This window comes from Mobula birostris, chromosome 11 (genome assembly GCF_030028105.1).
Source record: "Mobula birostris isolate sMobBir1 chromosome 11, sMobBir1.hap1, whole genome shotgun sequence".
NCBI classification, from domain to species: Eukaryota; Metazoa; Chordata; class Chondrichthyes; order Myliobatiformes; family Myliobatidae; genus Mobula; species Mobula birostris.
In genome coordinates this window covers 96,252,280-96,396,458 of record NC_092380.1, presented here as the reverse complement: position 1 = coordinate 96,396,458, position 144,179 = coordinate 96,252,280, and the positions used below count along the sequence as shown (strand labels likewise).

The 144,179-nt window shown below is 40.0% G+C and overlaps 2 protein-coding genes across 2 annotated transcripts; both read left to right on the top strand.

Annotated features, from left to right (window-relative positions):
• Nucleotides 1–23,935: 23,935 nt before the first annotated feature.
• LOC140205266 (transmembrane 7 superfamily member 3-like) lies at nucleotides 23,936–85,524 on the top strand. Its single transcript, XM_072272731.1, has 12 exons — nucleotides 23,936–24,067; nucleotides 35,921–36,075; nucleotides 38,847–38,994; nucleotides 52,407–52,527; nucleotides 61,354–61,525; nucleotides 73,336–73,513; nucleotides 74,533–74,625; nucleotides 75,332–75,412; nucleotides 76,631–76,783; nucleotides 80,065–80,162; nucleotides 81,558–81,720; nucleotides 82,115–85,524. The coding sequence occupies exons 1-12, from the start codon at nucleotides 23,950–23,952 to the stop codon at nucleotides 82,282–82,284; spliced, it is 1,650 nt and encodes a 549-aa protein (XP_072128832.1). The 5' UTR covers nucleotides 23,936–23,949; the 3' UTR covers nucleotides 82,285–85,524.
• A 7,108-nt stretch (nucleotides 85,525–92,632) lies between these two features.
• Nucleotides 92,633–143,742, top strand: slc17a6a (solute carrier family 17 member 6a). Its single transcript, XM_072273179.1, has 12 exons — nucleotides 92,633–92,718; nucleotides 94,392–94,644; nucleotides 95,048–95,166; nucleotides 116,823–116,937; nucleotides 117,570–117,657; nucleotides 117,754–117,840; nucleotides 121,156–121,298; nucleotides 123,349–123,498; nucleotides 130,204–130,336; nucleotides 137,234–137,344; nucleotides 139,437–139,564; nucleotides 143,413–143,742. The coding sequence occupies exons 1-12, from the start codon at nucleotides 92,633–92,635 to the stop codon at nucleotides 143,740–143,742; spliced, it is 1,743 nt and encodes a 580-aa protein (XP_072129280.1).
• The last annotated feature ends 437 nt before the right edge of the window (nucleotides 143,743–144,179 follow it).

Genomic DNA, 144,179 nt, shown 5'->3' with positions numbered 1-144,179 from the left:
TTAGGGGTGATAGTCTCCAATTTACGTAGGAAATCCTAAAAACAAATTCCACTTGAGAAATTCAACCTTCAATTCTGCTGCACTCGGTGGCCACTTTATTAGGAACACCAGTACACTGGCATGTTAACGCAAATATCTAATTAGCCAAGGATGCAGCACCAACTCAATGCATAAAAGCATCCAGATATGGTAAAGAGGCATGGTTCTTGTTCAGAACAAACATCAGAATGGGGAAGAAATGTGATCTACTTCTTGGTGCTAGATGGTTTGAATGTCTCAGAAACTGCTGATCTCCTGGGAATTTTGTGCACAACAGTCTCTAGAATTTGCAGAGAATGGTACAGAAAACAAAAACAAAAACAAAACATCCAGTGAGCAGCAGTTCTATGGGCAAAAATACCTTGTTAATGAGAGAGGTCAGAGCAGAATGGACAGACTGGTTCAAGCTGACAGGAAGGCAACAGTAACTCAAATAACCACATGTTACAACAGGGGTGTGCAGAAGAGCATCTCTAAATGCACAACACATAGAACCTTGAAGAGGAGGGGCTACAGCAGCAGAAGACCAAGAACATATGCTCAGTGGCCACTTTATACAAGAGGCACCTAATAAAGTGACCACTATGTGTATACTCAAGCAATACATGCAATCTTTTCTCATAACTTCAAAATGTTACAGTTCTCATGTTATTTAGGCAAGCTTAATAACTGCAGATGGTTTCTAACCAGAGCTTCGTACAATAGCTCCAAGACCTCTACCACTTGGTGAACCCATTCCTTTTGATAAAGGATAATATTTTATTCACTTTTTTAAAAATCTTTTTTTGTATCTGCTCTAGTCTTTAATGATTTCCACAGCACATCTTAAATTCTACAAGTTTAACCTGTGAATTCTTGCCCATTCTAGCATTTACAGTGGTATTGGACTATGAGAAGTAGAGAACTTATAGGATCATTGTAGTACCTAAATTATCATCAAACCTGGATATAAGGTTCTTCCCTTCTTAATCAAAGTACTGATAAACACAGTAAAAGATCTGAAGCAGATAATCTTCTAACGTTCAAAGTTCAAATTAAATTTAAATATCAAAGTACATACTGTAGATACCACCATATACTACTCTGAGATTCATTTTCTTGCAGGCATTCACAGTAGAACAAGGAAATACAATAGAATCATAGAAAAACTAAACACTAAAGACTGACAAGCAACCAATGTGCAAAAGGAGACCAACTGTGCAAATACAAATATTATAGGCATCCGTTAGTCTCGTGAGACCATGGATTTGTGCCTTGGAAAGTTTCCAGGGTGCAGGCCTGGGCAAGGTTGTATGGGAGACCAGCAGTTGCCCATGCTGCAAGTCTCTCCTCTCCATGCCACCAATGTTGTCTGATGTTGTTCTGTATGGCATTAAGACCATACAGCTTGACACCGGTGTCGTCGCAGAGCAATGTGTGGTTAAGTGCCTTGCTCAAGGACACACATGTTGCCTCAGCCAAGGCTCAAACTAGCGACCTTCAGATCACTAGACGAATGCCTTAACCACTTGGCCACGTGCCAACACTATACAAATACAAATAATAATAATATTAATAAATACGTAAATAAATGATACTGAGAACATGAGCTGTAGAGTTCTTGAAAGTAACATGGGATGTATGTAGTGATTGGTTCAGTGTTGTAGTAAGTAAAGTTTTCCATGTTGGTTCAGGAGCCTGATAATTGAAGAATAACTATTCCTGACCCAAGTGATGTGGGATCTAAGGCTCCTGTATCTCTGATGGAAGCAATGAGAAGAGAACGTGGCCTGGATAGTAGGGGTCCTTAATGATGGATGCTGTTTTCTTGCTGCTGTGCTCAATGGTGGGAAGGACTTTTCCTGTGATGGACTGGGCTGCATCCACCATTTTTGAAGCATGGAGAATGTCATATTATATTTATTACTATTAAATCCAGTCACCATGATTACATCATAGTAAATCAATAAATGAAGTAAAACAGAAGATGATTTGTCTGTGGTGCTTCATGAAACATTGAAATTATCACTTAATTTACTCTTAATAATTGGAAAATTACCTAAAAGAAGTAAATCCATAATGTAGTTTGATATTTTACAGATAATCCTAAAAATGGATGTGAGAACAGTCTTGTTCACATACTATACAATATGAAAAGTACAATGCAGTACGAAAAGACAGAAGTAATAGAAAAGATTTGAGGAAAGACAATGGAAATAGAAGTGGAATTTAAACAGATGGAACATGAAGAGAGCTCAAGGAAACAAAGTCAGTTTCTGTGCTGACAGGGGCAGCATATAAAAGATATTCAGTATAAATCAAATGTTTGAAATGAAGTGGTTGAAGAGGGGCTCCACAAAGAAACAAAATTGAATATAGTGAATATGTTTTTATTAGAAACTATAGAGTGAGGCACTAAACGTAAGGGCAACAAGGTGAAGGGTAAAGGTCATGGGAGGCAAAGGAGCAGATTCAGGACTACTTTAAGTCAATGGACTGGGCAATGTTCAAGGACTCACCAGAGGATCTGAATGAATACACTATGCTTGTAATGGACTTCTAAAGACACTCAGAAACAAGAGTGTCCTTGTAATATCATTCAGAGTCTTGCCCAACCAGGTGACCTGGATGAATCAAGAGATTCAAAATCTGCTGAGGACTAGATCGGTGGCATTCAGGAAAGCAAAAGAGGTCTAGGTATGACCTCTGGAAGGCAATCTCACATGCAAGTGATCAATTCTGGACTAAATGAGTCACAGGAGGATGCTCGACCCATGTGGCAGGGGTTGAATGCCATGTCCTTCTACAAAGCGAAACCAAGCAACGTAAAAAACAAAGTTTCACTCCCAGATCAGATCAATGCCTTTCATGTTCCCTTTGACTGACAGAACATGGAAACACCTTCACGAACCCCCACAGTTCCCAATGATACTGTGGTCTCTCTCTGAGGCTGAAGTGAGAGCAGACTACTGCACAGGAGGGCGGCCCCTGGAAATCATCTGACCCAGAGTATGGAAAACCTAGCTGCAGTGTTTACAGACATCTTCAGCCTCTTGCTTTGATAGTCTGAGAGATCCATCTGCATCAAACAGGCTTCAGTCATTCCTGTGCCTAGGAATAATATGGCAACATGCCTCAATGACTACCATCCAGTAGCACTTACATACACCATGACTAAGTGCTTTAAGTTGGTCATGAAGCATATCAACTCCTGACTGAAGAGTGACCTGGATCTGCTCCAATTTGCGTCCTCTCACAATAAGTCAAGAGCAGATACCATTTCATTCACTCTTCACTCAGCTCTGGAACACCTGGACAACGAAGGTGCATAGGTCAGGATGCCCCTCATCAACTCAGCACATCATTCAACACTATCATCCCTTCAAGTTTCATCACTTAGCTCCAAGAACTAGGCCTCAATATCTCTGTGCAACTGGATCCTCATTTTCCACATCGGCAGTCCCCAGTTAGTATGGATTGGTAACAGCATCTCCTCCTCACTCATCACGAGCACATGTGCACCACAAGGATGTGTGCTTAGACTCCTGCTTTACTCACTTTATATCTATGATTGTGCTGCTAAATACAGTTCCAATGCTGTATTTAACTTCATGGCAATATAACATGGCACTGTCTCCCCCACCATCTGTCAGTGGATCACAAGCTTCCTGACTGACAGTGTGCAGCAAGTGAGGCTGGGGAGTACCATTTCTAGCACCCGGACAATCAGTACCGGTGCCCCCCAGGGATGTGTGCTCTCCCCACTGCTCTTCTCCCTTTACACTAATGACTGCACCTCACAGGATCCATCTGTTAAACTCCTGCAGTTTGCAGATGACACAACTGTCATTGGCCTTATCCGAGGCAGTGGTGAGTCTGCATACAGACGGGTGGTGGAACGGCTGGCCCCCTGGTGTGGTCAGAACAATCTGGACCTAAATACGCTCAAGACTGTGGAGATGACAGTGGACTTCTGGAGGAGCCCCCCAATACTCCCCCCACTCACTATACTCAACAGTATTTTGTCTGCTGTGGAGACCTTCAGGTTTCTGGGTGTCACAATCTCCCAGGACCTGAAGCGGACACTCTTATCAAAAAGGCTCAGCAGAGGTTGTATTTCCTACGTCAACTCAGGAAGTACAACCTGCCTCAGGAGATGCTGCTTCAATTCTATTCAGGAATAATCCAGTCGGTTCTCTGTTTGTCCATCACTGTCTGGTTTGGATCAACTACCAAACAAGACAAGGATAGACTCCAAAGAACCGTCAGGGCTGTGGAAAGGATTATTGGTGTGAAGCTGCCCTCGATCCAGGACTTATATGAATCTCGAGTCAGGAAGCGAGCAAGCAGCATCATTGTAGACCCATCGCACCCTGGACATCACCTGTTCCAACCCCTTCCTTCTCGTAAGCGCTTTAGATCACTGTATGCCAGGACAAATAGCTACAAGAACAGTTTCTTTCCATGTGCCATCAGTCTTATGAACATTTGAACTTTAGTCTGTTATAAACCAAGTCCACCTGTACATACACAGGCATACCTCATTGTATATAGTTCATGATTATCTGCACTATTGTTTTGTTTGCTTTTTGATTCTGTACCGGCATCAGATTTCCTGTATGTGTCCACATACTTGGCGATAATAAAGGATTCTGATTCTGATTCTGATTGAATCAAAGGCGGTTATGAATTGGCATATCGAAGAGTAATCGAAAATCATGTTGGCTGGTGCCACAACAACAATCCTTCTTTCAATGTCAACAAAACCAAAGTCCCGATTATTAACTTCAGGAGGAAGAAATCACAGGTCAGTGAGTCAGTCCTCATTTGGGGATCAAAGGTGGAGAGAGCCAATAGCTTTAAATTCCTTAGGGATAACATATCAGAGGATCTGTCCTGGGACCGACGTGTAAATGCCATCACAAAGAAATCATTAGATTATTAGTTCCAAGGTGTAAAGATTGAGTATGCTGTAAAGCAGGGTGGCAATTTACAATCAGTATGTTTTGTGCTGTGGATGAGAACCAGATTCAACCCCCACTCCAACCTCACTGCACCCAGGGATGTGTTTGGTATTTAATAGATTGGATTTGTTTATAACACCTTTTTAATAACACTCTTTCTGTGGAAAATTGTGGTAAACTGTCACCGCAAACAACGAAGAGGCAAGCGAAGGCGAAGCTGACTTCAAGTCAAGTCAAGTCACTTTTTATTGTCATTTCGACCATAATTGCTGGTACAGTACACAGTAAAAATGAGAGAAAGTTTTTCAGGACCATAGTGCTACATGAACAATACAAAAACTACACTGAACTATGTAAAAAACAACACAAAACTACACTAGACTACAGACCTACCCTGAACTGCATAAAGTGCTCAAAACAGTGCAGGCATTACAGTAAATAACAAACAAGACAATAGGCACAGTAGAGGGCAGTAGGTTGGTGTCAGTCCAGGCTCTGGGTATTGAGGAGACTAATAACTTGGAGGAAGAAACAGTTACATAGTCTGGTCGTGAGAGCCCGAATACTTCGGTGCCTTTTGTCAGATGGCAGGAGGGAGAAGAGTTTGTATGAGGGGTGCGTGAAGTCCTTCATAATGCTGTTTGCTTTATGGATGCAGCGTGTGGTGTAAATGTCTCTAATGGCCGGAAGAGAGACCCCGATGATCTTCTCAGCTGACCTCACTATCCGCTGCAGGGTCTTGCGATCCGAGATGGTGCAATTTCCGAACCAGGCAGTGATGCAGCTGCTCAGGATGCTCTCAATACAACCTCTGCAGAATGTGGTGAGGATGGGGGGTGGGAGATGGACTTTTCTCAGCCTTCGCAGAAAGTAGAGACGCTGCTGGGCTTTCTTTGCTATGGAGCCGATGTTGAGGGACCAGATGAGATTCTCCACCAGGTGAACACCAAGAAATTTGGTGCTCTTAACGGACTGTACGGAGGAGTTGTCAATGTTCAGTGGGGAGTGGTCGCTCCGTTCTCTCCTGTAGTCAACAGCCATCTCTTTTGTTTTGTTCACATTCAGAGACAGGTTGTTGGCTCTGCACCAGTCCATTAGCCGCTGCACCTCCTCTCTGTATACTGGTTCATTGTTCTTGCTGATGAGACCCACCACGGTCATCGGCAAACTTGATGATGTGGTTCAAGTTGTGTGTTGCAGCACAGTCGTGGGTCAGCAGAGTGAACAGCAGATGGCCAAGTTGCATGCCATCTTGGTCAATGTCTCCCATCCACTACATAATGGACTGGTTGGGCACAGGAGTACATTCAGCCAGAGACTCATTCCACCATGATGCAAAACTGGGCGTCATAGGAAGTCATTCCTGCCTGTGGCCATCAAACTTTACAACTCCTCGCTTGGAGGGTCAGACACCTGAGCCAATAGGCTGGTCCTGGACTTATTTCCTGGCACAATTTACATATGACTATTGAACTATTTATGGTTTTATTACTGTTTATTATTTATGGTGCAACTGTAACAAAAACCAATCTCCCCCAGGATCAATAAAGTATGACTATGACTTCATTGCAGGAGAAAATAAAATCTCCAATAACTGCTAAAAATATGAAAAAAAATTCCCCAGAAAACTGTAGAACTGCTATTGTTGTAACAAGAATCAGAATCAGGTTTAATATCATTGACGTGTCCTTGGATACTTCCAATTAATTCTCCTCGAGACTTTACAGGTGTCCAATTAAGTATCCTTAGACTTTTGTCTCTTATCAGAATGGTTATTTGGAAGCTTGTTAAGGAGGTTTTAATTAGCTGAGTACAGATTCCTTTGTGTCCTCGAGTGTATTTATAGGGGCAGTACTAACCCCCTCAGAACTAGGTGGTCCTGATCCTTGCCTAATGATATTCTAGCTGAGTTATCCAAGAGCTTGTGAGTTCTACTATTTTGTTCTCTTTTTGCTAGCAAAATTCCTAGCTTTGTGTTACCCTTCCAAGTCTCTGTGTAATCCTGAGCCTGGGTTTGAAGGTGCAGTGTGACATTCTTGTCCTAATGCTACTGTACATCTGACCAGATGATAGAAGGTGAAAGAGATTTTTTGGATGGATGGGAGGAGGAATCATTGACAATGCTAAGGGCCCTGCATAGACAGTGTTTCTGATAAATATCCCTAATGTGTGTAAGAGAGACCCAAGTGATCCTCTCTGCAGTTCTCACAATCCTTTGTGGGGATTTGTGGTCAGGTGCCTTGCAATTCCTGTAGTGATGCTGCTGGTCAGGACACTTTCGATAGTGCTCATGTGAACATTGGTTAGAATAGGGAATGGGGGTTTCCTCACTCTCCTTAATCTCCTCAGAAGATAGAGGCACTTTTGTGCTTTCCTGACTAAAGAGGTGGTGTGGAGTGACCAGTTGAGATTGTACATTAGGTGCACTCCCAGAAACTTGGTGCTTTTAACACTCTCCAAGGACGAGCCCTGTATGTGCATGTCAGACTGCACTTTCTTAAAGTCTACCATCAGCCCTTTGGTCTTGACAATGTTGAGACTCAAAATGTTGTGCTTGCATCATTCTACCAGCCTCCTGCCTCCTCTCTGTATGTTGTCTCGTCATTGTTGATGAGCTGTAGTGTTATCAGCAAACTTGATGATTCGGTTTGAACTGGATCTAGCAATGGAGTGGGAACAGTGGGCTGAGCATGCAGCCTCGGGGAGTGCCGGTGCTCAGTGTGACGGAGCTAGGGATGTTTCCGCCAACATGGACTGACGGTGGCCCTTCTGTCAAGAAGTCCAGGATCCAGTTACAGGGAAAGGTGTTGTGACCCAATGAGAAATTTTACCCATCATTGTCTGCAGGATGTTTGTGATTCAGACAAGTGGGATTAATTTAGATAGGCATCACAGTGGGCATTGATGAAGAACAAAAGGGACAAATTCTGCGCTGCACAATTCCCTGATTCTATGAATATCTAATGAAGAATATTTTATTATTTACAAATGCTTTTTGTGTCTCAAACATTGGAGTTTGGTGCATCAATCACCAATGCCTTTGAATGGAATATCCTACAAAAAGTAATGGATATGGTCTAGTCCATCACGGGTAAAGCCCCCCCATCACTGAGTACAAATACACAAAGCATTTTCGCAGGACAGCAGCATCCATCAAAAAACCCCACCACCCACCTCATGCTCTCTTCTCACTGAAGAAGGTACAGGAGCCTCAGCACTCATACCACCAGGTAGAGGAACAGTTATTATTCATCAACCTTAAGGCTCTTGAACCAAAGGGGTGACTTCACACAACTTCACTTGCTCAATCATTGAAATGTTTCCACAACCACTTTCAAGGACTTTTCATCTTGTGCTCTTGATATTTATTGTTTATTTATTTATTATTATTCTTTCTTTCTTTTTTGTATTTGTGGAGTTTGTTGTCTTTTGTACACTGGTTGACCACCCAAGTTGGTGTAACCTTTCATTGATTCTATTATGGATTTATTGTGTATGCCCACAAGGAAATGAAGCTTTTGGCTGTATATGGTGACACATATGTACTTTGATAAAAAATCTATTTCAAACTTTTATGACCAACTCACACTTAAAGATCATCACCCAGTTTAACACCAGATGGCACTGTGTTACTGACCAATATTGCCTATTATTCTATTCTAGCCACATCACTAAAGTAGACCATTTGGTTTTTATCACATTGTTGGCTGTGAGAGATACTGTGTGCAACTGTCTGAAATATTTTTCAAATTACAACAGACGGTATGCTTCAAAATTCCTTCACTAAATACTTGCAACATTGGTAATAGTTACCAAGCTATGACAGTTTTCTGAAGAATGTCTGAAGAAGTCCAGACAAAATCAGACAGATTCATTCTAGCCTGTGATTAAATTTGAATTAGTTACTGCTTCTTTGTTGCCTTTTTGCTGATGGCATTCCCTCCAATTTGAAATAAAATAAGAAGATTTCAACTTATATTTTGATGAAATTCTGTGTGGACAACAATTCATGAATCGAGTGAAAATTGTTATTTTCTAATAAGAATAATCATCTGAGATTTAAAAAAAAACTTTCTTCGGAGCCTGTGGAGATTTGGTATGACATCTAAAACTTTGACAAACTTATATAGATACGTATTGGAGAGTATATTGGCTGGTTGCATCATGCCCTGGTATGAAAACACCTTTGCCACTGAACACAATACCCTACAAAAGGTAATGGATTTGGCCCAGTATATCACAGGTAAAGCCCTCCTAACCCCTGAGCACATCCACATGAGATACTATCGTGGGGTAGCAGCATCCATCATCAGAGATCCCCACCACCCAGACTATGCTCTTTTCATGCTGTGCCATCAGGTAGAAGGTACAAGAATCTCAGGACTCACACCACCAGGTTCAAGAACAGTTACTACCCCTCAACCAACAGGCTCTTGAACAAAAGGGGGTACTAAGCTCACTTGCCCATCCACTGAGATGTTACCACAACCAATAATCTCACTTAAAGGACTCTTTATCTCATTATCTCTTTATTTATTGCTATTTATTTATATTTGCATTTACACAGTTTGTCATCTTCTGCTCTCTGGTTGATCTAGCATTGATCCTGTTATAGCAACACACATAAAAGTTGCTGGTGAAAGCAGCAGGCCAGGCAGCATCTATTGGAAGAGATACAGTCGACATTTTGGGCCGAGACCCTTCGTCAGGACTAATTGAAAGAAGAGCTAGTAAGAGATTTTGTTACTAGCTCTTCTTTCAGTTAGTCCTGACGAAGGGTCTCGGCCCGAAATGTCGACTGTACCTCTTCCAATAGATGCTGCCAGGCCTGCTGCGTTCACCAACAACTTTTATGTGTGTTGCTTGAAATTCCAGCATCTGCAGATTTCCTCATGTTTGCGTTGATCCTGTTATAGTTGCTATTCTATAGATTTGCTGAGTATGGCTGTAGGAGAATGAATCTCAGGGTTGTATTTGGTGACATATATGTACTCTGATAATTAAACTTGCTTTGGCTTTAATTTGATACCATTTTGAATGTACAGAATGGAACATTGTTCAATGTAATATGGTACAAAGAGGAAGAAATGTGCAACTGCAAATAAAAAGCTGAAATTTTTTTGGAAATGTTGCTAGGCTGTTAAGGAGAAAACATTCTTATTGTTCAGGGGTTTGTAATGCAAATTCTACTTAAGTTAAACACAGCAATCATAGTGACTCCCTATTGGTCAACAAGGCGCACAAACATGCAGCAATAATTTTCAGATATAAGTGAGGAGAGGTATAAAATTATTCATGAACTAATTTCACAATTTAAAAGATCCTTAAATGATCAACAAACCCATGATTACTATTTAATTTACAGGAAATAAAAGAACATTCAGTTTACCAGCCTGTGAGAATTCTCCAGTGTAAACCTGCTTCATGAAATCATTGTTACCGGGCACCAATCACCTCACAGCTGCATCAGCTCCGGTTCAATCGTGACCATGGGCGCTGTCTATGTGGAGTTTGCATATTCTACCTGTAACTGTGTGGGCTTCCACATCACACCCCCCCACCCCTCCACCCCCACACCTGCAACATGCCTCAGTTGTTTTGAGTTCCACCCTACAACTCAAACATAGCCTTCGGTTTAATGCCGGGGAAAATTCTTTCTGGCATATGTAGGTGGCAAAATGAATCAAAGCAGAATGGCTGAAAATAAGAGAGCAGGTTAGAGGGAAGTAAAGAGAGGGAATGGGATTAAGTAGAGACTTGCTCTGCTGTGGGCTGGCACAGATCCATTGGGCTGAATGGCCTTTATCAATCCTGTAGTGAGAATGTAATCACTGTTACCTCACTGCTGTCACAAAATGAAAAGTTTACCCCAAAGTATTCACTAGGATTTTGTGGGTTGCTTTCTTTTAGCTTAGGGAATCAGAACCAGGTTTATTATCACCAGTATGTGACATGAAATTTGTTAACTTAGCAGCAGCAGTTCAATGCAGTACATAATCTAGCAGAGAAAAAATAAATAAAATAAAAATAATAATAAATAAACAAGTAAATCAATTACTTTGAATAGATTTAAAAAACGTACACAAATAGTTATTTTTTAAATTGAGGTAGTGTCCAAGGGTTCGATGTCCATTTAGAAGTCGGATGGCAGAGGGGAAGAAGCTGTTCCTGAATCGCTGAGTGTGTGCCTTTAGGCTTCTGTATCTCCTACCTGATGGTAACAGTGAGAAAAGGGCATGCCTGGGTGCTGGAGGTCCTTAATAATGCATGCTGCCTTTCTGAGACACGGCTCTCTAAAGGTGAATGTGGGTAACCTTTAGTAACACATTACTAATGCAAAACTCCAACTAATGATGAGTCAATTTAACTGTGAAGGAGACATATCAATGGACAAGAAAAAAGAGCCTGCCCGTAAATGATCAATGGTGTTTGCATTTTGTTTTCTCAGAGTGGGAATTTTTCACAAGCTGAATTCTAATATACACTATCAAAACAGGAAAAAAAAATTCATGAAAACTATACTCAGAATGTTGCTGTCATTAATTGCATTTAAGTAATTGATAGCTCTTTAGTAATTATCAGAGGTCTACAAGTAGTTGTTCGTTCATCATAGTTGACAAGGATTAATTGAAAAGCAAATACATTTAACAGATGTATTTTTTTGATGAAACATACACTTTATGTCTCTGAAAACACTGACCTCAGACATCTGCTGCCTTGCAGCTATACCCACTCATGGGAAAGGCTTTGGGAGTAAACCCTGAGGGGGAAAATCCAGAGCGGGGGTCCCTCAGGGAGTCCTAAATTGAGTTCAATGCTGACTGGCAACTCCCATGATGTTGCGGGTGCCAAACTGCATTGGACTCTGCCGCTCCTTTGGGTTCATCAGTGGCACAGAGATGAGGATCCTGCCGCAGGGGCAACATCTTGCTCTCCATATCATACTCCTTAAGCTTGTCTTCTGGCTTGCATATCATGTAGACCACTGGAACACACTATCCATGGTCAACCCCGACCAATGTATAGTTTGCATAGGTGGTTTGCTCACCCACATTATTAGCCAGCGTTAACAGTTTGCTGATTATAAAGACACAGATAAAGACAGTCTGTTAAAAAGATTAACTGTGTTATCATAGTTTCTAAGCTTTGCATCACCTTATCTTTGTTACAGGTATGGATAAACTGGACATAACAAAATAACAAACATCTTCTTCAATAACACAGAGATTCTGCAGATGTTAGAAATCCAGAGTAACACATAAAATGCTGAAGAAACTCAGCAGGCCAGGCGGCATCTATGGAAATAAATAAACACTGGATGTTTCAGGCTGAGACCATTTTTCAGGACTGGAAAGGAAGGGGAAAGACAACAGAACACAAAGATGGGAGCAGGGGAAGGAGGACACCCTATATGACTCCTTTGTCCGTTCATCCTTCCCCACTGATCTCCCGCCTGGCAATTATCCAAGCAGAACAAGTTACACACCTGCCCTGACACTTCCTCCCACACTACCATTCAGGAACCCAAACAGTCCTTCCAGGTGAGGCGACAATTCACCTTTTGGGGTCATTGACTGTATCCAGTGCTCCCGGTGTGGCCTCCTTTATATTGGTGTGATCTGACATAGATTGGAGACCTCTTCACTGAGCACCTATGCTCCGTCCACCAGAAAAAGCAAGATCTCTCAGTGGACACTCGTTTTAATTTCCAATTCTGACATGTCAGTCCATGGCCTGCTCTACTGCTGCAATGAGGCCACACTCAGGTTGAAGGAGCAACATCTTATTTTCTGTCTGGGAAGCCTCCAACCTGATGGCTTGAACATTGATTTCTCGAACTTCCGGTAATGGTTCCTACCCACCACCATTCACCATTCCCATTACCCCCTTTCACCTTATCTCCTTACATGGCCATCACCTGCCTCTGGTGCTCTCTCCCCTTCCTTTTCGTCCATGGCCTTCTGTCGTCTCCTATCAGATTCCCCCTTCTCTAGCCCTTTATCTCTTTCACTAGTTGACTTCCCAGCTCTTTACTTCCCCCCTCCCACTCCCATTTTCACCTATGACCGACTTCTTCGTATTTCTTCCTCCCCTCCCCCCAACTTCTTACTCTGACTTCTCAAGTTTTTTCTCCAGTCTGGATAAAGGTTCTTGGCCTGAAAAACCGACTATTTCCTCTTTTCCATAGATACTGCCTGGCCTGCTGAGTTTCTCCTGCATTTTGTGTGTGTGTTGCTTGGATTTCCAGCATCTGCAGATTCTTCTCTTGTTTGCAAGTTGAGTTTGGATCTTTTTGCACCTCACACATCCATGTTAATAATCCAATGTCTGTCAAATCAATTCAACATTAGTACTCATGAAAGTCCTATCTCTTGCTTATTCCCTAGGAAATCAATCTTGTTTGATGGGTTGGGGTGGGAGTGGGGTGGAGAATAAGGGAGGTTCTTAAAAACATCCCTGCAGCAGTGTGATTGAGAGTTTGGTTCCTGTTTCCTATTCCTGGATAAGGTTTGTTATGTCTCAATGAGCCATTATCAGTTAATTAGACATACATTCCTGAGCTTGCATTCAACATGACCACCAGCTCTAATCATATTAAACTTAATTAACTATTAGTAATTAAGTTTCGATGGAAATTTGATTAAAGTTAGGTTTGAATAGTTGGCCTGTAACCTTATTCTAGTCTGCCAGTGGACTTCAGCTCAGAGGACAGGCTCCATTCATTTGGAGCCTGTCACTTCTAATAACACCAGACTCTATCAGAGCTCTTGGCAGGGTTTCAGCTGATTAATAGGATCCCATGTGAGCCATTTATTTCTCTCTGTCATAGGTGATTTAATATTTAATAAACTACTAGTGACAATATACAGCTAACTCATTATAATACTTTCCAGGTTAGTGGAAACTTCTTGTATTCTATGTTTTGCAAGGTTTTCTAAAATAAATTAGCATCTTGTTTTATGAATAATCTGCTTGGCATGCTTATTAATCCGAATGGACCTTTTGACATGTACTCTTGACTTTTTGCTTTAGCTCCCTTGCACGGTTCTAGGTATCAGAGCTCCTCTGACAAGAGCCTTTATTTTGGTTTCTATTAACAAATGTAAGGGTATATTCATCCTGTAATCAAGCCCTTGAATGAATCTCTTTGGCTTCAGTGGTAGTAGACTCGAAAGCCTTAAAATACAAAGGTAACAAATCATACCAGTCCTTTCTACAAAAATGTATACAATCAGTGGCCACTTTATTAGGTACATCTGTACACCTGCTTGTTAATGCAAATATATAATTAGCCAATCAAATGGCAGCAACTCAATACATAAAAGCTTGCAGACATGGTCAAGAGGTTTACCGTTGTACAGATCAAACATCAGAATAGAGAAGAAATGTGATCTACACAAACAACAGGAATTCTGCAGATGCTGGAAATTCAAGCAACACACATCAAAGTTACTGGTGAACGCAGCAGGCCAGGCAGCATCTCTAGGAAGAGGTACAGTTGACGTTTCAGGCCGAGACCCTTCGTCAGGACTAACTGAAGGAAGAGTTAGTAAGAGATTTGAAAGTGGGAGGGGGAGGGGGAGATCCAAAATGATAGGAGAAGACAGGAGGGGGAGGGATGGAGCCAAGAGCTGGACAGGTGATTGACAAAAGGGATATGAGAGGATCATGGGACAGGAGGTCCGGGAAGAAAGACAAGGGGGGGGGGAACCCAGAGGATGGGCAAGGGGTATAGTGAGAGGGACAGAGGGAGAAAAAGGAGAGTAAGAGAAAGAATGTGTGTATAAAAATAAATAACAGATGGGGTACAAGGGGGAGGTGGGGCATTAGCGGAAGTTAGAGAAGTCGATGTTCATGCCATCAGGTTGGAGGCTACCCAGACGGAATATAAGGTGTTGTTCCTCCAACCTGAGTGTAGCTTCATCTTTACAGTAGAGGAGGCCGTGGATAGACATGTCAGAGTGGGAATGGGATGTGGAATTAAAATGTGTGGCCACTGGGAGATCCTGCTTTCTCTGGCGGACAGAGCGTAGGTGTTCAGCAAAGCGGTCTCCCAGTCTGCGTCGGGTCTCGCCAATATATAGAAGGCCACATCGGGAGCACCGGACGCAGTATGTCACCCCAGCCGACTCACAGGTGAAGTGTCGCCTCACCTGGAAGGACTGTCTGGGGCCCTGAATGGTGGTAAGGGAGGAAGTGTAAGGGCATGTGTGGCACTTGTTCCGCTTACAAGGATAAGTGCCAGGAGGGAGATCAGTGGGGAGGGATGGGGGGGACAAATGGACAAGGGAGTCGCGTAGGGGGCGATCCCTGCGGAAAGCGGGGGGGGGGGGAGGGAAAGATGTGCTTAGTGGTGGGATCCCGTTGGAGGTGGCGGAAGTTACGGAGAATAATATGTTGGACCCGGAGGCTGGTGGGGTGGTAGGTGAGGACCAGGGGAACCCTATTCCTAGTGGGGTGGTGGGAGGATGGAGTGAGAGCAGATGTACGTGAAATGGGGGAGATGCGTTTGAGAGCAGAGTTGATAGTGGAGGAAGGGAAGCTCCTTTCTTTAAAAAAGGAGGACATCTCCCTCGTCCTAGAATGAAAAGCCTCATCCTGAGAGCAGATACGGCGGAGACGGAGGAATTGCGAGAAGGGGATGGCGTTTTTGCAAGAGACAGGGTGAGAAGAGGAATAGTCCAGATAGCTGTGAGAGTCAGTAGGCTTATAGTAGACATCAGTGGATAAGCTGTGTCCAGAGACAGAGACAGAAAGATCTAGAAAGGGGAGGGAGGTGTCGGAAATGGACCAGGTAAACTTGAGGGCAGGGTGAAAGTTGGAGGCAAAGTTAATAAAGTCAACGAGCTCAGTATGCGTGCAGGAAGCAGCGCCAATGCAGTCATCGATGTAGCGAAGGAAAAGTGGGGGACAGATACCAGAGTAGGCACGGAACATAGATTGTTCCACAAAGCCAACAAAAAGGCAGGCATAGCTAGGACCCATACGGGTGCCCATAGCTACACCTTTAGTTTGGAGGAAGTGGGAGGAGCCAAAGGAGAAATTATTAAGAGTAAGGACTAATTCCGCTAGACAGAGCAGAGTGGTGGTAGAGGGGAACTGATTAGGTCTAGAATCCAAAAAGAAGCGGAGAGCTTTGAGACCTTCCTGATGGGGGATGGAAATATATAGGGACTGGACATCCATGGTGAAAATAAAGCGGTGGGGGCTAGGGAACTTAAAATCATCGAAAAGTTTAAGAGCGTGAGAAGTGTCACGAACATAGGTAGGAAGGGATTGAACAAGGGGGGATAAACCCATGTCAAGGTATGCAGAAACGAGTTCAGTGGGGCAGGAGCAAGCTGAGACAATAGGTGATCTCGTGACTTTGACTGAAGAATGATTGTTGTTGCCTGATGGGGTGGTTTGAGTATCTCAGAAATTGCTGATCAACTAGGATTTTCACACACAACAGCCTCCAGAGTTTACAGAGAAAGGTGCGAGAAACAAAATAACGTCCAGAGAGTGGACAAAAATGAGAGAGGTCAGAGGAGAATGGCCAGACTGGTTCAGGCTGACAATAATCCAATAACCATGTGTTACAACATTGATGTGCCGAAGAGCATCTCTGAATGCATAGCAAGTTGAACATTGAAGTGGATGGGCTCCAGCAGCAGGAGAACACACCAGATTCCCACTTTGTACCTAATAAAATGTCGAATGAGTGTATATCGAGCAACAAATAAAAAAGGCAGTAAATCCAATATCAGTGGATAGGGAATCTATATTAACATTCCAAATTGATTACCTTTATTTAAGTACTTAAAAAGATGTTGATCATTATGTAATTGGCAGGTACCGTCTGTCTTAAGAGCTATTTTTGGAATGCAATCAAATTTACTCATATAGTATTTAAGGCTCCACTACTCCAGACAGAAACTTCGAGTGAAATCTTTGCTTAATGAATACAACAGAGCATTAGGAGGAAAGGCAGCTGCCACAAAAAAAGTTGCATGAGTACACTAGTTGTCTCTTCTATATCTATTTGGAGATTCTACACAGTCTACTTGCATTCCTGACAACAAACCATCGGTTGCTTTTATACGGTACTGTGAAGCATCCAAAAGATAGTTGTCAGACAAAAGTTAACTCAAATTCACACAGATAAATTTTAAGACTAGTCATAGAATCACAGATAACACAGCATAGAAGCAAGCTCTTCAGCCTGACTGGTCCGTGCTGATCAAGGTGCCAATCTAAACTAGTCCCATGTCACTGTGTTTGGCCCCTATCTCTATAAACCTTTCCTATCCATATACTTATTCAAATGTCTTTAAAATTTGTTATTGTACTTGCCTCAAATACTTCCTCTGGCAGTTCATTCTAACAAACACCATCCTTGACATGAGCAAGTTGCCCTTTTGGTTCCCTTAAATCTTTCTCCTCTCACTTTCAACTTCTACCCTATATATACCGTGACACTGTAATTTCTTTTGGGATCAATAGAGTATCTGTCTAGCTATACACATTATATTCTGCCTGGGTTGCCTCCAACTTGATGGCATGATTATCGATTTCTTCTTCTGGTTAAAAAACATGTTTCCCTCCCTTCTTCTATTCCCAACTCTGGTCTCTTACCTCTTCTCACCTGCCTATCATTTGCCCCTTGGTCCCCTCCTCCTTCCCTTTCTCCTATGGTCCACTCTCCTCTCCAATCGGATTCTTTCCTCTCCAGCCCTTTACCTTTCCGATCCACCTGACTTCACCTATCACCTTCTCGCTATCCTCTTTCCCCTCCCTCTCATCTTTTTATCCTTGCGCTTTCCCCCTTCCTTTCCAGTCCTGAAGAAGGGTCTCAGCATCCAACGTTCGCTGTTTATTCATTTCCATGGATACTGCCTGACCTGCTGAGTTCCTCCAGCATTTTTGTGTGTTGCTTTGGATTTCCAGCATCTGAAGAATTTCTCATCTTTATGTTATGTCTTTTATGTTTTGGTTCTCTTGTTCTGAGAGAAAAAAACTGTTTGCATTCATGCTATCTTTGCTAGTCATGATTTTATACACTTCTATAAGGTCACTCCTCAACTTCCTGTGTTCCAGGTAATAAAGTCCTAGCCTGCTCAACCACTCCCTACAACTCAGGTCGTTGAGTCTTGGCAATATTCTCGTAAACCTATTGGCTCAAAGCTTGATCAAAAAGGAAGGTATTCAAGAAATCCTAAAGTTGGGAGAAAGAGAAGTGAAGTCAAGGTTCCTGCATCCATTCTGTGCCTGCGTGCTTAACACCTTTTGAACTTGGGTCTCCGCTTCGTGAAGTGCCCTGTATTAAAGTGTCAAGCTGAGCCCTTGAATTGTTTGGGTACAGAAATATTTGGAAGATAGGATTCATACAGATGGGCACAATGGCCAGTGTGGCCACAATTGGCTAAATGGCCTGCTTCCATGCTGTATAACCCCACGACTCTAAACACAGTCTGTCCTTTCAACCATTTCTTTCCCACCATCAAGGCACCCACATAATCCTTTCAGCTGAACCAGTAAGGCAGCTGTTCTTCCTCAGATTTCATGTACTACATGCAGTGTTCAAGATGCGATCTCCTGTACACTAGAGAAACAAAAACAGATTGGCTAATTGCTTTGCAGAGTATTTCCATTCATTCTCAAAGATGATTACAAGCTTTCAATTGCCCCTCACCGCACTGACCACTTCCTAATTCCTTTTTTTTTTTTGCAACAAAGCTGGATGTCAGCTTGAAGAAAAGCACCTCAACTCCTTACCAGGTAGGTTGAGTCCCTTTGCTGAACAGATTGAATTTAACAATTTCATGTAATCAATCATCTCTTGATTTTTCTCTCCACAGGTTATATCTGTGTCTTTTATTTTTTGTCCCCTAACTTCATTTTTCTAAGCAGTGTTAACTTGGCAACATTAGTATGCACCCTATCACAGGAATTCCTCCTGGTCTCTCCATCATCCCCCTCACCCCCGAAACCTTACAGACACCTTTACTCATTTTTCTCAGACTGGATATCTTCCAACATTGTCTCTTTTTGCTGTTAATTATTAGTTCATTTTAGAACATAGAACATAGAACATCGAACATAGAATAGTACAGCACAGTACAGGCCCTTCGGCCCACAATGTTGTGCCGACCCTCAAACCCTGCCTCCCATATAACCCCCCACCTTAAATTCCTCCATATACTTGTCTAGTAGTCTCTTAAACTTCACTAGTGTATCTGCCTCCAGCACTGACTCAGGCAGTGCATTCCACGCACCAACCACTCTCTGAGTAAAATACCTTCCTCTAATATCCCCCTTGAACTTCCCACCCCTTACCTTAAAGCCATGTCCTCTTGTATTGAGCAATGGTGCCCTGGGGAAGAGGCGCTGGCTATCCACTCTATCTATTCCTCTTATTATCTTGTACACCTTATCATGTCTCCTCTCATACTCCTTCTCTCCAAAGAGTAAAGCCCTAGCTCCCTTAATCTCTGATTATAATGAATACTTTCTAAACCAGGTAGCATCTTGGTAAATCTCCTCTGTACCCTTTCCAATGCTTCCACATCCTTCCTATAGTGAGGTGACCAGAACTGGACACAGTACTCCAAGTGTGGCCTAACCAGAGTTTTATAGTGCTGCGTCATTACATCGCGACTGTTAAACTCTATCCTTCGACTTATGAAAGCTAACACCCCATAAGCTTTCTTAACTACCCTATCCACCTGTGAGGCAACTTTCAGGGATCTGTGGACATGTACCCCCAGATCCCTCTGCTCCTCCACATTACCAAGTATCCCGCCATTTACTTTGTACTCTGCCTTGGAGTTTGTCCTTCCAAAGTGTACCACTTTTATTATTTGATAATAGGCTCCAACACTTAGGATTGTTCCTCACCATTTACCTATGTGAGTCCAGCAAATTTCTCTTTTAGTATGTGGGAATAATGCATTTACAGACGTCTCCTAACAGCAAAATACTACATATATTTCATTAACCTGAAACACAATCAATATATTTACTTGCACTTTCCTGTTTGTTCCAATATCCTCTGAAACCATGGCATTTGTCTCAGGATCTTAATAACGGAATCACCTTTTGCCTTCAGCCTTATCAATCTTAGAGCATCACTAAATTTCCAACATATTTTAAATATTACATTGCTCTTTCTGTTTTCAAATCTATGATGTTCTTCATTTCTCCAATTACATTGAATTGCTATGATCTGTGGGTTCCTCCTTGTTACAAAAACAATAGCTCTTTGCACCAGGCCTATTTCTGCTTTTTTCTTAAAGATGTGCTAGGTGCGCCCGGCTACCGCTGTACCGCTGCATTCTTTGCGGCTCGGAGGTTTGGGACCACTGTTATAATTGACTTGTCACTACATTCATGCGAGGAAAATATGCGCTGTGTGTTTAATATTAGATTCGTTAGATAAACACCTTTAGAAATGAAATTGAGTGTATTAGCCACTTATAAGTGACTTATAGTTGACTTATCACCTATATTCCGGTCGCATTTAACACCCCACCCCCTCCCCGGGGTCCGCCGGTCCGCGAGAATATTGTCAATATTAAACCGGTCCGCGGTGCAAAAAAGGTTGGGGACCCCTGATTTAAACTAGCTGGCTGGCTGCCAAGGAACTACGCTATTGATGTCCTACATGATGAGGCCAAACTCCCTGTAGACTTGCTTAAAGTTGTAATAGAATAAACATGATAATATAAGTACATATTTTAATGTAACATTTGCTGCATATACCCAACTTGGTTTACAGATTAGACAAAATCACTAAACAAAGTATTACATACACCCTTGGAGGTCGACGGGGGTGAGGTGGGGGTACTACCTCCCTGAAATGAGGTTTTGCAGGGTGGGATGTCCGGTATAGCTCTTTCACCTAGCTTTAAGTAAAGTTTATCTTTTTCTTTGCTCTAGTACTTCATCTGGGTGCATCTCTAAAACCTGTATCATAATATTTTTTCTCTAGTTGTGGTTAGTGTTTGACTTGACTCCCACTTTGAGTCGGAAGAACATGGACAACTTCTGAGTTAAGCCAGGATCAGGTTCACCAGGAAAACATTGGGGGAGATTAGAATAGTGTGGACATTTTCTCTCCAACCCCAACGAGTGTTGACCAGTGTTGTGTAATTAATATCTGAGTAATCATGTATTTTATATACATGAAGTGACCAACAACTCTGATAGAGGCAGATGTCAAGTTTTTAAGCTCACCAGTGGGAGGTGGTGCTTTAGCACTGCTGGCCCACCACCTCGAGGGAGTCTTGATCATAAACGGGCCGAAAACTGATGATCCCACTACTGATAGCATAGGACAGTTAACATCTTAGTCCACGTGTATTTTTAACTCTTTCATATATATATATATATATATATATATATATAGTTTGATTAAGCATTCTTGTTCGTTTAAATAACTCATTATGCGTTATAAACAAAAACATTATTTCCATCGAGCGAGTCCAAAGACAGGCAGCCCGATTTGTCATAAATACCTAAGCGAGAAGTGAGTGTTACTCAACTTTTAAATTCATTAAAGTGGAACTCTCTCCAAAACAGATGTGAAGCACACCGCCTGACCTGTTTTTACAAAATGTTAAATGGTCAGCTCGACATAGACTACCAATCCCACATCAAACCCAAACCTATTAGGAGCAGACGAGGGCACTCAATTCAATTTGAAATACATTGTCATAGTCATACTTTATTGATCCTGGGGGAAATTGGTTTTCATTACAGTTGCACCATAAATAATAAATAGTAATAAAACCATAAATAGTTAAATAGTAATATGTAATTTATGCCAGGAAATAAGCCCAGGACCAGCCTATTGGCTCAGGGTGTCTGACCCTCCAAGGGAGGAGTTGTAAAGTTTGATGGCCACAGGCAGGAATGACTTCCTATGACTCTCTGTGCTGCAGCTCGGTGGAATGAGTCTCTGGCTGAATGTACTCCTGTGCCCAACCAGTACATTATGTAGTGGATGGGAGGCATTAGCCAAGATGGCATGCAACTTGGACAGCATCCTGTTTTCAGATACCACTGTGAGAGAGTCCAGTTCCATCCCCACAACATCACTGGCCTTATGAGTGAGTTCGTTGATTCTGTTGGTGTCTGCTACCCTCAGCCTACTGCCCCAGCATACAACAGCAAACATGATGGCACTGGCCACCACAGACTCGTAGAACATCCTCAGCATCGTCCGGCAGATGTTAAGGGACCTCAGTCTCCTCAGGAAATAGAGACGGCTCTGACCCTTCTTGTAGACAGCCTGCGTTCTTTGACCAGTCCAGTTTATTGTCAATTCGTATCCCCAGGTATTTGTAATCCTCCACCATGTCCACACTGACCCCCTGGATGGAAACAGGGGTCACCGGTACTTTAGCTCTCCCCAGGTCTACCACCAGCTCCTTAGTCTTTTTCCCATTAAGCTGCAGATAATTCTGCTCACACCATGTGACAAAGTTTCCTACCGTAGCCCTGTACTCAGCCTCATCTCCCTTGTTGATGCATCCCACTATGGCAGAGTCATAAGAAAACTTCTGAAGATGACAAGACTCCGTGCAGTAGTTGAAGTCCGGTGTGTAAATGGTGAAGAGAAAGGGAGACAAGACAGTCCCCTGTGGAGCACCAGTGCTGCTGATTACTCTGTCGGACACACAGTGTTGCAAGCACACGTACTGTGGTCTGCCAGTCAGGTAATCAAGAATCCATGATACCAGGGAAGCATCCACCTGCATCGCTGTCAGCTTCTCCCCCAGCAGAACAGGGCGGATGGTGTTGAACGCACTGGAGAAGTCAAAAAACATGACCCTCACAGTGCTCACTGGCTTGTCCAGGTGGGCGCAGACACGGTTCAGCAGGTAGACGATGGCATCCTCAACTCCTAGTCGGGGCTGGTAGGCGAACTGGAGGGGATCTAAGTGTGGCCTGATACTAATACTAACTACCAAATCAGATGTGTACAGCAATTCATTTTTCCCCCACACAATTAAAGCATGGAATAATCTTCATCCTGCCATAGTCACACAACCAAACCCAATTAAATTTAAGGCAGCTTTTCTTCTTTAAAAATCTCCTTCTTGAATCCACCCTTCACCACCTCCAGTTTAAATTCCATGCGGAATATTTTGGAGGATCAAGTACCAAAACTGTGAATTTGCCTACGTCATCACGCTACCACGTGATACGCGCGTCTCGCTTAAAGTAAACTTCAAGTTGGACTCTCGTGTTTTCTGTTGAATTAGTTTGGTGTTTTAAAGTTACAAAACAGAACGTCCAGCTCGAAACTCCAGATTTCTTTTCACAGAAACAAAACGGACTGCACTTCAAACTTGCTCCACTGGATTTAAGAAAAACAAGTTTGTGGAAGGTGTTAAATAAACGCGTCCTTTAGTGGCATTTTCGCCGAGTAGTTGGAAGTGTTACATTCAATCTTCAATATTAATGTTAGATTTCGTGACTTGCGCTAAAACCGCGATCCGATTCCCCCGTATTCTCACTTGCTTGTCTTGTTGGCAGGTTGTAAAGCAAGAACTTGCAGATGGTAACTGGAAACACACTTGGAAAGGTCATTGATCCGAAACATTAATTGCGTTTATTGTCTGACGAGCACTCTGTGTCCTGGGGACAGCTCATCTGTAACCCAATAAGCAACAGAAACGAATTTCCCTGTTCCAAAGGAGCAAATAGGTGGCGAGGTCAAATAAACCATAATGAATGCAACGAGGAGCATTAAGATTGACATCATTTGTTAACTGTCATTGCAGCAAGCTGGAAATAATTTCTGTAGGCATTAATAATAAAGTCACCAATAGCAATGATGCAAAAATATTAATGAGCAAATTGCTAAAGTGAGCTGTGAAAATGGAACAGGATGTGACGTTGGTAGGGCTGGAAGTGCTGGCCAATGGAAGGTGCCGCTGGACGTTTGATTGACAGCGAGGCAGCTGGGCAGTGGACGATGTGGGGGGCTGGTGTTGTTGTGTGGGTCGTACTGACCGTGTCCCTCTGTCCCCGGAGTCGCTGCTCTGGGCTTCTGGCAGCGGGTGCCCGGAATCTGGATCGGACTGCAGTTACAGGTGAGCTTATTGTTGACTACACCTGGCAGGATTGGAGTCATTTCTAGGACGCTCTTCCGCTTTGGCTGATAATGACTCTTTCCCCTAACAGCTGCGGGAATTTGTGATGCAGTTTAAATTCAACGCCAAAGTTAATGAACGCCACGATGTAAACTTTAACACTAGTAAATTAATATAGACAGGTTGCAAACTTTTTTTTATCTTAATGAGTTTTGAACTTCTGACGTATCTTCTCCTTGACTTTTATTTAATAGGAAGGTGTCATTAATTTGGGGTGAAACATTGAACTGCATGTGAGGCGACCAGTTTTGAAGTGATGGAATAGGAAATTTTCATAGTACCAGATTGTTTCTGTTGTGTTTATGTTCGTATTGTCAGTGGTGGTGAAATTGGTCGAGCTGTATAAAGACACAGAAGCCGAATTGGGCCATTTGGCTCATTTAACCGTCCACTATTCAACGGCTAATTTATTATCCCTCTCAATTCTGTCGCCTTCTCCCCGTAACCTTTGGCACCCTTAGTAATCAAGAACCTATCAATCTCAGCTTTAAATAAATACTGTTGCCTCAAATAACTAATACCAGTACCTTAATTACTAGTTAACTAGTTCAGCACAACATGGTGGGTGAGAGGGCTTGTTCCTGTGCTATTCTAATCTATGTTTTAACATAAATACAGCACGTGATCACCTATCATAACGAGTGCCGAGGATTATAAAGGTAAATTTCAGATTTTACAACCTTAAGGCTCATTCGTGAAGTATTCCGAATGAAACGTACCTGTAACCTGTATTGTCTCCATGTCCCAGAAGTCTGTTCACTCATTTCCAGTTAATTTCTGATCCGTTTTGCACAGGTGCATGGGGATAACAAGCTAGTTTTTAAAATATTAGTCACTTAGTTGACTGAGAAAATATTTAGTTGATTGAAAGTCATAACTGAAGTGTTTTTGAATCTTAATTAGAAGATAATGGGCTGAAGATCTACTCACAACTTGAATTCTGATTACTAGACTGATGGTGCCAGTGTCCCAGTTTCCCCCTCACCTGGTTTCACCTACCACCTCCCAGCTTCTACGCTTTCTGCCTCCTCTCACCTTCTTATTCTGACATTTTTCCCCTTCCTTTCCAGATCTACTGTTGGGTCTTGGCCCAAAACATCGACTGCTTATTCCTCTCCATAGATACTGCCTGATCTGCTGAGTTCCTTCAGCATTTGAGACTTGTTCTGGATTTCCAGCGTTCTTTCAGTTAGTTCTGACGAAGGGTCTAGGCCCAAAATGTCAACTGTACCTCTTCCTGTAGATGCTGCCTAGCTTGCAGCATTTTTTGTGTGGGTTGCTTGAATTTCCAGCATCTGTAGATTTCCTCGTGTTTGCATCTGTAGAATCCCTTGTGTTTAAAAATAAAATAAAAACTAAGTAAATCCAACTTGATCCTTTGCATTGTGAACATGAAAGAGGCGAAACAGTTTAAAGTTTGCTATAAGAGCCCCACAGAGCTGTATTCAATGAGTTGGGCTAGACTGCTTAAATTTTGGGAGTGTTGCTTGAGTGTATGACCTCTTGATTCTTGTAGAAGTGCCATTAATAAGCCCATTGTTCCTGTAACAACAACTGCAGATAGTCAATACCACTGTGGCATTCAGTTTTGTGAATGTAATACCCTTCAACCAATGCATTCAGCAATAACAACTTCCATCTAGGCAGCTTCTTGGAATGTGGCAGTGTTGATGTTTCACACAACCATAAGTTGCCACGTGCAGTAAAGGAAACAGTGCACATGCCCAGAAGTAAGGAGGGAAGTTTTTAAGCAGGTTTTCAAAGGAGGACAAGGGTGAAAAGTTTAATGGATATAATTTTATAGCTTAGTCTCTTGGGTGCTGAAGAAACATCTGCCAGTGATGAAGCAGTTGAAATTTGAGGATGAGCATAGTAGATGGCTTGTAGAGTTACCAGGCTGGAGGAGCAAAGCCAGTTACGGATTTTACATTAATTATAGGAATTTTGAAATTCAGGAGTGCCTTATTCAGGAGGAGCCCATGTGGAATATCCAGCATGAGACAGGATGAAAGTGAAAGTTGAAGGGAGTTATGTATCAGTCCTTGGGACAGACCAAGGACAAAGTGAAAGCTCAAAGCTGAGTATGGGTGACCCTCTGGCTCAGGGGGTCCCACCTGGGGTCTGTTGTTTAATGATATTGGTTCATGGCATAAAAAAGGGTGAGAACCCCTGGCTTCCGGCTCAATGTCTTGAATCCACGTTAATTTGCCTCAAGTATTAAAATCATACCCAAGTTTGGTTTTTAGTGTTCACACTTCAGTAGAAATGTTTAAACAAGTGCATTTTCAAGGGATTTCCTTGCAGTGTACTTCTGTCCATTTTGTTCTTATTAAGACTGAGGAGTTGAGTTATTGCTGTATTTTTCAAATACTGTACAAAATACCTGAATTTCTTATGTAGCAGTCAGGGTTCAATGATACTCTTTCGCTACCTTTTCTAACTTAGTCGATTGATGGTGTAGTGGCATCAGCACTGGACTTTGAGGTACATGGTGCCAGGTTCGAATCCGGCCAGTTCCATGTACTCTTTCCATTTGAGCTGTTTTGTGAAAAAAAAACAGAAACAAAAATGGGAAAGTTGTTGTCCGTTGCACCACAAGGCACGGAAAGGAACAACAACCTTTCTAACTGATGTTTGTAATGTGCAACATTTATTTAATTCTCAATGCTATCTCTTCCCCAAACATTAACAATCAGCTCATAACTTAGTGATGACAAATTTGGTTTCTTGAAAGAATTGCATAGCATTTCCTGCTGTTGGGAATGTGCAACATTTAGTTTTAAGCTGTTTATTTTAGTATACAATTAAACAACATAAGTGTTTACAATTTTTGTTAATGATTTGTATTGTAGGGTAATGTAATGGGTGACAGGTGACACATATCGTTCAATAGAAACTGTTCCACATAATTCATAAACACCATCATTGAGTTGTTGTTCACTTTGAGACAGTGTTTGACATATTGACATCAGTGTAAGGCAACTGCCTTTGGTTTGTTTGTAATTAAAATAAAGGGCTGTGGCTTTTGTTCGTGCACAAAAAGACGACGCATGTCTTATTCACAAAATCCTATATTGGTGACCCCGACGTGATCAGACGATTCTGGAATTACTCAGAAACATGTCAACTGATGAAGCCATTTTGAAGCTGCCAGGGTTTTGGGAGCAGCACACTACTGCGTGGTTTGCACAGACGGAAGCCCAGTTTTTGCTTTGAGAAATCTCTGTCAGCAATACCAAATTTTACCAAGCTGTAGCATTGCTAAGTCGTTCCATGCAGCCAGAGTGGTGAGTCTTCCACGTTGCAGACTTTTGGACTGTCTGAGCCTGAGCATGACAGACCGTTGCTCTCCTTGTCCGGCCGGGTGATAGTGGGCCTTTAGAACTATTGGCCCACATGCTATCTCTCCCGGGCAATCACCATCCTTGTTTCATTTTTGAAGAACTCTTTATACAACAAATGCCTGATCAAGTTCACGCAGCCCTTACTAATATACCATGAAGGACTGTAGGGAGCTTGCTAAAATGGCTGATATAGTCCACACTCAACCAGGCAGAAATGCATCATTCTTCCTCCTTTCCCTCTCAATAAGTCCCGTCAGCAGAGCCTCCAGCAGACTTTTGCCTGCAGCTTCAAACAAGGCAACACTGCGCACATGTTTTTACCATGCATGCTTTGGCATAAATGCCAAGCAGTGCCAACTGCCATGTGGCTTTGATAGTGCCAGTGCTTTGGGACTTTGGAGGTCTGTGAACACTGAGGGTTCCAGCTGCCAGGTTATCTATTGTCATTACGGACACCCTTCCTGTGTGATATTGGCACTCAAATGAGTTTGCTGCTGCTGGCATCATCCATTGATTATATGGTAGAGAGTGGTGGATCTTCACTGAAGGCTGCCAGTGGTAGCAGGATCTGGGCTTGTGAGACTTGCCAGGTGATGCTCTGCTTTGGTGGATGACGCTAGACATGGGACTTTGGCTTGGCTAAAGTTGCTAGTCCTCTGTTCAGCGCAACTTCTTGTGTGCCAAAGGACTGTGAGTAGATCTCAAGAACTGCTGGCTTGTGGATGCAAAGGACTTTAGGTTGTTACATTGTACCCCTAGTAAGTTTCTCTGTGATGACACTCTCTAGTGCATGTACTCCCACATGTGAATTCACTTGCTGGGCAAATTCCCAAACCTCACCAAGCCCACATTTTCCACTACGGTCATAAAGAACGGGGTTGAACACCACATTTCCACAACTGGCTTACCAGTCCATGCCCATGCGTGCAGACTGGACTCAGAAAAGCTGGACGTCACGAAGGCTGAGTTTGCTAACATGGAAATGGCTGGCATTGCACACAGGTAGAATAGCCCTTCCTCATCCCTCCACATGGTCCCTAAGCCGCTGGTGGTTGCTGCCCATATGGTGATTACTGCCACCTTAACGAGGCTACCACCCCTGATTGCTATCTGGTCCCACATATTCAAGACGTTTCAACATGTTTAGCTGGAAAGATTTTTTTCTAAAGTGGACTTAGGAGCTACCATCAGGTGCCTGTCTACACTAAGGACATTCCCAACACTACTGTTTTAAGCCTGTTTATCCTATTTGAGTTTCTATGTGTGCTATTTGGGCTGAAAAATGCAGCACAGACTTTCTAGTGACTAATGGACTCTGCTTTTAAAAAAAACTTATTTTTTTTGTTTACCTGGAGAACAAACTTGTCACCAACGCATCCAAAACCCAACACTTATCACATCTCCGCACACTTTTCAAGTGCTTAAGTCAACATGGGCTGTTTATTAACCTTGCTAAATGCCCATTTATGTTGCCTGCTATTGACTTTCTTGGTCACCGCATCTCCGCAGAAGGTGTGCCAACCCTGCTGTCAAAAGTCGCCACTATTATGTACTTTCCAATGCCCCGCATTACCAAGGCCTTGCAAGACTTCCAAGGTATGGGGAACTTCTATCACCATTTCATTCTTGAGAGCTGCTGAACTTAGTCCCCTTAAAGGCAGTGCCCCTAATTGCACGCTCGAGTGGTCAGCAGTCATGACCAGAACACTTGATGACACCAGTTGAGCCCTACTGGGCACCTATAGCCATCACTACTGACACCTCAGACTATGCTGTGGGTGCTGTGTACCAGTGGTCCCCAACCTCCGGGCCACAGACCGATACATTGCCGCGAAGAATGCAGCAGTGCAGCTGTAGTCGGAACGCACTCAGATGATCTGGGCCGACATCTATGTGCCAGGTGGCACCTAATTAATTAGCTTGTTTATTTCAGCTTTTTTCTTAAGGATGTGCTGGGTACGTTCCGACTACTGCTGCATTCTTCGCGACAATGTATCGGTTCACGGCCCGGAGGTTGGGGACCACTGCTCTGTACAAACAATCGTAGGCATGTGGCAGTCATTTGCTGCCTTCAGCTGGTAGCTCCCCTGTCCCGTGCCAACTTAAGAGGAAGTACAGCACATTTGACCATGAGTAAGCATCTTGGACTCTATCTGGCCACTTTCCATTTTTTATTTTCTACTGGAGAGTCAGCATTTCACTGCATTCATTGACCACAAGAACGCTCCTGTGCAATAGCCAAAGGGTCAGACCCTTGGTCTGCACAGCAGCAATGCCACTGGCCCTACATTTTGGAATTCGTGACCGACATACAGCATATCAGAGGGAAAAATAATGCCATGGCTGCCATACGCATTGGGGTTGACTATGGTGGCCGACCAAGCTGGTTCTGCCAAAAGGTTTCAACCCAAAACGTCAACTGTACTCCTTTCCATAGATGCTGCCTGGCCTGCTGCCTTCCTCCAGAATTTTGTGTGTGTTATTGACTCAGATGTCAATAATTAAAGGGCCAGCAGTCATGGGCCTGCAGTTGGCTGAGTCAAGTTCAGGGATGCAGGAATTTCTCTCCTGTGTGATGTCTCAGCTGACGGCCTTGTCCCATGGTGCCTCCAAACTGGAGGTGCACTATTTTTAACTCCATTCTTGCATCCGGGTGGAAAGGCTTCACAGAAACTGGTGCTTTAAAGTTTGTGTGGCATGGCCTTAGGAAATTAACTGTCACATTCAAGCACCATTTGAGGTCCCTGAGCAACAGTTTGACCATGTCAAAGAGCGCCTGGTTAATCCTCTTCTCCACGCCCCCCACGGTTTCACACATCTCCTTACCGTGGTTGACCGCACTACCAGCTGGCCAGAGGTTGTCCTCCTAGCGCCGGTAACAGCTGTTCATCAACACCTGGGTCGCTTGGTTTGGCACCCTGTCTGATATTTCTGATGATGACCATGGTCCCCATTCACATCAGACCTCTGGACCACAATGGTCCAGAACTTTGGCGTTAAGTTCCATCACACCCACGGGATATCGCCCTCAGTTCAATGGCCTATGCGAGTGGTTTCACCAATCCTTAAAGGCTGTCCTGAGAACCTCCCTGACAGACGACTGTTAGCACAATCATTTCCCATGGGTCCTGCTGGGGCTCAGAACAGCTTCAAAAAAGGGCCTGCAGTCCTCCACAGCTGAGTTGGTGTACGGACAGCCACCCCTTATGTTCTACCTCGTTTGTTTTTGTCTACCATGATGCACCATGAACACCACCTTAAGCCTCCTTACAATGGCCCATTCCAAGTTTTGAAATGGGGTGAAAAAACTTGTACTGAAGATAGAAAATGTAGATTGCCTGAAACCATCCTAACAAAGCCCAGATGATTTTACTACCATACCTCCTGCATCAGGACATGACCACGTGCAAGTCAGCACAGCCCTGGACAAAGCAGAGGAACTTGCTGTTACTCCAACCAAAGCACATAGGGCCCGAGTCGAGCAGCTCGCACGACCGCCGGTCAGACTCACGATGCCAGTTTTGTTGAATTCTAGGGTGGAGGGGGAGCAGTGTAGGGAGATGCAGGGTGTGGCAGATGATGCATATTGTTCATAATAGAAACTGTTCTGCATAATTCAGAAACAGTCATTGAGTTGTGTTCACTTTCTGACGCGATGTCTGATGTAATGATGTCAATGGAAGGTGACTGCTGTTGGTTTGCTCGTAATGGAAGTAAAGGGCTGCAGTTTTTGTTAAGCACATACAATTATTTGCATGTTTTATTTGTAAAATCTCACAGCAACACTAATTACTTTTATCAGTTAATGCTTTTTCTCCCTATTCTTTTATGATGCTGCCATCTGTTTTCAGGGACTAAAGTTAAAATTTAACTACCTTGTATTTAGAACATAGAAATTTACAGTACATTACAAGCCCTTCGGCCCACAATGTTGTACCAGTAACCTATTCTAGAGACTACCTAGAATTTCCCTAGTACATAGCCTTCTATTTTTGTAATCTACTCTAGAGACTGCCTAGAATTTCCCTAGTGCATAGTCCTCTATTTTTCTAAGCTCCATGTATTTATTGTATTTAATAATGTTAATCACTTGTCACATGGTGTACAATTTTATTAATAGCAAACACCACCTCCTTACTTAGGGGGGGGGGAGGGGGGGAAATATCCAGATACCTGAAAGATGAAATAAAGTCAGAAAATGATTGGAAAAACTCAGCAGGTCAGGCAGCAATGAAAGTGAAGCAGATGATGCTTAACAGAATTCTGATTCGTCGTGGAGATGTGGATCTACTTAGCTTCCATAAACTATAGTAATCTTTATTTGACACTACTAGAATTAAAATCTAGTTAGATAAGTATTGCCTTGTAAAACTGTTGTTCTGTAAGATATAAGATAGTTTATTGTCATTTGTCTGCCTGTCTAGGTACCATATCAGATGCGGACGTTGGTGACCATGGTTTTCCGTATAGATCTATCCTTTGTTCTTTGGATGACTTCTATTTCCTCGGTGTAACCACCTGGCTACGCTTTTGATGAACATAAGCCGAGGTCTTCCTCTAGGCTTGCTCCCCTCGATCTTTCCAGAGAGCATGAGTTTTCCTAGCTCATCTTTCTGCGTGATGTGTCCTAGGAATCTGAGTTGTCTTTCTCTTATTGTTGGTATGAGTGATCGAACTGCTTGGGCTGTTCTGAGAACTTCTTCATTTGCTGTGTGTGTGGTCCATGATATTTTTAACATTCTCCTGTAGAACCATAATTCAGCTGCTTCTAGTCTCTTTTCCATTGCAGGAGAAATGGTCCAGCATTCACTTCCGTAAGTCAGGATAGAATAAATGTAGCACTGCAGTATTCTGTTTTTAGTGTACGTGCTCATCTTTCTGCCTGTTAATATGGTCTTCATTTTTTGGAAAGCTTCTTTCGCCATTGCTATTCTGTATTCGATATCTGTGTCGCACCTGCCATTACTTGTTATTAGGCTGCCAAGATATCTGAATTTGTTGACTTGTTTATTGTTTGTATTTCTGATCTTGATCACATATTGTGGGATGTTTGTCTTTCTGGAGATGACCATGCTTTCTGTCTTCTTCGTGTTGGTTGAGAGGCCTCTGCGATTTGTCAGTACACAAGTGTAAAGGAGAATGAAATGAGTGTTACTTCAGATCAGATGTAGCATCAAGAACGCAATAAACACATTAAATATAAGATTAGCTTATATACATAGACTATATAGCTTATATGCAATCCTGAAAAAGGGTCTCGGCCCATAACGTCAATTATCTATACAGTTCCATAGGTGCTGCCTGACCTGCTGAGTTCCTCCCCCATTTTGTTGTGTGTTGCTCTATACATAGACTGATTGCATGTACATAAAGTAATGCAGACATTCCACCCTGCAAAAACTCATTTCAGGGAGGTAGCAGCCCCCCCCCCGCCCCCGTCGACCTCTAAAGGTGTATATAATACTTTGTTTAGTGATTTTGTCTAATCTGTAAACCAAGTTCTGTATTTGCAGAAAATGTGACATTAAAATATGTACATATTATATTATCATGTTTATTCTATTACAACCTTAAGCAAGTCTACAGGGAGTTTGGCGTCATCACGTAGGATATCAATAGAGTAGCTCCTTAGCAGCTAGTCAGCTAGTTTAAATAACCTTAGCTACGCTAATGAACGAATGACACCTATTAAACTCACCTCAACATGTCTTTTACATTTTAACCCACTGTGGGCAATAGAAAAGTCACTGTTGCAAACAGTGCAGCGAACAACACTGTCATTATTTTTGAGGTCGACTGTAAAGCCTGCCCACAAAGAAAAATGATAGGTCTACTTAGCACGAAGAGACACCAATCAGGATGCTCGCTCTTGCTCTCCCTCTCAAAAAAAATCGATTTGCGGGATATTGTATATAATTTCCAGGCATCAGGGAGCCACTATCAATATGCGGGAGACTCCCGGAACTTCCGGGAGAGGTGGGATGTCTGGTAATGCTACTTATAAGTGTATGTGTCCATAAGATAACTGACAGGAATTGATAAAGAAGTAGTCGTGGTCAGCCTGTCAGCTTGAGGTAAGTAAATTTGGTCTCATTAATTCAAATCTTCCTTTCCTTCCCCACTAACTGTATTTATTTTGAGATCTAGATTTATTTACTGTATGAGATATTGCGGTTCTGCAATTTGATGTCAAGCTTTAACAAGAAGTGAAATAACAGCCTGTGCTTGTTGAGGCATTTTTTTGCTTATAAGGAAGTTTTATTTTAAATGTGCAGCTTAAGTAATATCTCCCCATATCTTGAGCAACTTGTGCTAAGTGTCTAAAGAAAGAACACATGGTTATATTTACAGATTAAAGGTTGCCATTTGCTGCTTTCTGTTCTTGTAGAAATTGGCCATTTGTAAACAATACAAGCGTAACTGAGTTATGAATCTGGTTAACATTAACAATTGTTTCTATCCCTGTCTCAAGTACAGGTGTCCCCCATTTTTCGAACGTTCACTTTAAGAAAGACCTACATTAGTTCCCTGTTTTCGCTAACAGAGGGTGTTTTCACTGTTACGATAAAAGGCAGCGCGTGAAATAGGCAGCCGCTCCTCCCCCAGATTCGGAACTGCATTCTAGCCGGCATTGCTTAAACACGTGCCAGTGAGCAGCCGTTAGCAAGATGAGTTCTAAGGTATCGGAAAAGCCTAAAAGAGCTCGTAAGGGTGTTACACAGCGTAAAACTAGACATAATTAAGCGTTTCGATTGTGGTGAATGAAGCAAGGACAAAGTGAGTTTGGCTTGTGGAAGCTGATGAACATGATGTTGAAGAGGTTCTGGCATCCCATGACCAAGAACTGATAGATGAAGAGCTGATGCAATTGGAAGAGGAAAGGATAACCATCGAAACCGAATGCAGTAGCGAACGGACTGAAAGTGAAGTCATCCAGAAACTGAACGTGAAGCAACTGCTTGAGATTTTCGCTGCAATGATAAAGTACGACTTTAATTTTGAAAGGGTACATCGGTTTAGGGCATATTTGCAAGATGGTTTGAGTGCTTACAAGGAACTGTATGATAGAAAAATGCACGAGGCTAAGCAGTCAAGCAAGCCTTCCAATCAGCCACAGCAGACGACGAACTTCGACATCAAGGCAGGCAGACATAGAAGAAGATGACCTGCCTGCCCTAATGGAAGACGATGATGAAATGACACCCCAGTGTCCCACCACCCCAACCCCCGGGCCGCGGACCGATACATTGCAGCGGTAGCCAGGACGCACCCAGCACACCTTTAAGAAAAAAGCCGAAATAAACAAGCTAATTAGGTACTGCCCAGCACGAAAATGTTGGCCCAGATCAAAGGTGATTTGCGTCGCCTCTGATCTGGGCCGACAATTACATGCTGGGCAGCACCTAATTAATTAGGTTGTTTATTTCGGCTTTTTTCTTAACGATGTGTTGGGTGTGTCCTGGCTACCGCTGCATCCTTCGCGGATCGGTATCGGTCGGCTGCCTGGAGGGTGGGGGCCACTGCACCACCCCAACCCCCGACGACTCAGCCTAACACACCGTCATCGGTGTGCTTGGTGCTGTCTTCCAGATTCCCGTAAGTGATACGACACTGTACATACATTATTTCTACTTTATATAGGCTGTGTTTTTTTTGCGTTATTTGGTATGATTTGGCAGCTTCACAGCTTGAAGTTTACTGGAGAGAGTGTTTCTGCCGAGAGTGCTTGCGTGGGATTTTCGCTACCGAGAACAGTGCGGCAATGATCGTAGAGAAGTATTTCTACTTTATATAGGCTGTGTATTTATCATATCATTACTGTTTTTACTATATGTTACTGTTATTTTAGGTTTTATTTGTTATTTGGCATGATTTGGTAGGTCTTTTGGGTCTGCGAACGCTCACAAGTTTTTCCCATATAAATAAATGGTAATTGCTTCTTTGCTTTATGACATTCTGGCTTATGAACTGTTTCATAGGAATGCTCTACCTTCGGATGGCGGGGAAACCTGTAGTAAGGTATTTTAATTGCTACTTTCTGATTGGACCTGCATAAATCCTTGGAGCAAATTGAATTTCTGGCTGTGGGGAAAGGATCAGAGAATGGTCCTGACAAAGGGTCTCGGCCCGAAACATCGACTGTACCTCTTCCTAGAGATGCTGCCTGGCCTGCTGTGTTCACCAGCAACTTTTATGTGTGTTGCTTGAATTTCCAGCATCTGCAGATTTCCTTGTGTTTGCGTGTTTACCAGTCCTACTGTCTTGACTAAGATGTTTCTGTATTTCCTACCAGATGACAGGAGATTGAACAGTTAGTATCTAGGATAGGATAGGTCTTTAATGATATTATGATCTTTAGACTTGCACCTGTGCCTGATGTATGTAGGTCTTGAGAAACTGTTGCATGTAAATGATTTGATTATGTTTTTGCTTCTCATTCTCATGGTAGGTCACATCAGAATCTCTCTTTTGATGCCTGTTTCTGTCCGTTTGAGGCCTAATGAGAGTAAACGAGTTGTCATTACAAACATTGGTCACCAAGCTGCCTCTGTGGTTGCCCAAGTGTACTCGCACATGCAGAATGTCACAGTCTCACTCTCTAGGGTAAGTTGAAAGGCTGAGTTAAGCATTTATAAATCTGCTTCTTCATCTGTTTTTTTTTTCAAACCTATGTGAATAATCAGGAATGGCACAAAGCACCAAATTATGTGCTCCCTTTTGATTTGTGTTATCTTTTAGTTGCTCTAAATGTAATCAAAACTTGTGTTCTGCTGTGTAACATTTAAAAGGTGTCCGCAAGGCACTGAACACCTCAAAAAAAACGTGATGATGTTTGTGAAATAGCTGTTAATAGCCTTGATCTTTATAATTACTTGAGTATTCAAGAAAACTAATGAGTGCCTATTTTTGTAATGAGTAGTTTAGAAAAATGTTAATTTTGCTTATTGTGACTTTATACACAATAGCCACCTGATAATGCAAAGCACTATTAAAATGAGTGAACTTTTCTAAAACAGTTTGAAAATGTTTTGCTCAGGATGAATCAATGTAATAAATAAAAAATTTTGTAATCTTTGAATTTGTAAATTGCAAATAAGGAGACTTTACTGGCTTTATAGTTTATTAAAAAAAAGAGTATGTAGTTTATACTATTTTGATAGGGCCAAAACCATGTACAAAAAAATGTTACTTGTTATTCTCTCTTGTACTTAATTGCATTGCTATTGTAACTAGGGTTTTTGAGTTTGTTGTCCAACTTCATTTGCTAGAGACAGTTTTTTTTTGGTTTATAACTGATAGAGGGTGTTGGCACATGACCAAGTGGTTAAGGCGTTCGTCTAGTGACCTGAAGGTCGCTAGTGTGAGCCATGGCTGAGGCAGCGTGTTGTGTTCTTGATCAAGGCACTGAACCACACATTGCTCTGCGACGACACTGGTGCCAAGTTGTATGGGTCCTAATGCCCTTCCCTTGGACAAAATCGGTGGTGTGGAGAGGGGAGATTTGCAGCATGGGCAACTGCCGGTCTTCCATACAACCTTGCCCAGGCCTGCACCCTGGAAACCTTTCAAGGACAAATCCATGGTCTCACGAGACCGACGGATGCCTTAAAAAAAAAACTGATAGATAAAATTGTGGTTGCTGGAAGTGCTCAGCAGGGTGAACAGAAATATGGGGAGAGCAAGTTAACATTTCACATTAACAACCTTTCATTTGGTGTAGAGTTGATGGGCTGAATGGTCTATATCAGCGGTTTCTAACCTGGGGTCCATGAACCCCTCAGATAATAAGGATCCATGGCATAAAAAAAGATTGGGAACTCCTGTCCTAAATCATAAAGAAATTTTCAGTAGGTGCCACACATGAGGCCGCTAAATAATAAAAGCCCATGGTGTTAGAGGCAAGGCAGTTGTATACATTAAAGATTGACTGGTAGAAAGCAGAGAGTGGGGATAAAGGGATCCTTTTCAGGATGGATGCCGGTAACTAATGGAATTCCACAGGTGTCAATGTTGGGACTGCAGTTTTTCGGTATGTAGATACATGATTTGGGTAAAGCAACTAATTGCATTGTGTCCAAGTTTGCAGAAGATAAAGGTAGGTGGAGTGACAGGTACTGTTGGAGAGTCATGGCATTTATTGAAGGACTTGGATGGGTTTGGAGAGTGTGCAAAACAGTGACAGATGGAAGTGTGGAATTATGAACTTTGATAGAAAGTATAAAAATGTAAACTGTTTTCTAAATGGGGATATACTACAGAAATTGGAGGTGTAAAGGGAACGGGCACTTCAGACCACTCTATTTTGCAAAACTGATTAAATTAGTAATCAAATGCCCAACTAAACAAATCCCTATTAGATTCCTTCATCTCCATCGAGTTGATGGGCATCATGGGAGAAAGGGGATTAAGGAGGTGTTTTGGGAGAGGTGATAGCCGGTGAGGAGAAGAGGTCAGAGTGGGGAAGAGAAGAAGAGGGGAGGGGAAGGAAAATATTTTTACAGGAAGGAGAAATTGATGTTTGTGCCATCAGGTTGGAGGCTATCTAGACAGAATATGAGGTGTTGCTCCTCCACCCTGAGAGTGGCTTCACCGTTTTGTTTTCAGACTTACTAACCCACCCATCCAAGTACGGATCCCTACAGAACACCACTTGTCATGGATCTTCAGCCAGAAGAAGTCCCATGAGCACTACCTTGGCGTCTATGAGCAAGCCAATTCTGAATCCAAACACCTAATTTTTGGACCCTGTATTGAAGGAAAGATGTGCAGGCCTTGGAGAGGGTCCAGAAGGTATTCATAAAAATTACCCTGGGAATAATAGGTTTAAAATATGAGGATTATTTGATGGCCTGGAGTCATGTTAGAATTCAGAAGAATGAGGGGTTTGAAACCAACCAAACACTGAAGTCCCTGAGTTAAGTGGATGTGGAAAAGATGTTTCCATTAGGAGAGTCTAGGATCTAAGGGCACAGTCTCCCAATAAAGGGATGTCTTTTTAAAGCCAAGATGAGAAATCTTTTCAGTTGGAGGGTGATGACTGTTAAATTTGTTGCCACAGATGCTTGTGGAGGCCAGGTCTTTGGGTGCACTTAAGGCAGAGATTGATAAGTTCTCTGTTGCTTAAGGGTTGCAGGGAGAATGCGGTTGAAAAAAATCAGGCAAGATTAAAAGGTGGAGCAGACTTGATGGGTTGATTGGCTTAATCTGTCCTGTATCTGAGGACTTAACTGGAAATTTGAATGTGATTTGGTGGTAGTTATCCTTAAGTAGTTCCAATCCCATTCCAAATTTATGTCACTTTTGAGCAGACTTGCAATTTTAGCGTTTCTGTGATATGTTTAGAGGAAGTGGACTTATTTTCTGGTGTGCCTCAGTTCTTTTCTGTAGATGCATCTTATACAAGCTCAAGTGCTGGTGTGGTCCTCATGTTGCAACCCGCTGCTGAACAGGCAACATTCTACATCAAAGCTGGGGAGGAGGAGGTGTCGGCAACTCTATTTGCTCTGCCCTACTCAGCCCAAGGTAAATAAGCTCTTCATAGTTCTTCTTTGAACAGTGGTAACTAACACGGTGAATTCTCATGTTATACAGAAAATAATCTAAACTATTTGGCTATACAATGTGGAACGGGCCTTCAGGCCCAAAGAGCTGCACCACCCAGCAATCCACCTCTTTAACCCTTGCCCAATCAGAGGGCAATTTACAATGACCAATTAAGCTACTAACCAGTATGTTTTTGGTCTGTGGGAGAGCAACTGGAGGAAACCCACGAAGTACGTGCTCCTTCAGACAGCAGTGGTAGAAGAACAAAGAGATCTTAGATTTAAATGTGCAAATCACAGAATGTAAAATGCTGTTTAATAAGTCCTCTTACGTTTGTTGGGAAATGTAAAGCAAGTCGTGCATTGGGGTTTATTTTGGAAATAGGTGGAGAAATTATTCCATGTCATGTCTGAACTGAACCTTTGTTAGAGCATATTTGGGAGTTCTAAGTGTAACTCGGTTTGCAGTTTTATAAAAAGTACATTTAGACAGTGGTGCAGTGTAAAATTGCTTAACAAGGATGAAACCAAAATATGCGTCCATCTGCAAGGAGAGAATGAGCAGACACTCGTAATGCTGGAGGAACTAGGTAGATCATGCAGCATCTACGGAGAGGAAAAAGCAGTCAGTGTTTCAGGCCGAGGTCATACATCAGGATGAGCGGATTTGCTAAACTTTTCCATGAACAGCGAACGTGCTGGGTGACTGAATAGTTGTCCTATAATTGTGACATATTTTGACAGAATGTACACCAGGAAAGATTCACTTGTGGGGATAGAGATCAAAACATTAGGTCATCAATATTGAGTAGTCTCTGAGAGATCAAATGAGGAAAGCCAAAGGAGTTTCATTACCCAGAGTCGGCATACTGAACTCCATGGTGCTGATGTGTTTGAGAACATTATGGATGCAGAAGCTAGATGAAGCTTGATAATCAGAGACAGGATAAGACACTAGAGGTGCACAATAGCTGATAAAGTAGTTCAAGACCCTCTCGGCTTTCATAAAGTTTTGGAATCCTTTTATGTTTAATCCATATTTACATTCTTACAAGTAGGTCTTGTTGGCTAGTTTAGAATAGCGATGCTTCATTGGAATTTTGCTACAATAGCCTTTTACAAATTTGCTGTTGTGCAAATTTGGAACTAGTTTTTAAAAAAAAACAACAACAAATATGTAGAAAGTCAACCATTATTTCAACATAACAAAGTGACCTATGATTGAAATTTGGAAGATCATCTATGGCCTTCCAAGAGTAATCTGGACTTCTCACCTACCAGTCTTGAGGATTTTGAGTAGAAACAGGATGTATGACTGATATACACACACACTCACTCACTCACTCTTCCCTTTTGCCTTTCCTACTGTGAGCTTAAGCTCATTCAGGATGCTCTTGCTTGTAATTCATTTTGCCCTGTGTAATTTTTTTTTGTTTTTTTTTTTAACCACTCTGCTCACCACAAGTGGGTGTTGGCTTGAGGTCTAACAGAGTTTTGCTTTAAGCTATCATTAGTGTTCAAATCTGTCCACAATTGGTCTTCCAAACCACTCACTCCTCAAAAAAAAAAAAAATCAAATTTCATAGTCCTAGCATCATAGAATACTACGGCACAGAAACAGGTCCTTTGGCCCATATAGTTTATGCTGAGTCATTAATCTATCCAGTCCCATCTGCCTGCATCTGGACCGTAGCCCTCCATATCCCTCTCGTCCATGTACCTATCCAAATTTGTCTTAAATGTTGAGAGATATTACCATGGATAGAGGATTGGTTAACTAATAGAAAGCAGAGAGTTGGGATTCATGGCAATCAGTGGTGAGCGGTGTGCTGCAGGGGTTGGTGCTGGGTCTACAATTGTTCACAATGTACATTAACGATCTGGACAAGGGAACCAAGTGTAGTGTATCTAAGTTTGCTGATGATACTAAATTGAGTGGAAAAGCAAGTTGTGCAGCAGATACAGAGAGTCTGCAGAGAGATATAGATAGGCGAAGTGAATGGGCAAGGGTCTGGCAGATGGAGTACAATGTTGGTAAATGTGAGGTCATCCACTTTGAAAGGAAAAATGAAAGGGCAGATTATTATTTACATGGTAAAAAATTTCAGCATGCTGTTGTGCAGAGGGACTTGGGAGTGCTTGTGCATGAATCACAAAAGGTTGGTTTGCAAGAAGGCAAATGGGATGTTGGTCTCCATTGCTAGAGGGTTTAAATTTAAGAGCAGGGAGGTTATGCTGCAGCTGAACAGGGTACTGGCGAGGCCGCACCTGGAGTACTGTGTGCATTTCTTGTCTCCTTACCTGAGGAAGGATATACTGGCTTTGGAGGCAGTGCAGAGGAGGTTCACCAGGTTGATTCCAGAGATGAGGGGGTTAGACTGAGGAGAGATTGAGTTGCCTGGAACAGTACTTGCTGGAATTCAGAAGAATGAGAGAGGATCTTACAGAAACATAAATTATGAAAGGGATAGATAAGATAGAGCAGGGGTGGCCAACCTTTTACATTCCATGCGTCAATTTTTTCACTCGCGAGTTCAGATGCGCCATACAACTCTTGTACCCCCATTCAGTTCTTGTAAAAAAATATGTTAATATAGAACTCATGCGTGAAAAAATCGCATGTGAACTCGTGCGTGAAAAAAATTGACGCATAGAATGTAAAAGGTTGGCCACCCCTGAGACAGAAGCAGGAAAGTTGTTTCCACTGGTAGGTGAGACTAGAACTCGGGGACATAGCCTCAAGATTCGGGGGAGTAAATTTACGATGGAGATGAGGAGAAACTGCTTTTCCCAGAGGGTGGTGAATCTGTGGAATTCTCTGCCCAATGAAGCAGAGGAGGCAACCTCCATAAATATATTTAAGACGAGGTTTGGATAGATTTTTGCAACGTAGGGGAATTAAGGGTTATGGGGAAAAGGCAGCCATGATCTTATTGAATGATGGAGCAGGCTCGACGGGCCAGGTGGCCTACTCCTGCTCCTGTTTCTTATGTAAATGCTCCAGCATCCACCACTTGCGATAGTACTTCATTCCACATTCTCCCCACCTTCTGAGTGAAGATGTTCCCCCCATGTTCCCCTTAAACACTTCACCCTTCATCCATGATCTCTGTTGTCTCACCCAATCTCAGTGGAAGAAGCCTGCCTGCACTTGCCCTATTTATACCCTTCATAATTGTGTTTACCTCTTATCAAATCTCCCCTATTTCTCTATGTTCTAGGGAATAAAATCCTAACCTATTCAACCTTTCCCTATAGCTCAGGTCCTCAAGTCTTGGCATCATCCTTGTAAATTTTCTCCACACTCTTTCAGTCTTATTTACCCAAACTGAACACAACACTCCAGACTAGATCTCAGCAATGTCCTATACAATTTGAACATCCCAACTCTTGTACTCAGTGCATTGATTTATGAAGGCCAAATTGCCAACAGTTTTCTTTATGGCCCTATTTACCCATGACATCACCTTTAAGAAATTATGAACCTGTATTCCAAGATGCCTCCGTTCTACTGCACTACTCGATGACCTACTGTTCACTGTGTAAGACCTACCCTGATTGGTCCTTCCAAAGTATAACACTTCACACTTGTTTGCATTAGAATCCATCTACCTTTTTTTTTTTTTTTTTGCAGCCTATTATTCCAGCTGGTCCAAAATACCACTGCAAGCTTTGATTTGATAGTCCTCCTCACTGTCCACTACAGCCCTAATCTTGTGGTCATCTGCAAATTTGCCTATCCAGTTTGTTGATAGAAAAGACAACAACGGACCTAGCACTGATCCCTGTGGCACACCATACTCTGGCTTCTTCTGTGAAGCCAATGTCCAATCAAATTTCTTGCCTCATCTTCAATGCCAAGTGGCTGAACCTTCTTGGCTAACCTCCCATGCGGGACCTGTCAAAGGCCTCGCTGAAATCCATGTACACAATGTCTGCTCTCTTACCTTCATCAACTTTACTGGTAACTTCCTTGTAAAACTATAGGATTAGTTAGACACGACTTAGCACACGCAAACTATGTTGATTATCCCTAATCATTCCGTCTATCCAAATACTTGTATACCTGGTTCATAAGACTATAAGATATAGGAGCAGAATTAGGCCATTTGACCCATTGAGTCTGCTCTACCATTTCATCATGGCCGATCTAATTTTCCTCTGCTCCAATCTCCTGTCTTCTTCCTGTATCCCTTCATGCCTTGACCAATCAAGAATCTATCAACTTCTGCCTTAAATATACAGTACATAAAAGTGGCTGCCTGTGACAAAGAATTACACAGTTTCACCACTCTCTGGCTTAAGAAATTCCGCCTCAACTTTGTTCTAAAAGTACAACCCTCTATTCTGAGGCTGTGCTCTTTGGTCTTAGACTCTTCCACCATAGGAAGCATCCTCTATGTATCCACTATATGGCCTTTCACCATTCAATAGATTTCAAAGAGGTCAGCCCTCATTCTTTTGAATTCTAGTCAATACAGGCCCAGAGCCATCAAACACTTCTCATATGACAAGCCATTCCATCCTGAAATCATTTTCATGAACCTCCTTTGAACCTTCTCCAGTTTCAGCACATCTTTTCTAAGATAATGGGCCCAAAACTGCTCTCAACACTTCAAATGAGGTCTTACCAGTGCTTTATAAAGACTGCTTTTATATTCTAGTCCTCTTGAAATAAGTGCTAACATTGCATTTGCCTTCCTCGCCACAGAATCAAGCTGCAAATTAGCCTTTAGGTAATCCTGCAATAAGACTCCCAAGTATTTTCTCTGCATTTAGAAAATAATCAATCCTTTCATTTCTTCTACTAAAGTGGATGACCATGCGCTTCCCAACACTGTATTTCATCTTCCATTTCTTTGCCCGTTCTCCTAATCTGTCTGACTATAATAGCCTCTCTACTTCCTCAAAACTACCTGCCCCTTCACTTATCTTCATACCATCTGCAAACTTTGCAACAAGGCAATCAATTCCATCATCCAAACCATTGACATGTAATGTGAAAAGAATCAGTCCCAGCACATCCCTGTGGAACAATACTAGTCACCAGTAGCCAGCCAGCAAAATAAAATCTCCTTTTCCCCATTCTTTGCCTCCTGTGAATCTGCCTCTGCTTTATCCATGCTACAGTTAGCCAGCCTAGTATTGGCATCTTGTCAAGGGCCTTCTGAAAATCCAAGTACACAACATCAACTGATTCTGTTTTGTTTATCCTGCTTGTTATTTCTACAAAGAACTCCCAACAGATTTGTCAGGCAAGGTTCTCCCTTGAGGAAAATGCTGACCACAGCTTATTTTATCATGTGGCTCCAAGTACCCTGAGATCTCGTCTGTAGTAATCAACTCTAACATCTTCCCAACCACTGAGGTCAGACTAACTGGCCTATAGTTTCCTTTCTTCTGCTTCTTTCCCTTCTTGAGGAGTGTCATTTGCAATTTTCCAGTCTTCCAGGAACCATTTCAAAATCTAGTGATTCTTCAAAGGTCATTACTAATGTGTCCAAAATCTCTTTAAGCTTTTTCAGAACCCTGGGGTGTACACCATCTGGTCCGGGTGACTTATCTACCTTCAGACCTTTCAGTTTCCCAATTTCTCTAGTTTTTGTAACTCCATATACTACACCACCCCTGACACCAGGATCTTCCACAGTGAAGACTGATGCAAAATACTTATTCAGTTTGTCCGCCTTTTCGTTTTCTCCCCCATTACCACCTCTCCAGCATAGCTTTTGTTTTCCAGCAGTCAGATATCTACTCTTGCCTCTCTTTTACACTTTACATATCTGAAGAAACTTTTGGTATCCTCTTCAATATTATCGCTAGCTTACTTTTGTGTTCCATCTTTACCTTAATGGTGTTTTTAGTTGCCTTTTGTTGGTTTTTAAAAGCTTCCCAGTCCTCTAATTCCCCACTAATTTTTGCTGATTTATATGCCCCCTCTTTGGCTTTTATGTTGGATTTGACCTCTTGTTAGCCATGGTTTATGTCATCTTTCCTTTAGCATACTTCTTTCTCTTTGGGATGTATATATCCTGTGCCTTCCCAATTGCTTCCAGAAATTCCAGCCATTGCTGCTCTGCCATCATCCCTGCCAGTGTTCTTTTCCAATCAATTCTAGCCAACTCCTCTCTCATGCCTCTGTAATTCCCTTTACTCTACTGTAATACTGATACATCTGACTTTAGCTTCTCCTTCTCAAATTTCCGGGTGAATTTGATCATATTATAATTATTTTCCCCTAAGGGTTCTTTTACCTTAAGGTTTCTTTTACCTTAAGGTTTCTAATCAATTTTGGTTCAGTGCACAACGTCCAATCCAGAATAGCTGATCACCTAGTTGTCAGAAAAGGCTTGTCAGAAGGGCAGTGTTATGATAATTGTGGGGGATTTTAACATGCGAGTGGATTGGGAAAATCAGGTCGGCACTGGATCTCAAGAGAGAGAATTTGTAGAATGTCTGCGAGATGGCTTTTTAGAACAGCTTGTTGTTGAGCCCACTAGAGGATCAGCTGTACTGGATTGGGTATTGTGTAATGAACTGGAGGTGATTAGAGAGATTGAGGTGAAGGAACCCTTAGGAGGCAGTGATCATAACATGATTGAGTTCACTGTGAAATTTGAAAAAGAGAAGCCGAAATCTGATGTGTTGGTATTTCAGTGGAGTAAAGGAAATTACAGTGGCACGAGAGAGGAACTGGCCAAAGTTGACTGGAAAGGGACACTGGCGGGAAAGACGGCAGAGCAGCAGTGGCTGGAGTTTATGCCAGAAGTGAGGAAGGTGCAAGACAGGTATATTCCAAAAAAGAAGAAATTTTCGAATGGAAAAAGGATGCAACCATGGCTGACAAGAGAAGTCAAAGCCGAAGTTAAAAAAAGGAGAGGGCATACAAGGAAGCAAAAATTAGTGGGAAGACAGAGGATTGGGAAGTTTTTAAAAGCTTACAAAAGGAAACTGAGAAGGTCATTAAGAGGGAAAAGATCAACTATGAAAGGAAGCTAGCAAATAATATCAAAGAGGATACTAAAAGCTTTTTCAAGTATATAAAGTGTAAAAGACAGGTGAGGGTAGATATAGGACCGATAGAAAATGATGCTGGAGAAATTGTAATGGGAGATAAGGAGATGGCAGAGGAACTGAATGAGTATTTTGCATCAGTCTTCACTGAGGAAGACATCAACAGTATACCGGACACTCAAGGGTGGCAGGGAAGAGAAGTGTGCGCAGTCACAATTACGACAGAGAAAGTACTCAGGAAGCTGGATAGTCTAAGGGTAGATAAATCTCCTGGACCAGATGGAATGCACCCTCAGGTTCTGAAGGAAGTAGCTGTGGAGATTGCAGAGGCATTAGTGATGATCTTTCAAAAGTCGATAGATTCTGGCATGGTTCCGGAAGACTGGAAGATTGCAAATGTCACTCCGCTATTTAAGAAGGGGGCAAGGAAGCAAAAAGGAAATTACAGACCTGTTAGCTTGACATCGGTGGTTGGGAAGTTGTTGGAGTCGATTGTCAAGGATGAGGTTACAGAGTACCTGGAGGCATATGACAAGGTAGGCAGAACTCAGCCTGGATTCCTTAAAGGAAAATCCTGCCTGACAAACCGATTACAATTTTTTGAGGAAATTACCAGTAGGCTAGACAAGGGAGATGCAGTGGATGTTGTATATTTGGATTTTCAGAAGGCCTTTGACAAGGTGTCACACATGAGGCTACTTAACAAGATAAGAGCCCATGGAATTACCGGAAAGTTACATACGTGGATAGAGCATTGGCTGATTGGCAGGAAACAGAGAGTGGGAATAAAGGGATCCTATTTTGGTTGGCTGCCGGTTACTAGTGGTGCTCCACAGGGGTCCGTGTTGGGGCCGTTTCTTTTTACATTGTACATCAACAATTTGGATTATGGAATAGATGGCTTTGTGGCTGAGTTTGCTGACGATACGAAGATAGGTGGAGGGGCCGGTAGTGCTGAGGAAACAGAGAGTCTGCAGAGAGACTTGTATAGATTGGACGAATGGGCAAAGAAGTGGCAAATGAAATACAATGTTGGAAAGTGTATGGTTATGCACTTTGGCAGAAGAAATAAATGGGCAGACTATTATTTAAATGGGGAAAGAATTCAGAGTTCTGAGATGCAACGGGACTTGGGAGTCCTCGTTCAGGATACCCTTAAGGTTAACCTCCAGGTTGAGTCGGTAGTGAAGAAGGCGAATGCAATGTTGGCATTCATTTCTAGAGGAATAGAGTATAGGAGCAGGGATGTGATGTTGAGGCTCTATAAGGCACTGGTGAGACCTCACTTGGAGTACTGTTGTCAGTTTTCGTCTCCTTGCTTCAGAAAGGATGTGCTGACGTTGGAGAGGGTACAGAGAAGATTCACTAGAATGATTCCGGGAGTGAGAGGGTTAACATATGGGGAACATTTGTCCGCTCTTGGACTGTATTCTTTGGAGTTTAGAAGAATGAGGGGAGACCTCCTAGAAACATTTGAATGTTGAAAGGCATGGACAGAGTGGATGTGGCAAAGTTGTTTCCCATGATGGGGCATGACTTAAGGATCGAAGGGCGCCCATTCAGAACAGAAATGCAAAGAAATTTTTTTAGTCAGAGGGTGGTGAATCTATGGAATTTGTTGCCACGAGCAGCAGTGGAGGCCAAGTCACTGGGTGTATTTAAGGCAGAGATTGATAGGTATCTGAGTAGCCAGGGCATCAAGGGTTATGGTGAGAAGGTGGGGGAGTGGGACTAAATAGGAGAATGGATCAGCTCATGATAAAATGGCGGAGCAGACTCGATGGGCCGAATGGCCGACTTCTGCTCCTTTGTCTTATGGTCTTGTTTCAACCACAAGCTGCTCTTGAAAGCCATCTTGTTGGCACTCTGGAAACTCCCCCTCTTGGAATCCAACAGCAATCTGATTTTCCAAATCTATCTGCGTTTTGAAGTGCCCCATGACTATTGTAACATTGTCCTTTTGGCATGCATTTTCTTTCTCCTGTTGTAATTTGTAGGCCATATCCTTACTACTTTTTGGGGTCTGTATACAACTCCCATCAAGGCCTTTTAAAATTTGCAGTTCCTTAGCTCTATCCACAATGATTCAACGCCTTCTGACCTTATGTCACATTTTTCTAATGATTTGATTTCATTTTGTTTTTGACCAACAGAGCAACACTGCTCCCTCTGCCTTCTGGCCTTTTGTTTCAATACAATGTATATCCTTTGACATTAAGCTCCCATCTATAATCATCTTTCAGCCATGATTCAGTGATGCCCTATCAACAGCTTCTCCTCACTACACATTACCTCTCTTTCTAAACCATCTCCCTCATCCTCAGCACTATTATCTGCCTTTCCTCCAGTGCTTCTTGCATTGAAATATAGGCAGCTCAGGACACTGGTCACACCATGTTCAACCTTTTGATTCCTAACTTTGTCTGAGGTCTTGCTAACATCTGCTTCCACAATTTCTCCACTAACTGTTCTGGCATTCTGGTTCCCATCCCTCTGCAACTCTAGTTTAAAGCCCATCCTTCCTGCTAGGATATTAGTTCCCCTCCAGTTCAGGTGCCACCTTCCCTGGAAGAGAGTCCAGTGATCCAAAAATCTTATGCCCTCCTTCCTGCACCAACTCCTTCACCGTATATTAAACTAGTTCTGGCCTCACTAGCACATGGCATGGGTAACAGTCCTAAGATCACAAGCCTGGAGGTCCTGCTCTTTAACTACACACCTAACTCCCTGAACTACCTATGCAGAACCTTGTCACTGTCCTACCCACGTCATTGGTACCCTCATGGACCACGACTTCTGGTTGTTCACCTTCCCACTTAAGGTTGCTAAGGACTTGGTCCGAGATATCCCAGACCCCGGCACTCAGGAGGCAACATACCATCTGGGAATCTCGTTCTGCCCCACAGAATCTCCTGTCTGTTCCCCTAACTAATGAATCCCCTATTACCACAATGTGCTTTTTCTCTCCCCTTCCCTTCTGGGTCACAGAGGCAGACTCATTGCCAGAGACCAAACCATAGTGACTTTACTCTGTTAGGTCATCTTTCCCCAACAGTATCCAAAGTGATATACCTGTTGTTGAGGTCGAAGACCACGGGTACTCTGCACTGGCTCCTTAATCCTTTTTCCCTTCCTAACTCTTTCCCAGTCTCCTGTGTCCTGCACCTTGGGTGTAACTCCCTCTCTCTATGTCCTAACTATTACCCCTTTTCACCCTCCCGAATGATCCAGAGTTCTTCTAGTTCCAGCTCCAATTCCTTAATGTGGATTATTGGAAGCTGCAGCTGGATGTACTTCTCTCCTTTGTAATCGTCGGGGACACTGGAGGTCTCCTTGCTTTCCCACATCCCGCAAGAGGAGCATTCAGCTATCCTGCCTGGCATCTCTACAATCCTGTCTGAGCAGATATAAAGAAGGAAAAGGGGGAAAAAAAACTTAACCTAGAGCTGCTCATTGCTGCCTTTGACTGAAGCCTCGAAGAGCTAAAGCCTCAAGATCACCACTCTGACTCTGTCCACTCAGATGATGGCTGCTGCACTTGCCCCTGCCTTCCTTTAATTGGGTCTTGCTAGTCATTTGCAAAGCCGACTGGTCGCTGGTTAAAGCTCTGTTTTGCTGTACCAACCCGCTGCTGCCTTTTGTACTTGGGCAGTAAACCTGATTGAAGGCCCCTCTTCTCAAAACTTCCAATATCCAGTCAAAACTTCCACCGATCCCTTGGAGTACTTACCAGTAATTTCCCCACTACTGAAGTCAGGCTCACAGGGCTGTAATTTCCTGACTTGTTCTTAGAGCCTTTCTTAAACAACGGAACAGCATTAGCTATCCTCCAATCTTCCAGCACCTCACCTGTGGCTAAGAATGTTTTAAATATCTCTGTGGCCCCTGCAGGTTCTGCACCAGCCTCCCACAGGGTCTGTGCGAACACTTTGTCAGGCACCGGTAATTTATCCACCATAATTTGCCATAAGACTGCAAACACTACCTCCTCTATAATCTGTAGAGGGTTCATGACCTCACTGCTACATTGCCTCATTCCTAGTCTCTGTCTGTCTCCTGAGTAAATACAGACATAAAGTATCAATTTAAGATAATCTCTTTTAGCTCCACTCATAGATTACCACTCTGATCTTCCAGAGGACTAATTTTGTCCCTTGCTAGCTTTTTGCTCTTAATATATCTGTAAAAGAAAAAAACCCTTGGGATTCTCCTTCACCTTGTCTTCCAGAACAACTTCATGTCTTCTTTTTGCCCTCCTGATTTCCTTAAGTGCCCTCTTGTATTTCTTACACTCCTTGTGTACCTCATTTGTTCCTGCCAGCTTGTACCTGCTGTGCACCTCCTGTTTGTTAACCAATATTGTTTTAAAACTGTGGTTCCATGAACTGTTATTCACGCCTTTTATTCTGACAGGAACATACAAACTCTGTACTCACGAAGTTTTACTTTTGAAAGCCCCCCGTGTACCAAGTACACCTTTGCCAGAACACAGCCGATCCCAATCCACACTTTCTGATACCATCAAAACTGGCCTTTCTCCAAAGTGGAATCTCAACCAGAGGACCAGGCCCATCCTTTTCCATAATTACCTCCAAACTAATGGCATTATGATCACTAGATGCAAAGTTTTCCCCTACACAAATTTCTCCTGCCTGCCCTGTCTCATTTCCTAATAGAAGACCTAGTATCGCATTCTCTGTAGTTGGGACTTCAATGTACTGATTAAGGAAACTTACCTAAACACCTGTGACAAACTCATTAAAGTCTAATCTCCTCCCTTAAAATATAATTGTTTTGCAACCCCTGGTTTTTATTTTCCCATGTTTGGTAGTTTGCATTTAGCTCTTGCATGTAAAACCTCACTGAAATGTTCTACAACACTTCCCTGTGACACTTTTTTGAAGATGCACTTTATCCAATTGCCTATTTGAATAGTCTTTTAACCCTCTGCGTCCTGGTGATGATTTTGTCTTCTGTTTTGGATAGGTATACTAAATCAAGGCAATGCCTTGGTTGCTGGTGTAGAGACAGCTTCTTTTCATATTGGTCCATAGCAATGAAGCCAATAAGTCAGGCATAATGAGCAGCAAATGCTTATTCAGTGTAGACCAAATCAAAGCATCAAACGTGCTTATAATTAGTTTTGCAGCCTGTGCAAGTTTTGGTAATCCTTGGTTTTTCTTTTTCAATCCTTTCATCTTGTTCTTCCACACTCTCCATTCTTTTCCAATATTACACCTCATTTACCCGTAGTTAGTTGTGGAATGCTCAGTTTTCTCACTCACACTCTTAACCTTCTTTCCTCGTGTCTTCTCATTCCACATCTTAAAATCTTAAAACTTCTCCTAGCTATGCGTTCATTGACCTGTGATTTCCTTAATGCCTTGGAAATGTACTTCATTTCAAGTTGGGAGAAATAAATAAAAAATCATTTTGGCATAAACTCAGTGAACCTAATTGGTCAAACCAACTATCATTGAAATCTGGTGATTTGACATTTGTAGTCTCAAATGGCGATGCCAAGTGAGGCTTTTGCCAATATTGTACTGTGCTAGGAAATGGGACACAGGTTTGCTCAAAGGTACTGGTTTTTGAAAGTGGTGGAACCAAAATTACAGTGAGACAAAATTAAACTTAAAGGCATCAGACTGGCTGCTGTGAATGCAGCCCAGTCTGTTACAAAAACAGTTCTCCCTTCCACTGACTCTATGCTCCTGCTGCCTCGGGAAAGCAGCCAATATAATCTAGCTCCCTTCCCAATCAGTCAGTCTCTCTCTTCCCCTCTCCCTTGAGGCAGAAATTATAAAAGCCAGGCTCAAGGAAGTTTAGATCCATGTAGGACTCTTGAATGGACCTACTGTACAATAAAGAATTCAATCTACCACATTATGGCATTTGCACTTAGCCTGCACTATCCCTACAGATTCTGGATTCCTTGTTTTTCCTTTTGTATCAGCTCACTGTATAGAGTAATTTGACTGGATGGCATAGAGATAAAAATCTTTTCACTCTATCTTGGTATATGTGACAGTAATAAACCCATTACCAATTAACACCTCAGCTTTCTCTTGACTGAAGCTGATCAAAAGGAGAATTGTTTGGGATATGCCACAGGTACATGCATGCGTACTACTCACCTGATTGTCTCAGCCTGAGATGTCGACTGTTACTGTTTTTCACAGATGCTGCCTGGCCTGCTGAGTTCCTCCATCATTCTGTGTGTGGTCCATCTCTGTCTATTTTTTTCCACTTTTGTTGCAATTCACTTTCACTGTGAGCTTTTAGGAATTGGTGTCGTACTGTAATCATATGTTTTATAAAGAGATCATTAGTTGAACATTTGAACCAATATACCACCTTTCTATCCAATACTCTCAGATCCCATACCTGGTGCCTGCAATCTCGAGTTTGCCTTGGAAAATGACCCGAACTTGCACTTGATGTTCAATGTGTATGAAACCACTGTATCATTTGCGCCAGCTAACCTGGGTGTAAACAGGTAAGTCAGAGTTAACATGGGTATTCTTTTGATTGTTATCTTAGTTTCATGACTTTCAGTAAGTATGTTCTCTTCAAAGGATTTCAAATTGAAAGTTTGCTCCTGTTCAAAATTGTGGTATTGTGCTTTAAAGCAATGTTATTGTGCTACATAAAATATGTTTATTGACTTGCAAAGTCTTAATTTTCAGTGCTATGGGCTTTCAGCTCCAAGCACTGTATTGTACTCCCTCCAAGCTGTATTGGTTTGTTGCATTGGTAACTTTGCCTTTTAGTTGATAAATTCCAGTGGTTATGGGTGCCTCTGATAAGAGCAGCTTCATTGCCCATCTTGGCTGCTTTAGAGAAGATCAAGAGCTGTCTTGGGCTGCTGCCAATTCACTCATTATACCCCTTGCAATGTTATCAGTAGAAGCTTCCAGGATTTGATTGAGCATCAGTGGTAGAAAATTACTGACATCTAGGTCAGAATTCTGTGTGGGACTTGAGAGGAACCTTTGAGAGTTAAGAAACATGAGAAGACATGGAAGCAAAATTAGGCTATTCGTCCCATTGAGTCTGCTCTGCTATCAATCATGGCTGATTTTATTTTTATTTTTCCCTTCAACTCTGTGCGTTCCTCCTCTTCCCCCACTCCCCCATCCCCGAAGAGGGAAGTAGTATTGGAACTCTGGAAATCATTGGTATAGATAGGTTAGAGGAACAACACCTTGTATTTCATCTGGGTAGCCTTCAACCTGCTGGTATGAACATCAATTTCTCGAACTTCCAGTAATGCCCCCCCCCCCCACCATTCCCCATCACCTTTTCCCTCTCTCACCTTGTCTCTTTGCCTGCCCATCGTCTCCCTCTGATGCTCCTCCTCACTTTCCTTCTTTTCTTTGATTCCCCCTTCTCTAGCCCTGTATCTCTTTCACCAATCAACTTCTCAGCTCTTTACTTCACCCCTCCTCTCAGAGTTTCACCTATCACCTTCGTTTCTCCCTCCCCCCCCCCACCTTTTAATTTTACTCCTCATCTTTTTTTCATCAGTCTTGCTGAAGGGTTGACTAACCCTTTTCCATAGATGCTGCCTGGCTGCTGAGTTCCTCCAGCATTTTGTGTGTGCTGTGTGGATTCAGAGTTGGTTTACATAGAAAGCAGGAGGAGTGGTAGATGGAACATATTATGTGTGGAGGTTTGGGTCTGAAGCTGTCCGCAAGGTTCTTCTCTGGGAACCTTACTCCTTCTGAATTTTATAAATGACTTGGGTGAGGAAGTGGAGTGGTGGGTTAGTATGCCTGCAGAGGATATGAAGATTGGTGGTTTTGTGGATAGTGTAGAAGACTGCTATAGGTTACGACTGCACATAAACTGGATGCAGAATCCGATGGTGAAGTGACAGATGAAATTCAATATGGGAAAAGTATGAAGTAATACACTTTGGAAGATTGAACTTGAAGACAGAGTACAAGGTTAATAGCAGGAATTTAATTGGTATGTAGGAGCAGAGGGATCTGGGCCCATGAGTCCCTTGAGGTTAACATGCAATCGATTTGGTGGTTATGTTACATACCCCGTAACGGGTTAAAGAACCAGCAGAAATGGAAAACACCTCGGTCTGGTATTGCTGTTAACTAACGCTATTTTATTAGTAGCTATGCAATACAGCAATATAACATCAGATAAATCAAACAGGTTAGTAAAGTTCATGCATATATAATAGTGTGGAAGTATAAAAACCAAGCTTCTTCAAGCCTAGGGGGTAAATGGATACAGTCTTACGATGATGGGTAAATGAAATCAGTTCAGTTTGTGGTATTGAGTTGAGTAGTGATGGGGGGGGGAGAGAGAGAGAGAGAGATGTTGTGGTTGTCTGAGTAAGCCAACGCCGTTGATTCTTCCCGTTGTCCTCCGAAACTTCCAAGTTAGCCAAACTTGACCAACTTAAGAGCACCATCTTCAAATGATAGTCTACCAACCCAGGAAAAGGTTAGACACACTGGTAGACTCCACAGGGTCACTCTTTCATGCATTAATAATCACAGATCCATCCCTCACAGTCAGTCCTCAGTCCCACACTTGTGGGCACCTGAACAGGATAGTGGTAACTTCACCACACCTTGGTGCATCTGCGTGCCCTGTGAAACAAACAATTACGCTAGTTTAAATACTGTTGTGCTGAACACCAGCTGTCCCTCAAGTAGCTCCCTGCTTCTCTCTGTATAGGAACTCAGAAGCTGGCAGTGTCCTTGCAGAAATCCCAAACACACTATGAGCAGTCTTCGCCCCTCTCTCTTTCTGTAACAAGCTGTTTGTGCTGTACAGCTGCACACTCTCTCTTTTTAAAGGCACAGTCCATAGGGGATAATTCAGGATATCGTCATACCTCCCCTCCTTTTGGGAAAATTTTTGATCAACGAGCTAAATTTTTGTTTAACTGTAGATCACAGTTTGAAACAATACATGTACAATTATCAGGTAACAAAGCAAAACGTGTACAACCTCTAACTTAGCATCTGGATAAACAATCAGCTATAATGTTGTCAGTACATTTTACATGTTTTATTTTCAGGTCATATTCTTGCAAGATCAGACTCCAGTTTAATAACCTATTCTTATCCTCAATCTTAGTTAGAAACACTAAGGGATTGTGATCCGTGTAAATCACCAGTGGTTTCTGGGCAGGAGAAACATAGACTTCAAAATGTTGTAAAGCCAGAATAAGTGATAGCAACTCCTTTTCAACAGTGAAATAATTTTTCTGGTGCACATTAAATTTCCTCGAGAAATACGTTACTGGATGTTCAATGTCATCCTCACCCTTCTGTAACAGTATTGCCCCAGCAGCTTCGTCACTAGCGTCTGTCGCTATAGAGAATGGTTTTGAAAAATCAGGTGCTTTGAGCACAGGTTGGTAACACAGAATAGTTTTTAGTCATTCGAAGGCTTCTTGGCAAAGCTCACTCCATACAAATCTTTCACCCTTCTCTAGTAGTTTCATTAGGGGGAGAGCGATACCTGCAAAGCTCTTACAAAACTTAGGGAAGTACCCCACCATTCCTAAAAACCTTCTTAAATCTTTCTTGCCCGTCGGAACGGGACCCTCGGCAATAGCTTGAACCTTGGCCTGTACAAGAGCCAGTTGGCCCTGGCCTACTACGTAGCCAAGATAAGTAACGGTAGCATGACCAAACTCATTTTTAGCGAGGTTCACAGTAAGATTGGCCTTGGAAAGCCTGTCAAACAGCTTTCCTACTACCGAGATATGTTCTTCCCACGTGCCATTTCATACAACCAAATCATCGATATAAGCCCCTGTATTTTCTAAACCTCAAATCACAGAATTGATCATCCTTTGGAATGTCCCTAGAGCATTTTTCATTTCAAAGGGTAAGGCATTATACTCATATAGTCCAGATGGTGTTACAAATGCTGAGATTTCTCTAGCCCTCTTTGTCAAGGGAACACACTAGTATCCTTTTAGCAAGTCAATTTTTGTGAGGTATTTAGCCTTTCCCACTTTATCAATACAGTCATCCACTCTTGGAATAGGATAAGCATCTGTTTTGGTTAGTGCATTAACTTTCCTGTATTCAGTACAGAATCTCATGCTGCCGTCCGTTTTAGGCACAACAACGCAGGGCGACGTCCAGTCTGAGGTAGATTGCCTAATGATACCAGTTGCTAACATGTACCCAATTTCTTGTTCCACCATTTTGCTTTTTTCTAAGTTCAGTCTGTAGGGATGCTGTTTGATCGGCTCGGCTTGGCCTGCAATTATGTCATGCATCACAGCTGTGCACCATCTCGAGACATCAGGAAACAAATCCTCATAATTGCCAATTAATTCCTTCAATTGTTTTTGCTGTGCAGGCTCCAAATGATGGACTTTGTTATTAATGTTTTTCAAAACAATAGAATTCTCGAGCCTGGTTGAGTCTAGACTTAGCTTGTTAAAATGATCTTGTACCTCGTTACAAGCCTCCATGACTCCACTTGTTTTCGTAACAGTACTCACAGGTGCTATCTCTTGAGTCATAATAATAAGGCTTTATCATATTTGCGTGTTCCACTTGAGTAGCCTTCCTCTGGTCATGAGTCTCAACGACATAATTCAGAGTCAATGTCCTTAATTAACTGGTACAGTCCATGAAATTGTGCTTGGAGGGGGTTGGTCAGAAGGGGGAACAAGACCAGAACTTTATCTCCAACATGAAACACCTGTTCCCTTGCTTTCTGATCATACCAGTGTTTCATTTTAATCTGAGAGTCCTGCAATTACTGCTCTGCAAGGTCACAAGCCTTGTTAAGCCTATCTCGAAACTCCAAAACATAATCCAGCACACTGACATGTACTTTCGGATCAGATCACTGTTCTCTGAGCAAGGTCAGAGGTCCTCTGGGCCTGTGACCAAAAACAAGCTCAAACAGACTAAACCCTAATGATTCTTGAATTGAGTCTCTAACAGCAAAGAGAAGTAGGTATATACCTTCATCCCAGTCCCTGTTATTCTCATAACAGTAGGTTTTAATCATTGTCTGTAAAGTGGAATGGAACTGTTCCAAGGCTCCTTGGGACTCTGGGTGGTATGCAGATGACACAATTTGTTTAGCCCCCAGCTCAGAAACTATTTGCTGGAATATTCCTGATGTAAAGTTATTGCCCTGGTCAGACTGAATTTCTTTGGGCAGACCAACCATAGTGAAAACCTTAATGAGAGCCTTCACCACTGTTTTAGCCCTAATATTTCGAAGAGGAACTGCCTCGGGGAACCTAGAAGCGGCACACATTATAGTTAACACATACTGATGGCCAGCTGCAGTCTTTGGCAGTTGACTAACACAGTCCACTATGACTCGGGGAAATGGTTCACCAAAAGCCGAAGTGGAACTTTAGGGTTGGCCTGATTAGGTTTTCCCACCACCTGGCGCGTATGGCAAATTTTGCAATAATTCACAGTATCCTTCCTCACATTGAGCCAATAAAATTCCCTCATAATCCTGTGCACTGTCTTCTTTACCCCAAAATGTCCACCTAAAGCGTTACTATGGGCCAGGTTTAAAATTTCAGCCCTGTAAACTTTTGGAACCACTACTTGGTGCACAATAGCCCAATCCTCACTTGCAGGCACAGTGGCTGGTCTCCACTTCCTCATTAACACCCCATCTTTAAGGTAGTATCCCACTGACTCTTTCTGAATTTCATCCTCGGAGAGAGCTGTCTCCCTTAAAGCCACAACTTCAAGATCTCGATTCTGTTCCTCTATAAATTCCTTTCTCGATAAGGACAACCCTTTCTTATCAACCTTGCTCTCATCAGCCTTATTACCCTATGAGTCCTGTTGGAATAGGGAAGGTAGAAATGTCTCTGATAAATCATCGTGGGCATCAGCAGACTTTTTAGACATGCTTCGAGTTACTGCGCATGCGGGGTAAATATCAGAATCCATGTGTGGGTCCTCGGCAGCAGGCTTGCTCGTTAGCTGCACTGCTGAATAAACATCGCCCTGGTTAGGAGTCAACCTACCTTCAGTGTTTATTAAACTCAGCACTATCACCAGACTTGCGAAAGCCATGTGTATATGGTGAAAAATTCCAAACAATCCATTTATTCCATTCCTACTACCTTTAGCTGGATCTGTCTCCGTAGTAACCTTTGCAAATAGCTCTCAAAACCAAAACAATCCTTTTTCTCCACATCACAATCGTGAAAAGCAACTCCATAACCTTGAAGGTGTTTACATCCAAATGTTAAAACAAAATTCAGCAGAGTGGCACATACTTCTTTAGCAGACCATTGTCCTGAAAGCAGGGTCAAAGGTCGTGAAACCAATCCAAACTTCAAGTACTTCATTCAAAAGTCCAGAAACAGCACCCTTCTCAATTCAGTAACATTTACTTCATCAATTTTCATCTCATCACCAACTTTTAGAACACTGTCTAATACAAGTGGCTGAGAATCCTCAATTTCCACTGGTACCAAGGTTATCCCCTTATTCACTGAACCAAGCCCATCTGACACAAAAGGACTGCATTCCTTTTCGACCAAGTGAGACACCTCAGACTTTAACTGAGTTTCAACACAAGGTTCAGTACCCTGTGAATCCAGAGGTACTTCAACAACCTGAACACAGGCAATAGGGGCAGCTGCCTCTTCTAGGCTGTCATCACTTGTCCCAATTTCAAATTCAAGGTTACCCTGATATTCCCAGCTATTCTCTGGGAAACTCTCCGGAGTAAACTCAACCTCGTGGGTTAAAACAATCTCGTCTGCTGCCTTAGCAGACTCCCGCAAGGTAGCGGCATCCTTTTCATCTAGGCATGCCCGTACATCATCGGGGACACAGTTCTTAAATTCTTCAATCAAAACCAGCTCTTTCAAGCTGTAAAAATCAGCAGGGTCTAACAGTAGACCTCTTTGCTGCAATTTCTTTATCTTTTCCAGCTCAAACCACCTCTGTCTTTCTGCTTCATCCCTCTGCTTGTCTGCCTCCTCAGCCTCAAGCTGTTTTACTCGTAACACAAACTCGAGCTGTTGCTGTCCTCGCTTCTCCTCAGCCTCGATCCTTAATCTTTCCATCTGATACTGGGTCTCAAACCTGCCAGGTTTATTTTCAGGAAACAACTCCAACTCCTGCACTTTAAACACATCCTCAGATGCATAATACTATTCTCTGCATCTGTTACACGTTAGTAAGTTTCAACTTTTTTGCAACACTCAAAAACTCAAACCTTCTGGTATCCTCTAGTGTCTCAGAGGTTGGCGCTTCCAGAAATTTATCAACATCCATTTCTGCTGTTTTTCCACACAAACAAATCAAAAGGGATTTTCCCCAATGAATTCAAATGAGCCCCCAAACAATTTGTTCAAATCCCAGACAGAGGCCCCAATTTTGTTACGTACCCCGTAACAGGTTAAAGAACCAGCAGAAATGGAAAACACCTTGGAGTCTGGTATTGCTGTTAACTAACGCTATTTTATTAGTAACTACGGAATACAGTAATATAACATCAGGTAAATCAAACAGGTTATTAAAGTTCATGCATATATAAGTGTGGAAATACAAAAACCAAGCTTCTTCAAGCCTAGGGGGTAAATGGATACAGTCTTACGATGATGGGTAAATGAAATCAGTTCAGTTTGTGGTATTGAGTTGAGTAGTGATGGAGAGAGAGAGATGTTGTGGTTGTCCCAGTAAGCTGATGCCGTTGATTCTTCCGGTTGTCCTCCGAAACTTCCAAGTTAGCCAGACTTGACCAACTTAAGAGCACCGTCTTCAAGTGATAGTCTACCAACCCAGGAACAGGTTAGACACACTCGTAGACTCCACAGGGTCGCTCTTTCACACTCTAATGATCACAGATCGATCCCTCACAATTGATCCTCAGTCTCACACTTGTGGGCACCTGAACAGGATAGTGGTAACTTCACCACACCTTAGTGCGTCTGCGTGCCCTGTGAAACAAGCAATTACGCTAGTTTAAATACTGTTGTACTGAACACCAGCTGTCTATCAGGTAGCTCCTCTCTCTCTCTCTCTCTCTCTCTCTCTCTCTCTCTCTCTCTCTCTCTCTCTCTCTCTCTCTCTGTAGGAACTCAGCTGGCAGTGTCCTTGCAGAAATCCCAAACAAACTGTGAGCAGTCTTTGCCCGTCTCTCTTTCTGTAACAAGCTGTTTGTGCTGTACAGCTGCATACTCTCTCTTTTTAAAGGCGCAGTCCATAAGGGATAATTCAGGATATCGTTACAGTTAGAAGACATAATGATTGTTTTCGTTAGTTGGGGTGATTGAGTTCGCCTAAATAAAACTCTGGTTAGACTACACTTGGAGTATTGTGTCTGGTTCTGGTTGCCTCATTATAGGAAGGATGTGGAAGCTTTAGCAAGGATGCAGAGGTGATTTACTAGGATGCTGCCTGGATCACGAGGATAAGTTGAGTGAGCTAGGGCTTTTTGGAGTGATTGAGAATGAGAAGAGACTTGTTGGAGGCATAGAGAGGAATTGAGTGGAGAGTCAGCATCTCTTTTCTAATGTGGCAATGGCCAATACACAAAACATCGCTTTAAGGTGAATGGAGTAAAGATTAGGGGAGATGTCAGAAGTAGGTTTTTACAAAGAGTGCTGTGTGCCTGGAATGCACTGCTGGGGGTAGTGGTATTCCTGATACAATAGGGACTTTAAAGACTTTGATTGGCACAGGGCTGTAAAAAAAAAAAAAAAAAGTATGGTTATAGGCTGGTAAAGAGGGAAGAGTTGATTGTGGAGCAAGTTTATATGGGTTTGGAACAATATTGTGAGCTGAATGGCCTGTAGTATGCTGTACTGTTCTGTGATGAGTCTTATTTTTTGTTGTTGTTTATTGTTTTCTGTGTTGTTCTCCCAAGCATTGTGGGCATGCTGTGTTGGCAGCGAAACGTGTGGTGAACCTTGCAGGCTGCCCCCAGCACATCCTCGGGTGTGTTGGTAGTTTATGCAAACAATGAGTGTCGCTGTATGTTTTGATGTACATGTGATAAGTAACCTTCAACCCTGAATCTTTTTGACTCTCTGGTCTAGTCCTCTAGGATGCTGGAGTTTGTGTTTTAACGTAAATACTGTTTGTTGTCCTGTAGAGGTAATGCATGTTAAAGATGATGATAATAACTGAGATAAAGGCCCAGTGTTTTACTTTACAACTTCCAAGGAGACAGTGAAATATGTTGGTTCTGTATGTTGACTTTTTTTAAAGTTTAGAACTCACAGCATTCAAAACTGTTTTTTCATTGTGCATGAAAGCATAGTTTTGAGAGAGAATCAGCTAATATGTTCAATTAAATTTACGTTGCTGCTTTGTTTTTTTTTAAGAGGGTTGCTGCCCCCTGCTTGTGATGTTAAGACAGATTCTCACTCTAGGTGGAGGTTGACCTACGAACTTTACCAATATTTTCTACCTGAGAATGACCTGAGTGTGACAAGTCTATTAACCGGAATGAGGAAGATGTCATCTGTACAAAGCATAGAAGCGAATGGATTGAAGGTAACAAAGGATATTGTTAATGTAATGATATTAAGCCTTGAGGAAACCTTGCAATTTAAAAATGGTGGGAGAATTTTTCTCCTTCAAAATGTAATAATTTCAATGACCTATTCAACTTGTTTCACTTGGATTCTTGACTAATATTGAACTGCAAGATATGGACTTAAATTCTTTAATGAAGTCAGAGAGCTTAGAGTATAACAGAAGTACATTGTCTACTTAACAAAAGCCAGAGTTATAGATGATTCCTGCTTTCAAGTTTTCTGTGATATGGTCTTTACTTGGTGCATTCTCTGGACTATGGTTTATTTTCCACCTCTGCCTTTTTAACCCCACCCCTCCTTTTAATCCCTCTGCAGTTATTAAATTGCATGCTTGTCTTGACTGAAATTGATAAGCTTCTTACTGTCTTTTTGCTTGAACATGACCTCTGAGAGCTCAAGAAGTCACATCTTCCTGCTGATTTCTGTGTTTAAAACTTTGGAGAGGCTCAAAGTTTTCATTTTCTTATTAGTATTCAATTTTTGTAACTGCAGTTTTCTGACTATTTGCTCTTTCTTCCTGCCTTTATAAACCAATACGCAGATAGATTATCCATCCTTCAAAGTGTTTTCAGAAAAGCTTTCATGTCATACCTTGTGGTTGCAGTTTCTATACTGATAGCAAGTTATGGCACAAGGTTATTAATATCAGATTAATAGTAAACAACATAATTGTATTAACAGATCTTACGGCTTGTCCAGTTGACTGAAATTCGCTGATAGTGTAACGTATCTTGTAATTTCATTTATTTTCATTTTATTAAGTCCACTTTTATGGTTTGATTTTAAAAAGCATGAGTGAATCATTGATATGGTCAAATAGTGTTTTTTTTTGCCACCTTGAGACCTTGCATCTCATTTACTGTATTTGCTGACACAAGGAAAAAAAGACTCAACGTCATTAATTGTCCAGAAAGTAGTTGTGCCAGCAGATTATGAGGATGTATTAGGTGCTGCTTGCTTTTAATTAAAGTTTGCCTTTAGGCATGCAGCAAGGTAAACAGTTTGTCATGCATTTAATCATGATTAAATTTCATGGTAGTTACCCACTAGATTTTAAATATACTGTTAAATTTCACGGCAGTTATCCGTTACATTTTAAATATGATTGTGCTGCTTTCCTGTAATCTGGACTGGAGTTTAATGCAGTATTCAGTAACTTTTATTTTATGGTGAGAAACCAGAGTGACTGTACCTAATTGATTAGTCATTGTTTTCAATGTAGCCTCTTTTAAATCTGATCACTAATGATTGATGAGTGCATTCCTGTCCTTTGTAATCCATTTTTTTGGCTCCTACAATCAATGCAAAGGGCTATGGAAAGGCTTTTTCAGAATCTGGTTGTAATGTATAATGCCAGCAGCCAACAACAAGTGTTTGATTAATTCAGATATTTTCTAATCAATCATTATGCTAAGCTTTATAAAGGAATTGATTTTAATGGTTACATATTGATACAATAAAACATGGCCAATGCCTCAGTAAAATTTCCAGATAGTAAATACTCTCTGAAATTGTTAACAGAATGCTTGAGCTATATATTACGTAGTTTGAGGTATATATTGATAAATGATCATAAAAGCTTCAAGGGAGGATCTGCCTCCTGCATTAATGTCTATCAACATAAGATTCGGATCATGAAAATTTGTGTTTTCTATCCTATGGTTACAAATAGCAAGTCTTCTTAGAAAAATATGTTCTATTCTTGCCTCAAGCTATATTTTATTGAAATATGGCATAAGAATAAGAGTGACAAAGGTGTTCCAACAAAATTTTAAATTAAAACAAAACTTTACATTTTACAACCAAGTGCATGTTGCAACACTCTAGTCAGGCACCTTTGGTACCAGACTACAGAAATTGACCAGAATCATCTTTCTCTGAGCAGCACAACTGATCCTTCTTTCAGTATAGACACTTCTGGATCACAAGGGATCCAAGGACTCAATGTAACTCAAAGATGCCATAAATTGGAAATCTCATTAGTTGAGATTGCAGAAATTCCACTGATAGCTAATTAGACGCAGTAGAGATCTTGCTTAATTTTAGATCTTAGAATTAGTTAATATGGCATATTCAAAATGTGCCAGACTGCAGCGATTGCTGGACTAGAGTGTTTCAACCTGTACTGACTTCTTCAGAGACTATATTTTCTTCACAATATTATTGAGAGCATACCAAATTCAGTTTTAAAAAATCTTCCATTTATGTTATCTTTTTTTATCCCGCTCCACCTGATTGCTCAGTGTTCACTTCTTGAAGGGTTTAATTGTCGGATTCGATTTTTTTTTTCTTCTTCAGAACTTGAAAATCCAGGCCTGATACATCAAATAGCCTGAGCAGCTTATGAGGTTTCAATTGCTCTGCAGGGATGATGTTGAACAATTACTTTTTCACTTGAAAATGTAAATATCCAACAAATTCCAACCAGTCAATATCTTTGCCATTCTACTGATAAAAGTCCCAGAAATTTTAGCGATTGCATTGTTGCCACTGCCTGTCAATGCAGCAAGATCTGGAAAAAAAAGTAGTTGGTCAAACACTCTTCAAGAACAAATGTTCCCATATAGATGGGTATAATTTGTCAACCTTGGCATTATCATCCCTGCCTTGGTGGACACAGACTGGGTGGTGGAGGACCTCTCATTCCTGGAGGCATTTTCATTGCTGCTCAGACATTCCCATAAGTGGTTCCAATAGGCAGCCTCATAACAGGAAGACTGCCCATCGGTTGGTGACTTTTATGCATGCACAGTGCTATAAAAAGTATTCACCCACTCCCCCAGAAGTTCTTTTTGTTTTGTTTTTTACATTGACTCACAGGGGATTTAATTTGGATCACTTTGTAGAGATCTGTTTTCACTTTGACACGAAAGAGTCCTTTTCTGTTCTTCAGTGTTTTTTTTTAAAAAAGCCTAATTTAAAGCATTAAGATTCAATGTTGTAAAACAATAAAACATTAAAACTGCTGGGGGGGTTGGTGGGATGACTACTTTTTATAGGCACTGTATGTTCTGTGTACATGTCCACATGGTGCTGACTACATGGTGGCATGATGTTTGAAAGAACTGTGAGCCAAAACAGCAAAAATATGGAATGAGAACCAGAATCCTGTGTATTATCACTGATATGCGTTGTAAAGTTTGTTGTTTTGTAGCAGTAACTCAAGTTCACTCCATGCTGAATGAAACATGATCTCTGAGGCTGACATGCAAGCATCCTTCGGGAGGGTAAACCCACGGAAAACCCCTGGCTCAGGTAGTGTACCAGGCAGTGTACTGAAGACCTTTGCTAGTCAACTGGCAGGAGAATTCACAGAAATCTTTAACCTCTAACTTCAGCATTCTGAGGCACCCACTTGCTTCAAGTAGGCTTCCATCATACCATTTTCAAGTACTTACACCCACTGTGATGAAGTGCTTTAAGAGGTTGGTCATGAAGCATATCAACCCCTGCTTTAGGAGTGACTAGGATATCCACCAATTTGCCTCCTGGCACAACAGATTGACAGCAGATGCCATTTTATTGGTTGTTCACTCAGCTCTGGAACAGTGAAGATTCAAACAGCAGGATGCTGTTCATTAACTATTGCTTTGCATTCAACACAATCATCCCCTCAACTTATCATTAAGCTCCAAGCCCTCAGCCTCGTTACCTCCTTGTGCAACTGGATCCTCTATTTCCTCACTAGCAGACTCCAGTCAATATGGATTGGCAATAACATCTCTTCCACAATCATCAGCAGCGCAGGTGCACCACAAGGCAGTGTACGTGGCTCCCTGCTTTCCTTGCTTTATACCTATGGCTGTGAGGCTAAGTACAGCTCCAATGCCTTATTTCAATTTGCAGAAGAGAGCCCTGCTAGCAGCCGATGGGGTAACATCTTTTCGAACTTGCTCCTACCTTATCTATCTTTTTGTTTCCTACCAGTTTTTTGAAACCTTATTATAAATCTCAATATTGCTCTATTATGTCCATGAGAAAGACTAAAGCCTCTGCAAAAGAAAAAGATGATGATTCTCCAACCACTTTGGAATCAATTGGAGATTTCCTTAGAAAGCAAAGAACAGAACTCTCTGAGGAATTTCAACATCTTAACATCAAGTTGGACACTATCCAACAAACTCTAATTGAACATGAAAAGCGAATTAAGGAGAATAAAGACACTTTTTTCGACACTGGAAGTGGACTTAGAAGACATGAGTAAGCTCTGAAAAAAACTATCGTTATCTAATGAAAAATTAACAAGGAAGATTATCAACCTGGAAAGCAGAAACAGAAGGAACAATCTACGTATTCTGGGTCTTGAAGAATCAGTTGAGGGTGCCCACCCCATGGAGTTCTTTGCAAGCTTTCTGAAGCAGCTATTCCCTGATTTATTGCCGTCTGCGCCTAAGTTGGATTGCACCCACCGGTCGCTGGCCCTCAAACCAAAGTCGGGAAAGCGACCTAGGTCAGTTATTTTATGTTTTCATGAATTTCATACTAAGGAGCTTTTAATCTGTCATACCCGTCGAGTAGGAATGATCGATTACAATGGGAAGATGATCAGATTCGTGGAATATTATACACCGGAGGTTATGGCTGGACGTGCCAAGTATAAAGAGGTCATGTCGCTGCTTTATAACAAAGGGTTTAAGCCCTCCCTTTGCTTCCCTGCACATCTTAGAATCATTCAGAAAAATGGTGTGCAGAAATGGCTGGGATCAGTTGAACACACATAGAAGTTTTTGAAAGAAGATTGATCGCATTATATCTCTTACAAGAGCAATTATCTTTTTAATATTGGATAAAATAAGGTTTTAATAAACTTGCGTTTTGACCATTTATATATCTTGTTTTTTGGTATTTTTTACTATTGTTGATGTTTTTCTATATATATATTAAAATGAATCCTCTTGTGTTTTGGATTTCTGATCTAAGTTTTTTTTTTGTCTGTTTTGTCTTGGAACATAATAACCTTGAATGATTGGAGTTTTGTCAGCAGGGTTTCTTTGGGAGGGTTGTCTTTAGGGTTTAGCATGCTGACTGTCCTTTGGCCGGCTTTTTGGCTTTGGGAGGGGGAGGAGAATGGGGTCTTTTTTCTTTTTTCTCTGGAAGCTGGTTTGGGCTATCATCCAAAGTTTCTGTTTGAGTACCTTATTTTATGGTTCGTTCTCTGCTAATAATTTATGGTCAGATCTTTTAACTCTTCTGTTAATTAGTATTTAAAAAGGATCGAAATATTAATTTGCGTAATTTTAATGTGAAAGGGTTAAATCATCCTGTGAAACGGAATAAGATTTTCGCTTATATTAAAAAGTTAAGGACCCCCATTATTTTTCTTCAAGAAACACACGTACGTAGTTGTGACAATGCACACCTTTTTAATCAGTGAAGGGTTCTACAATTTCATTCTTCATTCAGAGCAAAATCTTGAGGGGTCTCGATTTTTATAGACAATACAATTTCTTCTGTTCAACATAAAGTTGTCTCTGACCCTAATGGGCGATTTGTCATAGTATCAGGAAAACTAGATAATAAATTAATTGTATTTGCTAATGTGGATGACCGAGAATTTTTTAAGCGTTTCTTTTCATTCCTGCCAGATTTGAGTCTTTATTCTTTAGTGATGGGAGGAGATTTTAATTGTTGTCTCAGACCCAGTATTAGATCATTCTTCTCTTAAATCAGCCACAGCTAATAAATTGACTTTATTTGTTCAATCCTTTCTAACCAAATGTGATATTGTTGATGTTTGGCATTTTTTTTCACCCAGCAGAAAGGGAGTATTCATTCTTTTGTCATGTCCATCATTCCTATACCAGGATTGATTTTTTTTATTGATAATCAAATGATTCCATTAGTTTGATCCATTGAATATAAAGAAATAGCTGTATCCGACCAGTCTCCTCTATTTCTATCTTTAAATCTTCCTGGTTTCACTCATATGAACAGATCCTGGCGTTTTAATTTAACTTTGTTATCTGATAAGGACTTTCTAAAATCTCTGGAGAATCAAATTACACTTTTTTGAAGAAAATGCATTGGAAGAGACGTCTAGTCTTATCGTTTGGGACGTTTTTAAGGCCTATATTAGAGGACAAATTATCTCCTATACTGCATATATTAAGAAAAAAGCTAATAAAGAGAGAACTAGTTTAGTTAATCAATTAAAGCAATTGGACCAGAAATATGCTTTGGCACCAGACCCTGAACTATACAAAAGACGTATTGAATTTAAAACTCAATATGATCTTCTTATAACGTATCCAATTGAAAGCCAACTTTTAAAAGATAGAAGCCAATTCTATATACATGGAGAAAAAAACTGGTAAACTATTGGCTAATCAATTGAAGACCCTTATAGCTAAACGGCAAATTAAAGAAATTCACAAACCCAATGGTGATATGACAGCTGACCATTTTGAAATAAGTGACACTTTCAGAGAATTTTATTCTAAACTGTATAGTTCTGATTTTGTTAAAGATAATACTGCAGTGAACAATTCTTTAGACCAATTAAATATTCCTGAACTTAAGGTTGATAATCGAAAGCAGTTGGATCAACCTATTTCTTAGGAGGAAATCACTGAGGCTATACGTTCATTGCATTCTGGGAAATATACAGGACCTAACAGATTCTCTGGCGAATTTTATAATTCTTTTTCTTCATTGCTTATACCTTATTTATGTTCTACCCTTACTGATTTCCTTCAAGGTGGGTTGGTTGCCACAGTCTTTTAATGAAGCTTCCACTTTGCTTATTCTTAAAAAGAATGAGAATCCCACTGAATGCTCTTCATATAGACCAATCTCTTTACTCAATGTTGATGCTAAGATCCTATCTTAAGTTTTGGCCCGTAGACTCGAAAATATTACACCTTCTCTAATATTGGTCAGACAGGATTTATTAAAAATTGATATTCCCATTTTAATATACGGCAATTGTTAAATGTTATGTATTCTTCATCCATGGAAATATCAGAATGTGTGATTTCTCTGGATGCGGAGAAGGCTTTTGACCGAGTTGAATGGAATTACCTATTTAAAGCCTTAGAAACTTTTAATTTTGGGCCCAGTTTTATTCATTGGATTAAATTATTTCACTTATCTCCCTTCGCTCGGGTCCTTACTAACTTTCAGAATTCTAAACCAATTAAACTCCAACGTGGAACCAGATAAGGATGTCCGTTGATCCCTTTGCTTTTTGATTTGGTATTAGAACCTTTAGCAATTGCCTTTTGAGAGTCTAAAGATATCACCGGTATCTTAAGACAAGGTACTATTCATAAAGTCTCGCTTTATGCTGATGACCTATTGCTTTTTATATCTAATGTTACAACTTCTTTACCCTCTGTTTCTTTTACTGACTAATTTTTGTCAGTTTTCAGGATATAAATTGAATTTACATAAGAGTGAATTGTTTCCCTTAAATAATTTGACACCAACTGATATTAACCTTCCTTTTAAAATTGTAAGAAAACAATTTACATATTTGGGTGTAACAATCGCTAAGAAATATAAAGATCTGTTCAAAGAAAATTTTCTAACCTTAATGAACTATGTGAAAAAGACCCTTTCTAATTGGTGGCCTCTCTCTTTATCATTGATTGGTCGAATTAATTCTATTAAAATGAATTTTACCTAAATTTATATACCTTTTTCAAGCCGTACCTGTTTTTTATTCCTAAGTTTTTTTGATTCTTTCGATTCGATTCTTTCTTCCTATATATGGAAGAACAGAAAACCCCAATTAATTAAAGCCCACCTTCAAAAAATGAAGAAGAATGGAGGCCTTGCTGTACCCAATTTTAGGTTATAGTATTGGGCAATTAACACACGAAATCTTACATTCTGGTTATATTAATCGTGAGGATTGTCCATTATGGGTCTTTTTGGAAGCCAACTCTGTTACGGAATTTTCTATTACTTCTCTTCTTGGATCCTCTCTTCCTTTACCTTTAAATAAATTAACTGACAGTTTGGTGGTTAAATACACTTTGAGAATCTGGCTACAGTTTAGAAAACATTTCGGTTTATTGAGATTTTCCCTTTCTAGTCCTATTTTTTTTAAACCATCTACGACCAATCTGTTTTTTAGATAATGGGATAGATTAGGCATTAAACAATTTCACGATCTGTTTGTTGGAGGGATTCTTTCCTCTTTTGAGCAGCTCTCAGTGAAATATAACCTATTAAATACCCACTTTTTTTCAATATCTACGGATTAGAGATTTTTTAAGATCTGAACTACATTAATTTTGTACCAGCCCAGATAAGAACAGAATAGATGTAATTTTAAAATTTGAAACCTTTTGATAATGCTCAATATCTTATATTTATGGTCTGTTGTTGGGACTGATTATGGCTCCTTTAGACAAAATTAAGAAAGATTGGGAAAAGGATTTACAAACTTCATTATCTGATGAGACCTGGAGGGCTATTTTCAAAATGGTTAATTCATCATTATGTGCTCGTATTTCCCTCCTAAAATTTAAAGTGGTACATAAGGCTCATATGTCTAAAGACAAGCTCTCTTGTTTTTTTTGCAGATATAGCTCCTTATTGTGACAGATGTAATAATGGAGAGGCTTCATTACTTCATATGTTTTGGTCATGTTCGAGCCTTGAAAAATATTGGAAAGATGTATTCTGAACTTTTTCTGTACTCTTTAAAGTTAATTTTAAGCCCAGTCCTTTGACTGCCTTATTTGGTATCGTTGAGGAAAGCTATAATTTTGGAGCCTTCTGATTTGCCGGTACTGGCTTTTATTTCTCTTATGGCTAGGAGGGCGATCTTGCTTAAATGGAAGGAGATTGCCCGCCCCCCCCCCCCCCCCCGCACACACACATACTCAATGGTTATGCGATGTTATGTCATGTTTAAATTTAGAGAAGATTCATTGTTTGATTTCTGATTCTAATCAAGATTTTCAAACGCTATGAGGACCCTTTCTGAACTATTTTAAAAATCTTTGAATTGGTTTTGTTATTAAAATATAGATCTGGGCTATTATTATAAAACACTATATGGTAAAGTACACTTTTTGTTTTTTTTTTACCAACCAGTTTTGTCTTGGTAGTGGGTGTAGATTTTTTTAATAATACGATTAACCATATTATTGTATTTCATAATTCAATTTATTTTATTTGATTGATCATGAATGTGGGATACCATGATTGTATCAGTGTGATTTATACATAGTGCATTTTGTGCTACCTTATTTTGATTTATGATAAATATCCTTATGAATTCTGTATTTGTGTATATGAAATTTAATTAAAATATTGGAAAAAGAAAAAGAATTTGCAGATGGCACAACCATTGTCAGCATTCAGGTGGGATATTGAAAATCTGGTTGAATGGTTGATATCAAAATCAGAGTTGATAATTGACTGCAGGAGGAAGAAATCAGAGATCCATGAGCCAGTCCTCATTAGGAGATCAGAGATGGAGAGTGCCAGTAGCTTTAAATTCCTGTGCGTTTTCATATCAGAGGATCTGTTCAGAGACCAGCACATAAGTTTAATCACAATGAAGGCATAGCAGTACCTTTTTTTTTTAAAAGAAGTTTGTGTAGATTTGGCACATCATCTAAATGTTTGAAGTTCTCTAGATGTACAGTGGAAAGTATCTTTGGTTGCATAACAGTGGTATGGCAACACCAAGGCCCAAGAATGGAAATGCTTATAAAAAGTAGTGGATACAGCCCAGTCCATAAAAGGAAAAGCCCTCCCTACCATTGAGCACATCTACAAGGAGCACTGTCATATGAAAGCTACGTCCATTATCAAGGACCCCAACTATCCAGGCCAGGCTCTCTTCTCACTTTTGCCACCAGGGAGGCGGTACAGGGGCCTTGGGCCCCACACCGCCAGATTCAGGAACAGCTATTCTCCTTTAACAGCCAGGCTCCTAAACCAGTGTGAATAACCTCACTACTGTGAACTGACTTTCAAGGACTCTGCAGCTTATGTTCTCAGTATTATTTATTTACTTATTTATTATTCTGTATTTGCACAGTTTGTCTTTTGTATGTTGGTTATTTGTCAGTTATTATTTTTTGTTCTACTGTGACTGCTTGAAAAATCTCGAGGTAGCATACAGTATAATGACATGTACTTGGATAATAAAATTTGCTTTGAGCGTTGAATTAACTTTGAAATGATCTCCTTGTACACATCCTTCCCAAGTTATGTCTATCCTGTACATATAAACAAGCATATGGAGAACAGCAAAATGAATTTGAAGGCTGCTGATGGCCTGCAGGCATCCTCTGCCACGTGGGAACTTTGAAAGGTTGAGTTAAATGCCCTGGTTTAACTACCCATTGCCTATTGCTGACCCATCCTTTTATTTAGATATTGCCAAACAGCTGCATTGCCAATTTGTAAATTATTTGGATTATAACCTGAGGAGGACCTATTGTTAATATACTCCAATCCAGGAACCTTGTCCTCATTATCTTCGAGGCTTCCCTATGCCTTCCCATAATGTGACAACTTCAATTCTCCAAGGAATCCTGCCATTTACTGTATACTTTCCTCTTGCATTTGACCCCTCAAAATTCATCGCCTTACACTTGTGTGGATTAATTGCATATGCACTTTTCCACCCAGAGTTGTAACTGATCTATAAAAATTTCCTCACTATCTACAACTCCTCCATTTTTCCAATCATCTGCAAACTTGTAAATCAAACCGCCTACATTTTTATCCAAATCATTAATGCATATTACAAACAGGGGGTTCCATACCAATCCTTGTGGAACATCTCCTCTACCACTAGACGGTACGTTCTCTGACCAAGTCAATTTTAGATCCAGTTTACTAACTCACCATAAGTCTCATATACCTTAATCTTTTGAATCTTATTTCTGCTTGTTTGGGACTGTTGTATCTTCAAATGCAGTTTGCCCACATTCTGCTTGGTCTGCATAATTTTATAAAAGGGAATTGAAAGTTCCTTTTAAATTTTATCCAGGGTAAGGGGGAAAAAAGCATTTCTATTTTTGACACGCTTCCTGTCAAAAAGTTTCTAATGTGACAGAATACAAACATCTTGCATCAAGAAAGGCATGCTATTTTCTCTTAGGGGTGAATCATTCATGCCATTTCTGGACATTTTGTTGCATGTTTTAAAAATTCATAAACACATCCTGCAGAATATTTTTGTTTTTCTTAAAATTAGTACACAATAATAGTGCGAGTTCAAGGGAATATTTTCCTTCTGTTGCATCTTTCCAATCGATGCACGAAATTAGTTCATGCGATAAGAAGCTTTGTAGCTTTACTTCCACAAATATGCTTCTGTCTGTCAGAGTCATAATGAATCTCCCTTGTATGCAGTTTGTAATAATAGAGATCTTGCTTCCTGTCTAAAATGATCCAGAAAGCATAGGTTTGCTATTATGGATATCTTTTGCAACAGGATCTGTCTAAGCCATTGAGATGGAAATGGTTTCATTGATTACTACAGAGCTAGTGAGATCTCTTGGATTCCCGGTGACTGTTATTTTTACCTTCCTGCTCTTCTGATCAGGAGCTGCTTTGAATTTGTATTGCTGTCTGAGGTAGCTTTGCCATCCAGGGATATTCCCCATGGAGGTAGGTGTTGCAGCTTGCACATGGCACCAGCTTCTGTTCCCAGATCCTGGAATTGCAACTGAAGTAAAAGGTTGAATGACCATTTCTGTGAGTCCATAATATAAGGTATATTAAGAACATACTTTAGTCTTGTAAGCTGGCAAACTTTTAGACTAAGTGTACATTCTCTTTCTATCATAGGTAACTACAATAAGCTCAATTCAGCAGACCAGACTCTATGGAAATTCATATGTTGGCATTGGAGTGATATATAATGTTATTGTGAGAGACCCTCTCTTAAAGACCTCTGCAGCTTATGCCCCTGTGTCCACGTACACCTGTAACATGTCCTTCAAGGGGTACAAATGTAAGAATCCAGGTAAGCAAAACATAATCTCTTCAGCATTCAACATTAAGTAATTTTAAACCTCTGGATTTTAAAATATTTCTATTTTGTGGCTGACCCCTCTAAGGTTAAAAAAAAAGGAAGTTGGGGACAAATTGAGATCTGTTCATACATCCGCCTAGCTCAAAAAAGGAATAAAAGTGTGTGTTAAACACAAACAATGTATTCTCCTCCCACCCACGCTTCCTCCCCCACATTAATAATGTTGAAGATAATTTGGAGGGCATTCTAGTTGCTTCACATTGCTTGCCACTCTTACTGTTTTGTTTTGAAAGCAGATTGATCATCTCTTTTCTGTTTTTCGTCCATTTTTTAATTGAGGGGAAATATGTAATTTCATTTGGGAGAAATCCTGTGCTTTCTGACAATAGACAATATACTTAAGATTTTAAAAGTGGAAGGGAACACATTTTCATTCCTTGTTCACTTAAGTAAAATCACATGTTCCAAGCACAGAAATTCTAATTGACATGGGAAATCTAGCTGACTTGTAACAGGTTTTAATATAATGGGGAAGGGTGTTCATAACTCAAATGCAAATTAATTCCTTTAAGTTTTTTTTCTATTTTAGAAGTTAAATTAGAGGCCTTGTTTATTCATGAAAGTGGCAGAGTGGTGCAGCAAGCTGCTTCCTCACAGCTCCTGTGATTTGTTGTATGTGTGGAGTTTGCATGCTCTCTATCTGCTCATGTACTCCACCAAGTGCTCTGGTTTACTCCACCAGGTGCTTGGGTTAGACGCAGATTGCAAGGATATGCTTGTAGATTAATTAGCTGGTGTAATTTGCTGCTGGTGTGGGGGTTGTTGCACAGCATGTGAGAGAGAGAGAGAGAGAGAGAGAGAGAGAGAATAGATTACAGGGAAATCAGGGGCTGATAGCTAAAGGCTCAAACAGCCATTTGGCTCAATGTTGTAAGAAGTGATTCTGGTTACTCACATCGAGAAAGTTTAAATGTACTTTCCAAAACTGCATTCATTTTCTTGTTTTGCAGATGAAACATTCATCTACATACAGATTCTGTGCACCATAATTGGAATCTATGGTCTGTTACTCTGCCTAACTGGGCATAGAATCTTTGAAGCAGGTAAAGTCTTAAAATATGTGTAATGGGACTTTATTTTGTAATGTACGTGTAAACTTATGTCTGTAGCCTCCTTGTTCTTTTTCCTTTATGGAGATGCTATTGATAGTCAGTTGCAGTATGTTTTAAGATATTTTCCTTTTCTCCTTAAGCACTGAAAAGGATATTAAAAGATGACTTGCTTATAGATGACCTCTATATTATGGCCATTTCAGTTACAGAAATTCACCCTTGTAGAATTAATAAATCACCATTCATAAAATTGAGATACTGAATGAAACTCTCAAAGAATTTATGTGGGAGAAAGGGGGTGTACTGTAAATAAATCACACATTTATTCATTATTTTTCAGTTCTTGTTTCTTGATGTTTGCACTGATAACATAGCTTCACATTAGGGAAAATCACGATAAAGATTCTTACTTTGAATTCAATGTCCCCAGCCAGTATTACAGGGATAGGATGTATATTTGATCAGATATTTCAAAGACAAAATGAAGGCAGATATTCTAAAGTGGACAGGTGCCAGAGATGCACATGCTTCTATTAGGTGCAGAGAGTAAAACAATCCGTGTCTGTCATATTGGTCTGATCGCTGGGTGTACGTTGCAATTGATTTCAGATCACAGGATTACAATTGCCTTCTGTGGCTGAGGATGAATATTGGAACTGAGCAAACTTCTATTTTCAATTTTTTTTTTTATTTGCAGAATTCCTCTTCTTTGGATTCCTGATCTTTGCATTTATAAGCTTTGTTGTGGTAACCCGATTCTCTTCACTTGACTTCATCAGTAAGTGTTGACTAAGAAGCCATATATGTTCACTTTTTAGTCTAAGTTTGTCCAACAAAATTTTTGATAATCAGTTGTGCTACTTCAGAGATACATTTTTTTTTTTTCTTTCCTGTCACTGGTTTCACCAGTACGATTTAAATTGCATAATATTTCGGGAGATTGTATCAATTTTTTTTTAACCTGATTTACCAAGTGGGTGCTCTGTACTCAAAAATATAACAACAATACCCATGAACTGGATCTGTAGGCAGTAATGTTAATATTAAGATGTAATATACTTATTCTGTGAATGGATATTTCCTTACAGGATTATCTTTCTACATGATGTAATATATATGTGTGCCATTCCTTCTGGGGAGGGAGTAAGCTTTCCAGAGAACGCTGAACAAAAAATGGGCTCCATTTCACCTCTTCACTGATTGTCTTTCATGACAAAATGTTCATGTTTCCTTAACTGTACTGCAGATTGTCCACATCCATCCATCTTTGCATTATAATAGCCACCTCCAGTCTGGAAGCTAACATCATCATTGATGAAGTGCAGAATGTTAATACCATTATTTTAATTATATACACCTTTTCATTATGCCTTTTTTCATTTATTTATTGACATACAGCACAGAATAGGGCCTTCCAGCCCTTTGAGCTGCGCAGCCCAGCAATCCCCAGGCTTAATCCTAGCCTAATCACGGGAAAATTTACAATAACCAATTAACCTACCAACAGGTACGCCTTTAGACTGTAGGGGGAAACCCTGAGGAAACCATGGGGAGAACGTACAAACTTCTTACGGGCGGTCAAATGGGAGATATGATAAGGGTCTTCACTTTCCCAAAATTTGCAATGGATTCAGTTTGGTGGTTTTTGATATACATACTACTGACGATTTGGAACTCGACATCTGTGCAAGCTGCGACAGAAGTGGCTGAAGTGCATGTGCATAATAATCTATCATTCAGCTAAGTTTATATGAACTTCTGGCTGACTAGGCTGAGAGCTCTTTTGCATATCTAATGATTGACGTTCTAATCAGAAATTAAGTGACCTCCAATTTATACCATCTTTAAAGAGACTTTGCAGTTGAGTTTCTATATAATATGCCATTTGATATTGGTTGATAATACAGTAACGCTGTAAAATATTTCCCTAAAAGCTCTTTTAATGTTTTACATGAAAGCTTTAGACATCCTTCACTCCCACTGTATTCTTTTGCAGAACGGTTTGCTGTTTTGGTAGGCGTGGGATTGTTTGGTGGCTTGTTGATGACTCTCGTGAGGTGGAGGTTTGGTCTTCCTGTCACCTGCGTGACATTTGTGGGATTTGTGCTGGGATTTCTGGTGGCAGCAATCATTTTCTTCACTCCACTTGGTAAGTCAAAGGAATGTAATCAATATAACTTGTGCATATTTCTGGTTGTCCAGCTGCAGGAGGGATGTTATTAGACTGGAAAAAATACAGAAAAAATTCATGAGGAGGTTACCGAGATTTGTGGACTTGAGTTATAAAGGCTGGATAGGCCAGGACTGTTTCCAATGAGGCTGGGGGGTGACCTCATAGAGGTTAGAAGTCATGAGTGGTTTGGATAAGGTGAACTGTCAGTGTTTCTCCCATGGTACTACAGTCAAAAACTAATCAGCATAGATTTCGGATAAGACCGGGAAGATTTATGCGGTACCTGAGGGGCCACTTTTTCACACGTAGGATGGTGGGTAATACAATGATTTTCCATAGATGTGATAGAAGTGGCTATTATTACATGTTTAAAGGGTATTTGGACAGGAATAGGAATGTTTTAGTAGAATATGAGCCAAAGGCAGGCAAATGGGATTAGCTCAGGTAGACGGCTTGGTTGGTATGGATGAGTTCTGTATAACTGACTCTACAATTAGATTGGTTGAATTAGTTGTATCCACTCACAACTGTGTTCTGGTAATGTTTTCACTTTAGAAGAACAAAACACTCATGCGGAAGTTTCCATGTCTTATGCCTCTTTTGTCAACTTAGCTGGGGTTCAGTTGCTGAGCAAGCGTTTGTCGAAGGGAATTTATGACCAAGCGATGGAATACTTTGCAAAAGTCTTGGTAGCTTGTCGGATTTGCTATATCTTGATCCTGCAAAACATGTATTTTTATAATGTGAAGAGGCCATTCAGCCTATTGAATCTATGCTGCCTCTGAGGAATCCCATCAATCCCATTTCTCATTTTTATTCCCCTGCAACTTATTTTGTCCCAACACCCACCTACACAAGGAGTAATTTGCAGTGATCACTTATTCTTCTAATGTGCATGCTTTTGGGATGTGGGAGAAAACTGGAGCACATGATGAACTTGTGCGATCATGGGGAGCATGTGCAAGCAATACACAGACAACTCCAGAGGTCAGAACTGAGCTACCTGCATACTTAATCCTTTCTTCTGACCAGCCAATGACAATACTTCAAGATTCTTTCCCGTACCTATTCTGTCTTTGATAGTATAATAGCAGGACAAGGAACTGTCTTTTCAGCTACCAGAATAGAAATTTACTGGTCTAGGCAGTAATAACCAGAATATTGAATTGCATGCATTTTCATGTGCAGAAAATGAAATAAAGAGGAAACATAAACAGTAAAAACTCAGGTATTTTGATTCTTTAGAATCTTCCATTTCTGGAGGAGTTCGTTAAATTAAGATTTTAATGAACGGAATATCATTGTCAGCCTGCAAGACCTTTATAGGTTTAGAAGAAAAATGGGCTTCTAGCAAATTATATTAGCCTTACCTTGCTCTCAAGCAAGTAAATCCAGCAGATTGTTGCTGTACACAAGGAAATCTGCCAGTGATGGAAATCCAAGCAATACACACACAAAATGCTGGAGGAACTCAGCAGGCCAGGCAGTATCTATGGAAAAGAGTGCAGTCGATGCTTCAGACTGAGACCCTTCATCAGGACTGCAGAAAAAAGATGACAAGTCAGAGCAAGTATATGGGGGGAAGGGGGGAAGAAGTACAAGGTGGTAGGTGAAACTAGGAGAGCAGGAGGGGTGAAGTAAAGAGTTGAGAAGTTGATTGGTGAAAGAAGTGAAGGGCTGGAGAAGGGGGAATCGGATGGGGAAGGGTAGAAGGCTATGGAAGAAAGGGAAGGGGGATGAGCACAGGGCGGTGATGGGAAGTAAGGAGATGAGGGGTGAGAGGGAAATGGGAATTGTGAAGGGGGGGGGTTGGGGTCATGCTTTCAGATTGGAGGCTACCCAGGTGGAATATGAGGTGTTGCTCCTGCATCCTGAGTGTGACCTCATTGTGGCAGTAGAGGAGGCCATGTACTGACATGTTGGAATGGGAAGTGAAATTGAAATGGGTGGCTACAGGTAGATCCGGCTTATCTAGTGGATGGAACATAGGTGCTTAGCGAAGCAGTCTCCCAATCTATTGGATCTCACTGATATACAGGAGGCCATACCGGGAGCACTGGATGCAGTAGGTGACCCCAACAGATTCACCGGTGACGTGTTGCTCACCTGGAAGGACTGTTTGGGGCTCTGTGAATGGTAGTGAGGGAGGAGGTGTAGGAGCAGGTGTGGCACGTGTTCTGCTTGCAAGGATAAATGCCAGGAGGGAGATCAGCGGGGGATGACAAATAGATACGGGAGTCACCTAGGGAGCAATTCCTGTGGAACATGGAGAGTAGGGAGAAGGGAAAGATGCACTTGGTGGTGGGATCCTATTGGAGATGGCAGAAGTTATGGAGAATTATGTGCCAGACATGGAGGCTAGTAGGGTGCTAGGTGAGGACAAGAGGAACTCTGTCCCTGGAGGCGTGGCAGGAGAATGGGTGCTGTGAGGGCAGAAGGGTGCGAAATGGAAGAGATGAGGGTGAGGGTGGCATTGAAAGTAGAGGAAGGAAAGCCCCCTTTGAAGAAGGAGGAATCCCATTAGTTCTGGAATGAAAAGCAGATGCAATTGAGACAGAGGAACTGAAATAAGGGGATGGCAGTTTTACAAGTGGCAGGATGGGAAGGGGTATTGTCCAGCTAGTTGTGAGAATCAGTGGCCTAATAAAAATATCAGCAGATAGACTGTCATGTAGCTTCACAGTTTTCATGGACTTTACTGCTAAATTTCTCAGCAGTGTTCTGGAACTGAGGAAAGACCAGAGTAATTTGATGACTCGTTCTAGACTTCATTAACTGCACACTGGAGGTCACTGTAAAGTGTGGTGCGTGGTGAACCACCTCAGATGCAGGATATGGTTGACTACCTGCAGCAAATGGAAAATCTGACTTTGCAAGTCAATCAGCAATTTTTTCTCCAAACTTTCCAAATTTTCTTGTCTGGCTGTGGCCAAAAAAATCCTGTTCTCATTTAAGTAAGATATTAAATTATTTATTTGCGGGTTCACAATGTGAGCATCATAACTAACAGGAATTGTTCATTGTGAATTAAACAGCTTACAACCCCATTTTAGGGGGAATGTACAAGTCAGTGATATTGCTTTGCATGTGAAGTCATGTAACAGAGAGCAAATAAGGATGGGATATTTCTTTCCTAAAGGACGAGAATGTGTATCTGTTGACAGAACAGCACGATCTGAAATATTTGTGAACCAAATATTTGGGCCAAGGTGGCTTTGTTGCTGATGTCTACCTTAATCTTTCTTTATCTTAAACAGCAAATCTCAATTTATTCCATAATGACCTGAACTTCTGGATGATATATGCCTTTATAACACTGGTCATCCCTGTAGTTCTTCTTCCATTCGCGAAAACAGTAAGTATTTCTGCTTTTAAAAAATTCTATTTAATGGACAGGTTATCTGCAGTGGTAATGAAAAGTAAATGCTCTGTAAAGTAAGCAGCTTTATAATAATCAAACTCTGTTATTAAGTGATTAGAAGTTTGTCAAGGTTTACAAACACTAATAGTTTATGAAATTGTGAAGTGTAGGATGGCCAACTACAGTGTTTTCCCATGGAGAAATGTGTACTGTAGTTCACTTACATCACTAATGATGTGTTCCAGTACATCCTCAGATGTACCTCAGCATCAGAGATTTTACTTTGAACTTTGGAATGGAGGGATTCATGTGTAGGTAGAAGGGATTAATTTAACTTGGCATTATGCTCAGTGAGATACAATCACAAAGTGTTCTATCAAAGATCTATTTGCATTCAAGTACTTTTGCTTTTGTTGTTAAGGTACTTGTACTGATTAGTTTGAGTTTGTGCAGCTGGTGCATGCAATCACTAAGCAACTCGTACTTAGAACTGTGCAGCACAGAAACAGGCCTGTCTCTGACTTTAATCCCATTATTTTAATCCTATTTAATTCTCCTACTCATTTATACACCAGGAGCAATTCGCAGTGCCCAATTAACCTACCGAACCGCATGTCTTTGGGACAAGGAGGAAGCCCCTGTGTTCATGGGGAAACATGGCAGTATAGATCAGGATTGAACCCAGGTAATTGGTTCTATGAAGCAGTTACTTCGCCTGATGTGCCATACAACTATACCAAACTCAGGTTACACTCTGAAACCAGGGTGCACTCTGCACCGCTAATCTTCATGTACGTGCTAATTACGTTCCTAAATAATCATTGAGTTGTTAAAAAAAAAATAGAGACCCACGATGGGGCACTTTTACAAAGAGCACTTGCACAAGAAAGTAAAATCCATCATCATGGACCCACACCATCCATGCCAAGCTCTCTTGCTGCTACCATCAGGAAGGAGGTGCATGTATCTTGAGTCCCTCACCACCAGGTTTAGGAGGAGTTATTACCCTTTAACCATCAGGCTCCTGAACCAGTGTGGATGACTTCACTCACCACAACACTGAACTGACCACTGGATACAACCTATGGACACTCTGGCTCATGTTCTCAGTATTACTTGTTTATTTATTGCTTTGTATTTACACAGTTTGTCTTTTGCACATTGGTTGCTTGTCAGTCTTTGTGTGTAGTTTTTCATTGATTATTGTATTTCTGTGAGTGCTTGCAAGAAAGTGAATCTCGGGGTAGTATATGGTGGCAGATACGTACTTTGGTAATAGATAATAGTGCAGATAATAGTTAATAGTACAGATAAGTACTTTGAACTTTGCACTTTGCAATTTGTATAATGTGTTAAATATTTTCTAATTAATGAATTTTCTTTTAATAGCTGAACATCATCAGTTGTGCTTTGGTTGGCTCGTATGCAGTGATTATTGCATTTGGCGTTTACGTCTACAGCAGTCTAACTTACATAATTCTAAATGTTATCAAAAGAGCAATACATCCAGATTTTGCAAAGGTCTATAGCAATGTTCCTTTTCAGCGTACAGGTAGGTGTACTAGTTCATTGCAGTCTTTTCAGAGGCAGAGAGCATGTAGTTCTTTTAGTGTATTTGTTAACACTGTGATGTTAGCCCATTAACAAAGAGCAGCAAATTAAATCATTCAGTAAGAGAAGCTCTTTTCTATTTGTCAAAGTATGCTCATGGATTAAATAAAGAAATGATGGCAGTAATCCCTAGCAGTTTAAATTCTGAGAATATTAGTAACCTCTACTCTACCTTAAGTAAAAATGGGCAGTTTGCTTCATTCTGTACTCAATAGATGCAGAATGCAATATTGTTACTGTTAAAAAGATGTATTATTTGTTTGGTTCAGTTTTGTGGCTAAGGCTCCTTGATTTTTGTTAAATGGATTATAATATTTTTATGCTTTCTCTTCCAGATTACATTTTGACATCTGTATGGGTATTTTTGTTTGTTAGTGGTGTAGCACTGCAGTTTATTTTGGCAAGAAATAGATCAACGTTCCCACCTTGTCCGTACCAGAAATGGAGGAGGAGAAGCGCAGTAATTGGAGAACGAACACCTCTGTTGCATCCCCCTGAAATATGACTGTTTGAAATCTGTGTATGCCTTCTCTACTTCATTTCTACATTGTTAATTACACTTTGACGGTGCAGAAATCTGCACAGACTACTCTTCAAAATGGGGAAGAATTTTGCCCTTAATCCTTCAGACTATCTTACAGAATTTCTTTTTGTGAAAGTAGCCAAATTTTAAAATTCCCATTTTGGATTGAATATTCCTGTGTTAGCTATATTTGCAAACATTGTTGGTGTCGATAGTAAATGATTGCATTCATGAAACAATTAACATTCCAATAATTTATATATCCTTCTTAATGTGTGATATAGGTCGCTTAATGTCTTGCATGATATTCAGTGGATGTAATATCTTGTCCTATAAGTGACAGATAAAATTTTAGTTATTTCCTATCTGTTCTCTGCTGTAAGTGGAAACGACGTTCATGATCTTTCCCACAATCCTGAGACCAAACAAGTTTAGTGAAGAGGGTGTTCCTCACTTTTGCTTTATATGTAGAAGATTAGAACAATAGATGAATAACTGAAAAGGAGTGTTTCTGAGCATTTCACTTAAAATTAGCACTTTGGATGTATTAACTACTTGCACATTGTGACATTTTTAATTTACCCTATGGTTTTAGTAGGCTTTTTCTGATTCAAAGATTTGTGTAATTTGTGTCATTTTTTAGGGGGGGGGGATAAAAAGATACAGATTTCAAGCCTATGATTTACACACCACTGCTTACTGTGCAGGTTATCGATTCCTTGATGGCTTCATTTTATGCAAGCAGTAATGAATGAGCATTTTATCGTCCATCCTCCAGGTTAATGGATCTGGCTTGGGGAGGAAATAGTGTGACTACACTTGTATGATTTTCTTTTTTTGTCAGACTTTGCCAAATTAGAGTTCAATATTTTGTGGCCTTCAATACTCTTTCTAGTGTGTGGGAGGAAATGATGAAACTAGTAAAGCAAGGCATAAATTCAGGTGTTGATCTTCATCAGATGACACATTTGGTCTATCTCATACCTTCCCCTTTTGATTTCACATCCCCAACCCTCTTATCCGAAGGGTCACATGGGATTTGTTATCAGCATAAAGGCAAAGAACTAAAGACCAAGACTGGCACATGTGATTCCTCTCAGACTTTGCTAATTTGCACTTTTTCACTTATTTTGTGTGTGCCGAACAATCTGTACTATAATAAGCGTTTTTTTAAAGATTGGGAAATATGCAAAGGAATTTATCCATAGAGATAATTATTTTCAGAATTCCTCTTACTGTAAGAGATCATAAACAGAAGTAGCAATGTCTGCACGGAGGAGCATAGAAACAGAGATGATATATTCAGCCCTTCAAGATTGTTTCCCCACTTCCACTGAGATGATTTGATTTGCATTCTAGTTCAATGGCTACGTACCTTTGTTTAATGCTTCTTGATACTTTCACCCAGTGCTGCATTTTTGCAAAAATTATAAACATCTCTATTTTCTCCTATTGATACATGTTCAAGCAAAATGGTTCTTATGAAATCAAGGTCCAAACTTGCCCTCTGGAGCATGTTCCTCAATGAAAAAATGACTAATTTTATTCATATCTGATTAGCTTTGTAAACCATGGCAAATACTGTAAAGATGTAAATTCTTGGTCTATTTCTCACTTTTTCTTTATACTTCCCAACAATACTAGCACCCCAGGTCAGCCAGGTAGTTACTAAATAATGATAGGGGTGCTAAGGATGTCAACAAATTGTTCTAGAAAGAAATCTACATGTGAAAGTATCACTGAATCAATTTACAACTAACACTTCATCGATGTGCTTTTTTCTTTTTAAGACAGTCTGTATTATAAAATAGTTGCAAATGTTTTGTTTGGTTAATGGAGGGTATACAGTAGAAAAATTTCCTTTACTACTGTTACTGAGTTCTGGCCACTGGAGACATTTGATGAGAGTGATTTACAATATCAAGACATAATAATCTAATAGATTTAGTTAAATATGAGGATTTTGGCCTGTGTTTAAAATTGATTTTCAAATTGTTTGGCCCAACTTGATGCAGAGTTGCAGCCACTCTGTGCAAGAAATCCCATAGTGATTATGGATTTACAGAGGCTACTTCCATTGCAATTCTCTAAATGATCATGATTTGGAGGAGGTTAGGTGGGTGTGAAGAAACTGTAAATGTTAGACTTTGGAAGTAGAGTACTGTGCAAAGGCCTTGAGCACCCTAGCTCTAGATATCTAAGACTTTTGCATAGCACTGTATATGTCAACGTGGAGCTGAAAGGGAGTTGTAAATCTGACGGGAGCAAAGATTGTTGGGAATAGTGGAGGGTGGAGCCCTGCGGGAAAGGCGTGAGACAAGTAGTGCCAGTGATGGGGGATGGGGAAGTAATGTGGGTGCAGACACACCCAGCCCTGAGACACCAGGCAGGGTCAATTGATTCCACACAATTGGTTTATTGATCATTACAGAATGTCTCTGGTGCTTCCTGCTCCCTCCCCTCTCCCTTCCCTTTTTCTCAATCATGATTCTCCTCTCCCTGCCCCCTAGCCCACCCTCAGTCCATGACAGAGACCAATATCAGAATCAGGTTTATCGTCACTCATGTACGTCATTTTTTTTTGTGGCAGCTGTGCAATGTAACGCATAAAATTACTGCAGCACTGTGCAAAAGTCTCAGGCATCCGAGCTATACCTATGCCTAGGACTTTTGCACAGTACTGTGTGTGTGATTGGAAGCAAGCTGATAATTAGTATGAGATGAGAAAAGGTAATAGAATACACAGTTTTTTCACTTGTCTGTAATTTGTGCCATTTTTTTGTTTTCTAACACAGTCCTGAAAATTTGTTTCCAGTTATAGCTATGTCCATGTTGTGGTGTAGTGTTTCACAGCTGATAACTTGGGTAAATAGAAGTATTAACCTCTACGAAAAGGGGAGTCAAACTGTACTTTATTTGATATGTATGGTGTTGCACAGTTTAGATGCTTAACACTGTTTACAATAACCTTTGTACCTTAAATGTTTTTTTCTAAATGAACACGTTCTTAAATATTTGCACTGCCCAGAGTGCTCAGTGTAGAGATTCATTTTGTTAGCCAAACAGATGTACACAATTATGGCTGTACGCTATTTATATTGCCAAATGACCAACACTTTATGTAAAGAAAGAAATTTGTGATTGTAAAACACCAGAAGACATTTCAGTCAGTAATATCTATATACACTAGTTTATTTTCAGATTAAAGTTTCATTCACTGCTGATTTTCTCTTTGTTTCATTTGGCTCACAGATAAGTTAATTTCTGCGTACGCATTTTTTTCCTGCATGGCTAGACTTTTAAGCAAATAACATAATTATGGATGTGTGAATTTCCTGCAAAATTAGGAGGTGAAATGGCATGCTTTAATTTGTAGAACTACAGAACTTGTTGATTTGTGCATCTCTACCATTTGCTTTGCAGTTAGATTTGCTCTTTAATCTTGCCCCAAGAATTTGTCTAGCTGTAGTGCAAGTACTTTTTAATCAATTTAACAATTGTTGAACACTAATAAGCTTCTTGCTCACTAAGTACAAATTAATCTGTAGCCTTCATTTCTTCCCCTTGACTAACTAGAGGTTTTAAATGTGATTTTACGAGAAATGCAGAAGTTGACTAGCGTATGAAAATGTCTTAACTAATGACAGCCAATGCTGGATCCTCCAGCTCAGCAGAATGTTAAGTGTAATATGTGAATGAAATGGATTCTGTTAAGCATAAAAAAGAATAAGATCATCTGATCCATTGTTTCCTCTCCACCTACCATGATACCGTTACTCATGCCATCACAACTGCCCCCACCCCCCATCAAACCAAGCAGTTTAGCAATACCTTGGGAGGGAAACAAGTGTTCTTGGCAAATCGATGTCTTTTGTTAGTTAACCATGATGTCTCTTATGAATTTGGAGCAGGAATCGATGACTTGAACCCTTGAGCTTGCACAGCTATTCAGTATGATTGCAGTAGACGAGATTAGTCCCCTTGAATAACTCCTTAATTTGATACCATTGAAGTAGATGGCAGCAAAACATTTAAAATAAATTAAATCTACTGTAGTTATTTCTAATTTCCCTCTTGCCTATTAAATAATCTCTCCAGTTTGATGTATATTCATTATGAAAACATCAAATAGTAATTACACCACAAAAAAAAATGCAGACAGCGACCATCCTGAACAAGAGAAAGTTTATCCAACTTTTCACCTTGCACTTGGTTACATTACCAGGGTCAGTACTCCCCTGTCTCCCATTAGACATTATCTTGCGCTGGGAGTCCCGTAAATACTATTCCAACAGAAGCAGGTTAAAGGCTTTGTATTCTGGTAAGTGCTTTGTAGATAGTGATAAATCAGGCACGTGAAGAAGCACTCTCCGCATGGGTAAGTGCAGATCCAAAAACATTCAAGAAGCTCTTCATCAAGGGCAAAATAGGCAACTTAATAGAATTCTCATCCATCTTACTAAATAATCACTCCATTATCACCAGCAAACCATGGTTATGTGAACCTGCAAACAAAATGTATTACAGCATCTTGTCAAAACCTCTAACGTGTACCCTGCCAGTTCTCTAATTTACAAGTCATCGGTACGCTGAAATATTTTATTGTTACACTGATGAAATATTTCATTTTCATAGATCAAATCTCGACTCTGAGTTGTCTGGAGGTAGAATAAAAAATTATCTGATTACTGTTAAGTGTACAAAACTGAAACAGTTCTGTATCAGTTGCCCTACAATTGTTAGGCTAAGCAAAGTTTTTTTTAAAAAATGCTTCAGCAGGTCAGGCAGTATCTATGGAGAGAAAGAAAGAACTGATGCTTCAGGCCGAAACTTGAAATGTTGGGTCTTTATTCCTCTCCATAGATACTGCCTGGCCTTCCTTCAGTATACAGTGTGTGTGTTAGTCGGGATTTCCAGCATCTCCAGCATCCCTTGTGTTTAGGGTTGTGCTGGTCAACTCTCGCAGATCTGTCCTATTTTTCACTGTGGCTGACTGTGACATTAGAGATGACTGCTGTGTTCTGTAGTCAAGAACAAATAACCTCACGTACTTTGATTTCAGTGGTGAGAATTTGGCATCTCAGGAACAGCTTCCCGTGAGGGCAGAACATCAGTGAGTGCACTTGTGATCCTACAAGGATGGGCTTGTAATTAATACAACGTGCAGGCAGTTACGAATCCTGAGGAAAACGACAATGCCATGTTTCCTGGCAGCTTCCACGATTTTTTTTATCCTTCACAAGTCTGTACAGCCTGCTATTTTCAGAAGTCAACAATATTGGAAGGGATGGGTCTTCAGGTGTGGGGGAGGAGGAGGGGGGGTTGGAGGGCTACACCGTATCGTGATGGTTTTGGACCTGAGTGAACACCCACTTCTTCAAATAGAATTGATCCAATGACTGGAATGCAATTATGAAGATGAAAACTGAGTTCTGTTATTTTCATTGATCCTGTGGTGGTACACCGATATTTGTATAGCTGGGAAACCCTGAAGAGATTCTCCAGATTGTTGTCTAGACTTAAGGTCTTCGGTTATGGGGGCGGGGCGTAGAGGAATGGAGGAAGAGATGAAAAAAAACTGAGCTTGTTTCATCGGGAGAGAAGGCTGGCAGGTGACCTATTTGGTGTATATAAAATTGAAAGGTTTGACAGGGTGGAGTGTTGGAATCTTTCTTCCCCCCCCCCCTCCCCGCCCCCCCATATCAAAGACTAGTTGTAAGTTTGAGAAGAGGGCAAATGGTTAAGACGTGGATATGGTCAAAATGGAGGCAAATGGGATTAGTGTGAATGGGCAAAAGTGATATGGGTGTGTTGAGCTGGAGTGCTCATCTCTCTGCTGTACAATTCTATAACTCAATGACCTCATGGTAGTGGGCTGTATACATGTAATCTGGCAGCGTGCTTGGGGGGTGGGGGAGACAGCAAGGAGACTCAGCCTATATATCACAGAACACAGAGGACTGACAGGACAAGAGGTATGGAGGATAATGAAGATTCTGAGATATTGGTCATAGTCAGCATCAGAGCTTCATCTCTCAGCAGAGTTAGGGCAGGTAGAACACGTGCAAAGAGACATTAGGAGATTCTTTTGTATGAGTAGTGAGACATTTCCTATCAGTTGTGTGCACTGGCAGAGACATTCTCCACACTCCGTTCATCACCATCACATGGTACACCAGAAACAGCCAAGACAGCCCAGTTGAAGCATAATGTTCCTTCATATTGTATGCCTCTTTGTGGTCTACGTGTACTGATTACAGCGCATTAATGAAATTAATAGCTTCTCTAATTACTTGCACTATTTGATGTAACATATTTCTATATTTATTGATGAATGGTATCTTACAAAGTGTCTGTGAAATAATTCAACCAGTTCCATAGATGCCATATTATTCCGACAATAAATGAGCTGCACCTTAAACACTTTCATTCATGCATAACAATTCCGAATTTATAGACTAATTTCAAAGAAGCAGTATTAAAGATTTCACATAGATGCTTCTTCTGACCTGGTTTCAACCTTTAGAACGAGAGCAATCCTCATCTTCACTGAGTGGGGAAAATGGACACGAGAAGATTGCCTCTCACTTGGGAATGTTCCTCTTGTCCTTTGTTATTTTATTCCACGTGGAGTAGATGACAGACATTGATTCACTTTTTCATAGAGAAACATAGAAAACCTACAGCACAATACAGGCCCTTCGGCCCACAATACTGTGCCGAACATATACTTACTTTAGAAATTACCTAGGGTTACTCATAGCCCTCTATTTACCTATCCATGTACCTATCCAGGAGTCTCTTGAAAGACCCTATCGTATCCGCCTCCACTACCGCCGCCGGCAGCCCATTCCACACACTCACCACTCTCTGCATAAAAAAGCCTTACTCCCGACATTCCCTCTGTACCTACTTCCAAGCACCTTAAAACTGTGCTCTCTCGTGTTAGCCATTACAGCCCTAGGAAAAAGCCTCTGACTATCCGTATGATCAATGCCTCTCATCATCTTATACACCTTTTCATTAAGTGGCGTTCAGCGGCCTAAACAGCGTGTTTAAAAAAAAAATTGCAAATGTTAAGATGAGAGGGTAGGGAAGATTGAATCAAGTAACAGCGTGTAAGTAAGAAGAAGTGCGAATATGGTCTCACGTTAAGTGCATCTGTACGAGAGCGGAACCGCAACTCACTTTAAGCTATCTTGTGAGGTCATGGAACATGTTCCAGCATTACTCCACTGAGTATAGATTCTTGCTCCTAGAAGAGACGCTCCGGTTATGTGTCAGATGCTTCTTGAGAAGGTCCACGAAGACATTCCATTCGCTCTTCCTCTCCGATAGCATAACTCATCTCAGAATCAGGTCTACTGTCACAGATAGATGTCGTGATTTTTTTGTTATGCGGCAGCAGTATATTGCAATATATAATAAAAATAAATGGTAAGAAGCATCTAGATACATATTTAAAAAGCCAGATGAGTAGTGCAAAAAGAAAAAAAAACAGTAGTGAGGTAGTGTTCATGGATTCAATGTCCATTCAGAAATCTTATGACAGAGGGGAAGAAGCTATTCCTGAATCATTGAGTGTGTGCCTTCAGGCTCGTGTACCTTTTCCCTGATGGAAGCAATGAGAGAAGAGTATGTACGGGATGATGGATACTGCCCTTTTGAGGCATCGAGTATTCCTGTCTGTAAATCCGACCTCCCTCTCCCCTCTATCTCCCTCACTTCTTTCCATAGCAGCCATAATGTGTACAGCTGCGGTCTGTAGTCGGCATAGATCCCTTAAGGGCTAGCGCCAGTCTGTCCTTGCTGTAAGACAGTGTGAGCAGCAGGTAAGTTACAGGTAGCATTTTCTCGTTTTAGACTTCTCCCTATTTTGAAACACAACAACATATTTGCACACTAGCAATCAAGTCAGAAACAAGAGAAAATCTGCGGATGCATCTGCACATTTGCAGACTAATCGTTTGCCGTCTTAATGAATTTCTTTTGATGAGGGACCTGAGTTGTTCCTAATGTCGCCTGCAGCTAAGTTTTAGCACACTAAAGAGGTGCAATTCAATTTTCAGTCAAGGGTCTCAGATTATTTGGTCTATCTGACTTTTCAGTGCTGCACAAAAAGAGTTCAAATGGTTAGAATGTATAAATTGAGCCGTGAGGGAACGGGTAACATATTGCATTTAATGCATTAGTTTTTGCATCGACTAATAACGATGTAAAATCAAACCCGCATATGAAAAAGGAATCATTTTGCTAATCGTAAATTTGTAAGTAAAATATGTACCGATTCTGTCCTTAGCAGTAAACTATCACAAACCTGACAATAACATGAAGAATAGGAGGTGTACAGTATGTCTTTCTTCCAGTCATGAAGCCAGTGCCTGAACTTCGTCATCAGTTACGTCTTTCTGCTGTATGTTCCTGAGACTTGATTTCTTCAACGCCTCAAATCCACAATTCCATTTGTAAATGCCGGCGTGCCACCAAATTGGCAAAGTATCCGAAATCTCAAGAGTTTCTGAGAACAGAATTGGCTCTATGTGGATGGTTTTCTCTGATGTAATAGGACATTTAATATGTTGTGTATTTAAGAACTTTTTTTCTTAGATGGGTTGTTCATATTTGCTTATATCCTGCAACATAATTTTCATCCCCTCTTGTTATTTCTTTCTTTTTCCAGACTACTAAAGAACGTTTTCGGATTTTGAAACTTAGAAGTATTGTTGCGCTTCGCAAATGTTAAACACCTTTGAATGCTTATAATCCATTTTGTAATAGGTTTAGGGGTGATTTTAAAATATGATTTGCCTTAAACCAATTGTGTTGAAGAAAATAGCCAATTTTCTTTTAGATATACGATAAATTATATTATACAGCTTAAATTTCAAGTTACATGATTACAAGTCGTATAAGATAGGAATTTAATACATGTATTTACGAATCACAGCATTTCAGGTATAAATTTATGGAATAAAGAATTATATGACAGTAATTGTAGAACTATTTCTCTCCTAATCAAGTGCAAATATCCAAAAACACGTTTATGAAAGGTATCATGCGATCCATTCTGACCCATCTAATGCAAAAAAAATGGAACTATGTCGAAATGGGATACGGGTTTACCCCTCAAAATCGCTGATGATTCACACGGGGTGAGTCCGAACAGTATCAGGATAAACCACTAGGCGGAGACGTGGGCCATAAAGCGTTAGCCTGAAATGAACCACCGTTAATTTGGTGTGGCAACTTGTTCCAATCCTACAGTAGGTTTAAAAGCAACCACATGCTATACATAAGTAAGAAACATGGTGCAGAATAAAGTATCTGTACAAATAACATTGGGGTGAAATATTAAACTGTCTGTAATTTGAATTGACAGGACAAAGAACAGCTTTGAAAATGTACAAACTATTTCATTTAAAGAAAGTGAACTGTTAGATCCGCTGTAAAAAATGCACTGCAATGCGTAAGGATGGTTTTGTAAAAACTAGGAACTTGATTTTTTTTTCAATAGAAAGAGAAACTGCGAACGTGAGGTTCTTGATTTGGTTCACATTCAGCAAATTAAAGGGCTGGGTGCCCACATCTATTCAAAGCTAAATATGAATGTCATGGATTAAATTAACGTCAGGGTGGGGAGAGCATGTGGGAATTGAAAGAAAACTTGTCAATTTTTAATAAACTTCCATCTCCGCGAGGCAATGACACAGGCAAGGAACCTGCGGTGAGATATCGAACCTTTGATGCCGTTTCCATAGCATCCACAACCCAAGTAAGCGCCTGGTGACGGTGAGGGATTTGCTCTAATCCGTTCAAATCCCAGAGAAAGTTGGCGATTGAACCAACACCCTCTTGTTCTAACGCAATTCTGTTACGCGCTGCTACTGTCCAAGGTGCTGAATACGGTATCCGCCAATTTCCCAATGCAAAGTACTCCAATGATCGATTGCGCCAGGTAGCTTTGTTTTGTCTCTGCTTGCGACTGAAAAGTCGTGCTTATTTAGATACTTTATTAACCTTGATCTACAGACTACATCCGTGGATTATATATTTTTTTAAACAGCAACAATACATTTTCTGATGCTGGATCCCCTAAACATCATGGCAGTTTCTGAATCTTCAGTGGCTGGACACGGGCAACCAAATAAGACTGCCTCATTTCCTCTTTGAACTTCGAATCACAGCAGCATATCGGGTCTTATGTATGAGTCGTACGCTCCTCTGTAGCTTGAGAGGACTTGATCGTTTCACCACGTTAATTCTAATGAACTGTCATGATCTCTAGCATGACACTTTCATAAGAGTTTCTGCCTGATCACTTTCTGAGGGTATGGATACGGTTAAGGAACGGGTTTTTGCTCCTGGCAAAGAGGGGCTGAAAAATTTTGCCGGGAAATCTCTTGGTCACCTGTACAGGTAAGACTTCTAAAATAATTGTCATTCTGCACATCTATATATACATTAAAGAACATCTCTTAAATATAGCTGAATCGTATTTAGGGAAAGTATTACAAATAAAACATAGATTAAAACGTGATTATAATGCTGCAAAATTATCAACATCTTCTGTTGACTTAATGTATGCTCCATAAGATTTGTGCATGATGTTCTGTCACACAACGTTCTCTTGTTACCCCTTTCCCCAATATTTGCCTTTGCTAGTAACAACTCAGAAGCGAGTAATTTAAACATGGCTGCCAATAATTTCCCCCGAAGTGTCAGCTATACTAGTGTTAAACATTTTTTTAGAATATGGAGTTAAGTGACCATTGTAAATGTGAATTTTGCCGTGGTTTTGGAGCAATCCACTTATTGCAAATATGGTTCCATTCCACAGCTGTTTTAGTGTAATCTCCACCTTAGGGATCAGCCTGAAACATGTAAATAATTAATATCATAAGGGATGTCTACTTCTACATTTGACAGCTCCCTGCATTATCCAAAGCGCTGCATACATATCGATCTGTTTAATAATATATCTATACCACCGTGTCTTTCAATCAAAACAACAATCACTCGAGGCCGTTCCCCAACTCCTTCCTTCCACCACCTACAACTATAATATTGATGTGGATCTTTGCGGTATAATTAGTCAAAGCTTTTTTTTCATTAAAGGTACATCAGTCTATTTACACAAATGTTTGTAGAGACGTGGGTATTTTGAAGTTTAAAAACCTGTTTGATATAAGCACCTGAATACATTGGTCCTAACCTCAAGCATTCTTTGGCCTACTGGTCAATTTATCTGCTATACAGTACATTCTTTCATTTCAGCAAACATTTCCCTTTTACATCGAGATTGCAATAAAACACACACCTTTGACTATACTCCAGCCAATTAATATTTCTTTTGACGTATCAGTGCATTATGAGCTGCAACTTCTCCTGCTTGTTGCATCTAAACAGGGCAACGCCATCGATACCTGTGAAATCCAAGTTTTCTTTTGCTCATTTCACTCAGTGTGTTTTTTCCCGAATCTTCACAACATTTCCATATAAATCAGTCTCAGTAGATAATTCGGGTTTCCACTAATAAAAATCACCAAACATTATTTCTATATCAGATTTATTAAAATAATGCAAGTCCTATTGTTTCCAGATTACCTTTGTAAATAATGAATTTCGTTTCTATTTTAACGAAGATTCGTAATGCATCCCAGACTGAATTCAGATCTTTAATTATTACCCGCAAATTCCATATATATTGCGCATTAAAATACATTTTCACGGACATCATTGTAAACAAATACAGTATATTAAAAACCTGACTGATAATTACAGGGAGTACTTGCTCCTGATTATAATCAATTCTGGTCTCGCTTCCCATATTAAACTGATACTCTGTGGTGATTATCAAGGGTTTTTTTTAAATCGGATTCATGTGACATATAAAACGAATACTTAGCAAAGGCAAAATATTTGATGTACAAATATCTTAAGCGATTGAATCCATGCGACCAAATTGAAACAATAAAATTGAATAACGACGCTTCTTATTTTAGGAACGATCCATTCCGATGGATGGAAGAAATCCTAAAGAAATTAAAATAATGTTTCTGTGGAATAAATACCATTATTTTCTGATGCAGAGTGTTGGAAAAGAGACAGCAACACGGGGAAAATATCGAGTTGACTGAGGATGGAAAGGTACAGAATGTCCGCCCCAAGAAGCCGCCTCTCTGCGATTGCACCTGTTTCGGGTTACCTCGCAGGTACATCATCGCCATCATGAGTGGTCTCGGCTTCTGTATCTCTTTTGGCATCAGGTGTAACCTTGGCGTGGCCATCGTGGACATGGTCAACAACAGTACGATACACCACGGGAATACAATCATTAAAAAGGTGAGAAGGGCACGCCCACAGACTGAATTCCAAATATTCTGTTGATTTCGGCTAAATCCCACAACATCAAAATACTCATTTTAATATACTATGCTTTAGATACATTTGGATATTTGCTTCATTGGGTATATCGAAGACTATAACATTCCTTTGTCCTACTGCCCTTTGTAAGCCACTCCGATCTGCCTTGAAATTAGAATGGAGCTCGGTTCAATTGAGCTATCCTCTATCGTTGTCCGTTTATTGTAAATACAACTCCTTTTAAATTGACTTCTAATGTTAAACAAATTTCCGATAATTTTGAAGCGTACATGCACGCCTTAATATATCTGAACAATTCATTTCCGTTTTGCCAACGTATAATCTAACTTGCATTTCCCTACTCTATCTGTTTTTCCACAAGAAAGCGACGTTTAACTGGGATCCCGAGACTGTTGGAATGATCCACGGGTCCTTTTTCTGGGGGTATATCGTAACTCAGATTCCTGGAGGCTATATAGCATCAAGATTGGCAGCAAACAGGTAAAATAATTTGAGGGAAATAAATTAATTGACTGATGGTCTGACGCAGAGTCGGTAATACAAAAATCGAGAATTAGCAATTGCGGATCGTGAAATTATTCGGGATTTACTTCAAAAATGCTTATTTTCCTAAATGATCCATTTGTAAAGTGGTAACTTTAATTTCAAAGAAGGCAGTTGAAGAAAACTGAACGGAATTTGCATTAAGTTTGAAAACTATTTAAATGAAGGAAATGTTATTACGCTACATGGGATTCCACAGTAGCATCATGTGCCCCAAGTTGCGCACTGTCCGTAATCCTGTCTTAATTAGTCTTGGCTTTTAGCCATAGGTCGAAAATGCCGCTTTCAAACACTAAACTTGACTTAGCGCCCATCCTCAATATTAGAGCATTAGGGCAGCTGAAAACCTATTGAGATCTGACTATTTTAGTTCACGTTTAAGTTGTCCACACTAGTTAAAATTACGCAGGAATTAAACAATTTAATAATATAACAAATCATAAAATACGGTTATAATATTTTTCGAAAATCAGATTAACTTTAAATTCTCTTTCAAAATTATATTGTCTTTGAGTTTTCTTTGCTTTAATAACAGATGCAATGCTTTAAGCAGCATTTCTTCCCCCCTCCCCGGTATTTTTAGGTGTTTATGGATTTTCTTCCACAACCAACAACACCCCCCTCCCCAGTACAGTGCCAGTTTACGTTTCCTTATTACAATTTGATTGAATGGATAATGGAAAGACTTGAAAGACAACTCAGGGCGTTGTTTGAGATACAGAGGCGAGTTGGGTAGCAGGTTGTGGACGACCCGTTTCCATGGAGTTTGCTAATATTTCGGTACACAGGGGGTTTCATCCAACCTGTTAATTGGATCCCTTGCGATTTAGACCAAGTTCATTTTAATCCAAGTCACGCACTCGCGTCTAATTCAGCCAGGCAGTAGGAAACTAAAATTATGTTCAAGCCTGCTTCAAACGTCTCGGCCGTGTGTACAATATTTTATATAAATATCTGCAGAGGAACGTGTCCGGTGTAGTTACTGCAGTGAACGAAATGTTTTGCGTAATATTGCGACAAGATCGACCCCTTCTCGAGCGGATTACTAAAAGTTGCAATGCCCAGAGAAGACCCCCTTTCATTCAGGATCGGACAATGATGAATGTTGTACACGAAATATGTTATTTCATTCGAATAATTTGTATGAAACAGTTCAACGCAACACTACAATGAGATAAACACGGTGTTAAGGAGTAAAAGCTAATCCGCATTGTCTGTCGTGCAGACAGTGAGGTATCCCCATGTTTACAGGTTTATACAATAACAACAAGTTGCGTGCGAACTGTAGTAGAGCACAGAGAAGAATATCAGAATCCTGTGTGGAAAAAAAAACATTTGCAAAATAGAATTAAGTGTGCGAATGTTCGTATTAATTAACCTCAGAAAATATTGGCTATATCTGTTAAAGCACAGGCCTGACGGCCATTCAAATCGCTTTATGAGGCAACGATATATTCCAATATTATTTAAACATATTGCCAGTGGAATATAGCGGTGGTGTTTTAATATTGCAATTGTTTAATACTCAATTTCAAACAGACTCTTCTTTATTAATGCAAGCGGTTACACTTTTAGAACAAGTGTTTTATTTATTGCCCGTCCTAATAAGCCGACATAGGCATGTATATGTTTATTTGATACGTACTTATAACCTTTACTAGTCCCTTATAAATACTCCACCCTTCAAGAAAAGGGGTCTCCAGACAATAGCTCATTGCGAGGTAGTAAGAATTTGAGATATCTACCGGGAACTTTCAAAGATGCTATGCAACGATGTGGACTTGTTTGGCGGAATAATCCTTAAAAACATTCTCGCCAAATTTGTTTTTTTTAAATAACACAAATGTAGTATTTTTAACAGCAGAAACATTGCGCGATACTGTATTGTCTGAAATCGAGTATGAAACTAGTACATTCACATATCCATCCTGAATCTATTATCTTCTTACACGATTTCAGACAATACAATATCAGGCTTGAAAGAATAATCACTGCCTAACAATGTCGCTAAAATTATTTATTTCATGCGGCAAATGTGTTGATTTATTGTTTCTCTTGACTTGAGTAGACAGGTTGCACGATACATGACTATTTGTTCTGTTCCCCAGTGGAAAATAGATGGAGTGAATAAAAATATGCCTGCCGAGGTAAAAAAAAGTCGCTCTGTGTTAAACAATAGCACTCTAGTGATAAACTCAGAGATTCTGTAAATATTCCCCCATCCCACCTACTTATTCTGGCTTCCTCACCCTTCCTACCCAGTCTTGATGAAGGGTCTCGACTCGAAACGTCGAGTGTTTATTCCTTTCCATGGCTGCTGCCGGACAGGCTGAGCTCCTCCAGCATTTTGAATGTGCATTCCAGTGATCGTGTGCTTTTGATCATCATTTCTAGTCACTATGAATAAAACCTGCAAATTTAATTAAAAAAGAACAAACACCCTTAGCTTTTGTCTCGATTCCCATGCTAAAGCGTTCGTAGGAGAGTGCAGAATAATTCTTCTAGTTACTTAGATGAAAACGACAAGCTAGAGGAGAAGTGTAGTTAGATTCACCCTACTCGCGCTATCGGGGTTCAATTCTGCGCCCGAATTTGCGGCTTATTGTCTGCAATGGTCACTTGGAAATTATAGATTAAACGCATCTTCACTTTGGTCCAAGTAGATTTGATGTGGCGTCCCTACCATCATTCGAGACAGACTTTGGAGGAACCATACCTTGATAAATTAAACCAAATACATTCACATCAACCACGGATATGGGCGCACAACAAACGTCTTCGGTGCTCCCGCGATATTTTTTCTGGCTATAATTATAGTTAAACGAGAAATATTTTTTTTAAAAATCCAAAATGCGGGTATTTCTCAGCTTGCTCAGACACTTTGAGGAATTCCATGGAAATTAAATGCTGAAATTATCGACCTATGGTGGCATGCTTATCCAAACTTTTATTGGGACTTCATAGTTTCACTAGTCAGTTTATTATTACAAAGTACTGGTTAACTTTAGTATTAGCAGCAGCAAAACACAAAAAAAACATGAATTCATTAAAGATGCGTATAACAGTCAATTTATGTACAGTTCGCTCTTGGGGAAAAAAAAAGCGTTTAAAAGTTGGAAAAGGTTCCGGCTCTACACGTTTAGATTTCCGGCAGTTTTCTTTCATCACTCCTGGCTTTGTCTATGCTCTGTGAATTGTGACCATCAGATAGCACTTATTGCCTTCCTGTACGGGTTGTGTAGTTATGCGACAATACAGTCAGAAAACTCAAACTAACTTGGCGCGATTGTGTTAAGGAGAATATTATTGCAGCGGAAGTTGGGGGCGCCATTGGATGTTACTCTTATTTTACGTTCTTTCTTGACTAATTACCATATAGAAAATGAACAACAGTTCCTGATGAATAAGTTATATAAAACCTCTGGGAGACTCATTGGCATTACTGAAATTTAAAGATTTAAAATTTCAACAAATGCAATACTTTTTCAAAATCCTACAAAGAAGTTCCTTGTGTGCAAGAACACCATATCGAAATATTACTTGATCCAATCTCGATTCATATATCTTGACAACCCTTCTTCTTCCCCTCTATCTTTCCCGCAGAGATTAAAATAACCTTGTGATTAACTTTAAAAATCAACTTTCTCAATGAAATGGCTATATTTGGATGCAATGTTTTTTTTTCTTTGACGTTACCAATGACACATTGCATCATTATCCAATGAAAACCTTCTAACAGATCCTATCAGTTTTACAAATCAGATCAAAAGGAGTCACATTTCCGGTTCCGATACCGAGGAAGTGAACATATGCACTTCATTAACGTGGATGGCTATCCTTGTTGGGCGAGAAGAAAGCTCCTGTTAGATTTTTTTTTGCCTTCTACCCTACTCATGAGTCATTTGCGATCTGAAGAGGAACCATCCGGTTTGTGCCCGAGGAAGCACTTACTGTATGAGATTCTGCAATGTAAACAAACTAGCCAGCAACAGTACGTTAATCAAGTGGACTGAAAGAACTAGTTAATTGTGCCCCGAAGTTTGATAAAGGGACACCGAGTTGGTTTATTTTAGATTAAAAACTCAGAACTAGGAACTAAAACAATTCTACCAGATTAAATGCTAAAATGAAACTCCTCGATAACAACCAAATATCTCAATATGTGCAAGAATAATCTGTAAAGATCTTTTATAAAAATCATAATTGACAATTGACTTACTGATTGGGAGTCAGTAACAGGCTGCAATCTAATTCAAATGTTATAAGTATCATTAAAAACTAGAAGGTACAATTGACTTGTTCATTAATGTCACCAGAATTCTGGAATAGTATTTATATTTGATAATGAATCTTGTTTCCTTTTGTCTTTTCCTTAGAAACATAGAGAGCGTTTTTTAAAAAAAGCTTAATTTGAGTTTCACATAGTGGATAATCGGTCAGCATTCTTCATTGCACATTTATGATGATGAGATCCAAGCTGTTGGATCCTGATTTTCTGCGATCCAAAGGCTCCTTGAAAGTAAAGAATGAGGCATAAAGATTATTGCTTATAATTGGTTTATTAAGTGTTACGAGAGCAGAAATCAAGCAAGAAAGTTTAGCCAAGAAAATAAAGGAAAAAGTAGTCATCGTCTTCTCTACTCAGACTAGAGAGAAAACAAAATTTCAGTGATAACAATTAGTCTATAAACAGCTGGATTTGAGTAGTGTGACAACTGCTCCTGAAAATTAAGTAAATTCTGGAAAAGTATAGAAGCAACTGTATCATAATTACTAGAAAATTCACTGAATAATTACTATATAGGTGGTCATATAAAATATGATACCCTATATACATGTATATAGGTGATCATCTTTTCTTCTGATTTGGATTAAACCTGATTCTGACATAAGCAGGCATAGAAAAATTTAAGCTACAAGAAAAATACCAGAAAAATAACAATTTTATGCCATAAGCCAATAAAATGTATATATTAACAGAATATGAATGTGTGTGTGTATATAAATAAATAAATAAATAAAAGTTGGCTATCATACACAATGCATAAGAAAATGGAAGATGATAGCAAAAATAAATTGGCTCTTATCATCTGCTATTTAACAAAATGTAGCTGTGTCCAATTTCTCCTTTAACAATTTCATGAAATGTGATTTCAGTGAGATGTGTATTAAAAAGTGTATCAGATAATTAAAAAGCCACCATGCTGATACTAATGACTTTAAAAAAAAATTCTGTTCAGTGCTTTCAGATGAAGTACTTTTTAACTATAAAGGTTTTGTTTAAAAAAATCCCATGTGCAAACAAAACCCTGAATGACAAAATTCTGACCCACTTCCATGCCAAGTAGTTTAATTAGATGTAAACCAAGCTCCCTTGGTTACTGTAAAACAAAAGTATCACAATTACATTTATGTATTTGATTAAACTTGATCATCTGTGAAATAAAACTGGCAAGCTCATGCACTAACAATCTTCCTCATTGTTTATGAGGCAGTAAAGTCAGTAACCATTTTCATTGCTTTGATTCAGAAGAAAACGCCATTTTATAAGCAAAAATGGAATTGGCTAGAAGAATTAGAACTATGCTAACATAGTTAAAAACTGGCTATGATTTTCCTACAATGAGCGTGTAGAAAAGGTAAGGTAAATGACAAATATTTGATTGATTCTCCTTTATGATTAACTTCATATTGTCACCTTTATAAGTAACTCCTAACATTCATAGTGAGCTGGAAGTACATTTTTACAAGTACTGGTACTTCCTCAGTTGCCCTGAGGAAAATGAAGGACAATTACATCATTTGGGGTTAGGTTAATAGACTAGTATACAAAAGCCTGAATTATTGATGCAGAGACCAAGGTGGCTGGCGGATCTAAGTTCAAGTAAACAAATAAATATAGGATCAAAAGCTAACCTCAATAAATATAGCCATCAAAGTACAGTAAACTTTTGTGTTCTAGAATATATGTATCTGGCAAAAAATAATAATATTAAGCAATGAGCATTTTATTTTTAAAATATGAAAATAACCTTTAATAGTGAATTTTAAGTGTTATACAAAGTAAGTGCGAAAAGGCACTTTCAGTTTATTTACATTTATACATGAGGGCAATGAAGTTGGAGGCTGCTTACCAGCAATATCCTCTTTAAAGAGTGCCCTTTATGTGATGGTGAGAACAGTCATTTATTTAATTTGTTTTTGCTCTACATTGTTACAGAACTTTACAACATTGAATTTTTTTTGCTGTATAACATTGATATGTTTAGCCTTAAAACTTAGAAATGCTATGTGAAGGATTGTTAAAATGGTAAGGAGATGACAGCGTTTGGTATTTTTAAGTTATGCACAACCACTAAATGCTGTGCTGTAAACTTTCAAGCAATTCTCATGTAATCAGCACTTTGACGCAAATGACAATCCTCACCTCCCCCATACACACCCTTACAGATGCCAGATGACTGAGAGTATACTGTACAAAGTCATTGAAATTCTTCTTCTTTTTCAATATTTTTATTGATATTATATAAATTGCATGAATACAAATACAAAATTCATAAAGATACAAGTAAATAATATGAATTACATTACATTTAAATCACAGTAATATGATCACAGTATCCCATATTCCAAATCTATCATGTAGAAAAAAAATATTGAATTATGAAATAAAATGAAATAAAATAAAATAATTGTATTTTATTAAAAGAATCTACCCCCACTACCAAAATGAGCGGATTGGTAAAAAAAAGAAAAAAGAAAAATACCTTACCATATGATATTATAATAATAACGGCTCAGATCCCTACTTTAATAACAGTTGAAAGCTTGTGGAAGTAATTCAAAAAGGGTTCCCATAACATTAGAAAATCATGATTAGAATCAGAAATTGAACAACGAATCTTCTCTAGATCAAGGCACAACATAACATCAGACAGCTATTGAAAATGAGTGGGCGGGGCAGCCTCCTTCCACTTGAGCAAGATCGCCCTCCTGGCCATAAGAGACATAAAGGCCAATACCTGCAAATTAGATGGCTTCAATTTTGTAGCACTATCCTCAACAATACCAAACAAGGCAGTCAAAGGATTGGGCTTAAAGCTGATATTGAAAGTGCAGAAAAAGTTTGAAATACATCTTTCCAGAATTTTTCAAGGCTCGGACATGTCCAAAACATATGAATTAGTGTGGTCGCTCCATTAGTACATCTACCACAGTAAGTGGAAATACCTGTGTAGAAATGGGAGAGCTTGTCTTTAGACATATGAACTCTATGTACCACTTTGAATTGTAATAAAGAATGACGAGCACATAATGATGAAGAATAGTCAATTTTAAAATAATCTTCCAGCTCTCTTCAAATATGAAAATCTGTAAATCCTTTTCCCAATCTCCTTTAATTTTATCTAAAGAGGCTCTTTTCAGTCCCAACAGTAGACCATAAATGCAAGATATTGAACCGTTATCAAAGGGTTTCAGATTAAAGATTGTATCTAAATTAAAAACTGCAAATAATGGACATCTAAAAAATACAGGAAATTCTAGAATGATTCTGGTTTCAGGTCAAAGAGCTTATTTTGATTAATGTCTGACCTGAAACATTAACTATGTTCTTCTTTCCAAGATGCCACCTGACCTATGGAGTGTTTCTGGCATTTTCTGTTTTTGCTTCAAACTACTAAGTTATGGTAAATCCTTACCTGTGTCATCCAGGGAAAGAAATTGGCAATCATGACTTGGCCTGTATGAAGCTACATGACTCCAAAGTACCTTCTGAATGATCAAGTTAGTAACTCAATTCATTGGTAACTGGAGATGAAGCAATAAAGAAAAAAAGTAAGCAATAAAATTTAAAAAGATGTTGCCAACAATTACATTATGGAAACTTAAAATATTGCATTAAGCATCAATAAAGTACTTCAATCTTGAAATTAAATACAGACAATAAATATGAATGTCTATTATACTTAAGATTATGCAATAACCTTTTAAGATATGTTTGCCATCCCCATTATAGCAGTAGAAAGAGATGTCAAATAATATTGAATAGTTGTGTTTATTATCCCACCATTTAATTTTGGGTATTCTACAGGTTTTCAATCCTCCCTGCCAAATATTCAAAATTATAAACATGTAAATGAGACATACTGTGTTCTCCCTCTGTCCCTCTCTCCCTCTCTCTCCCTACCAATATATGTGTATTGGTACAAATGCAAAGCAAATGCTTGTATTGATAAGTAGTTTTAAATTAATATCATATTAATTTCCATGCAGGTAAGTGATCTTTAAATATCAGAAACATTTTTCTTATTTAACTCAAAAACACAAGAGATTCTGCAGATGCTGGAAATCCAGAGTAATACAAGTGCTGGAGGAACTTAGCAGGTTAGGCAGCATCTATGGAGAGGATTAAACAATTGCTATTTCAGGCTGTTTTTATTCTAGTTCTTTAATTTGATTCTACAGTACTACCCAAAGCCAGTTAAAGTCTCTTCATAGGTTTTGTGTCAATTTCTGTATCATTTTCTTCCTAATGCAGAGGTGGTCTTAGTTACAATGTTTATCTGACCACAATATTAAATTGTTAATGTAATTATTTCTCCATCTCTGGTAAATTTACTTTGATTATTGATGAGCCCTGTCTTAACCAAGCCTAGACAATTTTGAGAGAGGGGAAAGGAGACATGCATATTAAATGGAAAATGTGGTTTTGAAGGAACATTTTATTTTCTGTGTTGTTGATCATAATATTACCAAGGTGCTTTAATAAATCAGCCATTGCATTGAAAGTGAGAATTGGTCTATTAAAAAAAAATAGACCATAAGACATAGGAGCAGAATCAAGCCATTTGGTCAATTAGGACTTTTCCACTATTCCATCATGGCCGATTTATTATCCCTCTCAACCCCATTATTCTGCCTTCCACCATAATCTTTGATGCCCCTCCTAATCAAGGACCTATCAAACTTCACTTTAAATATACTCAATGACTTGGCCTCCACAGCCATTCCTGGCAATGCATTCAACAGATTCACTTCCTTCTGGCTAAAGAAATTCCTCCTCATTTCTGATCTAAATGTATGTCCCTCTGTTCTGAAGCTGTACCCTCTGGCAATAGACTCACCCACTACTGGAAACATCATCTCTACATCCACTCTATCTAGGCCTTTCAATATTCAACAGGTTTCAATGAGATTCCCTACCATTCTTCCAACCTTCAGTGAGGCATGCCCAGAGCCATCAAATGCTCTTCATATGTTAAGTCTTTAATTCCCGGAATTATTCTTTTAAACTTCCTCTGAACTTTACTTTACTTTATACTTTATTGTCACCAAACAATTGGTACTAGAACGTACAATCATCATAGTGATATTTGATTCTGCGCTTCACACTCCCTGGATTACTAGTTAAAATTAGTAAATATTAAAAATTTAAATTATAAATCATAAATAGAAAATAGAAAAATGGAAAGTAAGGCAGTGCAAAAAAACTGAGAGGCAGGTCCGGATATTTGGAGGGTACGGCCCAGATCTGGGTCAGGATCCGTTCGGCAGTCTTATCACAGTTGGAAAGAAGCTGTTCCCAAATCTGGCCATACGAGTCTTCAAGCTTCTGAACCTTCTCCCGGAGGGAAGAGGGACAAAAAGTCTGTTGGCTGGGTGGGCCGTGTCCTTGATTATCCAAGCAGCACTGCTCCGACAGCGTGCGGTGTAAAGTGAGTCCACAGACGGAAGATTGGTTTGTGTGATGTGCTGCACCGAGTTCATGATCTTCTGCAGCTTCTTTCGGTCTTGGACAGGACAACTTCCATACCAGGTTGTGATGCACCCTAGAAGAATGCTTTCTACAGTGCATCTATAAAAATTAGTGAGGGTTTTAGGGGACAGGCCAAATTTCTTTAGTTTTCTCAGGAAGTAAAGGCGCTGGTGGGCCTTCTTGGTGGTGAACTCTGCTTGGTTGGAGCAAGTCAGGTCATTTGTGATATTGACCCCAAGGAACTTAAAGCTTTTGACCTGTTCCACTTGCGCACCACCGATGTAAATTGGTTCGTGCGGTCCGCTACTCCTTCTGAAGTCAACAACCAATTCTTTCGTCTTGTTGATTTTGAGGGATAGGTTATTGTCTTCGCACCATGCCACCAGGTTCTTAATTTGCTCTCTGTACTCAAACTCATCATTACCCAAGATACATCCTACAATTGTGTCATCAGCAACTCTCTCCAATGCCAGGATATCTTTTCTTAGATAAGGAGCCTAAAACTACTCACAATACTCCAAATATGGTCTGATCAATGCCTTATAGAGCCTAGCATGACATCCTTGCTCTTATATTCTAGTTCTCTCAAAATGAATGCTAGCTTTGCATTTGCCATCCTTACCACCAACTCAACGTGCAAGTTAATCTTTAGTGAATCCTGCAAGAGGACTCCCAAGGCCCCTTGCATCTCTAATATTTGAATTTTCTCCCTGTTTAGAAAATAGTGTATGCCTTTATTCCTTCTACCAAAGTGCATGACCACACACTTTCCTATTTTCCACCTGCCGCTTCTTTACCCATTCTCCCTGTCTGTCTATGTCCTTCTACAGACACCCTGTTTACTCAGCACTACCTGCCCCTCCACTTATTATTGTGTTGTCTGCAAAACCATCAATTGTCATTCAAATCATTGATATATAATGTGATAAGTACCAGTCCCCTATATATAGCCCTGCGGAACACCACTAGTCACCAGCAGCCAATCAGAATTGGCCCCCTTTATTCCCACTCTTTGCCTCCTACCCATACTAATATCTGTCCTGTAATACCATAGGGTCTTAGCTTGTTAAGCAGCCTCATGCCTGTCACTTTGATAAAGGCCTTCTAAAAATCCAAATAAACAACATCCACTGATTCTCCTTTGTCTATCCTGCCTGTTATTTCCTCAAATAATTCCCATTAAGAGGAATTTCCTTGAAGAATTCCCCTTAAGGAAACCATACTGACTTTGGGCTACTTTATCATGTCCCAGGTATTCTGAAACCTTATCCTTAATAATGCACTCCAACATCTTTTCAATCACTGAAGTCAAGCTTATAATTTATTTTCTTCTGCTTCCCTCCCTTCTCAAAGAGTGAGTGACATTTGCAATTTTCCAATCTTCCAGAACCATTCCAGAATCTAGTGATTTTTAAAAGACCATTACTAATGCCTCCACAATTTTCTCAGCTACCTCATTCAGAACCCTGGGGTGTTATCCATCTGGTCCAGGTGACTTATCAATCTTCAGACCTTTCATTTTCCCAAGCACCTTCTCCTTAGTAATAGCAACTAAGTTCACTTCTGTCCTTTGACACTCCTGAATTTCTGGCATACTGCTTGTGTCTTCCACAGTAAATACTGACACAAAACACTGATTCAGTTTGTCATCCGTTTGTCCCCCATTACTACCATTCGATTGTTATTTTCTAGCATTCTACTATCTACTTTCACCTCTCTTTTACTCTTTATGTAGCTCGGAAAAAAAACCCTTTGCTATCCTTTTCAATATTATTGGCTAGTTTACTTTCATATTTCATCTTTTCTCTCCTTATGTCTTTTTAGTTGCATTCTGTTGGTTTTCAAAAGCATCCAAGTTGTCCTAACTTCCCACCAATGTCTGCTATATTATATGCCCTCTCTTTTTCTTCTATGCTGATTTTGATTTCCTTGGTTTGCCATAGTTGCCCCATTCTTCCTTTAGAATACTTTTTCATCTTTGGGCTGTATCTATCCTGTGCCTTCCACATTGTTCTCAGAATCTCCAGCCGTTACTGTTCTGCTGTCATCCCTACTAAAGTCCCCTTCTAATCAACTTTGGCCAGCTCTGCTCTCATGCTTCTGTAATTCGCTTTACTCCACTACTATCAACCCCTGTAGAAAAGCCTAGGGTTTAAAATGATAATCAAAGTTACATCTCTACCCAGGGGAAATATAGCCATATTGTTACTGTCATTGTATGAGTAAAGCTTGGAGACATTGAACAGATCTGAGCTTAGTTTAATACAATAAAACATATATGTCAAGTGTAGGTGTTTACAATTATTGTAGACATTATTTAACTTATTTTGTGCATCACTATCATGAATCAGGTTTCTGATTCTGTGTTAATATTTAAACTGAAAGGAGACAATAGTATGGTAATATATTCTATTATAACCTTGCTTAATAATTTCATTTAGTTTTTAATAGCTCAACTTTTGATGTCCCATTCATTTACAATGTTAGCCCTCCATTCTTGATATTTGTTCTAAGTTTACCCTTTCTTCTTCCCTATACTTTCTGACATTTATTACTATGCAGGAATTTCTCTTCTATCTCCCTTACATTTCTTCTTTTAAACAGCTCCAAAGTTAAATAAAATCTATACTAACTCTGGTTTTGGCATCTATGATAAATTTCCTAGAAAATTTCTTCCTTCTTGATATCATCGGAATGAGTACTGATTTAATTTCATTCAGAAGAGGAATGAAAATAGGATAGAAAATTATCTGGATTAGTCAAAACTATTTACTTTTTAATAAACTTTAATAAAATGAATAGCTATGTTTATATTCTAGTACATAAAATTATAGAGATGTTGGCTTTCCTCCATTTCTGAATTGGAGCAATCGCTTTCCATGCTATAATGTGTAATAAATTTTCATCCACTTTCAACATGCACTGAACAATCCTCAAATAAGGGAAAAACTCTTTTAATGCTCTTTATTTTGGACTAAGATGATTGGTATCCACTGTACAGTATTACTATGATCTCCCGTATTGTTTCATTTACTTATTCTTCTTTCGATAATATAATGACAAAAGAAATCTTTTAGGACAAAAGTAGTACTTTGTAATTTTTGAGAACAAATCTTGTGTAGTCCTACAATATAACGTCAATTTCTGGAGTGATATAATTTTCAATCCTTTATTGGTTTCACTGTTTTCCAATATGTTGTGGAATGGTGCTAGCATTGGATTCCATGTATTTTCTTATGTGTGGGCAGTATTGCAATGAAAATTGATAGGTTAAGGTACTTTTGTTATTGGAAAAGCAATGATTTATGGCTTTCTTATGCAGGGTACACGGAAGCAGATGGTCAATTCCCTTAATCAAATTTAATGCAATTAAGCGACAAATGTACGTTTGTAAAAAATACATTGATGCAGGTTTCTGTGTTGTTTTATATATACATATCCTGTACACAGCACATATGAACAATGTGTTGTCTATACTGTAGATTGCTTAATGTTGGCCCTTTACGCTCCACATAATTCAGATAAACTGTGATATAAAAACTTCTTGAATTGTGTAATTATGAAAATAATGTAAATTACATGTAATTTCAATTTAGTAAAATATCTACATATATTACAATGATTTTATCAATTTTCTTCTTCGTACTTTACTCAAAACTAAGTATCACTTGACCAGGTTACTTAAATACAGGAGTTAAATGAATATGTTGACTAGATGTGCTATAAAAAGGAATAATAATAATAACTTTATTTATAGAGTACTTTTCAGACTAACAATATAGTTCAAAGTGCTTTATAATAGGATAAAAATACAAACATAAAAATAAAATTTAAAAAATGAACAATGAAAAGATGTTAGTTAATATCAAGGTTAAATAAATAGGTTTTGAGCTGGTGTTTACAAGTGCCAACCGAGTCTGCATCCCTTATAGTTTAGAAGTGTTGTTTAAAAGGGCTGAGCTACCTATTATCTTTAGAGAAAGAGTGTTTGAGTTTAAGAGAATGGTGGCAGAAGACCTGAGAGCTCAAATTGTTCGAGTTATTATCAGAGAATATATACAATATACAACCTGAAATTCTTCGTCTTCACAGACATCCATGAAAACCAAAAGATCCCCAAAAGAATGAATGAATGACAGAAAAGCGTTAGAACCCCAAAGCCCCATCTCCACCCTCCTCCACACAAGCAGTAGCACAGTATCAACCTCCCCCCACCCATTTTAGCAAAAAGCATCAGCACCCACCACCCACCAAGGTATAGCAAAGCACCCCAATCATAATCTGCATGAGACCATGTTCTGCAGTCAACAAAAATTATTGTTTACCCGACAGTTTGACATGCCACAGGTTTTCTGTCTCTCACTAACAAGGGACAGGAAGATGTCACCCATCCTTGAGCAGGAGTATAAAACAAAAATGTACTCCATCCCAGACAATTAAGAGCTTTGTAAATAAGTAAGAGAACTTTGAAATTTATTCTATAAGATACAGAAATCCAATGCAGAGTAGCCAGTACGGGGCTGATATATTCCCTCATTCTGGTTTTGGTTAATAGTCTGGCAGTGGCATTCTAAATGAGTTGAAGTTTGTCAATAGATTGCTTTGGAAGGCCTATAAAAAGTACATTGCAGTAATCTAATCTGTTCAATATAAAGGCATGAATTTATTTTTCAGCATCATTATGTAACAGAAGAAAAACAACTTTGTAATATTTCTTAAGTGTAGAAATGCTGCTCTGGTCATTTTCTTTATGTGGAATTTAAAATTGAAGTTTGAATCGAGGATAACATCCAGTCCGATTTTACAAGGGGAGCCAAATTCACAAGTTTATCAAGAATTTTATCTCTTTTGGATTTGTGACCAATTCAGAAGTATTTCAGTTTTATCTTTTTTTAGTTTTAGGAAATTATTACTCATCCTTTTTTTTATTGCAACCATACCAGGTCAGAGAAGACAGGGTATTATCATCATCAGGTTCAACTGAGATATAAAATTGTGTGTCATATATGTATGGAAATCAAATTTATGCTCTCTAATGATGTCTCCCACGGGAGCATGTATAAGGAGAAGAGTGGGGACCAAGACAGCTTCCCTGAGCAACACCAAAAGGTACATTGTATTTCTTAGAAAATTGGTCTTTTAGACAGATAAAAGAAATTCTCGCTAAAATTTATGAAAGGAACTGATTAAGAGCACTACTTAATGAGAACCATACAATCCAAATGAAATTTACCATAACATCCTTCCCTCTCCAGAAACCTATATTTTGTTATCACCCCTAGAATCTATGCCCAGCTTTCCTGAGTTCCAGTTTTGATGCTCTGAAGTGGGTTCCTGTCTCAGAATAAAATAATTCTAATCGGTCATAATCAAACTGTTGACAAAAGCAAACTATTCCTTTTTTTATCTTCTTTATAATCTTCATCTTACATAATATGTCACTTACATGAAGACATTCACAAATTTCTACAGATGCACCATAGAGATCATCATTAATGACTGAATCAGTGTCTGGTATGGGAGGTGGGTGGCACTACACGGGATTGATATAAGCTGCAGAAAGTTGTAAACTCAGTCAGCTCCATCATGGCACCAGCCTCCCCAGCATCCAGGACATCTTCAAGGAGTGATACCTCAAAAAGGCGGCATCCATCATTAAGGACCCCCATCACCCAAGACTTCTCATTGCTACCATAAGGGAGGAGGTACAGGGGCCTGAAGGCACACACTCAATGATTCAGGAATAGCTTCTTCCCCTCTGCCATCAGATTTCTGAATGGACATTGAACCCATGAACACTACCTGACTAGGTTTATTTTGCACTATTTATTTAACATATGTTTATGTTATTAACATGTTTATTAATATGTTTATTAACATAATTAATGTTTATTTAACATATATGATTATGTTTATGAAGACACGTAGTCCTCTTTTATTGTCAGTTAGTAATGCATGCATTAAGAAATGATACATTATTTCCTCCGGTGTGATATCACAAAACACAGGACAAACCAAGACTGAAAAAACTGACATAACCACATAAAACAGTGTAACTTGACGAAGAAGTCCATGAGCACAGTAAAGTTCAAAGTTTCTCAAATGTCCCACATCTCACGCAGACGGGAGAAGGAAGACAAACTCTCCCTGCCATGCCGACCACAATCCGACTCTGAGTCATCCAAAAACTTCGAGCTCTGATCAGCTCTCCGACACCGAGTACTGAGCGCCATCTCTGTCCGAACAATTCGACCTCCTTCTCGGTCACCAAAAGCAGGCAAGGCCGGGGATTTTGAGGCCTACCCTCCGAAAGATTCCCGACCACACAGTAACGACAGCAGCGAACGGGTGTTTCGGATCTCCAGGTGTTCCCCTGTGCTTTCGCATCCATTCTCCATCAAATCAGAATTGGCCACGGCCCCTATTTAACAGATACGATATCATTTTTCACCGGAGGGCTGCGCACACGCAGGCGCGCCGCCATCTTCTGTAAATCACTATTTTTATTATTATGTATTGCAATGTCCTGCTGCCACATAAAATATTTCACACCATATACTGATGATAATAAAACTAATTCTGATTCTGATGTCCAGCCCTACCAATATCTCTTCATCTTCATTATCTCCGGCAAACGTATTTTGTTCCATTCTTATTGGACATGATGATAGAATCACCAGCAGTGGCTTTTCTTCCTAGTCATCTTTGGTCCTCATTAGCCTCATTTATTCTCCAAATCAATGAGGCAATTCTTTTTCTCATCTGTATATTTCCCTTTGGCAACTCACCTGGCAATGCAGTATCTGTTTTTGTCTATCTGCTGATAACACCCACCTCAAACTTATCTCTATTTCTCTCAATACTTCTATTCTTCCTTACTTTCCATCTATCAAACATACAGTGATTCTTGAACAACACACTCAAAGTTCAAAAGTTCAAAGTAAATTTATTATCAAAGTACATATATATCAGCATATACAAACCGGAGGTTCATTTTCTTGTGGGCATTCACAGTAAAGATAAGAACCATAGCAGAGTCAATGAAAGACCACACCCAGCACTGTAGACAAACATCCAATGTGCAAAAGACAACAAACTGTATAAATACAAAGTAAAAAGGCAATAATTATTGAGAACATGAGATGAAGAGTGCTTGAAAGCAAGTCCATTGGTTGTGGGAAGAGTTCAGCGATGGGGCAAGTGAAGTTGAATGAAGTTATCTTGGTGGTTTAAGAGCCTGATGGTTGAGGGGTAATAATTGTTCCTGAGTCTGGTGGTGTGAGCCCTGAGGCTCCTGTGCCTTTTTCCTGATCGCAGCAGCAGTGAGAAGAGAGCATGACCTGGGTGGCGGTGGTCCCCAATGATGGATGCTGCTTTCCTGTGACAGTACTCAATGGTGGGGAGGGCTTTACCCACGATGGACTAGGTCATATCCACTACCTTTTGTAGAATTTTCCATTCAAGGGCATTGGTGTTTCCATATCAGGTTTTGTTGCAACCAGTCAATACACTCTCCACCACACATCTATAGAAGTTTGTCAAAGTTTTAGATGTCATGCCAAATCTTTGCTAACTTCTAAGGAAGTAGAGATTCTGCCAGGCTTTCTTTGTAATTGCACTTATGTGAATTGCCCAGGACAGGTTCTCTGAAATAATAACACAGAGGAATTTAAAGTTGCTGACCCCCTCCACCTCTGCTCCCCAATGAGGACCAGCTCAAGGCTGCCCAGTTTCCTCCTCCTGAGCTCTTTGATCTTGCTGAATTTGAGTGAGAGGTTGTGGCACGACTTCGTCAGATTTCAATCTCCCTTCTATATGCTGATTTGTCGCCAACTTTGAGTCAGCCAGCAACAGTGATGTTGTTAGCAAACTAAAGTATGGCATTGGAGCTGTGCTTAGCCACATGATTATTAGCGTAAAACGTGCAGAGCAGGAGGCTAATCACACAGACTTTCAGTGTACCTGTGCTGACGAAGATTGTAGAGGAGATGTTGTTGCCAATCTGAACTGACTGGGGTCTGCAAATTTCCTTTAATATTGTGAACATCGTCAAATTTTTTGTCATAGCCGTCAACCTTTGGAGACTGAAACAGACTTCACCTCAGTGTCACTTTACATCCTGAAATTCGTCCAACTTTGTAGAAACCAATATTTTCCACAATAAAACTCAGCATTACACATCTCCCGTCAAATGCTGAACTACAGCTTTGTTGCCTTTTGATCTGACCATTGCAATTTACACCTTGCCGAACTTCCAAATTCCATGCTCTGGAAACACAGATTTATTCAAAACCCTGCAATCCATGGACTACTTCGCACATTCCAGGTCATCCCGTCCACCTCTTGGTTGCTGAACCTCTTCACGTACCAGACGTCTGCAGTAACCTTCATCCCTGTCGAGACTATGCTTCCACCTTTGAGGAAAATAGTCCCAAAGACTCAACGATTCTCAGCACTTCATTGGACTCCCGAAAGGCAGAGGAAACGCGGGAGACCAAAGCCAAATTGGCGCCATACCGTAGAGGTAGAAATGAGGACCCTGAAACGTGGGGCACAACAGAGAAGATGGCCAAGGACAGACGGAGGTGGAAGACCTTCCTTACTGCCCTGAACGCCCGTGGCGTAACAGGCAGTAACCAACTCTTGAGTCCGTGGGTTTGTGTGTGTGTGAGAGAGAGAATATAATTTCTTATCCGAGCAAAACTCCCTTGGGGTTTTGGAACGTTTTATTCTGTTATATGAACAATATAAAATTCAAGTGCTTGTTGCCTGCCATCACAAAGAAATTATCTTTGCATTATTAGTAAGCAACCATTTCCAGAATTGTCTCGTTTAAAAGGATGGATTAACTCTGGCTATCTCTCGATTTCGCCTTCAAACAAAGGCTGAACACATGTATTCTGCAATAAGTTATAGATAGAACGATGAAGCTAAATTTCAACTGAGATTGATCTAAAAGCTTCTTATTTGGAGAAAACGTGGGAGCTTAAGCATAAATTGCCATTCACAGTAAGGCTGGTGACCTTGGGGCCATGGGTGACACTTGCAGAGATAATAATGATCTCCTATATAGTTTCAGCCAAAATATATAACAACGAAGCCGGATTATATAGTGGCGTGAGTTAAGTCTGCATCTTGACACACTGCGGCAGGTGATGACAACCGTTTAAGAATGTGTGCAGAAGATCTCTCTGTTAATATACCTTTAGTATTATTTATCGCACAAGTCATGTTTGTAACATGTAATTTTTGTCGTTTTAAAATAAAATAGCTGTTTCAATGCTCTTGGCATTCTGGTATTTCAGTGGTAGTATAGCACTGATGTGGGCCGGATCATGATGGAGTGTTCTATTTCTCCGGATGCAGTTTTTACCAAGTCCTTTTGGGGTTAAAATATATTTGCAAACGATCGAAATGCGGTTCGGTTCTCTCTTTTCCCCTTGCCGCAGAGCCTGGAGACAGGGTAAAACTCACTCCCAAGTCATCAATGAATCTAAGCCGGCATTTCTTTCATTAAATATTTACGCACTGGTGTGAAGATTTACGATGCATCCACTACTGCAAAGTATTTGCATATTTATTAGAAATTATAAAAGATCATCAGTTACCGAGATTAGACCGAGTATTTATGACATTCCATGTAACAGAATCTATATTGATGTGTTGAAAAAAAGAGATTTTAAAGGTATTCATGGTGAATATTGGGATCTATGAGCAATTTGTTTCTCTAGTTTTCTAGTTTGATATGTCTGGACTTGAGAGAATAAAGGGAAATGGTTACTATCATTTCCCATGGATTCAATGATCTGCGTTCCGTTGTGTTTTTGTATCCTTTACTCGGAAGTCTGTGGGGCTGTAGTTTACTGAAGAAGACTATCCTGGGAGGCGTTTATCCAACTCAAAGCACAAAGGAACCCAAAACTCTTTCAATACTCGTTCGTTCATTTTACAGGCTTTTCTTCTCTTTGCCTTCTTCGAGGCTGGTCTCGAGGGTACATACCGAAAAGAGAAGCGTAATATTTGCGGGGGCAGTCCTGACAGGTTAACACGCTTGTAATTTATCCCGTAGGACTTGTCCTCCCTGTGGTATTCGTTGGCTTGATGGAGGCAGGAGCAGTACCGGGCAGTGATGAAATCCGAAATATTTAAGCTCCTAATTGAATTAAGAATTACTGCTTGGTTTCCACAGAATGCTCCTATGTTAAAAGCATAGCTGTTAAAATTTAACACATGCGCCTCTTTACAAAATTTTATAGCACTAAATTTACTAAATTTATAGCATTTAGTCCAAACCTTTAAAATAAAAAAAATGTAACATGAAATAGGCCACGGAACATTCAGCTCCATTCAATGCGCTCTCTCATCATATCAAATTTCAAAGTAAAGTTCAAAGTAAATTTATAATCAAAGCAAATAAATATTACCAGATACTACCTCGAGATTTATTTTCTATTTCAATTTGGCCTTTTCTTCCTCAGACCAAAGGGATCTCCTCATGATACAAAACAATCTTCGCCGCGTGTAATTCACGTACGATTCGCATAAACTTCACGGGAAAATTGAATGTGATTAATCATATAATTTCCCAGAAGCAACGCGGAATATCTTCTTGATATCGGAATTGTATGTTGGAGTTGAGGACCCTGTGGTCGGGATATTTCAGAATTCACCACCGTGTCGCAGCACTAAATAAAGATCCATTTAGTGGAACCTAATTTTCCTCATTAAATGCCGATTAGCAAGAATTCGAATCCCTTGCTAAAAGAGTTACTAGATATATATGCTACAAATGTATTTATATATTTTAAAGTACCCCCCGCCACCACCCAACTCCAATTTTGCCTTTTAGTGATTCCATACCAAAAGGTTGCAGTTTTTGGTTTCGTTAGGATTCTGCATTTTAAGTTGTGGAAAGCAAACCCCTTTTGCATAGATTAAACATGAGTATTTGTAACCTGTGCTTGTGATTTTCAATATGGTCATACCAAATGTTGCAAAGTCAAATTTATATGCATGTTAATGAGATTATTTTAAAAAAATATATCGTGCATGCCGAGATTTTATTTCTGGTAGGTCTGGAATAAATCAGTGACCGACAGGCTCAGCTGATCCGAATCGCGGGGTTAAACCCAGAGAAGCTAGGCGCAGAGTTGACTGATGTCTTCAGAAACACTGCCTGAATTGCAGTGATCCGACAGTTTATAACGTAGTATATCGCTCTCCAGCCCTAAGAAAATAAAAACTCAGACAGAATTAACAAAACCAGGCCAATCAAACGCAATGCGTATCTGTCGTTATGTGTTCATCATTATGATGGTATTATTCATTGTTATGATCGATATTGTGATAGGTACTGGCTGTTGTGATATGTATTGATGGAATCGTAGTCCAGGTGTGTGTCGGTTACTCGTTTTTCGCCATTAATGTGGCAATATTAAAATTGTGTATATAAAAAGAACGAAACATGCAGATGAAGAGTTTAATAATCGGGGTTAAGTTTCTTGGCATAATTACGTTACGCTTCTAACAGTATGCCAATAACATTGGAGCAGTCTGAGGCGTTGTGAAGAATATGTCTGTCTCTCTGGTTGGCAGAGAAATTTGGTACCTGGGTTTAATGACTTTTCCCCCCAACTGGTATTTGAAAATAGCAGCTAAATTTCTAATATTAATTGCGAAAAAGACCCAGTATATCTGTTAAAGTCCAAATAATTACTGGGAATATTCGACGTGAAAAAGATATTCGACTTAATAGAAGGAAATAACCTGAGACACCAACGTTAAAAAAGACCGAATGAGAATATGTATGATGAGATTTCTTCGGTTCCTTTTCCAGAGTATTTGGCGCTGCCATCTTCCTCACCTCCTCCCTAAATATGCTCATCCCGTCCGCCGCCAAAGTCCACTATGGTTTCGTGATATTCGTCAGGATTCTGCAGGGCTTGGTGGAGGTATGTTGTCGGGCAACAGAGCATCCGCGGTCAGTTCAAAACAGCTCGCAGTGACCCTGTAACCTGCTGTAGGTACATGTAGCTCCTAATTAAATACGCCCCTTTTGTCATGATGCGTATCCTCAATGTATTATTGGATAAATCGGATGAAAGTTTCATTCACCATTGTTAGTTTTCCATTTTTGCATGTGGTGACTGACCCGTTATACGGCTCTAGTCTTTGTTAATTTTATTCAACATTAATAACAATTCCAGTTCATATGTTAAGTTGAGTTTTAAATTAGAATCATTACAATCGATAAATCATTACCCTTCTTAAGGAATTGATCACATGCAGATGTAATTTCATATATTTCAGTTACTACTAAGATTCAGTTTGTTGTAGATTTTTTTGTGGTGAGGAACTGAGAATTCACAGTTTATACTTTTACATTGAATTGGAAGTATAAATATTATATTTAGACTTCAAGAAATGTTCTCAGCTGCTCATGTCGCTATTGTGTCGGAATCAGTATTTAATGGTTAGTAAGTGTATTGGTTTTGTTTAAACTTAGACACCAGATAACACTTTCCTGAACAGTTTGGCATGTAGGCTCTGTATAAAACAATAACTGGTGTGTTTTGTTTTGTAGGGAGTCACATACCCAGCCTGTCATGGCATATGGAGTAAATGGGCTCCGCCACTGGAGAGAAGCAGGCTAGCAACCACCTCATTTTGTGGTAATTAGCATTTTGTTTGCCTTTTAAGATTTTTAAAATTGTTGTTGACTTTCACCCTTTCAGAGAGATCTTAGTTGTGGATTGATTTTCTTACAGGTTCTTATGCTGGAGCTGTTATTGCTATGCCTTTAGCTGGGATTCTTGTGCAATACACTGGATGGCCTTCTGTGTTTTATGTGTATGGTAGGTTCTGTGCCATTGTTCCCCTGTATTTCTTCAGTGCATATTGTCCAATAAAAACAAGTTTTAAAACATTGTTTAAACTAAAACAAAGATTTACATTTGCAGATTTATTAATCTCTAGTTTTGTAGGAATATCAGTACACAGGCATTACTGAGGTACAAGCAATACTGCTAATCTATAAAATAATGTAAATTGTTATAAAGAAATCAGTTCCTATGACATTTAAAATAATCTAGGAAATTACTTAAGTGAATTGTTCTATACTAGTTCTTTTAGGTATTGATCAGCCTTTTGCTTGGAGCAAGTAACTATTTTTGAGTCTGGTAGTCCTGGCATGGATGCTACATAGCCTCCTTTTTTTTGGGGTGTGGGACAAGTAGTCCATGAGCAAGGTGGGTGGGATCCTGTATGATGTTACGGGATCCTGCATGATGTTACGGGCCCTATTCAGGCACCTTTCTGTATGTATGTCCTTGATATCGGGTAGGCTGGTGCCAGAGGTGCATTAGGCAGATTTAGGCTACCCATTGTAGAGCCCTCCTGCCTGCCCCAGAACTGTTTCTATACAATGCAGGATGCTCTCTACCATGCACCTGTAGAAGGTCGTGAGTATAGGACAAAGAGAGGTTGATTGATCGAGGTGCAAAAGCTATAAGGGAATTTTTTCAGACTGCACATGGGAAGGTTACAGTATCTTTGATGAAATGAGGTGATTTTTTTAATAAAGCAGGTTCTTATCATCAATGCACCATCTGTAAAAGTGAGCATGGCCATAGGATAAAGATGAGTTTTACATTCGAAGTCGCAGCACTTTTGAACATCCAGTGGCATTGTTGCCTCACAGTGCCAGTGGCTCTTATACTGCCTGCGTGGAGTTTGCACATTCTCTCTCTGACAATGCGGGTTTTCTCTGAAGGCTCTGGTTTCTTCCCACGTCTCAAAGGCATGTAGGTTTGAAGGCAAAATAAGAACGGGTGGAGAATAAATGTTTTCAATGTAATCGGGTGCTTAAGGATCAGTGTGAACTCAGCACTGAGCAGGCTGTTTCTGTGCTACATACAGTAGCTCTATGCCACACATATTGAAAAGAAAAAGAAGTTCCACAGGGAAAGAATTGGGGGAATGTTTGGAAAACTCTTTCAAATAACTCACCCAGGCATAATTGGCCAAATGATTTCCCCTGTGCTGTTTCATTCTTATGGAGAGTTTGGTAAATACAGTATAGTATTGAATTTCATTTTAAACTTGATGAGAATGTTAATCATTGGTAAGTAAAATATTAAGGAATTGTTGTGGCTGCTCAGATCTGTGCTGGAGGAACTCAGCAAGTCAGGATGATGTTGCTTGACTTGTTGAGTTCCTCTAGCATTTTGTGTGTGTTGCTCTGGACTTCCAGCATCTGCAGAATCTCTTGTGTTTATTATTGACATGGATTTTTTTTTGCAATTTAAATGACATTGCATTACTTTAATAAATATTAGCGGCGGGTGAAGTTCCTGCCATCAGTGTGTATCTAGAATGCTTCCGTGGGATTCTGCAAACATTGATTAGGAATTCACAAGTGCGTTTTCATTTTAAAAAAGGTTCATATTTCAAGAGCAACACTGGAATGGCATAGAACAGCAAAATTGGATTGGATCATACTTGAACCAGCCCATATCTCGAGTATCCTGGTCATCCACTGCGCCTAGTCCCATCTCCAGCCATCTCGACTCTGTCTTGCCACTGAATCCAGATGGAAATTGGGAAGAGAGAGTGAGGCTGACACTGCGCAACTCTCCCTCACTTAAATCCAAACCACGCGCTAGTCTCGACACCATCATCATGGTGTCGAGGTCCTCATCGACGTCGACAATGGACGAACAAAAACCAATCTCGAGTATGCCCCCCTATAATATTCCCAGAGTTGTATATACCTTTTGTACATTGCTTCCCCTTTAATTTCAAGGTCTTGTTGGTGACCCTAAGAACCAACCTCCAATCACCCTGATGGTTTTTGGCAAGTCCTTTTCATCTTTATAACTAAATGTTTCTGACAATGAGACATATAAACACTGTCATGTTTGTATTTTACAAAGAAAAAAAAACTCAAAACATACATCATTGTAATAAGTTAATTAAAACATTCATTTAAAAAAACTTAGCTGGTGTGAAGATATAATGATCTGACCACTCAGCTCAGGATGTCTTGGAACTGTCCACATTTGGACCTCCAGCATGTTCTCTGCTTTCACTGTGCACTGAAGACATGGACCACACCAACACAGAAGGAATATCTTTCTCTTCCAAACTACTGGCAAAAGGAGAGTACAAAATAGTATTATATTGTCATCAAGTTTAAAAAACGGGTACTTAACGCTAAATAGGGATAATTTATATTAATTTTGGATTTGGTACTAGTTCTAGGATGATGCACCAATAGATTCAACTTTATAAAGTGACGGAAAAATGAATTGAAAAGCAAGAATATGCAACTGCAGCTAAGCAGATAAGCTGAAATACCAGTTTTTCAAATTATGGTTAACAACAATTAAGACCAATTGCATATTCCTTTGAGAATTCATTTGATTAATTCACCAATTCACTTGAGAAATTATTAGGGAAAATGAAATTCATTCTTTGGAATTATAATTGTCTATAGAACTACCCAGTAATGACATTAAAACAAAATATTACTTTTCTTGCTAACAGTCATAATTTCTCATGTTGATATTCAACAGAAACATTTATTAGAAAAACAATATGCCAATGGCAGAAAAGATCCAAGAAAAAGATAAAAGTCCATAGCAGTTCTGGCAGCCCTTCTAAGCCTTTCCAGCAAGAAATTTTGTCAGGATCTTGGCTCTGTTCTCCCAATTTTTTCACTTAGCATTATCGGTATTCTGAATTTTTGCCCTCCTTCTGATTTGACCTGAATGAAGATTAAATCTACCCTTAAAATACAGTCGATCTTCACTAATCCGACTACCTGTAATCTGGTTCCTTCGATAATCCGGCACTGATTATGCCTGAATGTGATCCTTCTATAATTCGGCATTTTCACTAATCCGGCACTCCTCAGGTCCCAGTGGTGCTGGATTAGTGAAGGTCGACCTGTACTAAACTAACATACCTGATTCATATATCATTTGTCTGGAAATTGAGACTCTTTCTTCAAATGTCCAGCATTCTTATGTATTTGTTTAAATTTTGGAATATGCTGATTAATAATTGAATGCAATATGTTAAGAAATTTGTAATTGCTCTGTTGTAGATCAATGAAAAAGTGATCCTGTTTTTCTCATATGCTGCTTTCTCTAATGTTTTTGGACTAGGGTCTTTTGGAATTTTGTGGTATATGTTTTGGGTCCTGATATCCTATGAAAGTCCTGCAGCACATCCAACAATCACAGATGAGGAGCGCACCTACATTGAAGAGAGCATTGGTGAAAGTGCCAATCTAATTGGAGGAATAGATGTAGGATCATTTCCATCTGTGCTTTATTTTAGATGTCTTTCAGTTAACTAAAGATAAATACAGTATGTGTGATATTACGTTGATCCATTCCCAAAGCTCTTTGTGTATGTAATAACATTTATTGAACTTTGTCTATGGGTATTTTATGTCTACTGAGTTCTGTGCCGTTCAGATTAAGCATATGGAGAAGTTTGTCTCTACTGTTTAATTGTGGGCACAGGGCTATGGTCTTGCATACTAAGTAGATACATGGAGGTCTGCTCTAACATATGTGCACCATGTTTTATTGCACAACTGTCCAATTAAAGTATTTAAGCCATGCACAAAGATTCTGAATACACTTTAAAATGTCTTTATTCACACTGCTTAACATGCATACGAATGTATAACTTACCTCAAGATGTCCTTGACTTCTGTCCAAATATATTACACCAGACACTAAGTTTTATATTTGCATATAAAAAACCTACAGAATTTTATCATTCCATTGGTAGATACATGTCCTGAATTCTGCACATAATTCAACCAATATTCCACATGTTTTTAGTTTTTCACTTGTAGTTCAATTTTTAAGAACAACACATTGCTTTTCTGTCAGCCCTTTTCAAATTTTAGAAACACAAAACTGATGCAATAGATTTATTTAGAGATTCAGTGTTGTTACAAACCCAGTGAGCCGACAGCATCCAGTTATACTCATGTGACCAATAAACCCACTAACCCATGTGTTTTTGGAATGGGGGAGCAAGCCCACACAGTCATGGGGAGAAAAAACAAACTCCTTGAGAATGCTGGTGGGAATTGAACACCAATTGCTAGCTCTGTAATAACGTTCCACTAACTGCTATGCTACCGTGCCTTACTTTCCTGGACATTATTTTTATTAACATGTAGATTGATTGATATTCCTTTTTAGGAAAAATGATGCAGGCTGATATTAACAAAGTATTGTCATGATTAGGATAAGATGTGAGACGTTAATGGCATTCATTTGCAATCCCTATAAACCTGAAATTGCCATAACATAACACAAGATATGCAGGCATTTCATGTCTATTGGCCTAAATATGGAAAACTAAAACTTTAAACATTATTCAAGCAAAATGAAATCTGCTTGAAGACACAGTTAACAAGCTTATTTGAAGCCAGGCGTGACAAAATTAAAACTTCATTACTTTTGCCGTAGTTGCCTGTTATAATGCATTGTTACAGAACATAGAATCTGTGGAAAGGCATTTTATATCTCAATATAAATTGTATTTATCAGTGTTGGTTATTTATTGTTGTACAATAATGTTGCTGTACAACAAAGTATCTAGGATATAATTGATGTAACACCATAACTGTGCATTATGATCTGAGAGCCCTGGGGGTTGACATTATCAATTGTTATTCAAAATGAACACATGATCAAAATCAAATTTTATGTTACATCTTCAGGCATAACTCTAAATAGTAAAATATTACAATAATTGTTGAATTGGGTAATAGTGTATCATTCTAAAGATGAAAATTTATAGCTTTGCACTGAAATGTGGTAATGGTGTGCTTTTTCCTGGAGATCTGATTGTTTGTGTAGGGGACCTGACAAAAAGCATATGGTTAATTAACCAAGTCAAGTCACTTCTCAAAGTAACTTGGACATACCAGAAAGCATGATTAATCTACAACTGATCTACTACCACTTTCACCATAATTTCAATTGATAAATCTATGATGTAGAGTAGGACAGTTGGTTAAAAAATGGTTATGTTCTAAGCATTTAAAATGTTGGGTAAATTAATCGCTGATCATTTGACAGCTCTGGTCAAAGTATATTGATTATTGTCCTTTACCAGAAAGAAAATCAGTTGGTTAATCTGTAGACTAGTTGCACATATAATTGTTCATTTGTTTTTGAATATGGACTGATTTTCCTCCTGGACCATGGTCTGATATAATTTTTTGATTTTAATGCATTTAGTTTACAAATGGGCTTGATGGAATAAATTAGCCAATACATACTTTAATTCAGCAACTGCATCATAATTGGTCTGCCCTTTTATTTTAGAAATTCAAGACACCATGGAGAAAGTTCTTTACCTCCCTGCCAGTCTATGCAATAATTGTGGCAAACTTCTGTAGAAGCTGGACTTTCTACTTGCTGCTGATTAGCCAACCTGCCTACTTCGAAGAAGTATTTGGATTTGAAATCAGCAAGGTAATATTCATTTCATACAGCTTGCAACAAGATAGGCAATTTGACTAATCGATATTTGCAAAGTGAAAAATGACACATGGTAGAATTCTTTTCAGTACCCAAAAAATGGAAGTACCCTGGAATTCAAAAACCCATGATATTCCCATCTTGGGTTTAGATAGAATTCCCTTCCTGAAACCATGGAGCCTTATAGATTCTCAGTCAAGATATCCTATGTCATGTGCTTGCAACTGAATGCTACTATATCCCATCTTGCTAAATCCATAAAGGGAATTGACAAAAGAAAGACTTCACTAAGAGTCCATCTCAAAACCAAATCAACTTTGGCTCAGTAGTGCCACTCCGAAAGTGAAGGTGCGGGCTTTAGTGATTTGAGTATAAAATGCAGATTGATACCTCAGTACTGAGAGACACTTTGCTGCACCGAGGGGGTGTTGTCCTATATCTTTTGAAGTTATAGAATGGTTTGAGTTCATTAGCTTTTGAATGTGGGATAGTCAGTGGATCTAAACAGCTACTCTTTATTCTAAAGAGTGGTGCTTACTTTCTTGTGCTCTGACCAACAATTACCCCTTAAAATCATTAAAATAAGGCATGTCAGAGTGGAGATTTTGAAACCTGATCCATCTACAGTATATTGATATTGGAAGAATTGCTCTAGAGACGCAAAGTAACTGATCAGATATTCCAGATTATTATCTGATCACCCTATTGCTATTTTGGAATTCTGCTGTTTGTAATTTATTTGCTCTGTGCTTCCATAGGGTCTGAACTTCAAACATACCTAATTTACTGTAAAGTGCTCAGGGATATACAGAGGCTATAAAAGACTGCATATGAATGCAACCTTCTTTTTCTTTACCTACAACATCTTAATTATCCTAACTCTTAAAATAAGGATTAGCAGGGTTGAATAGGGACAAGAAATTACTGGGGATGACGAGAGATTACTGAGGACATAGAGAACCAAATTACTAACATTGAACCTGAATGCTAAAACAGAAAATCCTGGCTAAAGTGAGTGGCAGAGTTTCTGTTTATTAATTTCATGTCTTTTTGGAATCCAATTTAAAGGCTCTTCATGTGTTTTTGAAATGATGTCAGCACATTGCAGGTCAATGGAAGTAGAAATTTTAAATGATTTGGCATGGACTAGGTGGGCCATGGGGCTGTTTCTGTGCTGTACCTTGCTATGATTCTATGAGTCTATATTGTGACACACACTCATCTATCTTCCCCATCACCAGCCTGTACTACTTCTTCTCCCCCACCACATTCTTCAGGCTTCTCTTCCTTTCCTTTCCAGTCCTGATGAAGAGCCTTGGCCCAACCATGACTGTTTATTCCTCTCCGTAGATGCTGCCTGACCTACTGAGCTCATTCAGCATTTTGTGTGTGTTTTACTGAACGCAATGGACCATGATATATTCACGCCATAAAGAGCCACTGGCGGGTAACTGTCTGATTATAGTTGGCCTGTTGGTCATGTTCCACAGCCCTGATGTCAGCAACATACAATCCAGACAAAGAAGTGTGAAATCCTAACTCATTTACACAGTGACCACTTCATTAGGTACGGCTGAACACCTGCTCGTCGATGCAAATATCTAATCGATTAATCGGGTGACAATAAGACATTAGACATAGGTGCAGACATTTGGCCATTGTGGCTGATTTATTACCCCCTCAACCCCATTTCCTGCCTTCTTCCCATTACCTTTTTCACTCTGGTTAATCAAAAACCTATCAACTCTTCCTTAAATATACCCAATAACTAGGCCTGCACAGCCGTCTGTGGCAACGAATTCCACAGATTCATCACCTTCCAGCTAAAGAAGTTTTCCCTCAGCTCTGTTCGAAATGGACATCCCTTAATTCTGAGGATGTGCCTTCTGGTCTTAGACTCAGTCACTATAGGAAACTTTCTCTCCACATCCACTCTACCTGGGCCTTTCAATATTTGATAGGTTTCACACTTCAATTTTCTAAACTCCAGTGAGTACAGACTCAGAGCTATCAAGTGCTCCTCGTACATTAACCCTTTTGTTCCTGGGATTATTCTCGTGAACCTCCTCTGGGCCCTCTCCAGTGCCATCACATCTCTTTTTTAGATAAGGAGCCCAAAACTGATCACAATACTCCAGGTACAATCTGATCAATGTCCAAGCCTCAGCATTACATCCTTGCTTTTGTTTTTAAGTCCTCTGACCACCGACTCAACCTGCAAGTTAACCTTTGGGATATCCTGCATGAGGACTCTCAAATGCCTTTGTACATCTGATTTTTGAACTTCCTTCCGATTTAGGAATAGTCCATACCATTATTCCTTATACCAAAGTTCATAACTATGTGCTTCCCTACACTATATTCCATCTGTCGATTTGCCCATTCCCCCAATCTGTTTAACTCCTTCTGCAGGTACCCTGCTTCCTCACCACTATCTGCCCCTCCACCCATCTTCGTATCGTCAGCAACTTGGCCACAAGTCATCACTTCCTTCATCCAAATCATTGAAGTATTCATGAACAGAAGCAGTCCCAACACCAGTCCCAACGGTACACCACAAGTCACTGATAGTCAACCAGAAAAGGCATTGTTTATTCCCACACTTGCCTCCTGCCATCAGCCATTCTTCTCTCCACACTCGGACCTTTCCTGTAATACCAAGGGGCTTATCTTGTTAAGCAGCCTCATGTGTGACATCTGATCAAAGCACTTCCAAAAATCCAAATAAACAACCTCCACTGACTCCCTGTGATCCTGCCTGTTACTTCCTCAAAGAATGCCAACATATCTTGCCGGCAAGATTTTCCCTTCAGAAAACCATGTTGACTTTGGCCTGTTTTGGTATGTTCCCCCAAGTCCTCCAAAGCCTTATCCTTAATAATAAGCTCAACATCTTTCCAGTTACTGAAGTCTGGTTAACTGGCCTATATTTTACTTCTTTTATGCCTCCCCCCCTTCTTAAAAAGTGGAGTGACATTTGCAATTTTCCAGTCCTCAGGAAACATTCCAGAATATTGTGATTGTTGTAAGATCAATTTTAATTCCTCCTCAATTTCTTCAGCTCCCTCTTTCAGAACCATGGGGTGTGGTCCATCCAGACCAGGTGACTGATCAACCTTCCGACTTTCCAGCTTCCTGAGCACATTCTTCTTAGTAATAGCAACTTACACTCACTTCTGCCCCCGACACTCTCATTTTTGACATTCTGCTAGTGTCTTCTACAGTAAAGATGGATGCAAAATACTTATTCAGTTTGTCTGCCATTTCTTTGTGCTCCCTTACTACCTCTCCAGCAGTCTGATATCTACTCCTGTCTCGCTTTTGCTCTTTATATATCTGAAAAATCTTTTGGAATCTTCTTTGATATTATTGTCTTGCTTACCTTCATATTTCATCTTTTCTCTCTTTATGTTTTCTTAGTTGCCTTCTTTTAGTTTTTAAAAGCTACCTAATCCTTTACCTTCCCACGAATTTTTGCTCTATTATATGCACTCTCTTTAGCTTTTATGCTGTCTTTGACTTCCCTTGTCAGCCACAGTTGCCTCATCCTCCCTTTAGGATAATTTTTCATCTTTGGGATGTATCTTTCCTGTGCGCTTTGAATTTTCTCCAGAAGCACCAGCTATTGCTGTTCTACTGTTATCCCTGCTAATATCCCATTCAAATGAACTTTGGCCAGCTCCTCTCTCAGGCCTCTATTATTCCCTTTACTCAACTGTTACACTGGTACGTCTAGTTTTAGTTTTTCTTTCTCAAACTGCAGGGTGAATTCTATCATATTATGACAACTTCCTCAGTGTTCCTTTAACTGAAGCTCCCTAATCAAACCTGGGACATTACATAACACCCAATCCAAAAATGCCATTCCGCTAATCACAAGCTGCTCAGAAAAGCCATCTCATAGGCTTTCTACAAATTCTCTCTCTTGGGATATAGCACCAATCTGATTCTTCCAAGCTATCTGTGTATTGAATCCCTCCATGATTATCGTGTCATTGCCCTTTTTAAATGCCCTTTCTATCTTGTGTTGTAATTTGTAGCCCACATGCTGGCTACTGTTTGGAGGCCTGTGTATAAGCCCCATCAGGGTCTTTTTACCTTTGCAGCTTCTTAACTCTACACATGTGGATTCTACATCTTCTGAACCTATGTCACCTCTTTCTAATGATTTGATTTATTTTTTTTTACCAACAGAACCACGCCACCCTCTCTGCCTACCTGCCTGTCCTTTCGATGTTTTCTTAAACATCAAGTTTCCAGCAATGATCTTCTTTCAGCCACGACTTAATGATGCCCACAACATCATAACTGTGCTGCAAGATCATCTACCTTATTTGATATATTGTGTGCATTCAAATATAACACCATCAATCCTGTATTCATCACCCTTTTTGATTTTGGCCTCGTGTTATACCCATCCCACTAACTACAATTTTGCCCTATCATTTGTTTGTCCTTCCTCACAGTCTCCCTAGGCACTGCATCTAGTTGCATACGAACTGCCCCATCCTCAGCCCTATCACTCCAGTTCCCATATCTCTCCCAGCTTGGCTAAAACGCTCCCCAGCAGCCCTAGCATACCTGCCCAGAAGGATTTTGGTTCCCCTTGGGATCAGGTGTAACACTTACTTTTTGTGCAGGTCATACCTTCTGCAGAAGAGATACCAATGATCCAGAAATCTGAAACCTTGCCCCTGCACCATTTCTTCAGTCATGTATTCATCTTGCAAATCATCCTGTTCTTACTCTCTCTGGCACATAGCACAGGCAGCAACCCAGAGATTACTACGCCGGAGGGCCTATTTTTCAGATTTCTGCTTAACTCCCTATATTCTCTCTTCAGGACCTCCTCCCTTTTCGACCTGTGTTGTTAGTAGCAATATGTACCACAACTTCTGGCTGTTCATCCTCTCCCTTTAGAATGCCACGGACCCAATTCAAGACATCCCTGACCCTGGCATCTGCAAGGCAACATACCATCCAGATGACTCTTTCACATCCACAGAATCTGCTTTATGCTCCTCTAACTATCCTCTGTCACTACTGCACTCCTCCTTTTCCCTCTTCCCATCTGAGCCACAGAGACATACTCAGTGCCAGAGAGCTGGTCGCTATGGTCTCCCTCTGGTAGGTAAAACCCTCCAACAGTATGCAAAGCAGTATTCTTACTATTGAGCGAACAGCCACAGGGGTACTCTGCACTGGCTGCCTATTCCCTTTCACTCTCCTGACAGTCACCCTGATACCTGCATCGGGAAACTTAAATGTGACTACCTCCCTAAGCTCCTATCTATCACCTCTTCATTTTCCCATATGATCGGAAGATCATTGAGCTGCAGCTCTAGTTCCTTAACACAGTCTTTAAGGAACTACATGCACTCTGCGCAAATGTCATTATCAGGGAGAGGGTTCCCACATCTCACACAAACTTACCACTACCTCCAGATCTATTCTCTGTGCGCTAGCAATGTACTCACAGAAAACAAAAACTTACCTGGAGCCTTTGCCTATACTTGTCCAGACCTGTTCTTACCTAAGCCTGTTTGGCCAAAGGTGGAGCACTCTAACACTGCCTCGCTTCAACAATGAACACTCCACTGAAACCATTTTTTATCGCCTCGTGCTAATAGTAGCCGCTGAACATCACCCCAGATCTTTTTCAACCTCATGCCGGGTCACCAAAGAACAACCTCTTATGCTAATAGCAACCTGCTGTGAAAGATCTCTTGCGCTAATTGCAGCCTGCCATAAAAACAGATATGGCAGCAACTCAATTCATAAAAGACATGTAGGCATGGTGAAGAGGTTCATTTACTGTTCAGACCAAACATCAGAATGGAGAAGACGTGTGATCTAAGTGACTTTCCCCATGGAATGATTATTGGTGCCAAATGGGGTGGTGTGAGTATCTCATAAACTGCTGATCTCCTGGAACTTTAATGCACAACAGTTTCTAGAGTTAGAGAATGGTGCAAAAAAAAACATCGATTAAGTAGCAGTTCTGTGGGCAAAGACACCTTGTTAATGGCAGAGGTGAGAAGATAACGGCCAGACTGATTCAAGCTAACCAAATGGCAACAGTAACTCAAGTAACCACGTGTTACCACAGTGGTATGCAGAAGAGCATCTCTGAATACACAACATGTTGAACTTCAACGGTGAACCTTTCTGCAGTAGCAGTAAAAGATCACACCATGGTCCAATCTTGTGACCACTTTAAGGTACAGGAGTGTACCTAATAAAGTGGTGACTGTGCATAGTTTCACCCTGTCAGAGATGTGCCCCTTTGTGCTATCTATCCCCTACCCCTCCTCTGCTCTGCAGCTGAAAACTAACTTGTTTTCTCTCTTTCCCAGTTCTTTATGAAATGTCCCAGGAATGAAACATTTCTCTTCCAACAGATGCTTCCAGACCTGCTAAGTGTTTCCTGCATTTTATAATTTTATTTCAGATTACAAAATCTGCAGTTCTTTTGATTTCCAGTGATTTAAGGAATTTCTTTTTGGTCAGTTTATCTGATATAACCTTTACATTTTTTTTTGCATTATTTGGATTTCCTAACACAGAATATTTCCATATTTACCTTTTAAAATGACTATTTAGAGTAAATTATTTAAAGTAATATCTTCAACTACACAAGAGGTAGAAGTACAATTTATTTCCTTTATTTTCTGTAACCATTTAGTTTTATTAATTCAGGTGGGTATGCTGTCAGCTTTGCCCCATCTCGTCATGACAATTATTGTACCTATTGGTGGGCAGATTGCGGACTACCTCAGAAGTAAGAGGATACTTTCAACTACAATGGTCAGAAAGATAATGAATTGTGGAGGTACGCTATTATATTTTTCATGACAATAGCAAAACATTTTTATGTATGTACTATTTAAGATAAGCTTTCAGTATTGTGATAGATATCATGATGAAAATAAGTGATTTATAATTCTTAATGTTTTTGCTCATATTATAATGTTGGAATCTGTTGTATTCCTTATGAGTTTAAGATCATGGACTAGAAAAATATATTTCTATGGATTATTCAACTATTGGATAGATTAATTTTGATTGTTTAATGCTTTTAACAGTTTCTGTAATTACTTAACAAACTTTTGTGGAAGTTTGATTCAGTTATCAACTTCTTCCAGACTTGTATGTTCTAGTATTTTTCTCTGTCAGAGAGTAACTTGATAAAAAGTCAGGGAAAGGACCAGATGGAGAAAAGCAGCTTGCTTGAAAAGGGAGGAAGAAGGATTTAAGGGCACTCAACATCTTTCCAGGACCTTCGGGGTTAACCCTCGTTATGCACTTCAAGCAGAACAATGTAAAGGAATTAAACTCAATTAAAGATGCCCACATCAAGATAAAAACACATGCTTCAAGTACAGTCTATTGCCGATCTATATGAGGATAATATCCCTGTAATTAAAGTCGTGCTATTCATGGGCATTTTTGCATAGGGTTCTTCTAAATATCAGTTTGAGGTACTTACAATATATCCTGGTCTACTGTACAATTTTTCTCAAAAGAGGTTAAGATGCTTTCCTTTTTCTAGAGATAGTTATCATTTATTTCATTGCAAGGATTGCAGCTTTCTCCATTGTCAAAGAAAAAAATGCATGCCCTCATATTACTGGTATTGTGGTATGGCATGTCATCCTGGAGATGAATGCCAAACAAAGGGTTCTATTCTCACAGTATCTACCATGCAGGTTAGTGCTCTGCTCTCTGAGGCTTGCCACAATACATTTCTTCTGCTGTGCTGTGTTCTACATGTCAATAAAATAAAAGGATGCGGAAGAAAGGGTCTACTGGCTATTTGCTATGAAAACAAGGAGCACATGATAGATCATAAGAAAGTTCAAGAATTGCTCATAGACTAATTTGTAGACGCCCAGAATTTGAGTGGGACAAGATCAGAATCAGGATTATTATCACTGATTTATAAGTCTTGAAGTGTTTTTTTTTTGTGGCAGTAAATCAGCACAAAGACATTAGAAGTACTATAAATTAATGAATCACCAGTAATGTTAGGATCTGGACAGCGAAGCAAACACTTCCAATGGATCTTCATCAAAGCTAGCCAATCAGAATCTTCCACTGCGAAACTGTTCACAGCATTTTGAACCAGCCAATCAGATGATAGCGTCTAATCAATATTCATTCAGACCCCAGAGGAGTCAACACCCTCAACTGTGCACTGATGAGGGCTTCTCGACTGGAGCCGTTTTGCCAAACTCAGCGATCAACCAAACTTCCAAATTACAAAATAAATAAATAATGCAAAAAAAAAAGAATAACAAAGTAATGTTTGTGGTCTGTTCAGTAATCTGATGGTGGAGGGGAAGAAGCTGTCTTCCTATAGATGCTGCCTGGCCTGCTGCGTTCTACCAGCATTTTGTGTGTATTGCTTGAATTTCCAGCATCTGCAGATTTCCTGGTGTTTGCGGCTATAATGTTGAGTGTGGGTCTTTAGGCTCCTGTACCTCCTCCCTGATGGTAGCAGGAAGGAGAGGGTGTGTTCCTGGCGGTGAGGGTCCTTCTTGCTGGATGCTGCCTTCTGGAAGCATTGCCGTTTGAAGATGCCCTTTATGATGGGGAAGGTTGTGCCTGTGATGGAGTTGGCTGAGTGTACAACATTCTGCAGCCTCCATGACGGTCAGCTGTGTGCTTCACAACCTTGCACTTAGGAGAGCATAGTCCATGCCACCAGCCTTAAAAAACACATCTGATGAAGCAAGTGGAGAAGGAAGAGAGTCTCTCTCTGTAACCATCTCATCAGAGTGTTCTACCAATAAAATTAACCCCAATTCCAGTCTGTGCCATTTCCAATCTTACCTTCTCTCTTTTGGTGAGATTGTAAGGAAAAAAAAAACAGATTAATGTTGGATTAGTGCAACAACACATTTGATGCCATCCCACACTTGATGGGCCGAAGAACCTGTTTCCATGCTGTGCCTCTCTGACTCCAAAAAAATATTGTTGCTTAATTGTTTTACTCTAACAGTAAATTTCCAAATGGACTTATTAATTCCTGTACAGTGATGGCAAAGATTGTCACCTCTGGCCAGGGGATGGGAGGTAGTGGTAAGCTGCACCTGCTTAAAAAAAAGTGCCTATCACAATGAAAATCAAAAAAAGTTGCAGATGCAGGAAATCTGAATTTAAAAAAAAAACACAAAATACTCAGAAATGCTCAGAAGTCAGACAGTATTTGGAAAGAGAAACAGGGTTAACATTTTGGGTCAAGATCATCGCATATCAGGCTGATTGGTGCAGTTAAGGGCTACCTGATCTATCATTTAAAACAATGTATGGTGTAGGAGCCAGCCCAAGCTTCACACTTGCTTCACAAGGGATGGATGTGGTCATACTTAACTTTTGTGGTTTCATGATCCCCATTGTTCTGCCAGCCTCTGGGAGGGTATGTAGTTGCCTGTGAGTGGCACCAAATAAATACTCTCCCAAACATGACCACAGATATTAAGAAAAAGTTTTTTAAAAACCCTAGATATTTAAAAATAATTTAGACACATATTCAACATGCAAATTAATTTGGGAACATTATTAGGTTTTAAGAAGGCAATTAAAAATACAAACTCATTTTAGTGAACAAACCCCTCTATATAGACCTGCTAGTTTAAAGTGAAGGGGCCAAATACAAAGTACATTGTGACCTAAAATTCAGTACCTTATGATATTCCCCTGGATCCTTTGCAGAGTCCAGCAGTGGAGCAGAAGCCATATCCATTGCTCTCTAATCTTCTGCATGTTCTGGATGTCTATGCTGCACTGCATTATTCCACAAGTTCCTTCCAACTTGTTCACTGTAGACGCTGCAAAACTGCTGAGTAGACATCGGTACGATCTGGTGATTAATATTTGGGTCATTTTCATGTAATGGCTGACTTATTGGGGTTGTGTAAAAGGTATGGTTGTATGATGAAGAGTACGTTATAACTACTGTGAAGCTCGTTCCATTTCTAATTGTTCGAGACTGTTGATGAATGTGTGAACAGTGCATGCACCAGCAATTGAAGCTGATGACGCTTGTTTTAAGGTACGTCATTTAGATGGTGCTCTCAATGATGTTGACTCTGCGTGTGAGATCTTTGATCTTCTTCAGGCATTATCTCTTCAAACACAGCCCTGCAAGCTTGACTCCTGTTCTTCATTTCCAGAGTTCTCTTCCCCCCTCACCTGTGACATTGTTGTTCTTTTTCATGCATTGTGGCACATTGGGCGGCATTTTTGCCGTTTCCGTAGCATTTGACTGCTTTTTTACGAGGCCGGGCTCAAACCAGCATGGATGGAAAGCGTGCAAGGAGCTGGCCGGATGGGACCATTCATCTCAAAATCTGGTGCTGATGCCACTACACCACTGCCAGGCAACACCTGTCTGGTGTAACACAAATGCGATACAGGTCATCCATCCTTCTTCCAATGCATGGTCTGAATATCATTGTGATCGATCTCCTGTGACTGGATACAAGCAGCATGAATTTGTACTTTTCCAAATCAAACAGAGTGGGTTAATCACACATTCCAGTTTCTCCTCTGTCCATTTCCTGATGCTGTCCAATTTAACCCCCTAATATTGCTATTAACATTAAAATCTCGGGGTCCAAATGGATACCATCTGATGTTTGCAGCCTTCTGCAAAAGAGAACTGACGGCGCCACAATGCCTTCTTTGGGGTGGGGAGGGGGGGTGGTGGAGAGAGAAGGTGATTTCACCATTGAGTTGGAAGAATGAGGCTCTGATGACCACATCCTGTACTTCATAATCTGTAAACGAAAACTTAGGAGGAAGCTGTCAGTGAGCCGAACTGCAAATGAAATTCACTTGCCACTGACTACAATGTGACCTCCAGGATTGAATTAATCCTGATCAATCAATACTGATCTACCATTAACTCATATTATCCATGATATTGTATTTATTTAATTTGCTGATTGATAATAAAATATTGGTGATATATCAAGAAAATGCTTTGGCATTAAAATCCGTTTGCCAATTCCCTCATTTCTAAAATCAACCACGATACTTTCAGTATGGTTGTTTCTCAATTATCCTAAGACCTAATTCTTTAAATTCCAGAAATTTTCTTGCATTTTTTTCCAATATACATGTTGTAGCTTTTCTGCTGACATTCATAATTATTTTCTTGTATTTTTTTGAACCAGGTATCAGTAGTTATTTCAATGCTTTCATTCCCTTGCGGTACCCTAAACCAAGACTGCCAAATGCTGAAAATTAAGTAACTGATGCAACAAATTACATTTCAGCAAAAGCTTAAGCAATCAGTAGCTCAACTATTTTATGCTTAATTATAGTTAACTAAGTTACAAGAAAATAGATTATCTGGTTTTTCAAGCAGACTTCGCTATTTCATTGGATCCTGTCTCATCACTCCCATAAATATTCCTTTTTTGCTTTGTTCATTTTGTATTTAGAACTCTTTCTGTCTCTGTATGTGTGTGTCTCTCTCTGTATGTCTCTATGTGTGTCCCCCTGTCTCTGTCTCTCTCTCCCTCCTGTACCAACATGTTACCTTCCTGTGATTCATGTTCATGGTCATCCAAGTACAAAATTTCTCCAACTGTCAACTTTAAAGCAAAATTCTGCTTTTCTTTCTCTAAACAAAGTAGAACAGTTCTCAATTTTTCATATTATAATCAGTCTTACTTTCCAATTCCTTAGCTATTCAACCTTTTGCGATTCCTTTACACAACACTTTCCTCCCTAACTCGATTATTGTTGCTAATGAATTAATTTGAAAATCGGAAATTACCACTTTATTGCATTAGCTCTTTGAGGTACTACACTGAGCAGAAATTGCTTGACCATTCCAATATGACATTGATTAGTGTTTTATTTATTGCAAATTACATTGATATACTCTAAAGAGCAGGGGATCAGATGCTTCCTTCTTAAATTATTCAGGAATGATAGCTAGACTACATTGTCTATTAATATTTGCCCTGAGAAGATGGTTATGAAAATTTCTCTTGAAGTCTGCAGCAATATTGCTTGCATGTTGATGTCCAGAAGAGCATCATGATGCAGCTATGGTGAAGAGAATAATCATTCAATCAGATAAAAAGAGCATAAGTCGTAGGAGCAGAATTTGGCCTTTAGGTCCATTGACTCTGCTCTGCCATTTCATCATGGCTGATTTACTATCCCTCTCAATCCCATTCTCCCCATAACCTTTGACACACTTACTAAACAAGAATCTATCAACCTCTGGTTTAATAATACCCAATGACTTGATCTCTACAGCCATCTGTGGCAATGATTTCACAGATTCAACAATCCCACTACTTCTGATAAGATGGCGGGGGCCTTGGATGCAGTGACCTCTTTGGATCCAAACAAAGATGTAATTGTGTGTCCTTCACATCTTTTTTACAATTGTATGACACTGCTGGAGGTTAGGAACACCAAGTGCTGCAGATCTACCCACTCGAGTTGCTCAATAGCAGTGGAACTGAACTTGATGTGTACTGTGTTGCATCCCACTTCAGCCACCCAGGAAAATAGGTGTCAGAGGCAACGTGCGATCAACAAATAGTGCAAATGATTGTCGTGGACATTTTTATAGTGATCACAAGATCCTGTTTGACATTGGTATTTTAGAGCACTGTGAGACCAATTCTCTGGTTCATTGGCAAGACGACAGGTGAGGGAGCTGCATTACCTTGGATGTTTCGCAAACCAGGCCCTCTTGCCTCAGGGTCGTCTGCTGCAGCCACCAGGGAAGGAGATGCTGGAGATGGCTGTGTGCCACTGGATTCCAGGCTAGGTTGGGGGAGGGGCTGGCCCCTCCCCTTGGTGCTGCCCTCCAGTGTTTGCTGGGTAGAAGAAGAGCTGGACTGTGTTAATCTGAGACTGCATTTGTGTGAGATGAGGAACTGCTATGGATTTGTTCTTGCAGAAACATGGCTCCAGGACAACATCCATGTGTTATCAATCTACAGGCCATGACAGTCAGAGATTTGGGTTATATAATTACTTTTTTTTGGTATCTTTATGTTTTTCTGCTCTCATAATTACATGTACAAAATATGCTGTGACTGTGTTTTATACCTTGGCCTCAGAGGAACACTGTTTCATTTGGCTGTATTAGACAGTATAATGACAATTAGGCTTGAACTTAAACTAAAGAAGTTCCTCCTCATCTCCAATACAACAAAATTAATTGTGAATTTGTTTGGACGCATCTGCAAAACAGACTTTCCGCCGTCCAGGAGTGGTGTGGACAGGAGCATCAGCAGTGATGCATGATCTGTGTTGTGGACTTGCAAATAAAAGAAGTTTAATTCTTTGTTGCTCTTCTCTTTCTTGTTGATAGAAGTCAGATGGCCAGAAACTGCTTTTGAATTGCATTTGTTGAATAGTTGCATTGCACCATCTAATTAGGATTTAGTGTTGCTGTAGTGTGTTAGTAATGGAAAGGGATGGATGCTGATTTTAGTAATAGGACTGCGGATAAGTGGACCACACTATCCTGAAAAGAGCTGAATACTTTTTTTAGTGATTGTGTACAGTATAGATTGGTAAGTGCTGGTAGCATTCTACAGTATGTAAATGCTAATTGATATTGATTTCATCAAAAGTGGAGTCATTATGGTGTCATTTGGTTCAGCTTACAATTAAATACTATAGCATTAAAGTTATTAATAGATCTCATTTGGATAATAGTTTCTTGTATTTTATTTCCCTTAAGGGTTTGGTTTGGAAGCGACCTTTCTTCTTGTGGTAGGCTACTCACATAGCAAAGGGGTTGCAATCTCATTCCTTGTCATGGCCGTTGGCTTCAGTGGCTTTGCTATATCAGGTAAGGTGACATTTAATATTACAATATACTCTTACCTATACAGCATCCTTGGGGAGAGGAGAGTGTTGGTTGCATGGGAATAGCTCCTAAATAAAAGGCACAGTATTCTATACATAGCCTTGAAATAAATTTCTGTTCTGACATTTCCTTGCCCTTTTGAAATAAATGCTTTGTACTGCAGATCTACTGTATATATTTAAGGCTAAACAACATTAGTGCAAAATAGAACAGAAATAAATCAAAAGAATGAGTGTATTCACCATCACATGAAGTACCAAATCTTCAAAAAGCTGCCAGTCAACCTCTAATTGCACTGATCTCATGTATAAATGTAAATGAATTAAAAATATGCCTTCACACTTAACACTTGGAATAAAATTCACAGTTTGAACGTTTTATGAATTTTTTGAACATTCTTAGAAATTGTCAGTAGTGTGAGAATTCAGGATGCATAACTACAGAATAAATGAGAGTTCACTGTATTTGCTAATTGTTAGTTACACTAACAACGCTGTTATGTTATAGGTTTAGCATGTAGTGTTTTTTTCTTGAATTACTCTATAATTCTATCCTTTATAATTCCTTTTGCACATCCTAAATGCATTGTTATGGGTTATACTGGTGAATGTGATTGGTTCTGTTCAGAATCAATAGCGTGTAGCAGTTTAGAAGAACTGAGGTCCTTAGCCTCAGTGGGAGGGTTAGTGGGCAGGGAAGAATGAGCTGGGGAGGAGCATAGGCGTATCAATCAAATCGCAATTTCCTTGGCCTTTGCATTTGGGAGTCAGCTATTGGACTCTGCAACAGGTAAGAGCTGCTGCAGGTTCCATGAACCCAATCATTTCAATGCCAGCAGAGGAAAAATCCTTTGTATTTGTTTATTTCAGGTCAGCATAAAACATTGAAGAATTACTTGAGATTTTTAAAAATATCATCAATTTCAAAAAATATAATTAGCTTTATTCATATTTTGTTTTAAAAATATTTTGAATGTCAGGACATTCAGAGGCATTTTAAAAACCATTAACTTTTACAACTTGATCAAGTGGGATAGGGGCTTTGATGACAGGTAAGGGCTTTCATCGGATTTTCAGGGGTGTGATTTCATTGGGCCAGTGAAGCTGCTGCCACCCCTCAAGCCATACTGTTGGAATCCAGGATTATTCAGGCCAGCCAGGAGGACCAGGCAAACTTGACTGTGAGCTTATTGTAGGCAGTGATTCAGGGCAGGGTACCCATGCCTGGTACATTGCAACAGACACTTATACTTAAGTATTTTACTTATTCATTGTTTTCCCAAACGTTTATGAAACAGTCAAATGGTTCAGTGAACAGCATTTTGTTTCTCTGAGGAGTATTTGTCAGTTAATAGCACTTCTGTGATATGATTGAATTACTGCCACCTTGACAAGAAAAACAATTTTCCCAGGCATATTACTGTGGACTATCTGTGGCCTGATTTTTCATTCATAGTTAATGAACTTCAATGATGAAATTATGCCAAAATTGTGTTTGATTTAGACTCAAAAGAATCCTAAGCAGATAGTAATAATATTCAATGGAGCACTTTTCATATTTGATAGATATGAAACGCAGAATGAGATAAATGGTTTACCTCCTTAAAAAAAAGCTCAGAAGTGCAGTCCAGACCATGTCAGTGAGAATTGCTTCATCTGCCATAATAATCACACTCAATGTTTCTAGTTAGTTACAGGAAGCAGGTCAAATTCATTTTGTACGATAAACGAGACAATATATTTTCATTAGTCCATGCTCGATTTTACCTCATCAGGTAGTAGATTACTATATGGTTAAATTATTTGTTTGTTTGTAATTTTATGTGCTAGAGTGTATACCAATTGTAAATTTGTGCCAAAATATTTTCAGATGAAAGGCATTAATTTTTTCTGATATTTACATTTTATTCTTATCAGAGTTGTTTGTTGGTTTAAGAACCACATTAGATATACTAAATTGTATTGGAAATTAAATTAATAGCTTACCTTAGATGGAAAAGTTCATTATCCAAGTTCTCATTTAGTTTACATTGCAGAGGGCATGTTCATAATCCTTTTCACATATTTCAATACAGGTTTCAATGTTAACCATCTGGATATAGCACCTAGATATGCCAGTATTCTCATGGGAATTTCCAACGGTGTGGGGACATTATCTGGAATGGTATGCCCTCTGATTGTTGGGGCCATGACCAAAAACAAGGTACAGAACTGATAAGTCAACAACTGTTGAACTCCAGTAGTAGATTTTAAGCTGTGACATTGTAGTATTTTTCATTTTTAAAATTCCCACTTTTCTTTACTAATACACTTGCATTGCAGATTATTTTTAGTGTTTACTCACAATGGCAAAAATAGTTAAAATCTGGTTAAGTAGATTCTTGAACAAGAGAAAATCTACAGATGCTGGAAATCCGAGCAACCCACACGAAATGCTGGAGGAACTCAGCAGGCCAGGCAACATCTAGGAAAAGAGTACAGTCGATGTTTCGGGCCGAAAGCTTTGGGCAGGACTGGATAAAAAGCTGAGGAGTAGACTTAAAAGGTGGGGCGGGGCGGGGGGGGGGGAGAGGAGAGAAAAGCACCAGGTGATAGGTGAAACCTGGAGGGGGATGGAGGAAGTAAAGAGCTGGGATGTTGAAGGAGCACCAGAGGGAGGTGACTGGCGGGCAAGGAGATAAGGCGAGGGAGGGAAAAAGGGCTGGGAAATGGTGAAGGGGGGAGGTTGTGGGCGGCATTACTGAAAGCTTAAAAATCGATGTTCATGCCATCAGGTTGGAGGCTTCCCAAACGGATTATAAAGTGGCCTCATCATGACAGTGGAGGAGGCCATGGATAGGCATATCGGAATGGGAATGGGAAGTGGAATTAAAATGGGTGGCCACAGGGAGATCCCGCTTATTCTGGCAGATTCTTGAATCACTTGCTACTTTAAATATTAGGCGAGAATTTGTAATATCAATGATTGAATTGGACCTGCTTTTAGACCCTTCCCTACAACCTTCCTTTCGAGATATACATGGCCACAAATCTGATCTTCTCCTGCCTCTTAGACTTCTCCCCAGGGTCAGGGATGAGTTATTTTCATGCTGGTTTTGTGGCTTCTGGTGTGACTGGTGAGGTCAGTGTGAGAACTTCAGTTTCTTCCACGGATGGGCAGGATAGGCTGAGAAGTTTGTCAGATGGAGGATTTCTGCTGCTGCTTTCATTGTTACTGCAGGTACACCCTGTACCTCCCTGTACCACCCTGAATAAGCCTTCTCCGCTTCGAGTGGTCCTGGGCCACAGATTCCCAGGAAACAGTAGAGTTGTTGCATATTTTTGAAGGATGCTCTCAAAGTCTCCTTTATTTTTTTTTCCCCTTGCCTGCTTTATAATCCCTTCCTGTAACAGAACTAGGAATGGGGGTTCAAAGCTCAAAGTAAATTTATTATCAAAGTACATGCCTGTATATGGCAGCATATACAACCCCAGGATTCATTTTTTGTGGGCATTTGCAGTAGATACAAAGAAACACCATAGGGTCAATGAAAAAACGTGCACAACAAAATGGACAAACAATCCATGCACAAAAGTCAACAATTGTGCAAATATAAGAAGAAAAATAATAATCATAACAATAAATAAATAGTGATAAATATTGAGAATATGAGGTGAAGAGTCCTAAAAAGTGAGTCCATAGGTTTGTGGGAACATTTCAGTGATGGGGTAAGTGAAGTTGAGTGAGGTTATCCCCTTTGTTCAAGAGCTTGATGGTTGAGGGATAATAACTGTTCCTGAACCTGGTGGTGTGGGTCCTGAGGCTTTTGTATCTCCTTCCTCATGGCCCCAGTGGGAAGAAAGCATGGCCTGGATGGTGGAGGTCCTTGATGATTGACACTGCTTCCCTGTGTTAGTGCTCCACCTAGATGTGGTCAACAGTGGGAAGGGCCTTACCAATGATGGACTGGGCTCTATCTACTAATTTTTGTAGGCTTTTCCTTCGAGGGCATTCGTGTATACATACCAAGCCATGATGAAACTGTCACAATACTCCCAACTGCACATTTTTAGAGCATCCTGAAATATGAATCTTCATGGTCCAGATTTTCCAAGGTTGGGTGAAGGGTCAATGAAATGGCATGTGCTGTTGACCTGTTGTGATGGTAGGCAATCTGGATTGGATCTAAGGCAGGTGTTGATATGCTTCATCTCCAGCCTCTCAAAGCACTTCGTCACAGTGGAAGTAAGTACTACTGGACGATAGTTATTAAAGCAGGTACCACATTCTTCTTGGGCATCGGTATAATTAAAGCCTACTTGAAGCAGGTGGTTATCCCAGGCTGCCAAAGCAAGAGACTAAAGCTGTCAGTGTATGCTCCAACCAGCGGATCAGCACAGGTCTTCAGTACTTGGCCAGGTGCCCCATCTGCGGCAGATGCTTTGTATAGGTTCACACTCCTGAGGGATGCACATCAGCCTCAGAGACTGAAATCAAAAGTTCAAAGGGGGCTGTGGGAGCTTGTGCAGTTACCTCCATGTTATGTCAGTCAAAGCAAGCATAAAAGCCATTGATCTTATCTTGGAGTGAAACATTGTCACATATGCCTCTTGGTTTTACCTTGTGGGATGTGATACCTAGAATGAGGTCTCTAGAATGATCATACTTCAAAATGTTTTGATCATCCTAAAGTAAAAGAGTCACAATCCAGATGCAATTTTAGCTGGAAAAAAAATGTAAACTATGCAAGTTTGTTTAGTAACCACATTTGTGATCATTCTGTATAACAAAGCCAAAATTATGATTGCAGGGTATTCTACTGCATATATTATCTAAGAACAGAAAAGGGAGAAAAGCATATCAAAACTAGAATGCTTTGAAATATTATTTAAAATAATTTGTAGATTCTAACACATACACTGTTAAACTTAATGCTGCCATATTTAAAGTTTATTTTGCTAATCAGAAAAGAGATTCCGCAGATGTTGAAAATCCTGAAAAACCCACGCGAAATGTTGGGGGAGCTCAACAAGTAAAGGGGCACTGTGACTGCATGAGGTTACTTTGTAGCAATGTTGTTCTACTTGTGTGAATTATGAGGGTATGAAGATTATATGGGGAATGGAGGAATATGGTTCATGTAAAGGCAGGAGGGATTAGTTTCACGGTCAGCACAGCCACTGTGGGCTGAAGAGAATATTCCTATGCTTTACTATTCTATATAAGGATGCTAACTTGAGGGCTCATGTGCATTTCAGTTGACTTGGCCTATGTTTTATTTTCTCAGTCAATTAGTGTAACACGTTACTGCACCAGTAGTAAGGTTGAGATTGGTTTGATTCCTGCCGCTGCTTGTAAGGAGTTTGTAAGTTTTCCCTGTGACCATGTGGGTTTTCTTCGGGTGCTCTGCTTTCCACCCACATTCCAAAGACGTGCGGTTAGGGTTAATGAATTGTGGACAAGCTATGCTGGTGCCAGAAGTGTGATGACACTTTCTGGGTGCCCAGCACGGTCCTTGCTGACTTGATGCAAATGGCACATTTCACTGTGTGTTTCAATGCACATGTGACAAACAAAGATATTCCTTAACCTGGAATAGATTAGTTTTATTTGTCACACGTACATGAAAACTTCATTGAAATGCATCATTTGCATCAATGACTAACACAGTCTGAGGATGTGCTGGGGACAGTCTGCAGTGTTACCACACTTTTGACACCAACATACGTTACCCAAGTCTGACTAACCCGCGAGTATTTGGAACGTGAGAGGAAATCGGAGCACCCACAGGAAACCTACACAGTTACAGAGCATGTAAAAAATCCTTAAAACAGCAGTGGGAATAAACCTGATCACATGTGCTGTGAAGTTACGTTATGTTAGTCGCTAACACTACTGCGCTGCGCTTTGCTATAACCAAAGAAAGATAATTAGCTCATTAGACATTGGTGTTTGTGGGAACCTGATTACCAAAGGCAACTACATTTCATAAGTTATTGATTATCTTAATACTCTTTGGGATGTATTGCAGGCCACGGGATAAATACATACATGTCTGCTTCCCTTCACAGAGTCAGAAAGAGTGGCAGTATGTATTTCTAATTGCAGCACTTGTCCACTATGGAGGAGTCATATTTTATGCATTATTTGCATCGGGTGAGAAACAACCTTGGGCAGACCCTGAACAGACAAGTGAAGAAAAATGTGGTTTTATACATGAAGATGAACTGGCAGAAGAAACCGGTGACATTACTCAGAATTATGGTACAACAAAGTCTTACGGGGCCACCACTTGTGGCAATGGTGGTTGGCCTAATGGATGGGAAAAGAAGGAAGAATTTGTACAAGAGGATGTGAAAGATTCTTACTACTGTAAAGGCCAAGAAGGAGACTATTCATAACAGAGAAATAAACAAAAAAAAAGGTCTATTCGATATTTTGTATTGTGTCTAAGATTCATTGTGATTGTTTGCACAGAATACTGTGGTGTGAATGTCCACACGTAAGAATGACAATTGTTAACTGTGTACAATTTAACAAAGCAGCATTTGAGTGCAATCTGTATAAAATGGTGGCGTGCATCATTTCAACCCAGGCTTTGCCATTTTTAGAAGGACTTGGGCTTTTTCAGGATCTGCTGGTTGGCCAGCAAACTGCCAGGAAATTTAGTGGGGATATCCAAAATGACTTATCCATTCAAATGGAAAGACTTGCAGCTTAACTGGGTATCCGTTCAAATAAAATAAATCCTAATGTGAGTGTTTAGATGAATGTCTAGTAATGAATTGTATTGTTGAGTTTTAGATATTAAAGTAAATCTTACATAATTTCAGTGGAT

Bases quoted from the DNA above. Each gene is read 5' to 3' on its own strand.
- slc17a6a (XM_072273179.1), top strand. From the start codon at position 92,633: ATGGATACGGTTAAGGAACGGGTTTTTGCTCCTGGCAAAGAGGGGCTG. The intron at 117,841-121,155 runs GTAGGTTCTGTG...TTTTTGGACTAG, and splicing joins TTCTGTGTTTTATGTGTATG to GGTCTTTTGGAATTTTGTGG. The intron at 121,299-123,348 runs GTAGGATCATTT...CTTTTATTTTAG, and splicing joins ATCTAATTGGAGGAATAGAT to AAATTCAAGACACCATGGAG.
- LOC140205266 (XM_072272731.1), top strand. From the start codon at position 23,950: ATGTGGGGGGCTGGTGTTGTTGTGTGGGTCGTACTGACCGTGTCCCTC. The intron at 61,526-73,335 runs GTAACAAAGGAT...TTTCTATCATAG, and splicing joins TAGAAGCGAATGGATTGAAG to GTAACTACAATAAGCTCAAT. The intron at 81,721-82,114 runs GTAGGTGTACTA...TTTCTCTTCCAG, and splicing joins TGTTCCTTTTCAGCGTACAG to ATTACATTTTGACATCTGTA.